At 47.7% G+C, this 121896-nt stretch overlaps 3 protein-coding genes and 1 non-coding gene across 7 annotated transcripts; 1 reads left to right on the top strand and 3 right to left on the bottom strand.

Annotated features, from left to right (window-relative positions):
• Positions 1 to 7051: 7051 nt before the first annotated feature.
• Positions 7052 to 21404, bottom strand: LOC117062871 (translation initiation factor IF-2-like). The gene is made up of 6 exons (XM_033176750.1): positions 21326 to 21404; positions 20682 to 20790; positions 20318 to 20489; positions 19773 to 20233; positions 7822 to 7894; positions 7052 to 7139 (listed from the first exon to the last, which is right to left on the bottom strand). Exons 1-6 carry the CDS (start codon positions 21402 to 21404, stop codon positions 7083 to 7085), a joined length of 951 nt encoding a protein of 316 aa, XP_033032641.1. The 3' UTR covers positions 7052 to 7082.
• Positions 20114 to 80926, top strand: ATP6V1C2 (ATPase H+ transporting V1 subunit C2). Of its 3 annotated transcripts, XM_033176560.1 has the most exons (14): positions 20114 to 20265; positions 21377 to 21531; positions 25201 to 25268; positions 51708 to 51793; positions 61379 to 61473; positions 66058 to 66149; positions 69174 to 69272; positions 69884 to 69952; positions 72143 to 72235; positions 72332 to 72425; positions 74971 to 75108; positions 75990 to 76087; positions 78039 to 78171; positions 79001 to 80926. In XM_033176560.1, exons 2-14 carry the CDS (start codon positions 21403 to 21405, stop codon positions 79088 to 79090), a joined length of 1284 nt encoding a protein of 427 aa, XP_033032451.1. In that variant the 5' UTR covers positions 20114 to 20265; positions 21377 to 21402; the 3' UTR covers positions 79091 to 80926. The 3 variants fall into 3 exon arrangements, with proteins under 3 accessions (XP_033032451.1, XP_033032452.1, XP_033032453.1); XM_033176561.1 differs by lacking the exon at positions 74971 to 75108 and having other exon boundaries at positions 20115 to 20265; XM_033176562.1 differs by lacking the exons at positions 20114 to 20265; positions 21377 to 21531 and having other exon boundaries at positions 25220 to 25268; positions 51685 to 51793; positions 79001 to 79645.
• On the bottom strand, positions 79216 to 106979 carry PDIA6 (protein disulfide isomerase family A member 6). Of its 2 annotated transcripts, XM_033176559.1 has the most exons (14): positions 106814 to 106969; positions 104366 to 104543; positions 98425 to 98566; positions 93630 to 93687; positions 93006 to 93132; positions 88882 to 88988; positions 87534 to 87664; positions 86472 to 86586; positions 85495 to 85635; positions 84655 to 84739; positions 84456 to 84528; positions 83085 to 83243; positions 80752 to 80848; positions 79216 to 80150 (listed from the first exon to the last, which is right to left on the bottom strand). In XM_033176559.1, the coding sequence occupies exons 2-14, from the start codon at positions 104373 to 104375 to the stop codon at positions 80082 to 80084; spliced, it is 1314 nt and encodes a 437-aa protein (XP_033032450.1). In that variant the 5' UTR covers positions 104376 to 104543; positions 106814 to 106969; the 3' UTR covers positions 79216 to 80081. The 2 variants fall into 2 exon arrangements, with proteins under 2 accessions (XP_033032450.1, XP_033032449.1); XM_033176558.1 differs by lacking the exon at positions 104366 to 104543 and having other exon boundaries at positions 106814 to 106979.
• A 2747-nt stretch (positions 106980 to 109726) lies between these two features.
• On the bottom strand, positions 109727 to 109787 carry LOC117063128. The gene has a single exon (XR_004428745.1). It is a non-coding gene; the product is annotated as a U7 small nuclear RNA (small nuclear RNA).
• Positions 109788 to 121896: the final 12109 nt, after the last annotated feature.

Raw genomic sequence — 121896 nt, 5'->3', positions numbered from 1 at the left:
CAGTTGCAAGGTCAGGCAGGATAGTAGATAATGGTACTCTGCCTAAGACAGAATATACATCAGTAAGAGCAAGTTTTGGTGCACAATTGAATAGGGGAGATAAGTAAACAATTCAGGATGAGACTTATTTTTAAGATTCCAGTTCTCTATACATTCAACACAATCTCGACCAAAATCTCAGTAATCGTTTTTTTGATAGAAGTTGACAAGCTGATTCTAAAATGTATATAGAAATGCAAAGTGTTTTTTTCTCAAAACACTTCAAAAAAGAACAAAGTTAGGCCAGGCGTGGTGGCTCACGCCTGTAATCCCAGCACTTTGGGAGGCCGAGGCGGGTGGATCACCTGAGGTCAGGGGTTTGAGACCAGCCTGGCCAACATGGAGAAACCCCCGTCTCCACTAAAAATACAAAAAGTAGCCAGATGTGATGATGGCACATGCCTGTAATCCCAGCTACTCGGGAGGCTGAGGCAGAAGAATTGCTTGAACCCAGGAGGCGGAGGCCGCAATGAGCAGAGATCGTGCCACTGCATTCCAGCCTGGACAACAGTGTGAGACTCTGTCTCAAAAAAGAAGAAAAGAAAATAGGGCGGGCACAGTGGCTCGTGCCTGTAATCCCAACACTTTGGGAGGCCGAGGCCAGCGGATCCCCGATGTTGGTTAGACTAGCCTAAACTAGCCTAACATGGAAAAACCCTGCCTCTACTAAAAATACAAAATTAGCCAGGCATGGTGGCGCATCCTGTAATCTCAGCTATTTGGGAGGCTGAGGCAGGAAAACTGCTTGAACCCTTGAGGCAGAGGTTGTGGTGAGCTGAGATCGTGCCATTGCACTCCAGCCTAGGCAACAAGAGTGAAACTTTGTCTCAAAAAAAAAAAAAAGAATAGGAGCTGGGCATGGTGACTTGTGCTTGTAGTCCATGCTACTCAGAAGGCTGAGGCAGGAGGATTGCTAGAGCCCAGGAGTTTCAGGCTGCAATGAGCTATGATGGTGCGACTGCACTGCAGCCTGGGTGACAGAGTGAGACTATCTCTAACAAAAAAGAAGAAAGAAAGAAAATAAAATAGGCAAGCTATACACCAGGAGAAAATATTCACAAAGTATGTGTCTGACAAAGGACTAGTATCCAGGATATATATAAAGAATTCCTACAACTCAATAATATAAAAGCAATCCAATAAAAAGTATATTAGTGTATTAATAACAAGTAGCACATAAAAATGTCCTCTACAGGATTAGTCATTGGGGAAATACAAATAAAAACCACAACCAGCTGTCATTACACACATACCTGAATGGTGAAAGTTAAAAATTCTGACAATACAGTTAAGGATGGAGATGTACTCACACATTGCTGGTGGGTGTGTGAATGAGTACAATCACTTTGGAAAGCTATTTAGAATTATCTACGTACGTTGAACATATGTATCTCCTACGACCCAGCAATTCCACTCCTAAATACACACTCAACAGAAATATGTACAATTGGCCCGGCGTGGCGGCTAACACCTGTAATCCCAGTGCTTTGGGAGGCTGAGGTGGGTTGATCACAAGGTCAGGAGTTCAAGACCAGCCTGGCCAACATGGTGAGACCCTGTCTCTACTAAAAATACAAAAATTAGCTGGGCGCGGTGGCAGGTGCCTGTAATCCCAGCTACTCGGTAGGCTGAAGCAGGAGAATCACTTGAACCTGTGTGGCAGAGGTTGCAGTGAGCTGAGATTGCACCACTACACTCCAGCCTGGGTGACAGAGTGAGACTCTGTCTCAAAAAAAAAAAAAAAAGAAAAAAGAAAAGAAAAAGAAATATGTATAGTCCAGCACAGTAGCATGTGCCTGTAGTCCCAGCTTACATGGGAAGCTGAGGCAGGAAGATCACTTGAGGTCAGAAATTTGAGGCTGTAGTGTGCTATGATGGCACCTGTGAATAGCCACCGTACTCCACCTGTCTCTAAAATTTTTTTAAAATAAAAAATAAATGTGTGGCTGGGCATGGTGGTTCATGCCTGTAATCCCAGCACTTTGGGAGGCTGAGGCGGGCAGATCACCTGAGGTCAGGAGTTTGAGACCAGCCTGACCAACATGGTGAAAACCCATCTCTACTAAAAATACAAAAATTAGCCGGTCATGGTGGCGCATGCCTGTAATCCCAGCTACTCCAGAGGCTGAGGCAGGAGAATCGCTTGAACTCAGGAGGCAGAGGTTGCAGTGAGTTGAGATCACGCCATTGCTCTCCAGCCTGGGCAACAAGAGCAAAACTGCGCCTCAAAAAAAAAAAAAAGAAAAAAAGAAAAGAAAAAGAAATATGTATAGTCCAGCACAGTAGCATGTGCCTGTAGTCCCAGCTTACATGGGAAGCTGAGGCAGGAAGATCACTTGAGGTCAGAAATTTGAGGCTGTAGTGTGCTATGATGGCACCTGTGAATAGCCACCGTACTCCACCTGTCTCTAAAATTTTTTAAAATAAAAAATAAATGTGTGGCTGGGCATGGTGGTTCATGCCTGTAATCCCAGCACTTTGGGAGGCTGAGGCGGGCAGATCACCTGAGGTCAGGAGTTTGAGACCAGCCTGACCAACATGGTGAAAACCCATCTCTACTAAAAATACAAAAATTAGCCGGTCATGGTGGCGCATGCCTGTAATCCCAGCTACTCCAGAGGCTGAGGCAGGAGAATCGCTTGAACTCAGGAGGCAGAGGTTGCAGTGAGTTGAGATCACGCCATTGCTCTCCAGCCTGGGCAACAAGAGCAAAACTGCGCCTCAAAAAAAAAAGAAAAAAAGAAAAAGAAAATAAATATGTACAATATGTTCGCCAAAAGACATGTACGAGAATGCTCACAATTGCATTATTCATTATAGCCTAGAACTTGAAACAGAAGTCCACCAAACACACTATGGGACATCAGACAATGAATGCTGCACAGCAATGGGCCAGAGCGAACCATTGCTACAGCCAAGAAAGTAGAATCTCACAAGCATAACAGACTGACGAAGCCAGGTGTCCTGAAGAGCCAATGGCAGATGATTCTACTTATGACAGGCAGAACTGGTCACTGGTGTGCAGGTCAGCCTGGTAGCTTCCTTGGGGGGTGGGCAAGGACAGTGACTGGCAGAGGGTAAGAGGAGGCTTCTGGTCACACTTAGGGCTTGTTTTTGACCTGGGTGGTGGCTTCACGGGAATTCCCACTTATGATCTGTCAAGCTTCTCACATGTAATTTGTTATCTTTCCTGTATATGGTTCATTTTTAAAATAACAGACTTTTAAAAAATTTTCTTTTTAGACAAAGTCTTGCTCTTGATGCCCAGGCTGGAGTGCAATGGTGGGATCTCGGCTCACTACAGCCTCCACTTCCCAGGTTCCAGTGATTCTCCTGCCTCTGCCTCCTGAGTAGCTGGGATTACAGGTGCCTGCCACCGCACCCGGCTAATTTTTGTAATTTTAGTAGAGACAGGGTTTCGCCATGTTGGCCAGGCTGGTCTCAAACTCCTGATCTCAGGCGATCTGCCCACCTCGGCCTCCCAAAGTGCTGGGATTACAGACGTGAGCCACTGCACCTGGCCAGACTTTATTTTTTAGAGCAGTTTTAGAACTTTGTTCTTCAGAGCAAAATTGAGCAGAAGGTGCTCAAAAGATGTCCCATATACCCGCTACCCCTACACATGCACAGCCTCCCCCACTGTCAACACCATCCACCAGAGTGGCACATGCGCTATAGTTGAGGAACCTACATTGACAAGTCATTATCACCCGAAGCCCACAGTTCACATCAGGTTTTACCCTTGGTGTTGTATATTCTGTGGCTGTGACAAACGTACAATGACATGTATCCACCACTACAGTATCATACGGATCCTCTGTGTCTGCCTATTCATCCCTACCCAACTGAATTTTCAGAGTTTTGTTTGTTTTGTTTTGTTTTTTGAGACGGAGTCGTACTCTGTCACCCAGGCTGGAGTGCAATGGTGCAATCTCAGCTCACTGCAATTTCCGCCTTCCTGGTTCAAGCGATTCTCCTGCCTCAGCCTCCCGAGTAGCTGGGATTACAGGTGCCTGCCACCACGCCTGGTTAATTTTTGTGTTTTTAGTAGACACGGGGTTTTGCCATGTTGCCCAGCCTGGTCTCAAACTCCTGACCTCAAGTGATCTGTCCACCTTGGCCTCCCAAACTGCTAGGATTACAGTGCAGTTTTCAACTTAAAAAAGCTATACATAGATAGTACTGTGAAAATAGATGGAATCTTTCTGGGACAATGAAGAAATGAAGCTTCTTAATTTGGAGTTCACAACACTTAGTGGAACCCTCAAACCCCTTCATCATGATGTATGAAAAAAATCATATATATGTATTATGTGCACTTATTTTTTCCTGGGAAGAGTGACCAGCAGAGAAATCAAAGGAGTCTATGACCCCGGAAAATGTTCTGACCCTCTGGTGTGGAGTGAGGGAGCAGTGGGTGAGAATGGAGACTCAGGTCAAGCAGACCTGAAGGACGGTCAGGGAAACAGCACCGGAAAGGAGCCAGGCAGGGAGTGGGCACGGATGCAGGGAGTGGGCACGGATGCAGGGAGGGTGGGGGCATTCTGAGTCATGGAAGTCACAAGAGGGGGTGGCTCCAGAAGAGAAGATCAAAGAAGGAGGAATAGAGGAGGGAGGACTAATCAATATGGCAGAACCCGCTCACTGGGCTCACAAAGGAGAAGAGTGTGGCTTCCAAGGTGGTGGCCGGGGAAGAAACCAGGCCGTGGAGGGCTGAGGGGGGCGTGGCGCCCACCCGCACTTGCTTTCCCTAAGCCGTGCGGTTTCTTAGCCCTGGGCACTGCGTCTCTCTTCCCAGGGCCCCTCTTGCTCTCCGTTCCACTCCTCACGTATCTGGATCATTCTAAACTTTCAGGCACTAGGCTGGGTGCGGTGGCTCATGCCTGTAATCCTAGCACTTTGGGAGGCTGAGGTGAGTGCATCACCTGAGGTCAGGAGTTTGAGACCAGCCTGACCAACATGGTGAAACCCCATCTCTACTAAAAATACAAAAATTAGCTGGATGGGGTGACGAGCACCTGTAATCTCAGTTCCTTGAGAGGTTGAGGCAAGAAAATCGCTTGAACCTGGGAAGGGGAAGTTGCAGTGAGCCAAAATCATTCCCCTGTGCTCTAGCTTGGGCAACAAGAGTAAAACTCTGTCTCAAAAACAAACAAACAAATAAATAAATAAATAAACAAACTTTCAGGCACTGTTGTTGCTTCAGAAAGAACACTCACTGAAGTACATTTTCTCACTTTCTCTCAGCCTCTCTCTCTCGCTCTCTTTTTTTTTTTTTTTTTTGAGATGGAGACTCACTATGTTGCCCATGCTGGTCTCAGATGATGTCCCACCCTTCCCCACTTTGGCCTCCCAAAGTGCTAGGATTACAGATGTGAGATCCCATGTCCAGCCTACTCAGTCTCATTGCCTCTTTTTGTCTTCTTCATAGGACTTTACAAGAATATGTGCACTTCTCATTTTTAGTTACCTATCTGCCTGCCAATTTCCTGCCTTCTGCATTGGAATGTAGGCTTCAGGAGGTCAGCAGCCTTGTCTGCTGTGTTTTCCTGGTTCTCCCGATCCATGAGCCTGGTGCACGTGCGGGTAGGTCCTCCCCGGTGGGGGGAGTGCATGTGCGTGCAGGCAGATGCTGACGACTATGATGAGGCCTCCCTTCCAAGGAGCTGAGACACTCAGGGAAGGACAGAGATTAGATAATGGCTGATGGGCATCAGGGACCCTGGAGGATGGCGTTAGGACAGAAGGCAATGGTGCATGCTTGCCAGCTGAGGGGAGGGGTCAATCTAATGAGTCTGAAGATAAAAGAAAATGAGGAAATAGTTGATGGGGAGCTGGAGAGGATTCTGTGTCCAAACAGGAGGTGGTAATGACTTTGAACCCCAGGTGCTGCATCCCCTGAGCTAATAACAAAGAGGCAACCCTGGGAGAGGGTGATACTGTGATATAACAAAAAGTGTAGCCAGGCACAGTGGCTCACGCTGGTAATCCCAGCACTTTAGGACGCTGAGGTGAAAGTGTCATTTGAGGCCAAGAGTTCAAGATCAGCTTAGGCAACATAGTGAGACCTCATCTCTACAAAAAAAACAAAAAAAATTCGGCAGGCGTAGTGCCTGTAACCCCAGGTACTCAGAAAGCTGAGGTCCTGTGCTCCAGCCTGGGTCCTGTGTCCAGCCTAGGTCCTGTGTCCCTTGAGTCCTGTGCTCCAGACAAAGGGAGACCCTGTCTCAAAAAAAAAAAAAAAAAAAGCTGAGCTAGGCTGGGGTTCTGCTGAAACAAGGCGAGGTACAGAGAAGGAAAGATGCTGATGAGGGGGAGGTTCAAGCAGCCCGGGGTTCAGCCTCCGCTGGAAGAGAAGCAGGGCCGGGAAGAGGTGATGGGGTGGGAGGGAGCAGAGGCGGTGTGTGTGTGAAGGGGAAGGCGTGGTGGGAGGCAGGCGTGGGGGATGGAGGTGGGGTCAGAGAGTGGGGTCCTGGTATTCAAGATTTCAGGGGCGGAACAGTTTCAGGTGATGACAAGGTACAGGGTGTGGCACAGGAGTGGGCACCTGAAGGGAGAGAAAAGGCCTTGGAGTGGAGGAAGTGAAGGTGCACAGAGGCAGCCATTCGGTGTCCTCCACGAGGCACTGAAGCCACCCTTCCTGGGGTGGAGCAAAATACCGCTCTAAAGCTAGATGCCTGAGTACTCACTGCGCAAGGGGGAGTGGGTAGTGGGCATTCATCATTCGTTTCTTCATTCAGGGAAATATTTACTGTTTATTAACTTTACCGCGTGGTGAGCCAGGGAGACGCAAATGCTTCCCTAGTGGATCTGACTGTCTCCCACGAAGCCATCATCGCAGACACACACGAGTTTCTCTGGTCCCTTCCTAGGAGGGGCAGAGGGTGTTCAGCAGGATGGCAGGAGCCCTGGGGAGCAGAGGCTTCTACCCAAGTGTGGAGGTATCGGGGTCTGGCAGCAGCAGCCTGGAGGGCAGAGACCTGCAGTTCCCCGCGGTGTCCTCAGGTGAAGGCCATGGCAGGGGTGGAGGCACGTGGATGATGTCACAGGGTCTCTTTACTCCAGAAGATGGCTCCAGGGAGCTGCAGGGCTTTTAGGATCTAGGGAGGACACAGGCAGATTGGGAAGAAGCAGAGATGCCCAGGAAGCAGATGGGAGAGATGGTCTACAACATTGTAGCAGGACTAGCCGCAGACAAAACTCCTCAGACACCGAAATAAAGAAGGAAGGGGTTTATCCGGCCGGGGGCATCAGCAAGACTTCTGTCTCAAGAGCCGAGCTCCCCGAGTAGGCAATTCCTGTCCCTTTTAAGGGCTCACAACTCTAAGGGGGTGCGTGTGAGAGGGTGGTGAATGATTGAACAAGCAGCGGGTACGTGACTGGGGGCTGTGTGCACCGATAATTAGATAGGAACAAAACAAGATGGGGATTTTTCACAGTGCATTTCTATACAATGTCCGTAATCTATAGATAACAGAACCAATTAGGTCAGGGGTCGATCTACCAGGCCCAGGGTGCGGCGCTGGGCTGTCTGCCTGTGGATTTCATTTCTGCCTTTTAGTTTTTACTTCTTCTTTCTTTGGAGGCAGAAATTGGGCATAAGACAATATGAGGGGTGGTCTCCTCCTTTAAAATGACAGCCACCCCATCAAACTCCACACTCTTGGGTAACTTCCGCAATGCACACGAGGCTCAGGCTCGCACCCAACCCAGACCCACAGATGCCTTTGACTCCCCCAAGTGAGTGCACCCCTGTTTCTACTGACATCTCGAAAGTCCTACCTTGTATGCTGTCACATGTTGCAATGGCTTCACTCTGCCAATAGACTCAGCAGGCTTCCACCAAACAAGAGACCTGGAGAAAACCAGCGCTGTTATTTCATGGCTTTCATGTGCTTGAGAACCATTATTCCTTCACAACATTCGAATCCAAAATTCCCTATTCTCATAGCGCCCATTTCCCAAGTGTATACACCTTAAAAATGATGTGTGCTGAAAAGAAAAGTTGCTAATTCCTGATGTTGTATTCTGTCCATCTATCGGTGTGCCACTCCCGCCAAATAAATCCTGGGGGAGAGAGAAGGAGGTCACTCACATTAGCATAAATGTTCATAGGTGAAACCAGCAGTTCTAAATGGGACCTTGAAAACCTCTTTAAGAAAATGATGGGGGCCGGGCACGGTGGCTCACGCCTGTAATCCCAGCACTTTGGGAGACTGAGGTGGGTGGATCACTTGAGCTCAGGAGTTCCAAACCAGCCTGGCCAACATGGTGAAACCCTGTCTTTACTAAAAATACAAAAACTAGCTGGGTGCGGTGGGAGGCACCTGTAATCCCAGCTACTAGGGAGGCTGAGGCAGGAGAATCGCTTGAACCAGGGAGGTGGAGGTTGCAGTGAGCTGAGATCATGCCACTGCACTCCAGCCTGAGCAACAGAGCAAGACTCTGTTTCAAAAAAATAAAAACAGGACAAGTATTCTTCGGAGAATTGGACCTTACTGACCTCTAAAGTTATTAATCACAGTGTGAGTTCTCTGAATTTTAAGTTTCTACCATGTTTACCAGCTATTGGCAAATTAAGTGCGTATTACTTATGGCAATGAGCAATATATTTTTTCCAAATAATTAAACATTTGATATATTTACTAAAGAATTAAAAATCACAATGTCTATCAAAATCATTATAAAAATTTACTTATTAAACAAACATTTGCTGACAACCTACTTTATGCCAGGCACAGTGCCAGGCATTAATATAGAGCTGAGCTGGGGGTGCCCTCTAGTAGCTCCCAGTGCGAGATCAGACAGATGAGGACTTTGGGATCAGGTACTAAAGCTGTGATAGAGGGATGGGAGATGCCAGGGGCAGAAGCCCAAATGAGGATCAAGAATGGTTTCAAGGGTAGGTCATGTTTGAGCTGACTTGATTTGTTTTTAATTAAATTTTTTAAAATTACTTTATTTTATTGTTTGAGATGTGGTCTCACTATGTTGTCCAGAGGCTGGTCTCAAACTCATGAACTCAAGCCATCTGTCTGCCTTGGCTTCCCAAAGTGCTGGGATTATAGGTGTGAGCCACCATGCCCGGCCATGTACTCCTGAACTTAAAATAAAAGTTATAAATAGGCTAGGTGCAGTGGCTCATGCCTGTAATCCCAGCACTTTGGGAGGCCAAGGCAGAAGGATTGCTTGACCCCAGAAATTCAAAACCAGCCTAGGCAACATAGGGAGACCCCGCTCCATTGAAAAAATGAAGACATAAGTAGGTTAGCCAGGTGTAGTGATATGCATCTGTATGTGGTCCCATCCACTCAGGAAGCTGAGGTGGGAGGAGGATCCCTTGAGCCCAGAAGGTCGAGGCTGCAGCAGTGAGTCATGATCCTGCCACTGCACTCCATCCTGGGTGACAGAGCAAGGCCCTGTCTCAAACAAACAAACAAACAAACAAACAAACAAAAAGAAAAAAAACCACCCATAAGTAAGGATGGGAAGAGTGATGGGGAGAAGGGGACTAGAATGAGAGGGAGGAACTTGATGGTCTGGAAGTCACCATAAAAAGAAGGGTAGGGGGCGGTATGTCCATACGTCACTGCCCAATACAGTACACCAGCCATGTGGTCAATTTACATTTAAATTAATGCAAATATTAAGGCCGAGCATGGTGGCATGCCCCTGTGGTACCAGCTACTCAGGAGAGGCCTCAGATGGGAGGACCACTTGAGCCCGGGAGGACAAGGCTGCAGTGGGCCGTGATTGCACCACTGCACGGCAGCCTGGGCAACAGAATGAGACCTTGTCTCAAAAAATAAATTAATTGGCCAGGCACGGTGTCTCAAGCCTGTAATTTCAACACTTTGGGAGGCCGAGGTGGGAGGATTGCTTGAGCTCAGGAGTTTGAGACCAGCCTAGGCAATGTGGCAAGACCCCGTCTCTACCAAAAAATACAAAAATAAGCCAGGTGTGGTAGCGTGTGCCTATAGTCCCAGCTACTTGGGAGGCTAAGGTGGGAGGATGGGCTTGAGCCTGGGATGCGGAGGTTGCAGTGAGATCACACCACTGCACTCCAGCCTGGGCCACATAGCCAGACTCTGTCTCCAAAATAAATAAATAAATAAAATTAGCTAATTAATGAACTTTAAAAATCAAGTAATGAAAATTAAATGAAATGTAAAACTGTTCCTTAGTTTCTACAGTCTCCTTCAGGTGCACATGTGGCCAGTGGCTTCCGTATTGGGCAGTGCTGTTATAAAACATTCCAGTCATCACTGAGAGTTCTATTGGCCAGTGCTGGTCTAAGCAGAGATTGGAAGCTAGGGGTGGGGATGAGGGGAGTTAGGGCAGAGTGCGGGAGAAGGGCCTGACGTGGCAAGATGGAGCAAGGAGAATTGCCCCAGTGCTGGTAGGTGTCGGGACAGGAAAGAGCCAACCACTGAGGGGTTCTGAGTAAAACAGTGTCCTCAGGGGAGTGCACAAGGTGGGGAAATTGAAAGAAGTTGGAAGCCAGAGGTTTTGCGGATGAAGGACATGAATGCCAGAGAGCACAGACGTGAGGCGGAGGGTGGAGGAGGGACTGGAAGAGAGACAGAAGAGGGGGTGTGCTGAGCCACATGGAGATCAGAGTGAGCAGGGGAGGATGACCTCGGAGCCTGTGGCTTCCTGAACTGTCCTCTAGGCAGAGTGGGGCCAGGCTGGGAGCTGGGGGTGGGAACAGGACCGCCCTTCTCACTTCTACTAATAGAAGCCTGCCAAAGGGATTTTCCTGTTGTTGGTTGATAACTTTTAATTTTAACATAATTTATTTTCTTTTTCTTTTTCTTTTCTTTTGTGACAGGGTCTGGCTCTGTCACCCAGGCTGGAGTGCGGTGACGTGATCTCGGCTCGCTGCAACTTCAACCTCCCAGGCTCAAGTGATTCTCCCACCTCAGCCTCCTGAGTAACTGAGACTACAGGCATGCACAACCACACCCCGCTAATTTTTTGCATTTTTTGTAGAGATGAGGTCTTGCCATATTGCCCAGGCCAGTCTCGAACTCCTGGCCTCAAGCGATCTGCCCACTTCATCCTTCTGAAGTGCTGAAATGACAGGTGCGAGCCACTATACCCAGTCTCGTTAATTTCAGCCTTACAGTAAAGTTGTAAGACTAGCACAGGGAACTTCCATAGACAGATATGTATATATGATAGGGTTACTATATTGTCATGTAATATATATTACATAGTTTTCTATATCACCTAATATATACTTACAATATGTACTATATATTATATAATGACATAATTATATGTATAAAATATTTGAGAGTAATTGTATCTGTGAACTTTCCTCTAATCCAGCCTGGAAGCCACTCATTTCTCCAAGGTCCCTTGGTTTCTTTTAGTGGATAGTGGTATTAGAAACTAACATCTGGACTACTGATATATTCAGTGCTGCTGGTAAATCGTTGCTTCTGAGGTCTCACAGCAAACAGAGCTAGTAAATGGTTTAATTTTTTTTTCTCTCTCTCTCCCTTCATCTACCCATCTTAAAATCTAGGAGTTTAGACTAGTACCTCAAGTTTCAGTCCAGTAACACAGAATTTATTCTAGTTTTCTCCTTTCCCATATTTGGTTTGGGATTTCATTTTTATTTTTCAGAGAGGAGGTCTTGCACTGTCACCTAGCCTGGAGTGCAATGATGCAATCATAGCTCACTGCAGCTTCAGACTCCTGGGCTTAAGTGATACTCTTGTACTTAGCCTCCTGAGTAGCTAGGAATACTGGTGCAAGCCACTGCACCTGGCTAATTTTTATTTTTTGTAGAGATGGGGGTCTCACTATGTTACTGAGGCTGGCCTTGAATTCATGGCCTCAAGTGAACCTCCCACCTTGGCCTCCCAAAGCACTCGGATTATAGAGAATTGGAATCTCTCTCTCTCTCTTTTTTTTTCTTTTTGAGACGGAGTTTCGCTCTTGTTGCCCAGACTGGAGTACAATGGCACATTCTCCGCTCACTGCAACTTCCACCTCCCAGGTTCAAGCGATTCTCCTGCCTCAGCCTTGCTAGTAGCTGGGATTACAGGCGCCTGCCATCCCTGGCTAATTTTTTTTATTTTTAGTAGAGACTGTGTTGGCCATAGTAACCATGTTGGCCAGGCTGGTCTCTAACTCCTGGCCTCAAGTGATCCTCGCGCCTTGGCCTCCCCAAGTGCTGGAATTACAAGCGTGAGCCACTGTACCTGGCCTGAGAATTAGAATCTTGATTTTGAATTTTCTGCTTAAAATTTAATGATCAGGCTGGTCATGGTGGCTTATACCTGTAATCCCAGCACTTTGGGAAGACGAGGCGGGTGGATCACCTGAGGTCAGGAGGGCGAGACCAGCCTGGCCAACATGGCAAAACCCTGCCGCTACAAAAAATACAAAATTATCCAGACATGGTGGCAGGAGCCTGTAATCCCAGCTACTCAGGAGTCTGAGGCAGGAAAATCACTTGAGCACGGGAGGCAGAGGTTGCAGTGAGCCGAGATGGTGCCGCTACACTCCAGCCTGGGTGATGGAGCAAGACTGCATCTCAAAAAAAAAAAAAAAAAAAGTTAATGATCATTTATTTTTTAATTAATTAGTTAATTTTTAAATGGGGTGAGGTTTTAAATAGGGGTGGGGTTTTGCCACATTGCTCAGGCTGGTCTCAAAGTCTTTCCACCTCAGTCTCCCAAAATGCTGAGATTAAATGATCACTTATGTCATTTAATATTCCTCTAAAATGTTTTTAATGACAGCCTGATTATAAAATTACTAATTTGTTCAATCCTCTTTTGTTGGACATATGTGTTGCTTCCAATTTTCAATCTTTCTTTTTTTTTTTTGAGATGGAGTCTGGCTCTGTGCCCCAGGCTGGAGTGCAGTGGCGCGATCTTGGCTCACTGCAAGCTCCGCCTCCCGGGTTCACGCCATTCTCCTGCCTCAGCCTCCCGAGTAGCTGGGGCTACAGGCGCCGGCCACCATGCCTGGCTAATTTTTTGTATTTTTTAGTACAGACGGGGTTTCACCGTGTTAGCCAGGATTGTTTTGATCTCCTGACCTCGTGATCCGCCCGCCTCGGCCTCCCAAAGTGCTGGGATTACAGGCATGAGCCACCATGCCCGGCCCCAATTTTCAATCTTATAAACATAATTGAATAGCTACAGATGTCACTCATCCATAACATAGATACCCAATACTTAAATATACAGTGTTATATTTTCACGTCTCTTTCAAATCATGTAATAGTTCTAAAAGAGATAGATCTAAGAGCAAAAACATTTACACTCAGCTTCCTCTGATTCTCCAGACATCCTCCAGCATGTAAGCTCCTTGCTTGAAGTGCAGTGATTCAAAATATATTGTCTATTTGCACTACGAACTTGGCAGTGAACAGAGTGCCTTCCTGAAGCCTGTAATCTAAATAAAATGATGGGAGCACTTACTGTGAGCACACCAGGCTCAGTCATGCTCAGACATTTTGCAAGCATTATCTCATTCCATTTTCATCACAATTCTCCAACTTGAACTTGAAGTCCCCATTTTCAAAACTGGGGTATTGAAAGATTGGGTGACTTGGAAAGGGGGCAGCTTATAAGTGGCAGAACTGAGACTTGAGGTCAGATCATTTTGATTCCAAAGCCAGAGTTCAAAACTCTTGCAGAGGGCTCTTGGCTGCAGCCCAAAGACTCTTCCCTAAGCACCAGCCACACTCCTTCCCTTTTTCTCTTCTTCCTCCAGCTCAGGACTCTTGAGGCCAGGGACCTCTCCTATTCCCTGTGGTACCTCCCAGATGTAGTTAACCTATCACGTAGGCAACTCCATCAAAGATAGGTTGAAAGTGACTGAATGCAGGAGTGGCAATGTGCCATATATTTATAATAGGGCAAAATTCGTATCTTCCCAAAGAACCCTGTGAGGAGAAAAAGGAACTTGGAAGTGAGAAATAAAAGGAGGAAAAGAAGCAGAGATGAATGGAGCTTCTTAAAGTAGCAAATGCTAATAGCACGCCATTGCCAATTGCTTAATATGCACCGTTCACTCTGCCATATCATTTAATTCCCAGGAAAACCTTATGAGACAGGGTTTTTTTTTTTTTTTTTTTTGAGACAGTTTCGCTCTTGTTGCCCAGGTTAGAGTGCAAGGGTGCTATCTTGGCTCACTGCAGCCTCCACCTCCTGGGTTCAAGTGATTCTCCTGCCTCAGCCTCCCAAGTAACTGGGATTACAGGCAAGTGCCACCACGCCCAGCTAATTTTGTAATTTTAGTAGAGATGGGGTTTCTCCATGTTGGTCAGGCTGGTCTCAAAGTCCTGACTTCAGGTGATCTGTCTGCCTTGGCCTCCCACGGTGCTGGGATTACAGGCATGAGCCACCATGCTTGGCCAACAGGTACTGTTATTAACCACAGTTTACAGCCCACCAAAAAGTCCACTGATGTTAAGAGACTTATGTAGGCCAGTTATAGTGGCTCAGACTTGTAATTCCAGCACTTTGGGAGGCTGAGGTGGGCGGATCACCTGAGTTCAGGAGTTCGACATTAGCCTGGCCAGCATGGTGAAACCTTGTCTCTACCAAAAATACAAAAATTAGCTGTGCATGGTGGCCGGTGCCTGTAAACCCAGCTACTCAAGAGGCTGAAGCAGGAGAATCACTTGAACCCTGGAGGTGGAGATTGCAGTGAGCCAAGATCGCGCCACTGTACTCCCGCCTGGGCAACAGAGCCAGATTCTGTCAAAAACAAACAAACAAACAAACAAACCCATAAACCTGTTGTGCCAGCTACTCAGGAGGCTGAGGCATGAGAATTGCTTGAACCCAGAAGGTGGTAGTTGCAGTGAGCTGAGATCGCACCACTGCACTCCAGCCTGGGCGACAGACCAGACTCAGTCTCAAAAACAAGCAAACAAACGAACGAACAAATGCAATTACACGCTGAGTGCTAGTAACTATGTCTTTGCATGGGGCCTAGAGGGGTGGTTTAGAGCTTGTAATGCCAGAGCACTTGGAGGTAGAAGAATGAAGTTCAAGACCTGGTTCTACCACTAAGTGTGCTTTGATCAGCTCACTTAATCTCCTTGAGCCTGCTTCCTCATCTGTGAAATGAGGATCATGTCCTTCCTGGTATGTCTACAACTCGTGTGTATGCACATATCACATCCTGCTTAGTGTTTTGTATTCAGACCTTAGTGAGTTGGAACCGCTCGGTATTCTGTTTATGAAACTTGCTTTGCTCTACTACTAGTATGAAAACACTGATTTATTTTTGCATGCCCCACAGTGCCTGGCAAATATTGTGGGTAAAAAAAAAAAGCAAAACTTGTTAGATGAGGAAGTGAACATAGGTGACGTCTCCTCGTCTGTGTACACTAGGACAAATCCTGAGAATTCCCTGGCCTTAATTTCTCTGACCAAAACGATGACAGTCATAACAATGGCTGTCCTAAAATCACAAAGACTTTTTGGGTGAAAGAGAAAATACAGATGAGAGAACTTTGGGCCCTGAAGAAGGATAGTAGATGATTTTGAGAGATTATTACAATGTGCCGCACTTAATGTGTAAAACCCTAAGGAAACCTAAGAAAGCAGGAGAGCGAGAAGTGAGGGGAGCTCTTATTCAGTTGCTCTCATCAGAAATGCTGTTCCGTCTTATCCTCATGATAAGCCTAAACAGTGGGCATACTCTCTCTCCTTTTTTCTCAGCTGGGAAACCTGAAACACAGCAAGTGTAAGCGGCTTTTCCGACTGTCTGATCTCAAAGCCTAATCTGTTTCTACAGCACGGTATTGATTCGCAAGAGACAATTCTACTTAAATTTTTCTGTACTATAGATCTGTTCCCATAGAAACACTCCCAGGGGTCTTCTCAGCAAAACCCCGAACAACCCACGTGAGCTGATTGAGATTCAAGGATATCTGGGCTGATTTGGAAAGAGCATCATCTTTGGATGGCTATGAAGTAATAAAGAAGTTCAAAATACGTCAGCTGGGAGTGGCCAGAGGACAACAGACTAATGAGGCCAGCCTCGCCCTTCTGGTTCCCAAACCTGACGGGACTGTTCAATGTTGCACAGACTTCAGCTGGTTCAGTGCACCACCAATGCCAACTGCAGAAACATTTCAGAAATAACTAACCAAAGTCAAATTCATAATAAGCTAGAGGTGACTCAAGGCTTCTAGCATTTCCTCCCCAGCCTTTATTCCTGGGAAGAGATGGTATTCATCATGACCTGGGTACTATATTTTTTATAACCTGGGGAGTATTTTAAAAGCAGTGATTAAGGCACATAAACTTTTAAGTCTTTTAGCAGCAGATTTGAGAGACTTAAAGTTGTATAGGGAGGGGACAGACAATGGGTTGCTAAATGGTGCTTCAGGTTGAAACATGGAAGAAAAATACTTTCCTTATAGAGTGTAAATGCTAAATCACACTCTTCTAATATACCAAGGGAGCAGGTTCCAGAACTTTTGGTTGCTTTCTACCTACTTATCTGTGTTAAAGGCTGATCTTTGTGAGAGAAAAATACAAGTGAGCTCAAAACTGATAAGCACATATGTGGTTGCCTTTGAGAAATGCAAATCAGGCCGGGCGCAGTGGCTCAAGCCTGTAATCCCAGCACTTTGGGAGGCCGAGACGGGTGGATCACGAGGTCAGGAGATCGAGACCATCCTGGCTAACACGGTGAAACCCCGTCTCTACAAAAAATACAAAAAAAAAAAAAAAACTAGCCGGGCGAGGTGGCGGGCGTCTGTAGTCCCAGCTACTCCGGAGGCTGAGGCGGGAGAATGGCGTGAACCCGGGAGGCGGAGCTTGCAGTGAGCTGAGATCCGGCCACTGCACTCCAGCCTGGGTGACAGAGCAAGACTCCGTCTCAAAAAAAAAAAAAAAAAGAGAGAAATGCAAATCAAACAACCTCTTGGACAAGATTCCCCCCAACCTGCCTTGCCACCTTTTCAAGATATAAGTTGTTCAACAAGGCGTCTTTATTTGGCTTCAAAATCTTACTCAAGTTCTGAGCTGTGGTAAACTCTGATGACACTGGATTATCCTTTACTGATAAGATACATTTGATAACTTTTTTGATCTTTGGAAAGCAAACAGCAGAATGCCAAGCTTTATGAATAATATATAATCTCAATCATGCAAAGAAGTCTGCATCTATATATGAATATGCATTAAATGGTAACAAATAATTTAAATGTTAACAGCAGCTAATTATGAAATTACAAGTCATTTTTATTTTCTTCTTTAAACTTCTCTGTTTGCCAAATTCTTTTTAAAAAACAAAGAAATTTCAAGCTCATTCTTGTTGGAGAAAATAAAAGAGAGTTACCTTCATAAGCAGAAAAAAAAGTTATTTGAAAAATGTCAAGCTACCCCTGCAGCAGTCGACATCATCCATTATAAATTCAGCTTAAGAAACTTAAGATGTGAAAGACCAGAAAGATTTTAGATTTTGAGTAGGAAGATTTTGAGGAAGACAAGGAACACTGTAGATCCTTATTATTTTCTTAATCAGATGATGTTTAGAAGTTATTTGTGTGTTGTTGTTTTAGTTTAGTTTTGTTTTGTTTTCTGTTTTTGGAGACGGAGTCTTGTTCTGTCACTCAGGCTGGAATACAGTGACATGATCTTGACTCACTGTAACCTCTGCCTCTTGGGTTCAAGCAATTCTTGTGCCTCAGTCTCCCTAGCAGCTGAGACTACAGGTGCGTACCACCATGTCCAGCTAGTTTTTTGTTGTTTATTTTTTTGAGATGGAGTCTCACTCTATTGCCCAGGCTGGAGTGCAGTGGCATGATCTCGTCTCACTGCAACCTCCACCTCCTGGGTTCACGCCATTCTCCTGCCTCAGCCTCCCAATTAGCTGGGACTACAGGCGCCCGACACCAAGCCCGGCTAATTTTTTTGTATTTTTAGTAGAGACGGGGTTTCACTGTGTTAGCCAAGGTGGTCTCGATCTCCTGACCTTGTGATCCGCCTGCCTCAGCCTCCCAAAGTGCTGGGATTACAGGCGTGAGCCACCGCGCCCGGCCAGTTTTTATATTTTTAGTAGAGATGGGGTTTCACCATGTTGGCCAGGCTGGTCTCGAACTCCTGACCTCAAGTGATCCACCCGCCTGGGCCTCCCAAAGTGCTGGGATTACAGGCTTGAGCCACCGTGCCTGGCCTATCCAGGAGTTGTCTGTGTGTGACTCTCTTATTTCACAGAACAAAGCTTTTTTTGTTTGTTTGTTTTTATTTTGTTTTGTTTTTGTTTTTGTTTTCTTTTTTGAGATAGAGTTTCACTCTTGTTGCCCAGGCTGGAGTGCAATGGTGCCATATCGGCTCAATGCAACCTCTGCCTCTGGGTTCAAGTGATTCTCCTGCTACAGCCTCCTGAGTAGCTGGGATTACAGGCATGTACCACTATGCACAGCTAATTTTTTATTTTTAATAGAGACAAAGTATTTACAGGTAACCAGTATTTACAGGTAACCAGATTTATAGAAAGAGTGGTGCCATGAGCAAAATCACAGATACTTCTAAATGTGTTGCCCAGTCTCTGAGAAGCCAGGTCCATGGCTTTGAACCTTGCAGACAGGAAAATGTGGGCTAAAATAGAAAGCATGTGTTCTTCCTCACCCTGATTATCTAGTCCTGCAGGCTTGCTGGGAGCAGTAGAAAGGACATAGTCACAGGCCCGAGTTCCAACTGTGGTTCTGACATAACTCTCTATACTGTGTGACACTGGACAATTCATGCAACTTCTGTGGGCATCTCCACCCTTGTTTGCAGATGAGATCTGCCGCAGCTCTAGGATGTTTTCCCTGGCTAGATAAAATGGCGTGCCTGGATAAAGTCCAAGATTGGAGACCACCCTACTCTAATGTCTAACTGAGCCACTCCTTCTCTGGAATAGCCACTTAATGTCCTCAAACACACCGGGGTTTCCTCATCTCTCGGTTTCAGGTATCCTCCCTCAGGAAGATGTTGCAAGGACTGACTAATGCACATTAATGTCCCAATATCAATGGTGCCTGCTGCAGGTGCTGGGACTTCCAAGTCTACCCTAGGTTCGCAGTACGACCCCACTGTGATCTCAAAGTCAGCTTTCTGTGCTGTCTCTGGGGCTTCCCATCCCACCTTAAGTCTCAGATGATGTCAAATCCTTCTCCCAAAGACCCGATGCATTCACAAGGATGGGTTGATAGATACGGCTAGTTTACATAGGAGGGGGAGTCCCTGTTTAAGGAAGCAAGAATACCTTCTCCAATGCCCCCTCAAGGACACTCTTGAGATCTTTATCCTTCCCAGAAACCACTGAAAACATCGCCTACATGGAAGGATGCTTTAAAGTTTTCTCCTTCAAAGAGTCCAGAGAAAATGAATTCTCCGAGTTTTCCTTTGGTTTTGTCTTGTTTTTAACTTTCACACGTTAATTTCTAGGGTTTCCCCCTCCTGGTTCCAGATAGCACCAATCATGAACTCACCTCTGATCGTAGCACGGTGAGCTGTAACTCCCCCCCTTCCCCCCCATCCACAGAGAAATTCGGAAGGTGGAGAAGGTGAGGTGGGAGTTTCCTGGGTAACCGGGCGCACACCCGCGCCCACGCGGACAGGAAAAGCTTCGCTGTCTACCCAGGTGTGTCCTGAGCACCTGCGCACCTGTTGCGTGGTTCCCCACAGGTCGGCCCTGTCTCGTGCACTGGCCTGGAGACACCTGGGAGTAGGTGATTCCCCTGAGATCCGCACCTGTAGCTGTGGAGGCGAGAGCGGGTGACCAGACGGGGCTGCGGCGGCCGCCGCAGCGGGAGAGCAGGGTGGTTCCGAGCTCCGAGCCCTTTCCCCACTCCCGCTCGGCTCAGCCGTCCACGCGTCCGGGACGCGGCAGCGCAGTCGTACGGCTGGAGACCCTGTGGGACGCGCCGCAGAAGCCCCCAGGGCTCCAGCCCGCGCGCGTAGGGGACTGGAGACCCCGCGCGGCCCCTCCGCGCCCTCCCGCCCGGCGCCTGCACCTGCTCCCCGGGTCTCCGGCCCCCGGCTGGAGCGAGGCGAGAGGCGGGCGGCCCGTATGCAAATATCCGGCGGGGCTGGGGCCGCCTCCCGCGCCCGAGATAAAAGGCGGGGCGGGGGCGCGGAGCAGTGAAGCCGCTGCCTCCCGGGAGCCGGCAGTGCGCTTCGGCCTCGCACCTGCCGCCGGTTGCCTGCAGCCCCTACCGCGCGGTCCGCGCCCCGCCTGCTCCCGGTAAGGACGCACCGCAGAGCGGGGACCCGAGGCGGGGGCAGGGTGGGGACACAGGCACGGGGTCCGGCTGCGCCACGGCCTGCGCTTTCCCATTGGGAACGTGGGCAGCGGGCACCTCCCCGCGCTCCCCCGCGGCCGGGTAGGTGGCATCTCCGCCGGTGCTGCGGGGGGCCAGTTCGTCCCCAGGCCATGGGCAGTCAAGGCGGAAAGGAGGTGGGTTGGGTCTGCGCGGGATTAGGAGAGAACAAAATGCCCTCGGATTGGAGCGGGACCGGGAGTCCGAAAGGAAGAGATTCCACCAGGTGTCTCTGGCTCCTCAGAGCTTGTCCTGCTTTCCCTCAGCCGTCCGGAGACGCGGCGGAGAGGCAGCGGAAAGGGGGAACCCGGCCGAGGGGGAAAGGTGCGGGTGTGGACACCTGTGAAGGAGCAGCACGAATCGAATCGACCTTAGAGGCCGCAGATGCGGCCGCGAAACCACCGGCCAGGCCGGGCAAGGGATCCAGCTCTGCTGAGCGGGCACCTCGCCTAGTGGAAAAAAGGCTTTAGTCGTTCCCCTCACCCACTATTACTTTTTTTTTTCTTATACATATGTATATATTTTTTAAAAATCCTTCTGAAGTCTATTTTTAAAGCTAATAGCAATCACAAGGTTGGCCAGTTTGACCTGCGGTTTGACCTCGTAGCCTGTTGTGAAAATCCCTCCCTCATCCCACGTCTTCCTCCACCCCATTCTGCATCCCAGAAGATGCAGTATGGAAGGAAAACAAATATTCCCCCAGAAGGTGTCCGCCTCCAGCTTACTGTCCTCCCATTTTACGATGCCTGATAGGGGTTGTTCACCCAGGTGGAGAGAAAGAAAGGAACCTCTCCCTCCTCCTCTGCTCCTGAAAACCAGCCAGAACCACCGCAGGGACCAAGGAGCTTTGGAGTTTCTTGAACACCTGAGGGCTGCCTAGGTGGAGATAAGCGCTTTGCTTTTGCAAATGGATGTTCTTGGAGCTCACAGATCCTAGAAAGGATGAATTGGAGGGTAGGGAGTGGTGAGGCAGGGATATCTGACACATCTCTCCTCCTGTTTCTGTTTGTGTATGTTTGTGCTGGTTCTGGGCAGTCACTGGGTAAGAGAAGACTGGAAGCATGTCGGAGTTTTGGTTAATTTCTGCCCCTGGCGATAAGGAAAATGTGCAAGCTCTGGAGAGGATGAATACTGTAACCTCCAAGTCCAACCTGTCTTATAATACCAAATTCGCTATTCCTGACTTCAAGGTAAAATTCCTGGGGAGGAGTGAAAAGGGGATGGATTGGTCAGGGGGAAAGGGGAGAGGGAGACAGAGGTTGCTACTTCAGGAAGCCAAGGAGAAAGTATCAAGGCAAACGCAGGGGCTCTGAGGACAAGCTGAGGTTTGAGGATGGACGGGGAGTTGATGGGCTAGGTGGGATATCATGCCGTAGTCCCAAATTAATTGTGGTACCTATGTGGGTGCAGCCACAGGAAGGAATGAACAGGGGGACAAGGTTGTGGGTAGCAGTGTCTAATGCTTCAAAAAGTGGGAAGTGTGTTAAATGCACACTCAAGTCCTCTCGGGTGTTCCTCCGGCTCCTCCTGGTTTGTCTGCAACATCTCAGAAGACCAACCATATAGTTTAGATGAGCAGGCTTGGGGGGGCTTCAGCCTTGATTATACTCTTGACCTGGGCGCAGGGGAGGAAATCTAGGATCCCTTTGGTCCTGCGGGAGGGGAAGGGAGGGGATTTGGAGGCAGAAGGGAGTTTGGGTCGTGCCCAGGCATCTAACGGCTCTTGGAGTGGAGGGCAAAGTTCAAATGAAACTAACATTAAAGAAGAATGAGACATGTGCAATTCTTTTTTTTTTTTTTTTTTTTTTTTTGAGACAGAGTTCACTCTTATCACCCAGGCTGGAGTGCAGTGGCATGATCTCAGCTCACTGCAACCTCCACCTCCCGAGTTCAAGTGATTCTCCTGCCTCAGCCTCCTGAGTAGCTAGGATTATAGGTGTGTGCCACCATGCCCAGCTAATTTTTGTATTATTAGTAGAGCTGGGGTTTTGCCATGTTGGGCAGGCTAGTCTTGAACTCCTGACCTCGGGTGAGGCCACCCGCCTTGGCCTCCCAAAGTGCTGGGATTATAGGCGTGAGCCACTGTGCCCAGCCGAAATACGCAATTCTTTTTTTTCTTTCTTTGTTTCTTTTCTTTTCTTTTTTTTATTTGAGACAGAGTTTTGCTCTTGTTGCATAGGCTGGAGTGCAATGGCACAATCTTGGCTCATTGCAACCTCTGCCTCCCAGGTTCAAGCAATTCTCCTGCCTCAGCCTCCTAAGTAGCTGGGATTACAGGCACCTGCCACCATGCCCAGCTAATTTTTGTGTTTTTAGTAGAGATGGTGGTTTCACCATGTTGGTCAGGCTGGTCTCGAATTCCTGACCTTGTGATCTGCCTGCCCCAGCCTCCCAAAGTGCTGTAGGTTTCCACAGGGAAGACACTACAGCTTTCTCCCAGACCACATGGCACATGTGCTGATGAGATGGCGCTGATGACACAGGTGCTGGTGAGATGGCGCTGACTGCCCAGCATCTGCTCTTGTAGAAAACTGCCATATACTCCCCTTTCAAACCTCACTTTACCCCTCTGCCAAAACAGCTGCACCATCAGCTCCCAGGGTTGTGATGCTACCCCATTTGCTAACATTTGCTGAGCAAGGTGCTGATGGCTAGGTACTTTAAATGCATCACCGGGAAGCTTTTCCTCTTCCCTCTTTACAAGTCAGCTTGTCCCCGCTGACTCTGGGGACAGGCTGGGAGAGGCTAAGTGATTATGAGGATTGTCAGGATGGTAAGTGGCAGCAGTGGGTTCTGAACCCACATCTTGCTACCTTTTTAAGCCTTCCCCTGCTTGTCCAGCAACGGACACTGTATGGGTTAGTAAATTCTGCATCCCCTCATCGATACTGTGTGTGAGGCACTGTGCTGGACTCTGGAAGGTAAAAAGACAAAAAAAAAAAAAAAAGACACAGCCCCGGCAGAAGTTTCTTAAAATGAAGTTGCTTGAAAAGAAGTGACTTGACTTGGTAGAGATATTTAGGTTTCATCATTTCCTAATTACTTTTTTTTGAATGGAGTCTCGCTCTGTCACCCAGGCTGAAATGCAGTGGTGCAATCTAGGCTTACACAACCTCCGCCTCCTGGGTTCAAGTGATTCTCCTGCCTCAGTCTCCTCAGTAGCTGTGATTATAGGCACATGACCATGCCTGGCTAGTTTTTGTATTTTTAGTAGAGACGGGGTGTCACTAGGTTGACCAGTCTGGTCTCAAACTCTCAGCCTCCCAAAGTGTTGAGATTACAGGTGTGAGCCACTGTGCCCGGCCTCCTAATTACTTTTCTTAATTTTTTTTTTTCTTGAAATTCTGCCAAGTCTCAGAACCTAATTACTTTTTAACATCTAGTTGGTGGTACCACGTGATAGCAACCCTTTTCTTTCTAATTCTGTGAAAAGACCTTTAAATACAATTTTGGACATTGTAGTAATTTTTACACTAAGAAATCGATCATGGCAGGCACTGTGGCTTACTCCTGTAATCCCAGCATTCTGGGAGGTCGAGGCAGGAGGATCACTTGAGGTCAGGAGTTCGAGACCAGCCTGGACAACATGACTAAACCCCATCTCTACTAAAAATACAAAAAAATTAGCCAGGCATGGGGCACATGCCTGTAATACCAGCTATCCGGGAGGCTGAGGCAGAAGAATCACTTGAACCTGGGAGGCAGAGGTTGCAGTGAGCCAAGATCTCAAAACAACAACAACAACAACAACAGCAACAACAACAAAAACCGGATCATAAGTACTCTGAAAAGGACCTAGGTGAATGATAAAGTGGGAGGAAAAGCTGCCTCCTTCCCCAGCAAGATTTTTTTTTTTTTTTTTGAGATGTAGTCTCACTCTGTTGCCCAGGCTGGAGTGCAGTGGTGCGATCTCGGCTGACTGCAGCCTCTACCTCCCGGGTTCAAGTGATTTTCCTGCCTCAGACTCCTGAGTAGCTGGGATTACGGGCGCATGCCACCATGCCCGGCTAATTTTTGTATTTTTAGTAGAGGCAGGGTTTTGCCATATTGGCCAGGCTGGTCTGGAACTCCTGACCTCAGGTGATCTGCCCACCTTGACCTCAAGATCATGGTTAATAACAGCAAAGAACAGAGAAAAAGACTGGTGGAGCTGGGTGCAGTGGCTTGTGCCTGCAATTCCAGCACAAAGGCAGGTGGATCACCTGAAGTCAGGAGTTCGAGACCAGCCTGACCAACATGGAGAAACCCCATCTCTACTAAAAATAAAAAATTAGCTGGGCATGGTGGTGCATGCCTGTAATCCCAGCTACCCAGGAAGGCTGAGGCAGGAGAATCGCTTGAATCCAAGAGGCAGAGGTTGAGGTGAGCTGAGATCGCGCCATTTCACTACAGCCTGGGCAACAAGAGCGAAACTCTGTCTCAAAAAATAAATGAATAAATAAATAAATAAGTAAATAAATACTGGTGGGACTGTCTCAGAGCAGAAAAGCTTTTAAGAATGGGAACTTCTTTAACTTGCTTTCTGGTGTATCTCTTCCTTAGCTATGGGGATTAACAACATGACTGACTAGCAAGCTGCCATTCTAAGGGGAAAGTGAGCTAAAGTCAGATGGTAACATCATAGTCACTCCTTCCTATGGCAGGCATATGACAGTTTATCCTATTGGTCAAAAATAAGTAAATGAAGACACCCCCAAATCCACTGGTTTCTATTAAGAGTTCTTGCTACTTTCCATTTTGGCCATTGACCAAAGGTGACAAATTCAAGATGAAGTGACAGAGTCCCTGCCCGGTTGTTGAGATGGCATCATGCTTGGCCAGAAACCTGTGAGCCTCTGACGTTTTTATGATCTGTCTAGGTGGGGACCTTGGATTCCCTGGTTGGCCTCTCTGATGAGTTGGGGAAACTCGACACCTTTGCTGAAAGGTAAAATATTCCTTATTTACTACATACAAGTGAGAATTTGACATTGTTATCAGAGGACACAGTGTTCTTGCTTTGGCTGAACCGGAGTATGGATTTGTCTAGACCTGGTTCCAGAAGTCAGCAGAGAAAACCGATCAGTTCCCCTGCGGGTGCTGGGTCTGCAGGAGCCTGCCTGGCCTCTCCCGGTGTTTTGTCTGCTGGAGGCAGCACTTGTTAAGGGGTTGCCTCCGACCTGGAGATCATGCATAGCTGCCGAGACGCTTAGAAAACTCGCTGGTGTAGTTTCCCACCAAACCTTTTTAAGTTTGTTTATCTTTTAGTAACAAATGCTCATAGTACAAAATTTCAAGTACATAAAAAGTCCTGGTGCAGTGGCTCATGCCTGTAATCCTAGCTACTCCAGAGGTTAAGTCGGGAGACTCACTTGAGCCCAGGAGTTCAACACCAGCCTGGACAATATAGAGAGCCTGCCTGCCTGCCTGCCTGCCTGCCCGCCGCCCGCCCTCCCTTCTCTCTCTCTCTCTCTCTCTCCTCTCTCCTCTCTCTCTCTCTCTCTCTCTCTCTCTCTCTCTCTCTTTTGACAGTCTCACTCTGTCACCCAGGCTGGAGTACAATGGTCCAATCATGGCTCACTGCAACCTCCACCTCCCAGGTTCAAGTGATTCTCCTGTCTCAGCATCCTAAGTAGCTGGGACTACAGGCACCTGCCACCACGCCCAGCTAATTTTTGTATTTTTAGTAGAGACAGGGTTTCACCATGTGGTCCATGCTAGTCTTGAACTCCTGACCTCAGGTAATCCACCCGCCTTGACCTCCCAAAGTGTTGGGATAACCGATATGAGCCACTGTGCCCGGCCGAGAGACCTGTTTCTTTCTTTCTTTCTTTCTTTCTTTTTTTTTGAAACAGAATCTCGCTCTGTCGCCCAGGCTGGAGTGCAGTGGCGCCATCTCAGCTCACTGCAAGCTCCGTCTCCCAGGTTCATGCCATTCTCTCACCTCAGCCTCCCGAGTAGCTGGGACTACAGTGCCCGCCACCATGCCTGGCTAATTTTTTGTATTTTTAGTAGAGACGGGGTTTCACCATATTGGCCAGGCTGGTCTTGAACTCCTGAGCTCGTGATCCACCCGCCTCAGCTTCCCAAAGTGCTGGGATTACAGGCGTGAGAGCCACCGCACCTGACCGAGAGATGCTGTTTCCAAGAAAGAAAAAAAAAGCTAGATGTGGTGATGTGTGCCTGTAGTCCTAGCTACTGGGGAGGCTGTGGTGAGAAGAATGCTTGAACCCAGGAGCTTGAGGCTGCAGTGAGCTGTGATTGTGCCACTGCACTCCAGTCTGGGCAACAGAGTGAGACCCCATCTCAAGCAAACAAATAAACAAAAACCCAAAGTACAAAAAGGATATATATAGTGAAAGTTAAGGTTTCCGGCCAGGAGTGGTGGCTCACGCCTATAATCCCAGCATTTTGGGAGGCTGGGGTGGGTGGATACCTGATGTCAGGAGTTTGAGACCAGCCTGGCCAACATGGCGAAACCCTGTCTCTACTAAAAATACAAAAATTAGCTGGGTGTGGATGGCGGGTGCCCATAATCCTAGCTACTCAGGAGGCTGAGGTGGGAGAATCGCTTGGGTGGGGGAGGCAGGGTGGAGGTTGCAGTGAGCCAAGATCATGCCACTTCACTCCACCCTGGGTGACAGAGCAAGACTTCCGTCTCAAAAAGAAAAAGAAAATTAAGTTTTCCTCTCACCTGTTTTTCTCTTTCCCTTCCCCTAGTCCTCCATTGCCCCTCTTTCAAGGCAATTTTACTATAACTTTCTAGGTGAGCCTTCCAGAGATAGCCAATACATGCACAAATAAATATGTCTTAAAATTAATATTATTCATTCATGTATTTGCTTATTTGTGTTTTTTGCAGACAGGGTCTGACTCTGTTGCCTAGGCTAGAGTGCAGTGGAAAAAATCATAGCTCAGTGCAGCCTTGAACTCCTGGGCTCAAGCGATCCTCCTACCTTAGCCTCCCAAGTATCTGAGACTATAGTCACATGCCACCATGCCCAGCTAATTTTTGTATTTTTTGGTAAAGACAGGGTCTCACTATGTTGCCTAGGCTGGTCTTGAACTCCTGGCCTCAAGTGATCCTCTTGCCTCGGCCTCCCAAAGTGTTGGGATTACAGATGTGAGCCACCACATTCAGTCTTAAAATTAATTTTGTACAAATGGTAGCATATGTTCTGCATCTTGCAGTTTAGTTAAACAACATGTCTCAGAGATAGTTTCATATCGGTCCATAACTGCATGTTCTTTTAATGGCTGTGTTACTGTGAATAGATGTACCCTCATTTATTTGAATAGACTGGTGGATTGCTTGACTCCAGGAGTTCAAGACCAGCCTAGACAACATAGCAAAACCCCATCTCTATTGAAAATACAAAACATTAGCCAGGCATGGTGGTATGTGCCTGTAGTGCCAACTATGCAGGAGGCTGAGGTGGAAGAATCACCTGAGCCTGGGAGTTCAAGGTTACAGTGAGCCGAGATCATGCCACGGCATTCCAGCCTGGGCAAAAGAGTGACACCCTGTCTAAAAAAAAAAAAAAAAAACTATATGAGGATGTTGTGGAGTCTTAAAATTATATATCTTTGTTTAAATTATTACAAATCTGGGCCAGGAGTCAGTGGCTCACGCCTGTAATCTCAGTACTTTGGGAGGCCGGGGCGGGCGGATCACGAGGTCAAGAGAGCGAGACCATCCTGGCCAACATGAAAATACAAAAAAAAAAAAAAAAAAAAAAGTTGGGTATGGTGGCTGGCGCCTGTAATCCCAGCTACTCGGGAGGGTGAGGCACAAGAATTGCTTGAACACGGCAGGCAGAGGTTGTAGTGAGCCAAGATCGTGCCATTGCACTCCAGCCTGGGACAGAGGAAGATTTTGTCTTAAAAAAAAAAAAAAAAAATTATTACAAATCTGGTATATAATCATTGGAAAACTTTTTTTTTTTTTTTTGAGATAGATTCTCACTCTGTCACCCAGGCTGGAGTGCTGTAGCACGATCTGGGCTCACTACAGCCTCTGCCTCCCAAGTTCAAGCAGTCTTCTGCCTCAACCTCCCAAGTAGCTGGGATTACAGGTACATGCCAATAAGCCCAGCTAATTTTTGTATTTTTAGTAGAGATGGTGTTTCACCATGTTGGCCAGGCTGGTCTCGAACTCCTGACCTCAAGTGATTCATTGGAAAGCATTTATAGATCATAGAATAGCATGAAAAAGAAAATATAAATCACCCATAATTATGCCATCCAAATATAACTATTATTATATTGTGCTTACAGTGCATACATCTAATTTTCTCAATACATAAATATAATTTCTGGATAATGTAATAATAGCAGTAAGATCAGGCCAAGCGCAATGACTCACACTTGTAATCCCAGCACTTTGGGAGGCCAAGGCAGGAGGGACACTTGAGCCCAAGAGTTTGAGAAGAACCTGGGCAACCTAGTGAGATCCTGTCTCTACAAGAAGTAAAAAATACTAGCTGGGTGTGGTGGTGCACCTGTAGTCCCAGCTACTTGGGAGGCTGAGGTGGGAGGATTGCTTGAGCCCAGGAGGTCGAGGCTGAACTGAGCTGTGATTGTGCCACTGCCCTCCAGCCTGGGTGACAGATCGAGACCCTGGCTGTCGGGTAGATGAAGGCAGCATTCGCCAGTGGCTGGGTGGTGGCCTACTGGCCTGCAGTGCTGGGACTCAGTGCTCTGACTGCTTCCTTAAAGGGTTTCAGGGATTCCTTTACTTTTTCTTCTAACCCTTAATATTTGTGAAACTTTCAGGTTTTTAGGGCCCATGGACTTGATCTTTTCTTCTTAGTGGAATGGTGAGATGGCTGCTACTGCCTTGTTTGACGAACTGTATGGAATTAGGAGTTCTAGTGAACATACTTCGAGGATTTCTTTTTTCTTAAGATAGAGTCTTGCTCTGTCGCCCCAGCTGGAGTACAGTGGCACAATCTTAGCTCACTGAAACCTCTGATTCCTGGGCTCAAGCGATTCTCCTGCCTCAGCCTTCCAAGTAGCTGAGATTACAGGCGCGTGCCACCAGGCCTGGCTACTTTTTATATTTTTAGTAGAGGTGGAGTTTCACCATGTTGGGCAGGCTGGTCTCTTAACTCCTGACCTCAAGTGATCCTCCAGCCTCAGCCTCCCAAAGTTTTGGGATTACAGGCGTGAACCACTGTGCCCAACCACTTTGAGGATTTCTAGTCTGCAGATTAGTGCCATGGGCCAAAAATTGGGTTCTCTGTGTTCTGTTGCTCTTTGCCTTCTAATTGTCTAAGAATAATAGGATACGTTTGTTAGTGACATTTTGCTTTGTATGGGATGTTGGACTAACTTACACACGGGTCACCAAGCAGTTTGCTGTTCACGGTGTTTTTTGTTCTTTTTTTTTTTTTTGAAACAAGATAATACATAGGTGTAAACCTTCTTTTTTTCTTTTTTTGAGACAGAGTTTCACTCATGTTGCCCAGGCTGGAGTACAATGGCACGATCTCAGCTCACTGCAAACTCCACCTCTTGAGTTAAAGCGATTCTCCTGCCTCAGCCTCCTGAGTAGCTGGGATTACAGGCGTGCACCACCATGCCCGGCTAATTTTGTAGTTTTTAGTAGAGACGGGATCTCTCCACATTGGTCAGGCTGGTCTCGAACTCCCGACCTCAGGTGGTCCGCCCACCTTGGCCTCCCAAAGTGCTGGGATTACAGGCATGAGCCATTGCACCCTGCCAACAATTTTTTTTTTTTTTTTTTCATGAGACAGGGTGTTGCTCTGTCGCCCAGCCTGGAGTGCAGTAGCACCATCAAGGTTCACTGCAGCCTCCACCTCTCAGGCTCAAGCGATCCTCCCGCCTCAGCCTCTCAAGTAGCTGGGACCACAAGCGCACAACACCATGCCCAGCTAATTTTTAAATTTTTTGTAGAGACAAGGTCTTACTATATCTCCCAGGCTGGTCTCGAAGTCCTGGGCTCCAGCAATCCTCCCGCCTTGGCCTCCCAAAGTGCTGGAATTATAAGCATGAGTCACCACACCTAGCCACCATTCACAGTCTTTGAGAAGGAAAACTAACCTTTGGCTGTCTCATTCATAGAATCTGTCTGCTCTCAGACGAATGAAGGAAAGTAAAATCATGCTAAATCAAGTATTATCAAATCCCAGGGCCTGTCCAATAAAAGTTAATATTCAAGAAAAAGTGACTTGATCTGGAAATGTTGACTGCCTTCTTAGGCTTCTCTGTACCACAGGGAGGTATGACCAGCCTTGTACAACTTCTGGCCTAGCTGAGAAGACACATATTAATAAAATAATCACATCACATAATCAAATAATGCTGAACCTAAGAAAGGCCTGTAACAGATGCCATGGAGAACAGCCCACTGCCCTAGGCTGGTGAATGTCTTAGGTTTTCTTGGGCAGCAGGGACAAACTGCATGCAGCAGGAGGCTGGTCACATGCAGGAAGGCTGGCTTAAGAAGTGTGAATTGGGCCAGCCGCGGTAGCTCATGCCTGTAATCCCAGCACTTTGGGAGGCTGAGATGGGTGGATCACTTGAGCCCAGGAGTTCAAGACCAGCCTGGGCAACATGGTGAAACTCCATCTCTACAAAAAATACAAAATTTAGCCAGGCGTAGTGATGCGTGCCTATAGCCCCTGCACTTGGGATGTTGAGGTGGGAGAACCGCTTGAGCCCAGGAGGTCAAGGCTGCAGTGAGCAGAGACCATACCACTGCACTCCAGCCTGGGCAACCGAGTGAGACCCTGTCTCCAGAAGAAACGAAAAAAAAAAGTGTGACTAGCTCCCTGCCTGCTGCAGCAATTCTAGAGCTGTCTTTGCTACCAATTTTCTGCCCTAGTGCGAGTCTCTTAACCTCTTATTCACTAAAACCTCTTTAGCTCTGAAATTCTGTGAGCCTGTATTGTTACTGTTTCCATTTTAGTTTCTTGCTTTTTTTGCTTTCTTTCGCTTTCCCTCCCTCCCTCCCTCCCTTCCTCCCTCCCTTCTTCTTTCCCTCCCTTCCCTCCCTTCTTCTTTCCCTCCCTTCCCTCTTCCTCTCTCTCTCTCTGTCCCTCTCTCCTTCTCTCTCCTTCTCTTTCTCTCTTTCTTTCTTTTTGACAGAGTCTGGCTCTATTACCCAGGCTGGAGTGCAGTGGCGTGATCTTGGCTCACTGCAACCTCTGCCTCCTGGGTTCAAGTGATTCTCCTGCCTCAGCCTCCCAAATAGCTGGGATTACAGGCACCCGCCACCAAGCCCAGCTAATTTTTGTATTTTGTTAGTAGAGACGGTTTCGCCATGTTGGCCAGGCTGGTCTCTAACTCCTGATCTCAAGTGATCCGCCCGCCTTGGCCTCCCAAAGTGCTGGGATTACAGGCGTGAGCCAACATGCCCAGCCCCACTTTAGTTTCTTTTTTGTCCGTTTGCTCTGTTTTCCCAGTAAGTATATTAGTGTTTTGTTCTGTACATACTTGTTGCACAAGTTGCTTTTAATGGTAGTGTAGCATATGTTTAAGAAAAAGAAATGAAGGCGGGGCGTGGTGGCTCACACCTGTAATCCCAGCACTTTGGGAGGCCGAGGCGGGTGGATCATGAGGTCAAGAGATCGAGACCATCCTGGTCAACATGGTGAAACCCCATCTCTACTAAAAATACAAAAATTAGTCGGGCCTGGTGGTGGGCGCCTGTAGTCCCAGCTATTCGGGAGGCTGAGGCAGGAGAATTGCTTGAACCCAGGAGGTGGAGGTTGCAGTGAGCCGAGATCAAGCCACTTCATTCCAGCCTGGGCGACAGAGCAAGACTGTCTCCAAAAAAAAAAAACAAAAGAAAAGAAAAGAGAAAAAGAAATGAAAATACGTAAACGGGCAAGACTGTGGCTATAATCGTGAAACAGATAGAACCTGTGCAAATTTAAGTGTTTCCAAACAATAAGGACTAGGTGTGGCAAGAATGAAAAATCACTGTGCATTGTTTTAGTTTTCCTTGTGGGTATTCTTAAGAGCCTTCCTCTCAGGGGGAAGGAAAATGGTGTGGTCTGAGCACGTCAAAATTCGAATCTTAGCTTTTTTCTAGTCCAGGGGTCAGGGTGTCCTGTGTTGGGAGTTGGTACTAGAGCTTGGGGTAAAAAAAAATGGGATATATGTACTAATAAATCTAGAGAAATGGCGTCAGTTCTTTGAAATGTCCTCTCTGGTTCTTTGAAAAGTCCGCGAGTGTTATTGGGTAAATAAATGCTAGCTGGGTCTGTAACCTCGGTAGCATAAACCTGTCAGCGCCGCTTCTGCCCAGGAGAACGGAGAAGACACAAGCGTTTTCAGGGTGTATTGTTTCCATATCCTTTTATTATTTATTTACTTAGGGCACTAGAGTGTTTTTCCATGTAGCTGGAAGGCAGCTTTTGCTTACGAGAGCTTTCTCTCTCTCTTTTTTTTTAAATTTATTCCTTCATACTGCCTTTGTTAATTTATTCTGTATTTGCCCTATCATTCATGAACATTTGAAAAACCAAATGCTATTATCTTAAAAAAAAAAAAAAAAAAAAACCTGTCTTCCTGTTTTAAAAAAATGTTTGAGTGCTTCACAGTATCTGAGCCTGTTTTGCGGTGTTGATTGACAGAGTGCATTTCCCAGGCGCTGGGGTGGTCAGCCGGACCTCCTGGGTGCTGTGGTGCTTGGTGACCATCGCTTGTCCCCGAGTGCTTCCCCTGTCTATGGAATAGCTGCTGGCTTTTTCTTTACCCACGTGGTTCCAAGGAGCTGACCGAGGGTTGGCTAATCAAAGATTGCATAGCTGAGTGTGGATGTCTGCTTAGTGATACATGTGGATGTCTGCTTAGTGATACATGTGAGTCAGTTCTTGTAAGGGCATTCTAAAGAGAAGTAAACTAGAATTGTAAAAAGCATATAGTCTTTTCTTCTCTGCTGGTGGAAGAATGTCACATTGAAATGACCTATGTGGCATTTCGCGGGATTCAGTGAATAGAACGTGGTTGCATGCCTCTGTATGCTGCGTGCATGGTGGGTTGCTCTAAGCTGCTGGGCAGCCCTACTGTGTGTGTCTGCTGGACTCCCACTTTCCATGGTGGCTGTTCCAAGCCTCTTCTACCCCACCTCCTCCCATCTGCCCCTTCTGAGCCCTCTTCCTCCTCCCCAGCTCCCAGATACTCTCTTCCCCACCTCTTCCCACACCCTCTGTCATCATGCCCACAGGTTTACCCTGTCCTAACACACCTGGTGCTCCCCTCCTTCATGGCACTTGCCACAGTGGATTTTGACGTCTCCTTGTGGGATTATTTGGTCATATTTTTCTTCCCTGTCTTTTGCTTACGATTAGATCCCTAGCACCTGTAACATGGAGGCCCTTGGGGACTGAATGGGTGAATAGAGGGAAGCATCCTGGGTTGTAAGAGCTGGGCAGTCCGTTAGAGATCTTATCTAACCTGTAGAGTTCCAGATGAGAAAACAGGCCCAGAGAGAAGCTCCTAGAAATACAAAGGTGGGCAGGCGTGGCAGAGGGAGGGAATACACTCCAGATCCATCAACTTGCCATTATTGGTCTGCCTGTCTGGGCCTGTCTGCCCTGGGGGACTCTGTACCCTGAGCTTTCCACAATGCTTCCAGATGCTTCCAACTCGAGTCATCGGCAGAACTAACCAGAAAATGGCCTTTTTCTCTTCCATTCCACCCTCCTCCCAGATTGTACTATTAATCATTGTTACTTACGAAAACACTTAATAGTATTTATACATCTAGACATTTAAAGATGGCTTACTGAGCCTGGGTAAAATAGCAAGACCTCGTCTCTACAAATAATAAAAAAAATTAGCCAGGTGTGGTGGGGTGCGACTGTACTCCCCGCTACTCAGGAGGCTGTGGTGGGAGGATACCCTGAGCCCAAGTGGTTGAGGCTGCAGTGAGCCGTGATCGAGCCATTGCACTCCAGCCTGGGCAACAGAGTGAAACCCTGTTTAAAAAAAAGAAAAAATATGTATTTTGACTTAAATAAAATATCTTATTAAAGTTAATTTAACCTGTTTTTACTTTTGTAAATGTGATGACTAGACCTTTTTTTTCTTTTTTTGAGACGGAGTCTTGGTCTGTCACTCAGGCTGGAGTGCAGTGGCATGATCTTGGCTGACTGCTACCTCCACCTCCTGGGTTCAAACGAATCTCCTGCCTCAGCCTCCCAAGTAGCTGGGATGACAGGCATGCGCCACCAGGCCCAGCTAATTTTTGTATTTTTAGTAGAGATGAGGTTTCACCATGTTGGCCAGGCTGGTCTTGAACCCCTGTCCTCATGTGATCTGCCCCCCTCGGCCTCCCCAAGTGTTGGGATTACAGGTGTGAACTGCTGCGCCCAGCCCTAGACATTTTTTAATTACCCATGTGGCTTGAATTACATTCCTATTGCACAGCTTTGGGCTAGAGCTCTAGAGAATGATCATCAAATTTGGACATGTGGTCTTTTTTGGTTTGGTTTTGTTTTTTCTCTCTTTTTTTTGAGAAAGGATCTTGCTCTGTCACCCATGCTGGAGTCAGTGGCATGATCGCAGCTCGCTGCAGCCTTGAACTCCTGGGCTCAAGCCATCCTTCTGCCTCAGCCTCCCAAGTAGCTGAGACTACAGGAGTGTGCCACTATGCCTGTTTCTGGAAGGTTTAAAATATGTCATTATGACATGTTTGGACCAGGTATGTTTTTAGGAGTAGTTCTTTAATAATATTCACAAAATTTTTCAGTGCTATTGCTCTGTTGGTTTTCTCTTTGGAGGAGGAGTAAATTGGCAAATTGCATTTTGCTAGAAAATCATTAGTTTCATGAACTCTTTCAAGTTATTTGAATAGAGTCTACCAATATATATTGTATCTATGCATCCCCCATTTTTTAGTAATTGCATTTTCTTTGATTAGGCTACCCAGTAGTTTACCTATTTTGCTTTTAAGAGAAACAACTTTTTAATACATTGATCAATTTTATAATTTTTCTGATTTCTAATAGTTTAACTTTTATATCTTATTTTCCCTCCTCTTTATTTGGGTTTATTTTCTTGCTCTTTTCTGTAAAACATGCTTAGTTACATGCTTAGTTCATTTATTATTTTTTTGTTTAGTTCTGTAATGCTAACAGCAATGAAGTTTTCTCTGAGTGTTATATAATTTAAATTTTGATATGTCATGTTTTCATTATTTTTTCCTAGATATTGTGCTTTTTAAATTTTTATCTTTTATTTATTATTATTATTTTTTCTTTTGACAAACTCGAACTCCTGGGCTCAAGCCATCCTCCTGCCTCAGCCTCCTGAGTAGCTGGGATTACAGGTGAACACCACCATGTACAACTAATATTTTATATTTTTTGTAGAGATGAGGTTTCAGTATGTTGCCCACACTAGTCCTGAACTACTGGACTCAAGGAATCCTCCCACCTTGGCCTCCCAAAGTGCTAGGTTTACAGCCGTGAACCACCGTCCTCAGTCAATTCCGCAATTTTTAAATTCTTTTATTTGCTTTTGTTTTTCATTTCTAATTCTGTTGCCTTGTTAGAAAATGAATTAGGTTGGCCAGGCACGGTGGCTCATGCCTGTAATCCCAGCACTTTGGGAGGCCGAGGTGGGAGGATCACTTGAGGCCAGGAGTTCAAGACCAGCCGGGCCAACAGGGCAAAACCCCGTCTCTACTAAAATTACCAGCAAAACAAAACAAAACAAAATTAGTCAGGCGTGGTGGTGGGTGCCTGTAATCCCAGCTACTAGGGAGGCTGAGGCTGGAGCATCGCTTGAACCTGGGAGGTGTAGTGAGCGGAGATTGTGCCACTGCACTCCAGCCTGGGCAAGTGAGACTCTGTCTCAAAAAAAAAAAAAAAAGAAAAGAAAAGAAAAGAAAAAAGAAAGAAAGAAAATGAATTAGGTGCCATTTTGACGTTTGGGAATTTGCAATTTTCTTTGTGACCTAATCTATTGCCTATTTTTCTAAGTGTTGCATGGGTATCTGAAATAGGTGTATTCTCTTGTTTTCATTGCACAGCATTGATAAATGTCTATTGGAGCAACACTATCAGTGAATGTCATATTTGCTATTTCATGTTTTTATACTTTAGGCGCTTTGCTGCCCTTACGGGATGCAGAAAGGTCTATGACAGTTTCTTTGTTTGTTTTTGGAGACACAGTCTCACTCTGGCGCCCAGGCTGGAGTGAAGTGGCGCAATCTCTCTCGGCTCACTGCAACCTTTGCCTTCCAGGTTCAAGCAATTCTTCTGCCTCAGCCTCCTGAGTAGCTGGCACTACAGGCACCCACCACCAGGCCCAGCTATTTTTTGTTTTTTTAGTAGAGATGGGGTTTTGCCACATTGGCCAGGCTGGTCTCGAGCTCCTGACCTCAAGTGATCCTGCCTTGGCCTCCCAAAATGCCGAGATTCCAGGCGTGAGCCCCCACGCCTTGCCATCTATGACAGTTACAACTCCTCGAAGGCTGCCCCTTTGTTCCTCTCTAGCGCTTCTGTGTGCAGTATCTTGTCTTGAATTCCATGCTGCCTGATGGTTTGTCACGTCTCTATTTTGGTAACTGCCATTGATTGATAAATGAGAATATTGTCGTTTGAAGAGTTAAGTCATTTGTGTTAGATCATGTAGCTGCCTAGTGTTGGGCCTTCGCCTGGTCATCCTGACTCCCTAGTCTGCCCTTGCTCTGTCGTAGGCGCCTCACAGGTGGCAGGAGCTCTCCTTTGCCTCCCCTGCCTTGATTTTCAGTTTAGGCCCAGCTGGGATAGTCTCCAGTATCTGCCAGGCTTCCCCCAGCTCCCAGCAGTTCTTATCAAACCAGAAGTCCAGCCAGCAGGGGAGGAAGGAATGTTGGCTGGCCACTTTAGGTACAACATGCGGGAGTAAGGGTCAGCTCGAGGCAATGTTGTGAAATTCCGAAATCGTTCTTTGGAGGTTAAATTTAATGTAAGGCATTTCCATCTTGGACCCTGTCCCAGTCCTTCAGGGACCCATGGCTCCATTTTTCCCCAGATCTCAGCAAGGCTCTTTTCACTTAACACTGTGTTGGTGCTCATCACAGCTCTGGTAAATGGCAGCCATTTGGACGTTCCTTATTTTCACGAGCTTCAGGGGCAACCTTCCGTGGTCCTTTTTGGATGTTCTTTTTCCATTAGCTTCATGTCCAAAATTGGTATAATTCTCAACAGACAGCTTCCATTTGTGCAGCCTTCTGCCTAGGGTTCATTCCCATCTCAGTCAAAGGCTCCAGAAACTTAAGCTCCTCGTGCTCAAGCAGACAGTCTGGGCACCACCTCCCTGTCCAACCCTCCACAGGAGACGCCAGTAAGGATGGAGTCCTGTGGGCTCCACCTCCAAAATCTGTCCAGTATCCACCCACTTCTCAGCATGTCCATCGAAGCCACCTTCATTGCGTTCCTCTGCTTTTGCAACAGACTCAGTTGTCTCCCGGTTTCCCTTCCATTCATTTACCCCACAGCAGCCAGAGTGATCTTTTTAAAAGCACCGTATCACAGATCACCTGAGGTTGGAAGTTGGAGACCAGCCTGACCAACATGGAGAAACCCCATCTCTACTAAAAATAGAAAAAATTAGCCGGGTGTGATGTCACTTGCCTGTAATCCCAGCTACTCGGGAGGCTGAGGCAGGAGAATGGCTTGAACCCGGGAGACAGAGGTTGCAGTGAGCTGAGATCACGCCATGGCACTCTAGCCTGGGCAATGAGAGCAAAACTCTGTCTCAAAAATAAATAAACAAATAAAAGCACTATATCACGTGGCTATCCTGCATGAAACCCTCCATGACTTTTCTGTGCCCTCAATGTAAAATTCTTACTTGTAACCCTTGCTTCCAGACCCCTAGCGGGTCAGGACCCAGGGTACTCCTCTCCAGCCACTCTGGCTCCATCTTGCCTTGGTCCTATGCCTGGAAGACCCCCCACCCACCACCCCAGCTTAGCAGGGCAGGCTTCTTCTTATTGACCCCATCCCAGAAGACTGCTCACCCAGAAGACTTCTCCAGACTGCCAGCCAGCCCGGCCTCTCTAGGTGACCCCGTTTTAATTCTCTGCATTCCACAGCCCACTATTAAGCCCACTGTGGAAGTTATTTTTGCCTTTTTGGGGTATTAATTTTGTAATTAATATCCTTGCATAACTCTTTGTGTAAATTTTTGATTATTTTAAAGTTGCATGAATATGTTTAAATAAAACCTTACCAATGGCTGGGCGCAGTGGCTCATACCTGTAATCCCAGCAGTTTAGGAGGCTGAGGCGGGTGGATCACTTGAGGTTAGAAGTTCAAGACCAGCCTGGCCAACATGGTGAAACCTCGTCTCTGCTAAAAATACAAAAAATTAGCAGAGCATGGTGGTAGGCACCTGTAATCCAAGCTACTTGGGAGGCTGAGGCAGGAGAATCACTTAAACCCAGGAGGCAGAGGTTGCAGTGAGCAGAGATCACACCTCTGCAACTCTAGCCTGAGCGACAGAAGGAGATTCCATCTCAAAAAAAAAAAAAAAATGTGTTGCATGCCCAGAAATGGAATTACTGGTATAATGGATATAGGCATATTGAAAGCTGTTTGTACATACTACTAACTTGTTTTCCAATAAAGTTACAAGAAGTGCCCTTTTATCATACCCCATCTATTAAGTGCCCGGCAGGATGGTGTGTGATTGTTTTAATGTGCATTTCTTGGATTTCCAGTGAGAGCAAACATATTTTCAAGAGCTCTAGCCATTGTACTCCTATTTGTGTGAATGGGCTGTTCCTGGCCTTGGCTCCTGCATCCTCTGGGCTGGGCTGCAGGTTGCACAACTCCAGGGGAAGCCCTTCACATTGTGTGTGCTGGAACTCTGCTCCACGAGCACGGGACCTGCAATTGTTCTCAGTGACTGAGCAGCTTGGTGGATTGCATTTTGGCACAGTCTCCAGAACTTCAATGTGTGATGTTTCTTTCTATCCCAAATGCTTGGGGGATTGCCCAGTGATTCCTAAAAGACTGTAGGCCCCAGGGGATTTCAGCGACACTTCTCTGGGAGCTGAGTTCGGGTCTTCCTTGCCTGTTCCTTCCAAGGGGAAAACTTTCTTTTTCATTTTTTGAGACCAAATCTCACTCTGTCGCCCAGGCTGGAGTGCAGTGGCACTGTGTCGGCTCACTGCAAACTCTGCCTTCCGGGTTCAAGTGATTCTACTGCCTCAGCCTGCCAAGTAGCTGGGATTACAGTATTGCGCCACCAGGCCCGGCTATTGTGTTTTTAGTAGAGATGGGGTTTCACCGTGTTGGCCAAGGTGGTCTCAAACTCCCGACCTCAGGTGATCCGCCCGCCTCGGCCTCCCAAAGTGCTGGGATTACAGGCATGAGCCACCGCACCCAGCTGAAATTGGCTTTTTTTTTTTTTTTTTTTGAGGCGGAGTCTCGCTCTGTCGCCCGGACTGGAGTGCAGTGGCCGGATCTCAGCTCACTGCAAGCTCCGCCTCCTGGGTTCATGCCATTCTCCTGCCTCAGCCTCCGTAGCTGGGACTACAGGCGCCCGCCACTTCGCCCGGCTAGTTTTTGTATTTTTAGTAGAGATGGGGTTTCACCGTGTTAGCCAGGAGGGTCTCGATCTCCTGACCTTGTGATCCGCCCGCCTCGGCCTCCCAAAGTGCTGGGATTACAGGCGTGAGCCACCGCACCCGGCTGAAATTGGCTTTTTGAAGAGGGTAGAGCATTACTATCTGGGCCGCGTGTGGGTGAATCACTCCATGATGCCAGCTTGGCCAACGAGAATTCTGTTCTTAGTGACAAGAGTAACTTTGCTGGGTGGCTCTACAATCTGTATGCGGAGGGGAGTCCTTCTAAAGAGCTAAAAATGGGCTCCTGATTGAAACTTCCAGTTTCTGTGAAGCCAGGTTGGAATTTAAAGCATGGTGTGCCTGTGGCCAGAGTCCCCAAGGGGAGCCTCCTAGTGAGCCTCACTGGACCTTTGTTTTTGTGAAAAGAAAATCACTTAATTGCTGTGGAGTCACATTTTCCTGGTGACTTTGCTGCAGGGCATGTCGATTTCATTGTCCCTTGGTGGAGGAGGAAGTAGAGAGACAAAGGATGGGGTGAGGTGCCCAGGGGCTCTTGAGTCACCAGGGTAGGCAGGGAACAGGCTCCCCCTGGAAGCTTCTGGGCCTCCCCTCTCAGGTGTGTGGGGCACCCCCTGCGTGGCTGCAGGGGAGAGGCTAGGGCAGGTGGCCCGTCTCATCAAGGTACCCTGACAGTGGCTGGGCACTGGCAGGCCTGGGGTTTTGGCTTATCCGGAGCGCGCGTGCTAGTACCTGCTTTCACGGACGTAGACTGGCTTTAGGGGAATGCTGGGGGTCAGGACCAGTTGACATTGTGGCCACCATTGAAGTGATCTGGGACAAGCTTCTGGGTCTCTGTGCACTCCATTTCCTCAGCTCTAGGGGCCTTGGCTTTGTGTGTGGAGCATTCAGATATAAATCCTTAGTGCTTTTCTGAGGGCAAAGAGAAGCTCCCAGATGCCCTCCCTCCGACCCTGCCCTGTAACCTGGTTGTACTCTTCCCAGGCATCTGGGTTCCTCCCTCCCTCCTTCCCTCCTTTCTTCCCTCTCTCCTTCCTTTCTTCCTTCCATGGACTTCCTTCTGTGGAGTCTCGCCCTGTGGCTTAGGCTGGAGTGAAGCGGCGCGATCTTGGCTCACTGCAATCTCCGCCTCCTGGGCTCAAGCAGTTCTCCTGCCTCAGCCTCCCGAGTAGCTGGGATTACAGGCACCCACCACCACACGCAGCTAATTTTTGTATTTTTAGTAGAGACAGGGTTTGGCCATGTTGGCCAGTCTAGTCTCCAACTCCTGACCTCAGGTGATCTGCCCACCTCGGCCTCCCAAAATGCTAGGATTACAGGTGTGAGCCACCATGCCAGCCTTTCTGGGTAATTTCTGACAACCAAACAACTCTATCCTGCGTTTGCCAGAATTTTCCAGAAAATCCAGGGAGGGGGGAAAGCTTTCTCTTTGGTGTTGCATAGACTTGCCCTCAGGATCCTCAGAACCTGTATCTACTGCTCCTCAGCGGGAGAGCTGGAGGTGGGAGACCCAACCCTTCTTTCTACAAAGAAGGGAGCGGCCTGTGCAGTTTGCAGGGCAGAGCCCCTGGAGACATTTTGTCTTAAGGCCACTTAAGAATCTTCTCTGCTGGGCCCTGTGATCTGTGGCCTCAACTATTCACCCCTGATTCCAGCCCTCTTGCTGGGGTACAAGGCTTCTGGGCACCTGCCGGCTGCTCCTCTCCTCATACCCCCGGACTGGAAGAGTCCCGGGGGCCCTGCATGGCAGGAATGTCCTGGCTGTGGGTGCAGAAGAAGAGTGAAACAGATCTCAGGAGGCCCGCTCACCGTTGGGATTGAAGCCCTTCAGCCATCCTCTACCCCAGGGCCATTCTACCGCCCCTGAACGCCTTGGGGCCCAGGGTTAGAAATCATCAGGGCTAAGAGGTGCCCCCGTAGTCTTTGTGGAAAGGAAGGAAAGGGCATGTTCAGTACAGACCTGCCACAGGCAGATTTGTGAAACTCCCCGGCGGCCCCTTCTCACCTGATTCCCCACCACAGCTTGCCTGTATCTAGAGACTGCCTGCCCAGCACCCAAAGGCCTGCAGTCCCTACCTGCCCTGCCTCACACCTGGGCAATGCCCCCCACTCCTCCCACCCCCAGCTTACTCAATATCTTCCCTTGGGGATTCCCCAGATGACTATCAAGGTAAGGGGCTGGACCTGAGTAGCGTGCCCTTGTCTTCCTCCTTTATTTACTCATTGCTTTTCTATTTGAATTACCATGATTGACTTTTTGTTTTTTGAAACAGGGTCTTGCTCTGTTGCCCAGACTGGAGTGCAGTGATTCAATCACTCCTCACTGCAACCTGCCTCACCCTCTTGAGTTGCTGGGACTACAGGCACACCCCACTACCCATGGCTAATATTTATTTATTTATTTATTGTAGATACAAGGTCTCACTATGTTGCTCAAGCTGATCTCGAACTCCTGGGCTCAAGTGATCCTCCTGTCTTGGCCTCCCAAAATTAGGCGTCACCACGCCTAATTTTTTTGTATTTTTGGTAGAGACGGGGTTTCACCGTGTTGGCCAGGATGGTCTCGATCTCTTGACCTCGTGATCTGCCCACCTCAGCCTCCCAAAGTGCTGGGATTACAAGCATGAGCTATCGCACCCAGATGATTTTTAAGAATATGAGTTTATTACTTTAAAATGTATTTTTATCATTTATTACCATTTGTTTATTTATTTCTTTTTTTTTTCTCAGACGGAATTTCATTCTTGTTGCCCAGGCTGGAGTGCAATGGCACAGTCTCAGTTCATTGCAACCTCGCCTCCCAGGTTCAAGCGATTCTCCTGCCTCAGCCTCCTGAGTATCTGGGTGCCTGCCACCACACCCAGCTAATTTTTTTTGTATTTTTAGGAGAGATGAGGTTTCACCATGTTGGCCCGGCTGGTCTTGAACTCCTGACCTCAGGTGATCCACCCACCTTAACGTCCCAAAGTGCAGTGATTATAGGCATGAGCCACTGTGTCCAGCCTATTTGTTACCTTTTTAACCTTTTTTTTTTTTTCAGAGTCTCACTCTGTCACCCAGGCTGGAGTGCAGTGACACGATCTCAGCTCACTGCAACCTCCACCTCCCTGATTCAAGCGATTCTCCTGCCTCAGCCTCCCAAGTAGCTGGGGCTACAGGCTTGCACCACAACACCCTGGTAATTTTTGTATTTTAAGTAGAGACAGAGTTTCACCATGTTGGCCAGACTGGTCTCAAACTCCTGACCTCAAGTGATCCACCTACCTCTGCCTCCCAAAGTGCTGGGATTACAGGCATGAGCCACCACGCCCGGCCAACCATTTTTAAGTATACAGTTCAGTGGCGTTAAGTACATTCACACTGCTGTTACAACCGTCACCACCCTCCACCCGTAGGACTTTTTCCATCTTGAAGAACTGAAACTGTATTCATTAAACAGTGACTCCTCATTTCCTCCTCCCCCAGGCCCTGGCAACTACCTTTCTACTTTCTCTCTGTATGAATTAGACTATTTTAGGTACCTCCTATGAATGAAATCATATAGTGTTTGACCTTTTCTGGCTGGCTTATTTTACTCAGCATAATGTCTTGAATGTCTTTAATGTCTTACAGCATGTGTCAGAATTCCCTTCCTTTTAAGACTGGCCAGTGCCGCATTGTATGGACACACCACATTCTCTGTCTCCACTCAGCCATTGATGGATGCTTGGGTCGCTCCCACCTTTTAGCTGTTATTTTTTTGTTTTTGAGATGGAGTTTGTGACCTCTACCTCCTGGGTTTAAGTGATTCTCCTGCCTCGGCCTCCCGAGTAGGTGGAACTACAGGTGTATGCCACCACACCCGGCTAATTTTTGTATTTTTAGTAGAGATGAGGTTTCACCATGTGGACCAGGCTGGTCTCAAACTCCTGACCTCAAGTGATCTGCCCACCTTGGCCTCCCAAAGTGCTGGGATTACAGGTGTGAGCCACTGAGCCCGGCCTTGACTAATAGCAGCACTAATAGTGCTGCTATGTTTATTCTTATTAGTTATTTATTATTTATTTTGTTATGGTTTACTATTTTATTTTCAGTTTCTCTTATTTCCTTTTTTTTTCTTTGTTTTTGAGACAGTCTCCTTCTGTCACCCATCCTGGAGTGCAGTGGTTCAATCTCAGTCCACTGTAACTTCGACCTCCCGGGTTCAAGTGATTCTTGTGCTTCAGCCTCCCAAATACCTGGGATTACAGGTGCCCACTGGCACGCCAGGCTAATTTTTGTATCTTTAGTAGAGACGGGGTTTCACCATGTTGGCCAGGCTGGACTGGAACTTCTGGACCTCAAGTGATCTGCCCACCGTGGCTTTCCAAAGTCCTGGGGTTACAGATATGAGTGACTGCGCCCAACCGTAGTCTTGTCTTTTCTATTTGCAAAAGTAGTATGTTTTTAACAAAGCATAGTATTACATAAATTCATGGAAATTGCAGGTCTCCATTCTTATATCCATGAATATAATAGCCAGTGTTAACAGTTTGGTTTCTTTTCTTTTAGGATTCTTATTTGGGTATATGCTGACATAATTTTTTAAGTGGGGTTATATGCTTTACATGCTTAAATGCTTTATTTTGACCCAATTTCAAATTTCCAGAAAATGTGAAAGACAATGAAAAGAATTGTCAGCCGGGCGCGGTGGCTCACACCTGTAATCCCAGCGCTTTGGGAGGCCAGGGCAGGTGGATCACCTGAGATTGTGAGTTCCAGACCAGCCTGACCAACATGCAGAGATCCCGTCTCTACCAAAAATACAAAACTAACTGGGCATGGTGGTGCACGCCTGTAGTCCCAGCTACTCGGGAGGCTGAGGCAGGAGAATTGCTTGAACCCGGGAGGTGGAGGTTGTGATGAGCCAAGATCGTGCCATTGCACTCCAGCCTGGGCAGCAAAAGTGAAACTCAGTCTTAAAAAGAAAAAAAAGAGAGAGAGAAAAGAAAAGAATTTTCATATACTTTTACCACATCTGCTTTCTCTCTGTTTCTGTCTCTGCTTCTTTTTTCTCTCTCTTTCTGAACTCTGAACTCTTCAACAGTAAGTTGCAGACATGATGTTCATTTACCTCTAAAAACTTCAGGGTGTGTTTCCTAATAACAAGGACATCCTTTTATGTACCTTAGTATGATGATCAAAATCAGAAATGCAATACTGGTACTCGGTCTACAGATTCACTGCTTGTCTCAATAGTGTGCTTTCTAAGCTGGGGACAGTGGCACATTTCTGTAGTCTCAGATCCTCAGAAGGCTGAGGCGGGAGGATCACTTGAGGCCAGGAGTTTGAGACCAGACCAATCTGGACCACACAGCAAGAAACCATCTCTTTAAAAAAGAAAAAAGCACACTTTCTACCAAAATAAAATGTCATATTTTCTCAGATAATAGTAAAAACTAAGATGACTTCCTGTCTTCTGTAATAAATTGTCATGTCTCTTTGGCCTTATTTAAACGGGAACACTTACACAGACTTTTTGACTTTCTTTTTTTTTTTTTTCTTTTTTTTTTTTGAGACGGAGTCTCGCTGTGTTACCCAGGCTGGAGTGCAGTGGCACGATCTCGGCTCACTGCAACCTCTGCCTCCCAGGCTCGAGCAATTGTCCTGCCTCAGTCTCAAACCTTTCCAGCCTAAATCTGGAAGGGTTTAGGGTTACAGTAGCTGGGATTACAGGCATGCACCACCACACCTGGCTAATTTTTGTATTTTTAGTAGAGAGGGGTTTAGCCATGCTGGCCTGGGTGGTCTCGAACTCCTGACCTCGTGATCCACCTGCCTTGGCCTCCCGAAGTACTGGGATTACAGGCGTGAGCCACTGCACCCGGCCTTTTTGACTTTGATGGCTCTGAGTTTTTTAAGTGTTTAGGTCAGATATTTTGTAAAATGTTCCTTAATTTGAACTCGTGCTGCTTCCTCATGGCTAGACTGAGGTTATGCAGTTTTGGCAAAACGCTGCAGAGATGATGATGTTTTCCTCAGTGCATCACGGGAAGCACACAGCATTGGTCTTTTCCATGTGTGTGATGTTAACTTTGGTCACTTGACTAAGGCAATATCTGCTTAAATTTTTTTTTTTTAATGAGGTAAAAGATACATACAGTGAAATGTACACATCTTAAGTGAACAGGCTGGGGAGTTTTGACAAAGAAGTCTCATCCATCAGTGTAACCAACATCCCAATCAAGGTCTTTATATATTGTTTACAGTGGCTTTTTTAATTAAAAATATGGTTTGTCCATCTTTTATGGGTTAATATAAATTTTTTTCCCCGGCATTTCACATAAAGCTGCCAGAGTTTACTTTAGACTAACATGGAAGAGCTAATTTCCATGGGCCTTGGAATAGCGTCGGTTTATGATCAATTTATGCTTCGACACTAGCTTACCGTGTAGGGTGGCCTTTAGCTCTCTAAGTCTTCATTTTTTTCATCTCTAAAATGGGGATGTCACTTAGCTCAAAACATTATCTCAAGAATGGAGTCTTCTGGCCAGATATGGTGGCTCACGCCTGTAATCCCAGTGCTTTTGGAGGCCTGGGGGGGGTGGATCGCCTGAGGTCAGGAGTTCGACACCATCCTGGCCAACATGGTGAAACCCCGTCTCTACTAAAAATACAAAAAATTAGCTGAGCGTGTTGGCAGGCGCCTGTAATCCCAGCTACCAGGGAAGCTGAGGCAGGAGACGGAGGTTGCAGTGAGCCAAGATCGCGCCGTTGTACTCCAGCCTGGACAACAAGAGTGAAACTCTGTCTCAGAAAAAAAAAAAAAAAAAAAAGAATAGAGTCTTCAAAACACGTAAAAAATCATATATATCAATAAATAAAAAATTTTTTAAAAGAGGCTGGGTATGGTGGCTCAATGCCTGTAATCTCAGCACTTTGGGAAGCCGAGGTGGGAGAATCACTTGAGGCCAGGAGTTCAAGACCAGCCTGGGCAACATAGCAAGACCCTGGCCCTACCAAAAAAAAAACTTTTTAAATGAACAAGCCAGGAAAAAACCAGCAAAATATATGAATATGCTATTCACAGAAGAAGAAAATAGCCTTTTATAGAGCCAAACATGAGAAAAGATGTTCCAGCCTCACTGATGATCAAAGAAATGCAAATAAAAGCAACAATGAGATATAATTTTTCAGATATCAGATTGGCAGAGATTACAAAGATTCATAATACCTATGTTGGCAAGGGTTTAGGGAAGCAGGCAGTCTCATATGCTGGGGTGTGAGTGTACACTAGCTTTGTACATGTGTAGGGTAGTTTAGTCTTGCTTGTTAAAACTATAAATGTTCATACTCTTAATTCCAGAAGTTCCTTTCTTAGCAACTTATTTTTTCTTTTTAAATGCATTTTTTTAAAATGCATTTTTCTTTTTAAAAATACATTTATTTATTTTTAAACAAAGTTCAGCTTTCTGATCTGGACAACTTATTTTTTATATATGCCTGCACAAGTGAGCAAAATGTATGTATTATTGTGATACCATATCAAAGTGGCAACAACTCAAATGTCCAATCGTAGAGAATTTGTTATGATACAGCTATGAAGTGAAATATGGTACAGTAAATGAAAGGAATGAGGAACCAGTCTTCTCCCGTGAAAAGGTGTTCACAACCAACTGTAGACTGAAAAAAAGTACATTTAACACAGTATCTAGACTCTTAGTTCCCTTTCAATGAGAAAAATTTTCCAATTCAGTAATATTGCAATTCACTGATGAGCATCGTTAATGATCACAGCTAAGTCAGGACTGTTTGTGTTATGTGGAACAAGGGTTTTTTCTAGCAGTAGAGCTTCATCAGACCGTGTTATTCGGAGACGTTTCTGGTGTCATGTATATGGCTACGGGCCACACTTCTGTGTAGTTAAAGACTTCACAGAAGGGCAAGTGTGGTAGCTCATGCCTGTAATCTCAGCACTTTGGGAGGCCGAGGCAGGTGGATTGCTTGAACTCGGGGGTTTGAGACCAGGCTGGGTAACATGGTGAAATCCCGTCTCTACCAAAAATACAAAAATTAGCGGGGCTTGGTGACAGGTGCCTGTAGTCCAGCTACTCAGGAGGCTGAGGCAGAAGGATCGCTTGGACCTGGAAGGTGGAGGTTGCAGTGAGCCGAGATAGCACCACTACACTCCAGCCTGGGCGACGGGGTGAGACCCTGTCTCAAAAACGAAAAGCAAACAAAACAAAACAAAAACTTCATAGAAGCTAGGACGAGGAGCACTAAAGAGTCATTAGCGAAATGATGAGTGAGTTCTCTTCTTAGGTCTGTTAGGACAGAAAAAAGTAGGGGTGCCAGAATTCATTGATTCATTCATCAGACGTTGCTGAGCAGCTGCTGTGAGTCAGGCACTATGGTAGGTGCTGGATGTATGTAAACAAATAACTACTCAAAATATTATAGGGGATGTGGTGATAGGAGACAGCAACTCCCACAGGTCGCTGTAAGGATAAAGGAGGAACCATTGGCAGCACTAAAATAGGAGCTCCGAAAGAGCAGGGACTTTGTTTTGCCCATGACGTTTTAGAACAGTGCTTGGCACATAGTAGTTGTTTGATGTATGAAATTTGCTAAATGAATAAACGAATGAATTCATGGAGTCAGGGTCCCAACAGATAGCAGAAGATCCACTTGCAAATTATGCCAGGGATAATTTGAGGAGGAGCTCCTTATAGGGAGACAGAGTTATGTGTGGGCTACAGGAGAATCACAGGAACCATGCAGGAACCCAGGCTGGTGGAGAGACATTGTCACAACCTCTAGGCTGGCAGGGACCAGAGGATTGAGGTCACTGGAACTGGGAGGGAACCAGACTCTCCCTCCCTCTGATCTCCTGCCAAATCTACCCAGGAATCATGGGGCAGAGAACCCAAAACAGTCCACCCAGATTGCCTAGAGCGTATCTCAAGGTGTCTCTCACAGACTCTGATACCTTACAATGGTATCGGGCACCAAACTCCAGGAAGAATCCTGTGAGATAAGGAGTGTCATCCCCATTTTACAGCTGAAAACTGTAAAAATGTGAAAACATTTTGCAGACGAAACTGAGATTAGTTAGGTAACCTACCCGAGGTTATAATCAGTAAGACGCTATTAGCTACTGTTCTAAGAAATGCCATCATCCTGGTGGAGATTTAATCCCAGGATGGGCCACAGTGACGGGAAAGATAGCAGTGTGGCCTGATGGCCAAGAGCCTCACTTTTGGAGTCCACATAATGACTGGATGGTTGGAAGGGATGGGGCAAATTACTTCTCTGGGTCTCAGTTTCTCCATCTGTAAAATGAGATGATACCCAACTTTTGGGAATTTTTGTGAGGATTAAATGAGGCAATGATTATAGAATGTCTGATACTTGGTCAGCTCTACTAAATAATAGGTGATATCAGAAGATGACCTTAACTCTGTCTGGCTGGGCTCAGTGACTCATGCCTGTAATCTCAGCAATTTGGGAGGCTGAGGCCTGAGGATCACTTTAGCCCAGGAGTTCAAGACCAGCTTGGGCAATATAGTAAGACCTTGTCTATACAAAAAAATTTAAAAATTAGGTGGAGGATCACTTGAGTTTGGGAGGTCAAGGCTGCAATGAGCCGTGACCACACCACTGTATTCCCATCCTACCTGGGTGACAGAGCGACATCCTGCCTTAAAAAAAAATAAAAGAAGCCAGGCACGGTGGCTCATGCCTGTAATCCCAGCACTTTGGGAGGCCGAGGCGGGTGGATCACGAGGTCTGGAGATCAAGACCATCCTGACTAACACGGTGAAACCCTGTCTCCACTAAAAATACAAAAAAATTGGCTGGGCGTGGTGGTGGGCACCTGTAGCCCCAGCTACTTGGGAGGCTGAGGCAGGAGAATGACATGAACCCGGGAAGCGGAGCTTGCAGTGAGCTGAGATCCGGCCACTGCACTCCAGCCTGGGTGACAGAGTGAGACTCAGTCTCAAAAAAAAAAAAAAAAAAGACCTTAACTCACATAAACCATGCAAGTGTTAAGCCTTTGGAAATATGCCAGAATATGAAATGTGTTCCCTCTTGGGTGGGGGAGTATGGTTGTCCAATTTTTGTTAACTACTTTATACTTGTATTTTTCCATTTTTGACCATGAACACGTGACTTTGGGAGTCAGGAAAGCAAGGTGCTACCTCTCCTCCTTCCTTTGCTTTTATCAGGGCATCCCATGTCCCTGCCTCTGGGCTCTGGTCCGAGTGGCCAGGGTGGCCAGCGTCTTCAGCAGTGGAAGATCTTGTACTCCATGTAGGATTCAGTGACTTGAGTCTGCTCTTCCTGCAAACACCACCTCCCTCCTGAGGGCGGGGAGAATGTGGAGAGAGAGCCTGAGGCAACAATTTGGATCCTCATAACTTTCAGACTTTGATCCTAGTTTGACTTGTTTTCCAACTGGAGTTCTAATGGCTCAGCCTCCTGGAGCAGACTCTCCTTGCTATGAGATGATTGGTTATGTCAATATTCATGATAATCCTGTAAAATGAATATCATCCACATTTTATAGGTAAGAGAACCGAGGCTCAAAGTAATTACATCAGTTTGGCTAAAATTGGCAGGGTGCGATGACTCACACCTGTAATCCCAGCACTTTGGGAGGCTAAGGCAGGTGGCTCACTTGAGGTCAGGAGTTCGAGACCAACCTGGCCAACACAGCAAAACCCCGTCTCTGCTAAAAACACAAAAACTAGCTGGGTGTGGTGGTGAGCCCTTGTAATCCCAGCTACATGGGAGGCTTAGGCAGGAGAATCACTTGAACCCGGGAGGCAGAGCTTGCAGTGAGTTGAGATTGTGACGCTGCACTCCAGCCTGGGCAACAGAGCAAGACTCTGTCTCCAAAAAAAAAAAAAAAAAAAATTGGCTAAAATCCTACATTTGGTAATTGACAGAGCTGTGGCCAATTTGAGTCCTTTTGCCTTCAAATGCTGTATTTTCTGAAGCCTTCAGTATGTTTTTCAGAAACAAAAAGTTTTAATGTTCTAATTATAAAAGCAATACCTGATTATAATTGGACAATATGTAAAGTAGGAAAAACACTTTCATGTCATCGTAGTCAGTGTCCGTACTGCCTGTAGGAGTTTGTATCTTGGTATTTTTCCAACATTCTAAGGCAAGCCTTGTTCCACAGTATCAGGAATTCTTTGAAGCTTTATATTCAATGGCTCCCTAATACTCCCTCAGCTGGATGTGCCATCATTTACTTAAACAATTCCCTATTGTAGGACCTTCCAGTTGTCTCCAATTCTTTACTGTCAGCAGCGTGCTACAAAGAACATCGTTTTATTCAGAAAGCTTTTTCCATTTGTCCCCTTTCCTTAAGATAGCTTCCCAGAAGTGGAATTACTGGTTCAAATGTTATTAGCATTTTTTTTTTTTTTTTTGAGATGACGTCTAGCTCTGTCACCCAGGCTGGAGTGCAATGGTGCGATCTCTGCTCACTGCAAGCTCCGCCTCCCGGGTTCAAGTGATTCTTCTGCCTCAGCCTCCCGAGTAGCTGGGACTACAGGTGCCCGCCACCACACCTGGCTAGTTTTTGTATTTTTAGTAGAGACGGGGTATCACCATGTTGGCCAAGATGGTCTCTATCTCTTGACCTAGTGATCTGCCTGCCTTGGCCTCCCAAAGTGCTGGGATTACAGGTGTGAGCCACCATGCCTGGCCGCTGTTGGCATTTTAACCGTCTTCATACATCTTGCCAAATTATTCCCCCAAAGGGTGTCACCGGCTACTTTTCCTGCCAGCAGCATGTGACAGTATTTTGAGGACAGCTTCCTACTCTAACCAGCTCTTTTTTTTCTCTCTCCAAAGCCTCATAAGAAGAATGGCTCAGAGCGTGGTGGAAGTCATGGAGGACTCAAAGGGGAAGGCCCAGGAGCACCTCCTGGCAAACGGAGGTAGGTGGGGCGGCCCTCTGGCGTGGAGCGCAATCTCCCAGCTCCGTCTAGACCAGAGTCACCCTCGCTGTGGCCACACAGCAATCACCAAGATGGCCCAGGCCTCAGTGGACGCTCTGGATTGACAGGTTGGGCAGAGGCTCTGCACTCACTTTTATTTATTTATATTATTATTATTTTGAGACAGTCTCCCTCTGTTGCCCAGGCTAGAGTGTGGTGCAATCTTGGCTCACCGCAACCTCCGCCCTCCGGGTTCAAGCAATTCTCCTGTCTCAGCCTCTTGAGTAGCTGGGACTACAGGTACCCGCGGCCACGCCTGGCTAATTTTTGTATTTTTAGTAGAGACAGAGTTTCACCATGTTGGCCAGGCTGGTCTCAAATTCCCAACCTCAAGTGATCTGCCCAGCTTGGCCTCCCAAAGTACTGTGATTACAGGCATGAACTACCATGCCCGGCCAATTTTTATTATGATTATTTTCTGAGACGTGGTCTTGCCCAGGCTGGAGTGCAGTGGTGTGATCATAGCTCAATGCAGCCTCAACCTCTCAGGCTCAAGGGGTCCTCCCACCTCAACCTCTTGCTCACCACCACGCCTGGCTAATATATATATAATATATATATTATATATATATTTATATATTATATATTATATATATATATATATATATATATATTTTTTTTTTTTTTTTGAGATGGAGTTTCGCTCTTGTTGCCCAGGCTAGAGCGCAATGGCACGATCTTGGCTCATAGCAACCTCCGCCTCCCGGGTTGAAGCGATTCTCCTGTGTTCAAGCGCTTCTCCCGCCTCAGCCTCCCGAGTAGCTGGGATTACAGGCATATGCCACCATGTCTGGCTAGTTTTGTATTTTTAGTAGAGACAGGTTTTCTCCATGTTGGTCAGGCTGGTCTCGAACTCCAGACCTCAGGTGATCCACCTGCTCCAGTCTTCCAAAGTGCTGGGATGACAGGAGTGAGCCACCGTGCCCAGCCACGCCTGGCTAATATTTTTTATTTTTTGTAGAGATGGGGTCTCGCAATGTTGCCCACACCAGTCTTAAACTCCTGGGCTCAAGCGATCCTCTTGCCTTGGCCTCCCAAAGTGCTGGGATTCCAGGTGTGAGCCACGGTTCCTGGCTGGTGCACTGCTTTTAGCTCATCAGCACTGCTAGGTTTGGAAGTTATGCCGCTTCCTAAGTTCACGGCTCTGCAGTTCCGCCTCTACTCTCACCGGCTGGTGAACTCCTCAGAGGGTTGCAAATGAACACAGGGTCAGGGGGCTCAGCCCAGCTCCTACTGTTTGCCCCTCTACCCTCTCCAGAGCCACCACTCTCCCAACCTGGGCAATTCTGCCCCCTCACCTCACCCTCACCGATTTATCCCTTTGCCCAAACCAGGTATGAAAAATGCCTTCCTGTGCTGAGGAAGGCCTCCAGCCAGTCTTCAACTGCCATCCAGTAAATAAGAACAGAGGCTGTGCCCTGAAGGCTCCCTGCAGTGTAGTCACGTTGGGAATGTCTGCCTCCCCGGTGCTGATAGGAGGAACCTTTAGATTCCAATGATGTTTTGGTTCATTAACTGTGTGCATGCTGTTTCAGTGCATTTAACGTGTGCAAGGCAAAACCTTTGAGACTTTGGAAACTTTAGAATTAAATATTTAAATATCTGTAGAGATGATTAAACTTACATGATTCTATACATATATATTGAAAATGAGAGTAGAGATAATACTGGGCCAGTGTGGTGGCTTACGCCTGTAATCCCAGCATTTCAGGAGACTGAGGCGGGTGGATCACCTGAGGTCAGGAGTTCAAAACCAGCCCAGCCAACATGGTGAAAACCCCATCTCTACTAAAAAATACAGAAAAAAGTAGCTGGGCGTAGTGGTGCACACCTGTAATCCCAGCTACTTGGGAGGCTGGGAGAGGATAACTGCTTGAAACAGGGAGGCGGAGATTGCTGTGAGCCAAGATCGCACCGTTGCATTCCAGCCTGGGTAACAGAGTGAGACTCTGTCTCAAAACAAACAAACAAAAAATAACAGCGATAGATAATACTGTATGTTTACTGTAGCTTTTCCATGTTTAGAAATATTTAGATATGCAAATGCTATGTGTTACAGTTGCCCACAGTATTCAGTACAGTCACATGCTCTACAGGTGTGTAGCCCAGGAGCAGCAGGTTCTGCCAGATAGCCTAGGTGTGTAGCAGGCGATACCACCTGGGTTTTTGTAAGTGCCCTCTGTGATGTTCACACAATGACAAAAATCTCCTAATGACACATTTCTCAGAATGTATCCCTGTCATGAAGCAATGCATGACTGTACACACTATATGTTTATAATAAAATTTATATCCTTTGTTATAAATATAACATATATTCATACTTTTCCCTTCTGAAAACATGAGGAGACTTTTTGAGACAGAGTCACACGCTGTCACCCAGGCTGGAGTGCAGTGGTACAATCTCGGCTCACTGCAACCTCCGCCTCCTGGGTTCAAGCGATTCTCCTGCCTCAGCCTCCGAGCAGCTGGGACTACAGGCGCCAGCCACCACGCATGGCTCATTTTTGTATTTTTAGTACAGACCAGGTTTCTCCATGTTGGCCAGGCTGGTCTTGAACTCTTGACCTCAGGTGATCCGCCAGCCTCGGCCTCCCAAATCCCAAAGGATTATAGGCGTGAGCCACCGCACCTGGCCAGGGGAGACTTTATTTGGCTGTTTAAGTTGACAAATTGAAACGTTCCTACCCCACCTGTGATCTTGGCTTTGTATGTCTATGTGGCTTAATAACTCCACCTTATTATATTGCAGGCTTGAAAGAAAAAATGAAATGTTTAAAGAGTAGGTTATGCGTTGTTTGCTGTGTCTGTGCTCGGCGTGATGCCCGCATGTCCCGGGAAGGTGGAATCTCGGTCTGGTTGTAGGGGTGCAGTGATCAAGTTACCACGATTTCTCAAGTAACAACCTTGTAACTTGGCCACAATATCCATATGACACAGATAACCACCGTCTCGTCCCCTCCCCTCTTTGTCGTATTACCCCTGCCTCTCCTGAGCAGCACTGCATGCCACTGGAAGCTGGGAACGCTTTGACCTTGTGGAGTTCAAGGTGAACTGTCTCTTTCTGCATGTGGTCTGCTTCTTGCTTTGATGCTGACGTAGTGTCCTAACTGCCTGCTCTTTGAGCCTGTCTGTTTTATGGACACTGGAAGCTTAAACTCCAAGCTTCACTTTGGGTGGCCTTGATGGGATTCAGACATATAAGGAGCCTCTGGGCAGTCCCGGTGCCCAAACAGGTCTTTCCTTGTGTGAATGTTGGAGGGAGTCATTTGCTTTGGATTTTCTCCAACCCGCTCAAACTGGTGAAATCAAAAATAGCAAATCATTTTAGGTTGAATAAAAATCTTTAGAGATTGGCAGTTATCAAATGCCTTCCCAAATGCAGTCTGTTTGTCACACTGAGATTTTTTGCTGATGCTAAGAAAAAAATCACCTTGTCAAGTTAACCAAACGGGTCTGATTTCCCAGAAGGTCACTCCTCGGGTCCAGGACTGCAAGGCTGACTTCAGGTAGAGAGCTACTTTTCTACATAAACAACGGAGGAACTTTAGCTTATATTAAAATAGCGATCAAAATGCTTATTTTTTTGCAAAATTAATGTAACCTTAAGTTAGATGTTATTATTATGCAGTATCCATCCCCAATCCTGATGGTACCAGCAGTGGCCTCTCTTCTCAGGAGGAAAAAATTCAGCTTCGTTTGTTGAATGGGCTTTATGACCTCTGTGCCTCCTGTGAGTCGGGTCTCAACTTCCCAAGACTAGAGTTAGTAAAGCACATTCTGAAGCCTAGAGGCTGTAGAGAGGCTGAGGTGGGAGGATTGCCTGGGCCAGGAGTTCAAAGCTGTGGTACACTGTGATTGTGCCTGTGAATAGCCACCACACTCCAGCCTGGACAACACAGCAAGACCTTGTCTCTTAAAAACAAACAAACCAACAAGCAAACAAAAAATACAGCATGTGCCATAAACCAGGCCAGAGAGCCCTTTTTTTTCTTTTTCTTTTTGAGACAGAGTCTCGCTCTGTCGCCAAGCTGGAGTGCAGAGGTGCAATCTCTCACTGCAACCTCTGCCTCGTGGGTTCAAGCGATTCTCCTGCCTCAGCCTCCTGAGTAGCTGGGACGACAGGCGTGCACCACCATGCCCGGCTAATTTTTGTATTTTTAGTAGAGACGGGGTTTTACCATGTTGGCCAGGATGGTCTTGATTTCTTGACCTTGTGATTCACCTGCCTCAGCCTCCCAAAGTGCTGGGATTATAGGCGTGAGCCATCGTGCGAACCGAGGGGCCTTTTTAAACTTAGTTTGACTTGGGCTTTCCCAGTGTTACCTGAATGAGGAAATCTTTCTCTTCTGCAGGGCACCCAGGAACTAGTGATTGACAGGATGAACCAGAGGCGCGCATTGTTGCATTTTAATCCTATCTCCTCCTGGGACAATTAGGGCACCACTGCTCGCAGCCGGTCAGACCTGGTCCAAAAGTCACTTCTGAATTTCCCTTTTCTCACCTGTAAATGGACTGAATGGCTTCACAGGCTCTTGGCTTCACCAGGACCTGTTGTTTCTGCTTGTTCCTTGCCTCTAGTTGAGCTGGGAGCAGGGAGGGACACAGACAGCTTTGACTGCAGCCAGGGCTGGCAAACACACCTTGCCCAGCCTGGGCCCCAGAATGTCCGCAGAAGACAGAAACCCTCGAGGCTTGTCTGGCTTGCTGGGCGATGGGCCACAGCCTGGTTGGTCACCATCCCTCATGCTGCTGCCTGCCGGGCAGGCCTTGGTTTGGTTCTCGGACAAGACCGTCATGGCTCAAGAGTTGCCAGGCTGTGCAGAGTGTGTTTTGATGAGGGGTGAGCCTGCCTGCGTCATGGTCTGATTTCATGGGCCCTCAGCCCAGGTCTGCGTTACCCCCTCTGAGGCCCAGGCTTTAGTGACTACAGCCCAGGCAGGGGAGGCAAGGCCTGTGTGTTCCAAGCTGCCGAGGGCAAGCTGTGGTACTGTGAGTAGAGAAGGCCAGAGGGGCTGGGCACGGTGGCTCACACCTGTAATCCCAGCACTAAATGGGTGTCTCAGCCTCATTCTGACAACGAGAAGTCTAGCTCTGTCAACTAGAGACATTTAATCAAAGGAGACTCCTCTATTATCTCACAATAATTCTGGGTCACTTTGCTCAGAGAGGTCAAGGAGCTTATATCAGGTCACACAGCCAGTAAAAGTCAGAACTGGCATTTAAATGTGGGCCTTACTGGTTCGAAAGCCCTAGTTCCTACCATTGTTTTACTGGCTCGCAAATACCTCTCAGCAATTTTTCATTGGCTTGTGGTGAAATCAGAAAAATAAAGACACGCAGTATTTTTTTTTCTTTTTGAAAAAAATACATAAATCTTATTTTAAAAAGCAAGATCTGGCTGATCACGGCGGCTCATGCCTGTAATCCAGCACTTTGGGAGGCTGAGGCAGGCGGTTCACCTGAGGTCAGGAGTTTGAGACCAGCCTGGCCAATGTGGTGAAACCCTGCCTCTACTAAAACTACAAAAATTGGCCAGGTGTGATGGCGTGTGCCTGTAATCCCAGCTACTTGAGAGGCCAAGGCAGGGGAATTGCTTGAACCCTGGAGGCAGAGGTTGCAGTGAGCCGAGATGGTGCCACTGCATTCCAGCCTGGGCAACAGAACGAGATCCATTTCAAAAACAAACATAGAAGACCAGAGGGATGGCAAAGGGCCGTCCTCAGGCAACGTTCTTTCCAAAGGCAAGATGCATGGACAGGGAAGGGCTTGGATGCCTGACCCGGGGCAAGGCTCAGTGTACACGGCTGGAGCTGGTGTTCAAGACATGTGAAAGATGAGGAGGAAGTCACAGTCACACACCCAGAAGCTTCTGGAGGCCCCTGCAGGGAGACATCATCTCACACTTCCCTGAGCATCTGTCAGTACCAAGCACATGCTGGGCATGTGGAGGCGATGCACAGCCTTCACCTTCTGGAAGCCACAGCCTTGCTGGGGACAGACTCTTAGTGCCACATGCGCTGTGATGGAAACAAAGACCAAGCTTCAAGAAGCAGGTTCAGTCTTGGAGGAGTTATAGGGCAGGGATGCTGCAGATGGAAAGGGAGACCTCAGCCCTTTGGTTTGAATGCCATGAAGGCCTTGGACTTGGTGCAAATGGCCAGAGACACAAGCTTGATCTGAAATGTATCTCTTTCAAGCCACGTAGACAGTGCAAGCTGATACCACAGTCATGGTTGCCAGGAGGAGTCTGTCAGTATTTTGAGCATGTTTATGGAGCACTTGCTCTGTGCAGGGCACTGTGACAGGCTCTGGGAGCACAGAGACCAGTGAGTCACAGTCACTGTCCTTGAGGAACCTGAGACAGCACAAGGAGTGGAGTTCAGGCCAGCAGGAGCAGGGACAGTTGGGCCACCCCTGGAAGGAGCTGGTCTTTCCCTGTCCTACATTTTGAAGGACAGGGGCAGCCATGAGAGGAGAGTGGGAAGTTGTGGGGACTTGCCTGGGATTTCAGAGGGGATGAGGTAGGAGGTGGAGGGAAGAGATGGATGGGATGGCACACACCGCCTTGCCATCTCCCAGAGGGCATGAGGTAGGAGGTGGAGGGAAGAGATGGATGGGATGGCACACACCGCCTTGCCATCTCCCAGAGGGCATGAGGTAGGAGGTGGAGGGAAGAGATGGATGGGATGGCACACACCGCCTTGCCATCTCCCAGAGGGCATGAGGTAGGAGGTGGAGGGAAGAGATGGATGGGATGGCACACACCGCCTTGCCATCTCCCATCCTGGGCTGCCGCTTGGTGCCTTGAGACTGGTTCCTGGCTTGTGGGATGGCTCTGGGCCCATGGTGGGAGGTGAACTTGCCTGTGCTTGTGCAATGGGGTCCTGGAGGTGAGTTTCGCTTCTGTTCCTGCCGCAGGAGGAGTCCTCCCAATCCTCCTGGTTACCTTCTGACCACTTCCTGCTCTCACTTCCTCCCCAGCCTGCACCCTTGCTACAAGGTCATTCCCACTGTGTGTGGCAATATCAAAACCTGTATTAATACCCAAACTAATACCAATGTCTGAGTCAGCCTGGACTGCTGTCACAAAATACCACTGACTTGGCAGCTTAAACCACAAACTAAGATCGGACAACCTGGTTTCTCCTGAGGGCTCTCTGCCTGGCTTGTAGATGGCCACCTTCTTGCTGTGTCGTCCCATGGCCTTTCCTTGGTGCCTGCGTGAGGAGAGAGAGAGCACGGATCCAACACTCTGCTGTCCCTTCTTACATGGCCTCGAATTCCATTGGATCAGGGTCCCACCCTTAGTGCCTCAGAGGTACTCTTGTCAACAGGCCAGGACTTGCCATGTTAATTCCAACACCAGCGTCCTAAGTCTGTAAAACAAATTCTCCCAAAGACGTCCTTCGAGTCCCGGTGGTCTAGAAGCTGTCTGAGTGTGGTTCCTGGGCAGGTTCCACCTGCTGCATGACTGTGTCCACTTAGTGGATGTGGCAGGGAAGGGAGCTGTGGTCCTGCCATGGGCCAAGCAGGGCGTTAGGTGTTTCATGCATTGTCTCCCTTTATCCTGGAGTTTCCATAGCTTGCTCTGTGCCAGTTTCCTCATCTGTAAATTGAGATCATCATAGGGTTTGAATAGTGTTGAAGAATAAATTAAATGGAATAATTTATGTGTCTTGGCCCAAGGTCAGCAGCAGTAAGTGCCAGCTGCTTTAATGGTCATTGTCACCATCATCGTCCTGTTATCTTCAGGCCTTTCCTATATCTCACACGCTGGCATTTCTTCCCCAGCCCGGTTTCCTCCTCTGTGTCCCATTTCATTCCCATCTGCTTCTTGGGGACCTATCCACCCACATGTCAAACTCAAGCTTGTCCCAGGCAGAACTTGCCTCTTCTCCTCCGTCCCCATCCCTCCCACCTCCATGGCTGCCCGGCTTAGTGTACTTCTCTCCCTCCACCCAGCCACCCAATGGGAAAGCTGGTGGCACCAGGCCCGCGTCATTGCCTTGCACCCTGTCCAGTGGCTCCTCCCCTGTCCTCCTTTTCCCTCCCACGGCCCCTCCCACTCCTCTTGGCACCACCCTCTCCCTCCCACGTTCCTGCTTGCTTCTCCCCTGGAGCCTCCTCCATGCCAGCCTCAGAGGACTCCCCCAGAGTGTGTGAGCATCCCCAGCCTGCTCCCCTTGGTCGGCTGGAGTCTTAATTGGTGACCCCACTGGCCGCCACTGGCGGGGTTGGAGGAATCTCAGTCCAATTCCCGTGCCAGGGGCTGAGTGGGTGGGATCTAGTGTTGTTTTTGGCACTCGGTGAAGTGCAGACATGACCCTTGGTGACCGATCCTACCCCTTCCTGTTCAGCGTCTGTCCACACTCCCTCTTCTCTGACTCACAGTGCCCTGAGCACATAGCACTGCCAGCCCTCCTTGCCTGACACCCAACGCCCTCCATCACTGGCCACATGGCTGCCTCCTCTTCCCCTTAGCCTCCGCGTGAATACCATGTCTGTGTCCCAGTGGAGGGTCTCCATCCTCCCTAGCAGGAGCCGGCGCCAGCTCTTTGTCCTCCCTTAGCACTCCAGGAGGTTATCGCCGGGCCCCCAGCTCTCTGTGGTGTGTCTGCCTAGGGGTCTCCCTGTGGACCTTGGGCAGGGCATGGTGTCTAGTGTGTGTCCCCAGCAGGGTGATGGGTGTGGAGTGAGCGTGACAGTCCCCTTTCATGCACCAGGATAGACCGGGAAGTGCAGGTGCACAGGGAGCCCGGTCTGGGACATCCGCCATAGGAAGGGCCCTCTGCCAGGGGTGCAGGAATTCCAGGGGCCACTGTGGCCCTGCAGCTTCTGGGGAATTTCCCGCTCTTCCATAGACCGGCGTATTAAAAGAGGTCAGGTCCTGGGGCAGCTGGCCCAGGTAGCTCTCTTTAAGCGTGTGGTGAACTAATCTGAAGAGAGCAGGCAAGGTGCCACTCCGCTGTGTCTCAGGTACGGAAATGGATTCTCTCCTAGCCTAAGGGTTGAGTCAGCTAAGGTTTATTTAGTGTTACTTCTTTCTGACCTCAATTCCGGGGCTCTCTCCACCCCACACCTGGTTAGAATGAGCCAGAGACATTCTGAAGGCAGCGGGTTTGGTGGAAAGAAAAGAAAAAAAGGAAATGCGTGAAAACACTGGTGTGGTCTGTTCATCAGAGACTTTTCTCTAAATAGCATATACTGAAAAATGCACCTCCCTGCCATTTAATATAAACCACAGTCACAAAGTCCAGTATTTTGCTAATGTGGAAAATGCCTTCTTTGAAATGGACAGTGAGGGTTGAAACTGTCTAGTGCTTGGGCTGACAGCTCCCACGGGCTCACAGCTCCCTGCTCCCACAGGGAATGTTTGCTTTCCCGAGCCCTGTGCCTGCCCATCGGCGTTGCCCGTGATGGCTGCCTTCATGTCCACGGTGATGCTTGACTTGGGATTCTGAAGTCTCGATCGTGGACGCAGAGCGCAGGCTCATGTGTTGAAATGTGTTTGTATTCTTCCAGTTGACTTAACATCCTTTGTGACCCACTTTGAATGGGACATGGCCAAATACCCTGCCAAGCAGCCGCTCGTGAGCGTGGTGGACACAATAGCCAAGGTGAGAAAAGGGACTGCTCTGGGGGACACCTGACTGGTGGGTCAGGCGGGCAAGAGCCTGGGGTCTGAGCCTGGGTAGGGCCCCCCTGTCAACAGCCTCAGCCTGCCCTGACTGGGCCTCTGGGTTTCTGAGGGGTGGCCTCCTTCCATGCAGCGGGCAGGTTTGGGGTTTTAGGGCAGCCCTGGACAGAGAAAGAGTCAGTCCCCTGGCCTCCCCTCGAGGGCCCAGCACCCGTTCACTTGCTGCTCCACTTCTTTTTTCAAAAGTTACTGATGGTGGCCAGGCACGGTGGCTCACGCCTGTAATCCCAGCACTTTGGGAGGCCAAGGTGGGTGGATCACAAGGTCAGGAGTTCGAGACCAGTCTGTCCAATATGGTGAAACCGTCTCTACTAAAAAATACAAAAATTAGCTGGGCGTGGTGGCACGCACCTGTAGTCCCAGCTAGTCGGGAGGCTGAGGCAGGAGAATCGCTTGAATCCGGGAGGCGGAGGTTACGCTGCTCTCCAGCTTGGGCAACAGAATGAGATTCCATCCCCCCACCAAAAAAAAAAAGTTACTAATGGTGAAGGCAGCTCCCCCATCATCTACTCCTAGGAACCTGACACCTCTAGTCCCCAGGGGATTGTTCACCTGCAAAGCTATTTGCTTTAAGTGGAGAGTTTGGCTTGGGAGCCCTCACCTCTTGAGACACTGCACCAGCTCTTCGCTCTCCACTTGTGACAATGGAGAGGCAGTAAGTGTCCCAACAGTCCTCTGTCCTGTTCAACAATGGCCTCCACTCCACTTGAAAAATGAACACCCTGTGACTCGAGTCCCAGGGGATGCTGTGGGCACCTGGAGCCGGGTGACTTCTCTGTATCATCACTGACGGCGAGAGTGACAAGGACTGTGAGACTGAGGCTGATGGTTTCTGATGGCCTAGCCCTCCCTTCTGCCACAAAACACTGAGCCCCTAATGTGTCCCGTCTCCTGCTGGCCCTCATGGCTGTGGGAGAGTCTCAGCCTGGGCCAGGAACAAAGGCGCCCAGTTCTCTACTGTGACTGTGGCCAAGGGTCAGGGTGGAGCTGGGCCTCTGACCTGTCCTCTGGCAACTCCTGCAGGTCTCCTGGAAAGTAGGGTGGGGCCAGAAAGCTCGGGAATCTGGGTGGAGCACCTCAGGGGCTGCTAACATCAAAGGGGCCCAGGCCCCTGCTGGAACGATCAGGCAGTGATTCTGGAAGGCCCTTCAACGAGGGGCTGCCCAGAGCACCTGTGCCAGGTGTTCCCTTCAGAGGGCGCTGTGCATGTCCACCAAGGAACTGGAAGCACACGGTGGCTGGTGGGGCTGGCCCTTCCCTGCCTCACCATGGGCCAGTTTGGGATTCTCTGAGTCCCAGGGATGCCAGACTCAGTGTGGAGGGCCCCTGGAGCACATGGAGGGGGCAGAGGGGCTGTAGGGAAGACCTGGCTTCTCCAGTCCAGAGCACCCTAAGAGCGCCTTTAGCAGGAAGAAAGGAGGGCACTGGTTTGGTGGCATTCCAGATGTGCCCGAGACTGTGCTGGGCTCTCTTACTATCCACCTCATGCCATGGGGTGGACATCGCTTTCCTCTGAGTGCAGAAGAGGAAGCTGAGGTGTTGAGTGCACGATCCAGGGCCTGCCACAGTTGGAGTATTATGCCGGGATGGGGATGCAGGTCTTGGGGACCAGAGCCTGTGGGTTGACTGTGTGCGTGGTACCAGTTCCCAAGGAAGCCCTGGACTGGCCCCACCATGAAGAAGCAGCTCCTGGCGGGAGCAGGGGCAGAGGCTCCGGGGTGTTGGCTCCCTCAGTCCTTCCTACACCGGGAACACAGTGTGACACCCCCCGCCTCAGCCTCGTTCTGCCAATGAGAGGTCTCAATCTGTCAACTAGAGACATTTAGTCAAAGGAGACTCTATTATCTCACAATAATTCTGGGTCACTTTGCTCAGAGAGGTCAAGGAGCTTATATCAGGTCACACAGCCAGTAAAAGTTAGAACTGGCATTTAAATGTGGGCCTTACTGGTTCCAAAACACTAGTTCCCACCATTGTTTTACTTGCTCCCAAATACCTCTCAGCAATTTTTCATTGACTTGTGATGAAATCAGAAAAATAAAGACAAGCAGTATTTTTTTTTTTTTGCCTTTTTTTCCCCCAAAAATATACAAATCTTATTTTAAAAAGCAAGATCTGTGGATTGTACCCATGTCAGTTTCCTGGTTATGATACTGCACTATGATGGTATGGTGCAGAATAGTATAGTGTGGTTGTATAGGACAGTACGGTATAGTAATAGAGCTGTATAGTGCAGAATAGTAATCATATAGTTATATAGTTGCATAATGCTGTATACTATATAGTATCACAGTATACTTCTATAGTGCAGAAGAGTTTAATATAGTTGTATAGTCGTACAATATAGTTGCAATATAGTATGCAGTTGTATAGTGCAGAATAGTATAGTTGTATAGTGAGGTGTGGGAAATCACTGTGGGAAACTGCATGGAGAGTACTTAGGATTTCTGTGTACTATTTTTGCAACATCCTGTGAATCTATAATCGTTTCAAACTTGAAAGTTTTAAAAATTATTATAAAAAGATGAATTTTATAAAAAAACAAACATGGCAAAATGTAAAGAGAAAAACATTTAGTTTTTATCTTTAAAATAATCACTTTAAATCTTTAATTATCATTTTTATCATTTTATTATTATTACTATTTTTGAGACAGAGTCTCACTGTGTTGCCCAGCCTGGAGTGCAGTGGTGAGATCTCGGCTCACTGCAGCCTCCACCTCCTGGGTTCAAGCAATTTTCCTGCCTCAGCCTCCTGAGTAACTAGGATTATAGGCACACATCACCATGCCCAGCTAACTTTTTTGTATTTTGAGTAGAGACAGGATTTCACCATGTTGCCCAGGCTGGTCTCAAACTCCTGAGCTCAGGCAATCTGCCCACCTCAGCCTCTCAAAGTGCTAGGATTTCAGGCATGAGCCACCGTGCCTGGCCCATTTTATTATATATATTTTTTGAGACAAAGTCTCACTCTGTCACCCAAGCTGGAGTGTAGTGGCGCGATCTCAGCTCACTGCAACTTCCGCCTCCCGGGTTCAAGCAATTCTCCTGCCTGAGCCTCCTGAGTAGCTGGGGTTACAGGCGTCCACCACCATGCCCAGCCAATTTTTGTATTTTTAGTAGAGACAGGGTTTTACCATGTTGGCCAGGCTGGTCTCAAACTCCTGACCTCAGGTGATCCTCTCGCCTCGGCCTCCCAAATTGCTGGGATTATAGGCATGAGCTACCTTGCCCAGCCTACCATTTGAATATAATCATTTAATTTAATCGTTTTTATCATTTTATTTATATTTAATTATTTTATCTTTAAAATTATTTTATGATTTTATCTTTAAAATAATAAAATCATTCGAGCTGTGATCATCACCCCCATTCCCTTTATTCTCCCAAAAGGTAACCAATGTTTAAAAGTTTACAATGGATTCATCCATGTATAAAAATGTATATATTTAGACTAAAGCTGTTGGCATTCTTTGGAGCACCCATTTTCTTCATCTATTGACTCTTGAGGTTCTCCCGTCAGCAGCCGTGTGCTGGCCTGTAGCATTTGTGGATGGCCGTGGTGTAAATGCTCCCGCCGTGGCCGGCTGCCTAAGCTGGTGGGGTGTTACTGCATGGGGCTGCGAGGAGGGAATGGGAAGGAGCCTGGCACAGTCGGCTCTCAGCACTGGCATTATCCGCGCTCTGGAACAAATGGGGAACCTGAGCCAGTCGGCCAGAAAGCAGGAGGGCGTGGCTTGAGCCTGGGCCTGTCTTGTTTCTGTCCACTGCACCTCCTTGCCCCTGCCAACACATGCGAGGGATATTGGCACAGCCGAGCCAGGAGATGTGGGCATTTGTGAGGGCCAGGCAATGTCGGGTCCTCCTGGAAGCAACGATTGGGGTCAGCCTGAGCTGCCCTCCAGCGGAGCCCAAGAGGGTAGGTGCGGGTGTGGGATGTCCTGACTGTTCGGGATGGGCTTGAAATCAGGAAAGGTTGGGCTCATTGAGTCATCCTAGAAAAGCCATCATGGGCCGGGCGCGGTGGCTCACGCCTGTAATCCCAGCACTTTGGGAGGCCGAGACGGGCGGATCATGAGGTCAGGAGATCGAGACCATCCTGGCTAACACGGTGAAACCCCGTCTCTACTAAAAATACAAACAACTAGCCGGGCGAGGTGGCGGCGCCTGTGGTCCCAGCTACTCGGGAGGCTGAGGCAGGAGAATGGCGGGAACCCGGGAGGCGGAGCTTGCAGTGAGCTGAGATCCGGCCACTGCACTCCAGCCTGGGCGACAGAGCGAGACTCCGTCTCAAAAAAAAAAAAAAAGCCATCATGGCTTGGCACCTGGATGCCACACAGGGGCTCCTTGGAAGGGCCGAATGCTGGTAAACGGAAGCCATCCTGGCAAATGGCCAGGGCAGTTCTTTTTCTTGAACGCACCATGAGCTCTTGTGGCCATTTCAAAAAGTTCAGCCAACTCCTTCAGTGCTCAAGGTCACCAGGAGCTTGTGCTTTCCCAAACAGCAACTGGCACAGATCGAGATGGACCTGAAGTCCCGAACGGCCGCCTACAACACTCTGAAGACAAACCTGGAGAACCTGGAAAAGAAATTCATGTGTGTATTCACCAGCCTCCACATCTGGCGAGGGCGAGTCCTGGCAGGGGCGTAGTGTTTGATTGTCCTGCCACTGGGCCACCTGGGAGTCTGTGCCCGTGCATGACACTGAGACAGACAGACAGGTGGAGGCACTCTCAACTCTCCAAGAGCCGCGTGCTGGGAGAGGAGGAAAGGGCCAGGCGAGGGTGATCACACCCCGTGCATATGCCCAGGGAAGAGGATGTGGCCGTGCTGCTCCTCACCGCACGCTTCCGTCTCCCGGCTTCTCCAGGGTGCCTGGGTGCTGCACCCAGTCCTCCCCTGTGGAGGCTGCACAGAGGGCCCCTGGGGGTGACAGGAGGCCAGGATATCAGAGCACGGCCCGTTGCAAAGCGCAGCAGGGTAGTGGGCTCTGTGGCCAAGAGCAGAGCAGCCTCAGGGACTCAGGTGCCTTCTCCACCCACCTGAAGAACCACTGTGTGGGAGAGGGAGCAGGCTCCGCTGACAGAACAGTTGATGGTAGAGATGCCAGAGAAAAGTGTAAACTCAGCAATGCAGTGACAGGGACTGTCTTGTGAGGTAGTGAGTGTCCCATTGTTGGAGGTGTGTAAGAGAAGCCATGTAGCCAGGCATGGTGGCTCACGCCTGTAATCCCAACACTTTAGGAGGCTGAGGTGGGCGGATCACATGAGGCTAAGAGTTTGACCTGGTCAACATGGTGAAACCCCATCTCTACTAAAAATACAAAAACTAGCTGGGCATGGTGGTGTGCACCTGTAATTCCAGCTTCTTGGGAGGCTGAGGCACGAGGATCACTTGAACCTGGGAGACAGAGGTGGCAGTGAGCTGAGATCACCACTGCACTCCAGCCTGGGCAAAGAGTGAGACTCTGTCTCCAAAAAAAAAAAAAGGAGAGAGAAGCCAGGTGAGCTCCTGCTGGGGAGGCTGCTCCTGAACAGGGTGGGGTGGGGTTGGCATGGAGGAGCAGCCCAGTCCCCCAGGCTCTGGATCTGATGCTGTTGGTTGTTCTCTGAGAACCCTGGTCAGTTGTAGAGTTTTCAGTGTGATACCTACACTTGGCCCCAACTCCAGAGAAGGGAAGTGATGCAGGGAGCCCCGAACCAACTGCCCTCCCCGTGATTGGCCCACTACTGTAAGCAAAGAGAATGTTACCTGGGAGGTACCCCCACTTCTGCAGTCTACTTCTGAGGGTCACTGGGCCAGCTGTCTTCTTGTGAAAAAAGCAAATGGTACATTAGTGGAAAGAAAATTAAAAACCATAGATGATTTTTAGGCCAGGCGCAGTGGCTCATGCCTGTAGTCCCAGCACTTTGGGAGGCTGAGGCAGGCGGATCACCTGAGGCCAGGAGTTTGAGACCAGCCTGACCAACATGGAGGAACCTCGTCTCTACTAAAAATACAAAATTAGCTGGGCGTAGTGGCACGCACCTGTAATCCCAGCTACTCGGGAGGCTGAGGCAGGAGAATTGCTTGAACCTGGGAGGAGGAGGTTGCAGTGAGCCAAGATCACGCCACTGCACTCCAGCCTGGGCAACAAGAGCGAAACTCTGTCTAAAAAAAAAGCCCACTTCAACTGCAAACCATTGCTGTTGGATGCCTGGCTTCATGTCAAAAGTAAGTGGGCATGAGCTCTGGAGTATGGGATAGAGGCCAGGCGCCAGGACAGAGAGCCCTAAGTGGGGATGGGTCATCCGTCCACTCTGGCTTGCAGCCCACACACCATGGGGCCGTCCACTCGCACAGCATCACCCTGTGATGGATGTGATGGATTTCTTCAGGACTGGTTGGGATTTGAGCAAACATCTGGTCCAGCCTCTTCACTCAACTGGTGAGGTTCTGTCATTCATTGATCATCCATTGATTTGCGGTGACTTTAAATTGATTTACTGAGCACATACAGCAAGTATAGGAGGGCAGCGTAAGAAGAGGGATGAACGTTTCTAACTCCCTTCTCTGCACTCTCTTTTCTTCTTTTGTTGTACACGTCCCAAGTATGCACTGTGCCCTCAGGCCTGGTGCTAGACCCTAAAGATATAAAGCAGAATACAATACAATTTTTGCACTTGCAGAGCTCATAGTTATTCATTCAACAAACGTGTGGAAAGTTGGCTTCGTGTTGGGGGTTCAGAGGTGAGCCAGGGAGAGAGGTGGGACAGTGTAAGGGTAATGTGTTCAGTTCTAGGACAGGGAGGCTCATGCGTGTGGTGCCCAGGGAGAAGGAACCTAAGGGCTTTATCCACGGCCATGCAGCTGGTCAGTGATGTTCAGGCAGGAGACAGCAAAGAAGCCACACAGGCTCCCTAAGGAGGGTTTTCCCATTGCCTTTAAAGCTTTGGCCACGGCTGAGTGCTGGAGAGCGATTTCCCAGGGAAGCACTCTGTGCCGACGTCACCGCCCCTGTGCTGGTCCCGCATACAGCCTGGGTAGTTTATCTTGGCCCATTTGCTGATCTGACAGCCTTGATCCATGTGCCAATAATACCATACCCTCCACTCAGACCAGGTCCACTGGGCATGTAGAAAGCTATTTCAGGTGAGTGTCCCCTGGCTGCTGGGCTGGGAGGCCCGTAAAGTGACATGGAACTCTATCGAGGATGGTTCACGCAGCTCCAAGAGCTGGCCATGGTGTTGACACTTGAGTAACTTTAGCTGCCTGCCCCCCGAGGCCCCCCTCCTGTAGCAGCTGTGGCTGGCACCGCGCACCGGGGCAGTGCAGGTCACTGAGGTGTTGGATTTGGCAGCCCCTGGGGTGATGGGTGATGGTACCTGAGGCCCTGCCAGCCTTCCTGTCCCTAGAGGGGAGGAGGCAGCAGCTGTGACCCCAGCACAGAGCCTGGCCCTGAAGTTGGCAGGGAGCAATCATTGCTGAGAATTGCTGTGTTCTTCTAGGCTCCAGCATCCCTGGTGCCCATCCTTCCTTGAGAACTGCCCCTCAGCCCCAGTGCCTGGGCATGGGTTTGTGGGGTCACTGTGTCCCTTTCTGCTCACACCTTTCACACCCTTTGTTCCACCTGCCTTTTAGGGGGAACCTCTTCACCCGGACACTGAGTGATATTGTGAGCAAGGAGGACTTCGTGCTGGATTCTGAATATCTCATCACACTTCTGGTCATCGTCCCCAAGTGAGTGCTGGGCAAGTGGGTGTCTCAGCCTGTGCTGAGCGATCACGAAGGCAACTGGCCCTGCCCAGTAGAGGGGAAGGTGGGCCCGTTGGTGACTTGGGCGGAGTGGACGAAGATGCTCCCTGCCCAGCCCCAGTTCCCGGGAAACAGTCATTCCTTCGTGGGGCCCTGCCTGCGGCTGTGATGGAGGTTGTGGCCATGACAGAAGCAGCCATTTATTGAGCGCTTGCTATATACCCAACGCGTGGTCGACATTATTTTATTTCATCCTCACCAAAGGCCGGGGAAGTCTGGTGATTCCCATCGTCCTGAGGCTGGAGAGGTTGGTTAGCTTGCCCAAGGCCGCAAGGGGCCCAGATTGGACGGTTGTTAGTGAGCCCCAAGTGTATCCATAGCTCTTCACAAAGGGACTTCTGTGGGTACCCTGGGGAGGCTGGGCAGGGCATTCCCCATGGGCACAGCCGGGCCTCAGGGGAGGTTAGGGTTCCCTCTGACCCCATCCCTGCTCACCTTCAGGCCCTCAGGAAAAGGGGTGTGCAGCTTCCTAAGCACTCAGGACACCCAAGAGCCTTTTCTGCAAAAAATCACAGAATGATTCTGTGTTCTTGCAGACCAAACTACTCACAATGGCAAAAAACCTACGAATCTCTCTCCGACATGGTGGTCCCTCGATCAACCAAGTAAGTGAGACCCCAGCTTGCTCCCAGGGGCCCTGGGGTGCATGTGTGGGTGCTTCAGGGCACCCAACCACCAAACATGCCCTGAGGGTGTAAGGCCCCCCAGCCCTCCACACCTGGGCCCTCTCCTGTCCCTTGGCCCGGAATTCTGTCAGCGTCGCACACCTTGTCACATGCCAGAGCGCCTTCCTCTTTCAAAACTTCACTTCACTGCCCCTGCCCTGGGAAGGCTGCCCTGGCCCCACCTGGCTGAGCAGCCTCTCCATGCCATTGCCTCTGCGGCATTCTGGCTCTGCATTCTCGGCTCAGCATCAATTCTTCCCTGCCAGAGGGGGAAGCCAGCCCTGGCCTGAGCAGCTGCCCAGTGAACGGCCACAGCGGGAGCCGGGAGGGAAAAGCAGCCTCGGTGTGTGGCGTGCGGGGGCCAGAGCAGGGGCGGCCAGTGGACCCTGGCAGAGTGACAGGCGGAGAGCAGGTTACAAACTGTGTCCATCATGGGACACTGCGTGGCGGGGGAACCAAGGATGCCGGGCCCCGTGTGTCAGGAGGGACGAAGGGGAAAGGCCGCTGCAGAGGAGCAGAGGGTCTGAAATGGGTGTGAAATGGATGTGAAATGGGTGTGACTCAGGCACACACAGGTGCACAGGGAATTGCGGGGATGGGTCACAGGGAGGAAGGCCATGCTCAGGATGGTGGTGGCCCAGGATGGAGTGAGTGGCACATAGTGGGGTAGGAGCATGTGGGCTTTCACCGGCTGGAGCTTTGGTTTTGGGTGGCTGATCCAAAGCTGAGCATTTTCCTTTTTTTTGAGACAGAGGCTCACTCTGTTGCCCAGGCTGGAGTGTAGTGGCACAAGCTCAGCTCACTGCAACCTCCAGCCTCCCAGGTTTAAGCAACTCTCCTACCTCAGCCTCTCAAGTAACTGGGATTATAGATGTGCACCAACACAGCCAGCTACTTTTTGTATTTTTGGTAGAGGTGGGGTTTCACCATGTTGGTCAGGCTGGTCTCGAACTCCTGACCTCAGGTGATCCACCTGCCTCAGCCGCCCAAAGTGCTGGGATTACAGGTGTGAGCCACCACGCCCAGCATGGTACTCATTTTCCTCTATACCTTTCTGTATGGCTGAGGTGGTTTGTAATTTGAAGAGGTTTGAGAATGCTCGTCAGGCAGCCAGCGTGTTCATCTGACTCCCCACACACAGAGCTCCTGGTGCAAGGCCTCTGCCCTGGGGCCCCTGCTGCAGGAAGGGGCTCTCCCAGGGCCAGGAGATGGCAATCATCGGGATCTAAATTGAAGGGTGCAAGGAACAGGACAATCACAGCCCGAGGTTACAGGGGAGGCAGGGAAGAGGAGTAAGGCTCCGGAGTGGAGGAGTTGGCCCTGGAAGCTGGTGTGCTGGCAGGAGCATTCACTGCTCTTAAATGCCAAGCACTGGGGATCCGCGCCAGGACCGGCTGCCTTGGTAGGTGGCCTGGCCTCCCAGACCAGAGCCTCAGGCCCTTCATTGTCACCAGCCACCTGAAAGCCTGCACAGATGACTCTAGAAATACCTGGAGCCTGGGGGCAGCCCCTATGGGCATGGGCTGTGAGAAACAGAAAGGGTGACCCTGCCAGCATGCTGCGAGATGGTGTCTGGCCCTGAGGGCTCCCACTTCCGGTCTTCTGGCCAATAGGACTCAGAGATGCTTAGACCGCTGGCCCCAAGAATTCCTGAGTTGCTGGAGACAGTGGCCCCAGTGGTCCTGGTTTGAGAGGTGCTTGGGGGGCTGTGTTCCGTTAGGACTTTGTGACATTGCAAGTGAAATGGACCTTGTGAGATAGTTGCCACCACTCTGCTTCACTATCAGGCGGCACATCAGAGCCAGGGACACCCCGTGCCAGCTGAGGTGACGGAGGCCCAGCGGGGCTTGGTCTCTCAGGCATTTGATAAGCGGGAGCTGAAGCCCAGGCCCCTGCACTCCCTGCACCCCGAGCCCCGCTGAGGCCCTCGCCTGGAGGAGTGTGGAAGGGGCAGGAGGGAAGGGCAGGCAGCCAGGGGTTAGGAAATCTCAGGGAGCGTCCTTGGTTCCCCAGCCCTCAGCTGCTGCCAGGGACCCCAAGTGCAGGCCACTAGGCCCCGGGGGCCTCTGAGCCCCAGTCCCACACAGGGCCTGGCAGTGAGTCCAGCCAACAGATGCTTCTCTCCAACAGACTCATTACTGAGGACAAGGAGGGGGGCCTTTTCACTGTGACTCTGTTTCGAAAAGTGATCGAAGATTTCAAAACCAAGGCCAAAGAAAACAAGTAAGTGTCCTCCGGGTTTCGTTCATCTCCTGCTGCGGGCGTCTCTGCCCCTCTGGAAAGCTTCTGAGTGAAAGCCCATGGTTTGCTTGTTTTAAGGTTCACTGTTCGTGAATTTTACTATGATGAGAAAGAAATTAAAAGGGAAAGGGAGGAGATGGCCAGACTACTGTCCGATAAGAAGCAACAGTATGTGAGTATGTGATTGAGCAGTTCCTCCTGCCCCTACCCAGTGGCCTGGGGATAGAAGAGTCCTCCCAAGTCTCCAGCTCTCCCTCTCATTGTCCCCAGGCTCCTGGGCTCACACCATGGGGACCGTCTGTTCTCAGGGGACGCCTGAGCAGGGTCTGGGGGGAGGGGCGGTGAGCACACGGGAGCCCAGGTGGTGGAGCTGGGAGCGGGAGCCGGGGATCCGCCCAGCCCTCGCTTTCCACACACGTTCTCACCGGTCCGAGCACCGCCCTGCCAGGAAGGGGTTGCTAACTCCACAGTACGGATGAGAAACTGAGACTCTGAGAGGCAAGCTGGCCGGATGACCCGCCAGGCCTTCCTGGGACTGAGCAAGGCACGTGGGCTCCAGGCGGGAGCATCTGTGTGCAGGGTGGGCAGTGCTGGGCCTTGGAGATTGCAGCCGTGAGGTTTCCAGGGCGCCACTAGCCCCTGTATTGACTTCCCCTGTGTCCTTAGCACGGAGGGGGTGCTTATCTGGAGACTTCTGACCACAGCCACTCAGAAACCCTTCATGTAGGAGGACAGCTTAGCTCACCAGGGAGCAAAACTAGATGCTTGCATTTGAAATGTGAGCAGGAGAGCTTTGGGAAGGTCACCCCACCGCTCCATGAAGAGCTTTGGGAAGGTCACCCCACCGCTCCGTGAAGTGCATCTTCCATACTCACGTCCTCCCACTGCGGTGCTGGGCTAGGTTGGGCAACTTGGAAGGAGCCTGTCTGGGTGGAATGTTTTTGGGCCCTTCTTCCTGTGCCCACCAGGGAGGGTTCTGTGGAGCACCTTCCAGTCCAGCCTCTAGTGACGGGGTGGGAGGAATGAGTAGAATGTTCTTGAGGCCTTTGGGGGAAAATCGCTGTGTGAACACAGCACTGTGAGGAGGACCTCCGTGGGGAGGAGTGCCATGGCCGCGGGCAGGCAGGGAGTGCTCCCGGTGTCCGTGCCATCAAGTGTGTACTCTGGGCTCCTGGGGGCTTGGCCTCTCTGTCAGTGACCTAGCGACCTTTCCACAGGGACTGGAGATGAGCAGCCACCCCTTCACGAGCAAACCGAGTCACAGGGCCCCCATAGTGGGGTTCTCGGAGCCCCTCTGGTCTGGTCTGTTTCCCTTTAGGAAGGAAACAAGAGCTGATAATATAAATGTTTATATAGGGATTTTTCACCCTCCTTCCCCAAAACAGAAGCACAGGGCGCTCACATATGTGTGTGTGTGCATGTGTGTGTATGTGCATGTGTGTGTGTGTGCATTGTGTGTGTGCACAGCAAGTGAGACACGCCTCAGAGCCAGAGGCTGCTGGGCTACGGCTGAGCCTGTGGGGTGCGTGTCCCCTCCTGAGGACGAGGAGCTGAGCTGGAGCTGGGGACCCCTGGCCTTTTAGGTGCTCCAGTCCTCAGAGCAGGGCCCACAGACCCAGATACCTGGCAGGAAAGATTTTCCCCAGTGAAAGCTGAGCTCCAAAGCGTTTCCTTCCTTAGCCTCAGCTCACCTGAAACCCTCGTTACCTGGGCACGCCCCGGCTGTTCTCTTTAGCCAGGCTTTTTCCCAGCTCGATTCAGTCCTGGTCCCGACACCCTGCACAGTATCTCTGGATGGGGCTAGGCCATGGCAGCCTCCATGTTGGGAGGCCCTGCTGGGGACATGTAGCGAAGCAGGGCCTTTGGCACCCACCTGGGCACTGACCCAGGCCTGCCAGACCCCCAGGGAACTGGGTGACACACAGGAGCCTGCCACCTGCCACATGTGGCTCAGGTTTCCAGCTGACGTAGTTTACATGGCGTAGCCTTTGCCCACGCTGCCCTGGGGGCCCTGCCAGGGCCTCTCTGTGGGCGGGAGGTGGAGGCACTCTCAGCTTGGGTCAGCCCCACTGGCCTCCTGAGGATCTGACCCCTCTGGCCTATCTAGAAGTCCATGACCAAACATCTTACATCATTTTTGTCACTCGTCAACCAGAGGGACAGGCCAGGCCCTGGGTTTGAGTGTACTTTGAGAGCAGAGTGCGATTTCCCTGTGTTTCCCACCTGTTTGCAGAGACAGAATGGGAAAGGGTGAGTGTCCTAAATGCATGCCCAACTCATCTCCTGCACTCTGCACGCCGAGGTGTCCCCAGAATGCCAGGAAGGCATCTGTGGCTGGGCATGGTGGAGCCACCTTGACAGAGCGCAGACAGCCGTTTCCACTAATGCCTCCCGGTGCTGGCCTGGTCGGCCTGCGATGGGGGTCCTGGCCAAGCCCAAGCAAGGGGAGGGGGCTCAGGACTGACCCCTCTGCCAGAGATGGGCTCTGTGCTTGGAATGTGGAACCCAAAGGCCTTAACGCTGCCCCTCCCTCTGCCTTCAGCACTCCAGGAGCCCGGTGAGCACCTACCATATCTCTAGTCTAGCCAGCACGCGAGTCTCCAGGGTGGGCCTGAATTCCTGAGCTTGCTCTCGCGTGCCTTTCAGGGATGAGAATGATTTATTTGTTTGTGATGCATGTTTGCTGAAAGATTAATAAATCATTTCTGTGCCTTTAGCAAACTTCCTGTGTTGCTCTTAAAAAGGGATCATCCACCTTCCCGGACCACAAGGTTAAGGTAACCCCGCTAGGTAACCCTGATAGGCCTGCTGCGGGGCAGACCGACAGAGAGAGAGAGAGTGAGGGCGAGGGTGAGGTAAGCAAATCCGGGGTCCCTGGCTCGCATCTCCTCGCCAGCTCAGGCGCCTTCTGGGAAAAGGAATCCTTGCATTTTTCTGTTCTCTAACATGGCTTTTGAGGTCTTAAATTTGAGGAGCCAGAATCATGCCTTCCTCCTAATCTGCAGGGCCTCTTTGGAGCTGCCCCCGCCAGGAGTGAAGGGTGCTTGTCGGCCAGGGCGCCTCTCCCCGGGCCCCTGGCTGGAGGTGGCTGGAGTTGGGACAGGCAGGGCCCTGGCTGGGGTGGTGGTCAGCAGCTCAGCTCTCCTCCCTTGGCTGCCCTGGCTGGGGTGGTGGCCGGCAGCTCAGCTCTCCTCCCTTGGCTGCCCTTGCTGAACCCACCCCTGATCTTTGTGGGCAGTTGCAGTGTCAGGCGGGAGCTCGCAGCTCTTGCTTCAAGACTCTGAGCTCCCAGGAGGACCTGCCACACCAGTATCAGTGGCTGCTGCTGTGGCCACGTGAGGTGGGGCTGTGAGGGGAGGCAGCTGCTGTGGTTGATGCCAGGACCCTGGGGGCAGAGCCTCTGAGAAGGTGGGCTCCCTGGCTGCGCAGTGTCAGGCAGAAGCCCCTGTCTGTCCACTGAAAGCCCTGAGGTCAGGGGCTGCCCAGCTCCCCATGCTGCGGTCTGCGGTGGCCCCGTGCATGCACTGGGTGGCTGGCCCGCTGAGCTTCCCCGGCACCAGGCGCCCTGGACCTCGAGGTCCTGAGCCTGACCCAGGGCTGGTCTGACCAACTCTCTGCTTCTGGCTCCTGGGCACTTCTCAGCTCAGGGCGTGCTCTGTCAAAACCCAAGTCCTTTCTTGGCTCTGTGTTGGGCAGGGTGGCCAGGAGGGGTCACCTGGCTCTTCTGTCCTTCCAGGGCCCCCTGCTGCGCTGGCTCAAGGTGAACTTCAGCGAAGCCTTCATTGCCTGGATCCACGTCAAGGCCCTCAGAGTGTTTGTGGAGTCCGTGCTGAGGTGCGTGGTAGTGATGCCCCAGCTGGGGCTGTCCTGAGGATGGACAGGGTCTGCGGGAGCTATGGGGGCGCCCCAGCTCCTGCCTTCTCTCCACCCTCCACCTGTTTCCTTTCTGTGACTGTGGCAGTTGGCAACATGCTCAGTTCCGAGTCAAATACACCCTCCCTCAGCCCTGCATCCCCTGCTGTCTGCTCCCACCGTTCCTGCCACACTTGGGGCAAGTGTCATCTGGGTTCTCCCCAGCTGCCCTACCCGCATGCCCCTTGTGGACCCTCTGGCTGGCTCCTGTCCCCACCCTCATGAAGCCTGCAGGGCCCCAGTGGTTCCCGGAAAGTGTTCTTGGGCTCCCTCCATCCTCGGCCTGGAAGCCCCACCCCTCAAGGCAGTCCAGAGAGAAAACCAAAACCACACCACCAACAACAGAGCTTATTTTGCCTTTTTTTTTTTTTTTTTTTGAGATGGAGTTTCACTCTCGTTGCCCAGGCTAGAGTGCAATGGCACATTCCTGGCTCACTGCAACCTCTGCCTCTCGGGTTCAAGAGATTCTCCTGTCTCAGCCTCCCTAGTAGCTGGGATTACAGGGGCCCGCCATCATGCCCAGCTACTTTTTTGTATTTTTAGTAGAGGGAGGGTTTTGCCATGTTGGCCAGGTTGGTCTCCAGCTCCTCCTAACCTCAGGTGATCTGCCCACCTCAGCCTCCCAAAGTGCTGGGATTACAGGTGTGAGCCACTGTGCCTGGCGTGGGGTCTTGTTCTGGGCAGAATGGAGAAGGCGTTATTAGCAGGATGGGTGCCACAGAGACAGGACGGGGCCGGGAAGGGTCGGAAGAGCGCAGAGGCTGAGGAAAGGTTAAGGGCTGGAGTGCATGTCCATTAAGGACCTACGGCGCCCACCAACCACTACAGCAAGCACGACAGACAGGCTTCTCCCTCAACCACGCTGCTGGGGGAGGAGTGCTTTCAGCTTTAAGGGTCCTAGATAGATAAACAGCCTCCAGGACAACTTGGTAATGACTGTGGTGGAATTAGCCTGGTGTGGTGGTGGCAGGTGCCTATAATCCCAGCTACTTGGGAGGCTGAGGCAGGAGAACAGGTTGAACCCAGGAAGCGGAGGTTGCAGTGAACCAAGATTGCGCCACTGCACTCCAGCCCGGGTGACAGAGCGAGACCCCGTCTCAAAAAAGAAAAAAAAAAAAAGTAAAACCTTAGTAATATTAATAGGTCCTGCTCCCAGGATTGATGTATATGGCAGACCCTACCCTGGACAAAGCAGAGCAGTAGGTGGGTGAAAGGGCCTGTAAAGATGGAGTTCACATCAAGGCCTAGGGATCCCGAGGGAACACAGGTGCTAACTACTGAACATCCAATCCTTTGCTCCCTGAGAGTATAAAAATACTTCAACAATCACAAACTGTTTGCCATTTACAGCACTTGCTGTATTTTGTGTGGGCTAAAACCACAGGAACAGCTCACCCCAACAACTGGTTTCCATGTGCTCAGGTATACAACCAGGTACATTAAAACTGTTTTCTATCTACCCAAGAACTCAGTGAAAATAATAACCACCTTGATAAACCAGATTTTTGCCTCTCCTTTAGTGGAGAAAAATGGCCGAGCTGGGTTTTAGACAAACACCTTGGAGTCCGAATGTTCAGTCCAACTACCTGCATTCAACTTGAGTACACGCCATGAATTGTCACTCCTGGCCAGAGGGATGCCCTGTTTTGCTCTACAGTTGAAAACTAGGTATCAGAAGGGGGTCAGCAAATTCTAGAGCTTTTTCTATCCAGAGAGATCACCGCTACCCTAAGCATTTTGCTCGAGTTTGACTTTACAAAGCTGTGTTGGTTGAAGCTTTTCATCTTTGGAATGTACTCGTGTCTTGTCAGGTTCCTTCTATCCGTCTTCGCATTTCTAGTAGTAAACTGACATATTTTGTGTATCTGAAAAGGTATGGACTACCAGTCAACTTCCGGGCAGTGCTCCTGCAGCCGCTTAAGAAGTCATCCACCAAGCGTTTAAGAGAGGTTCTAAACTCTGTCTTCCGACATCTGGATGAAGTAGCCGCTACAAGTATACTGGATGTAGGTATCCAGAAACAGCAGTATTTCCACAGTAAGGTCAGCATCTTACTGTAGAATGGGAGATACTTTCAAAAAACTGGTATCTACCCGTAATCCCAACACTTTGGGAGGCAGGCGGATCACTTGAGGTCAAGGGTTATGGTAAGACCCTGTCTCTACTAAAGTAAAGATATTGGGCCGGGCACGGTGGCTCATGCCTGTAATCCCAGCACTTGGGGAGGTCGAGGCGGGTGGATCATGAAGTCAAGAGATCGAGACCAACCTGGCCAACATTGTGAAACCCCGTCTCTACTAAAAATACAAAAATTAGCTGGGTGTGGTGGTGTGTGCCTGTAGTCCCAGCTACTTGGGAGGTTGAAGCAGGAGAATCACTTGAACCTGGGAGGCGGAGGTTGCAGTCAGCTGAGATCACACCACTGTACTCCAGCCTAGCAAGACAGCAAGCCTCTGTCTCAAAAAAAAAAAACAGCAGCAACAAAAAATTAGCCAGGAGTGGTGGTGCACGCCTGTAATCCCAGCTACTTGGGAGTCTGAGGCAGGAAAATTGGTTCAACCCAGGAGGCAGAGGTTGTAGTGAGCTGAGATCATGCCACTGTGCTGCAGCCTGGGTGACAGAGACTGTCTCAAAAACAAAACAATTTGTTAGCCTGTTATGAAAATCTACATGTCATACACATTAAAGCACAGCAAGGAGAGGGCTGGAGGGGGTGGGCCACAGCTACGCAGAGCAGAATGTACGCTCGGTGCCTGGCGAGCTTCCTCAAAAATGAAAGGATAAGACAGGAAACTAGTTTATGCACTTGGAGCATGACCATGTCTTCTTTTGTAGGCATCTGTGGAGATCCCGGGACTGCAACTCAATAACCAAGACTATTTTCCCTATGTCTACTTCCATATTGACCTTAGTCTTCTCGACTAGAAAGGCCAGCTGGCACCTCTGTCTCATGTTCGTGCAGACTATTAGACACCTCTTTCCTTTAGCCAGAGAATGGTTCCAATGTCTTACAGAACTAAGATTTTTTTCAGAGAAATTGCTCACAAAAGTTAGTGACAGTTGTATTTATTTTTTTTAAGTTACAATAAAATGCTCTCAAGTCCTTGGAAGGTTCTAACAAATTCAAAACTTCATTTTTCTGAATGTTTTACATAAATGCGAACTACCTGTTCGCATTGGTAACCTGCTGCTGTATTTCATGTCTTAATGGCTATTCTGAGGTTCATAACAACACAGAAAGCCTTGCACCGTATAACCAGCTAGATTCCTTAATAATTAGTCACTCGAGACAGCCCAAAGACAAATATTGGGCGGGAAATCAGTGCTCATGAGCCCGGTTTCCATGTAAAATCTCTGTTGTGGGGCGCACTGATGGTGCCATCTGAAGCAAAGAGATCTTGTTTTTTGTTTAAAAAAGTTTATGGGGGAGGAAAGACATCTGTGTATCACTTCAAAATATTAATTTACTGCTAAACATCACTCTTATGATGTAGATACTAATTTCATACATTTATCGGCATTATCCAAAATATTTTATTCTTTAATGGAAAAAGCCATTAATATTCAAATGAAGGAATCACATTAAAAAACCCATACATAAGAAACAGCCTCCAAGAACATTCAAGCAGCAGTCAGAGAGAGGGAAAAATGTTTCGACAGCCGAGTATTCTTCAAAATATTAATGTGACAGAATACGATACAATTCACCGGCTACAACAATTCATAGAATTTTTCAATGTTTTCTTGAGATGCAAAAGTTCACTGTTGCAGTGTTGTCAAATGACCAATCAAGTACTACTTCTTGGTTAAAAGGCCACTGGGAGAGTCATCTGATTGTAGACAATGTCCCTTCACTGCTGGAAAAATCCGCTGGCTCCCAAGAAAAGAAAATGGTCTGAAGCCTCTGTTGTGGCTCTCACAACTCATCTTTCCCTAAGTCATCAAGTTCCACATCACTGAGGTCAATGTCATCCTCCACGGGAAGCTGGGAGACAGAAAACCACGGTTAGATCTGCAGAGGGGACGCCCTGGAAGGTCAACATCTCACTTCACAGAAGAGCAACTCTGCAGAGCTACCCCTGCTTACAATCCAGGTTCTCCTCAGTCCGACCCTACCCTGACCTTCGTCCCTACGATTATACGGAAGGAAAAGCTAAGCACTCAGGTGAAACATTTCGACATCACATCACTCACTGCTTCAACACTGGAAGCCACCGAACACGTCCTTTGCAGGAGGGTGGGACACTACAGTACAGAAGTAAGTGCTAATTTCAAAGCTATCATTTTCTGTTTTTCTAAGATAAAGTCAATGAATTCCAGGGTAAATGTGCACTTTAAGGTAATAATCAGGAAAGCAACCTGACTACTGGAAGGTGTCTTGGCTGTCAAGAATATCAAATGACATGCAGCACTTAAACTTGTGATAAGGAAGATGAAGGGTCTTCAGAGAAGAACCTCTTAAAAGGTCCACGGCTGCACCAGGGCTGAGGTCTGATGGAGAGGACTGGACTCCAGGTGCAGAGATGCACAGCCTCAAGACAGTAAACCAGGACTGCTGCCCGCACAGCCTCCCTCCCGGCACTCACCTCGCCATCCCTGCCGTCCCAAGGCTCTCTCTCAACGATGGTAGGGAAAGCCCCGCCTCCTACAGGTGCTGTGGATCCACGCCCAAAAGACAGCTCCCTTGGGGAAAAATGACCAAAACACACACACATTTACTATGGACTGCTGGTGCAGAAGAATAAACAACTTTAAAAATAACAGTCTGCCTACTTTGTTTATGCAGAGACATTTCTTCTCTCTTGCTGCAGTACATTCCTGAGAAACACCTCGGGAACATTATCTTTTTAATCACGGACAACATTACAACCAGACTCAACATTCCCAACTAAGCCCCCTGCATCAGATACAGTCAGTTGCTATCAGTAAGTTTTTAAAAATAGCAGAGCATTTGCTGAAATACAAATTAAGTACATAAATAATTATCGAAGTTGATCCAGAACATGGGCTGCCTGTGAGTTTTGTAAGACTGCTGTGAACCTGTACAGAGGAAGCATATCAGCAGTGACGCGACTGGTTCCAGGGGGATGGCAGACAGCGGGGGTACATATGTGTAGAAACATCAGTACTTGAAACATACCAGACCTGGTGTAATCGGGCTGTTGGGAAACCAGAGCTAGAAATACTGTGGGCACAAATATTTAGAGTTCACCAAACAACTCCTAGAATAATGGAGCTAGACTAACAATCTATGGCACCAATGGGCTAGAATAAACAAACCTATTATTAGAAAAAAAATTACATGATATATTTATATTCACATTCTGACTTCATGATTTCATAAATACTACTCTATGACAATCACAAACTTAAGCAGTCCACAAACTTCTTTTTCTTTGAGACCAAGTCACGCTCTGTTGCCCACGCTGGAGTGCAGTGGCGCGATCTCAGCTCACTGCAACCTCCACCTCCTGGGTTCAAGTGATTCTTGTGCCTCAGCCTCCCAAGTAGCTGGGATTGCAGGCCCATGCCACCACACGCAGCTTATTTTTTGTAGTTTTAGTAGGGACGAGGTTTCACCATGGTGGTCAGGCTGGTTTCGAACTCCTGGCCTCAAGTGATCTGCTTGCCTCACACTCCCAAAGTGCTGGAATTACAGGCATGAGCCACCACGCCCGGCCCCATAAACTTCTTAATGAAAACACCCCCTTGGCCAGGCGTGGTGGCTCACACCTGTAATCCCAGCACTTTGGGAGGCTGAGACGGGTGGATCACCTGAGGTCAGGAGTTCGAGACCCGCCTGGCCAACCTGGTGAAACCTCATCTCTACTTTACAAAAATTAGGTGGGTGTGGTGGCAGGCGCCTGTAATCCCAGCTACTCAAGGGTCTGAGGCACAAGAATCACTTGAACCTGGGAGGTGGAGGTTGCAGTGAGCCAAGATCACGCCACTGCTCTCTAGCCTGGGCAACAGAGTGAGACTCTGTCTCAGGAAAAAAAAAAAAAAAGAAAATACCCATTTACTAACCAACTACGAGTAAGAGCTGGGAGAGGAGGAGCCACGGTCTACCCCTGGGCAGAGGCTGAAGCAGCTGATCTCGCAGGGTTCCTCCATGCCTCCCACTTCACTACTCAAGGCAGAGCTGGGACTGAGGTGCCTGACTTTGGAGCTCCTACTCTCCACACAGCACACACACACACTTCTGCGTCTAGTAGGAAGACTGGCGGCAAGAGCACTGCAGGCTTTCACACGCTCTGCTTCCTACTCATGACTCATCACAAGCCTCTCAACCGCCTTTTGTGTGCTGAACATCTCTTACACAGCAGCTAAGAAATGAACACGGAAGAAAGCAAGAATGGAAAGCAAAACCTCTTTAGGTCAATGCCTTGTATTGCCTAAAAGATGATTAGGTGAGTTGAATAGCAGAGCAGGGTAGAGAGCTCTGTATATTTGTTTTAGAGTTTGAGAACCTATCATGTTGTTTGCACATTGTTGGAGTCACTTAAGAACACCCATTTTCAAATAAATAACTACATTCCAAAGCCAAGTGCCCAGAAATGGAAACCACAGTTACCCAAGGTCGAGATTACAATGCATATGAGGGTGAGGATGGACAGACAGGGCCGCCTCTAGCCCATGAGGCCTTTATGAGAATGAGAAAGAGCCCAGGGCCAGATGCACAGAATGGCACACAGGGCGGCCTGAGGGCAGCAATGCATTCTCCTTGCATTATACTCTCCAGAGTATTCCAAGGAAAAAGGAACGAACAGGGAGACAATTTAAAAACTCTCAATTCTCTGGAATTAGTTTGCATTTTGAAATTCCATTTATTACCTGGCTTATATATACACCTAGTTTCAAATAAAAAACTATGACAGAACCAAACAAAGAGAAAAAACAACCTAAGAAAACAAATTACCTGAGAAACTCGTTAATGCCTTGCTCACTGAAGGAGCCTTTCAGCAGAGCAAATTTCATCTTGCGTGCATTGATGGCGGCCATGGCGGGGTACCCAAATCCGCCAATCCCTAACGCGGTCTCAAGTTCAGACTGGGCTCCGGCTTCTGTCCACAGCCACCTAGAAAACCAGACTGGTTTATAGGGCAAATATGTCTTTTAAATTCCTTACAATCTAACTAGAAGATCTTAGAGAACAAAAGATCACGCTTCAGATATTTTGTGGAATGAGTGAGAAATAAATAAAAAACAAAAGATGAGTTTCTATATGGATTTTCCCTTTTACCTGAAATCCCACCAATATCATTTGGGTTATTAAGCTTGTTCTTGCATTCTGTAGGCATCTAATAAACATTTGCTGGACTAATGGAGGAGCAGCAAGGTCATCGAGAGAGGGACAGCAGGGGGCGCTAGGTACCTGGGGAAAGCTATGGATACTGAGGACGAGAAGCAAAAAGATACATAGAAGCAGCAGGGCACGGTGGCTCACCTGAGGTCAGGAGTTCGAGACCAGCTTGACCAATATGGTGAAACCCTGTCTCTACTAAAATTACAAAAATTAGCTGGGCATGATGGTGTGCACCTGTAGTCCCAGCTACTCAGTAGGCTGAGGCAGGAGGATCGCTTGAACCCGGGAGGTGGAAGTTGCAGTGAGCTGAGATTGCACCACTGCACTCCATCCTGGGAGAGAGAGTGACACTCCATCTCAAAAACAGAAAAAAAGATAAAATAGGAAGGAGATACACTGTTTTGAAAATGTGCCTAGATCCAGTCCTTACTCAGAAGAGGATAAGGAAACATAATTCTAGTTCCCCTTTCTCATCCAGCCTTCGAGTTCATACTAGAATTCAGGTGCACTACTCATTCTGTGTCTGCTTGCTAACCTGGCACCCCAATCACCATTTAAAACATGATTCCTATGAGAAAAATGCATGCTGTGCTGACAGCCCTTCATTCCTTCTTTTCCTCCCAGTGATAAAATTTTCACATCCTGAATAAAAACATAGCAGAGCAGGCCAGGTGCGGTGGCTCACACCTGTAATCCCAGGAGTCTGGGAGGCAGAGGTGGGTGGATCACTTGAGGTCAGGAGTTTGAGACCAGCCTGGCCAACATGGTGAAACCCCGACTCTACTAAAAATACAAAAATTAGCCGGGTGTGGTGGCGCGCACCTATAATCCCAGCTACTTGCGAGGCTAGGCAGGAGAAAAAAAAAATTTTTTTAGCAGAGCAAACATAGGAACACAGCTTACAAAAACATGGGGGACCCACTCTCAAGAAACCCTATAATCTCCTGTTCAGATGACACTGAGACAATAAGCTCAGTAACTTACCCCCACATTTTCTTTTTGTATTTGTCTGCCATCTTCAGAAGAACTTCCAGATAAGAATTTCGGCCTGCAGCTCCTGATTTAAACAGACAAATGTTTTTTAAAGGTAAAGGTAAAGGAGTCCATAAAATTAATCCATTTAGGAAGTACTCTCAGAGCATCTAGCATAGAACAGCCAAGGGAAATCATGTGTCTGTCTTACCAGTATCAAGGATATGGGGCAGCACAGCCACAACACAGAGCTGGTGCTCCTCACACGTCCTCTTGGCAATGTCCTCGTTGATAATCTGTGGGACTCAGAAGACAAGGGATGATCAGGAGGCTGCATGATACAACACCCAAAGGTAAGCTGGTGAACAAGAACTTCCTTTGAAAAGATTTCTCCCAGGATTACTTCCTTGTATGGAAACACCCAGAGGCATGTTCTCCAAGAGGAGATTTTTCTGCTACTGATAATCTTAAGCCTGTGGAAGCTGTGGTGGCTGGGGGGGATTAGCACACATACACACGTCTCTGAAATCACAATGCCTGGACACAGCCTGGCTATGCCACTTACTTGTTTAAATAGATTATACTTACATGTATTATATGTTTATACAAACTTGAGGCTCTGTGCCTCAATTTCCCCATATATAAAATGGAGATAAAAACAGTTATCTACCTCTCAGTGTTCATGTGAGAATTAAATGAAACAAACAAACAAACAAAAAAACTACATAAAGATACCAGAACAGTGCCTGTTACATGATTAGCTACTCAATAAATGTGCTATTACTTTGAGAATAAGCAAGAGTGATTAAATACACTCTATCTTTAAGAAGCTCGTATTTCTGTTCACAATGTAATTATTCTAATGCTAAAAGTTATGAAAAGCAATGTATCAGACATTCTTTTCCATTTCAAAGTATAAAAACCATTTTAAAGAGAGTATTTTTAACAAGAAGGAAAGGGCATAACATGAACAGTGTGTCACGACTGCTTTAGCATTCCTTCCTATCAGCTAAAAAAGCTTTCTGGACTATAAGCAATTTAAGCGGCCTACCTCAAGCAGCTCAGGAGGTGGGGCGTTATCAGAAAACAAATCAAGGGCCCGGGACACTACGTCGGATCTTGTTCGCCCACCGTCGTAATCCACAGGAGACTCGCCTTTCTGAAATATCTTGATTGTAGGAAATCCTCTAATCTATTAAAAAAAAGATCAGAGAACAAAATCCAACTAACACTTAACACAAAATAACAATCCTTACGGTTTCTAAAACCACCGTACAGGTAATTTTTGTTTCTTTTTTAATTGAAGCAGTCTCACTGTGGCCCAGGCTGGAGAGCACAGGTGCAATCTCAGCTCACTGCAACCTCTGCTTCCTGGGTTCAACCATTCTCCTACCTCAGCCTCCCGAGTAGCTGGGACTATAGGCGCCCACCACCACACCCGGCTAATATTTGTATTTTTAGTAGAGATGGGGTTTCACCATGTTAAGTCAGGCTGGTTTTGAACTCCCGGCCTCAAGCAATCTGCCCGCCTAGGCCTCCCAAAGTGCTGGGATTACAGGCGTGAGCCACCACTCTGGCCTTATGTAGTTTAATGTAACAAAACTATTCCCCAGACTGCATGGATTTCAAAGGAATGACTCACAGAGGTCAATTTTCAATCAGGGAGTTTTAACAGTCCGTGAAGTTTAGGCCAATCATATTCAAGCCCTGGTATATAATTAACACAAAGTATCTGCTCTAGAACAAATGGACCAACTTACAACAGCCACAGGAGCAACATGAGTAAGTCTGGGTAAGCTGAAACCTCACATTAAGTATACCACAGAAGCAGTGTGACATTAGGAGAAAAAAGGTGACAGTCCTGCGTGTCAAGACTTGTTAGTTATGACAGTAAAGTGACTTTATTTCTTCACTTACAAAATGGTTTAAACATCTCCTTTACTACCTCATAGGGAGGCCTGGAGTATTGGAAGAAGTAACGAAACACCATGTATTTCACAATGAAATGAGCCTTATAAGGATACTCACCCCGTATCGGGAGGCTAGAACCTGATTGACTGTAGCATCCACAGCTGCCAGTTTCACTTTTCCTTTCGTCTGCTCTTTTACTTCTGAAGCTGCGGCAGCCCACTCTGGCTCTAGGCTATAGAAAAATATTCGTTTTGTGTTGTTTCTTTGAGACGTGGTCTCTCTCTGTTGCCCAGGCTGGAGCGCAGTGGTGCGATCATGGCTCCCCGTAGCCTCAACCTCCGGGGCTCAGGCGATCTTCTCATCTCAGCCTCCAACACAGCTGGGACTACAGGTGTATGCCACCACCCACTGTTAATTTCTGTATTTTTAGTAGAGATGGGGTTTCCCTGTGCTGCCCAGGCTGGTCTCGAACTCCTGGCCTCAAGTGATCCACCTCACCAGGCCAAATACTTGGATTTTAACTTGCAGGCCAAACACTTTTTTTTTAAGACAGAGTCTCCTCCTATCATCCAGGATGGAGAGCAGTAGTATGATCTTAGCTCAGTGCAGCCTCTGCCTCACACAATCAAGAGATTCTTGCGCCTCAACCTCCCAAGCAGCTGGGACTACAGGCGCACGCCACCACATCCAGCCAATTTTTTTGTATTTTTAGTAGAAATGGGGCTTTGCTGTGTTGCCCAGACTGGTCTCAACCTCCTGGCCTCAAGTGATCTGCCTGCCTCAGCTTCCCAAAGTGCTAGGATTACAGGTGTGAGCCACGACACCCAGCCTATACTTTTTAACTGATCTGTGTATTTCTGCCTAGTCCCCAGTTATGTCACACCTAGAAAACATTTTGTGTGTGGCTTTACTAAAGATACCATGCTACCCTTCACATGAGCTTCCCATCCCACCACTGCCCCTAAATCCGGACATGAGCCAGTCCCTTGTTAATCTTCGGCAACATGAGAGAGGAAGCTCTTGGCACTAATGTCAATGTTTAATATTCACTTCGAGTCCGAGTTTTTCTGGAAGAGATCTTAGTGGTGATCTATTATCTAGTTCAGCTCTTTCAAAATAAGCTAATGAATGTACTGAAAACACTGTGGCTGAACAGACTACTTAGTAGAAGGCACTTACTTTTTGCAGTGTCCACACCAAGGAGCATAGAACTCAACCATCCAAACATCTTCACTGTCCAGAACATTCTCATCAAAGCTGTCATCTGTCAGCTCAATCACATCCTTCTTACTTGAACTATCACTTCTGCCCTGTCATTTGTGACATTAAACATCAAACAATTTGGCCAAGAAGAATACTTTTCCTATTTTAAATAACACTGCTTCTACATCTTAACAAAGTTTTAGGGTTTTTCTTTAGTGAATAAAATAGTGTTGTATTCAAATTGGGTACATTCCTCAGCATTATCATTTTTGCTTGGTAAATAGCCTTTTACTTTCAAATAATTATCAATACATTCAGTACAACATATAACCTGTACCTGAATTCCGTCACCAGCTATTTTTAGTAAGAAACCTCAACATGGCTCAAAGAACCACCTTAACAACACTGTTCTAATTCAGACTCAAGTCCAGCCGCTGCTTCATCCCAGGATGTTCCGCTACATCTTTCATAGACAAAGCCGCTACCAGTCAACAAAGCTAAAAATAACACTTAATCCTTTTCTTTTTTCAAAGAATGTTCTTCAGTACTAAATCTAAGAAGCAGTCAGCATTGCTTTCTGTTGCCAGGCAGAGTGCAGGGGGCCAGGCAACTATGCTCATTAAATGTCTAAGTTTAAAATAAAAGGCAAGAGCATGAAATCTTTGGGTAAGCTCTGAGCCTGTATAAAGAAGCGAGTTTAACTGGTCTCCTAAAAGTAAAGGCCCATTTAATATTTATATATCTTCGAGTTTGTCTTTTCACAAGAACATCAGTGTTAAGCTTCACATTTCATACAAGGGCATCTAAAACACCAATCTGCTCCTCTCTCTCTCTTCTTCCCTATCCATTTGTATAGAATTTTCCATGGATTTGGGGCTGACTGCCACAGATACAGGCCAAGAGGTAATCCAGTCTCATCACAGTTTGCCAAAGCCTACCCAGAGGAGAACCCGTCCATCCCATCCCCACTCTTAACCTACAAGTGCCATGGGATGCCAGCACCTGGCTCCTGGGCCTGGAGCTCTTTATTCTTCTGTTTTAGCCCAGGGCCCAGGAAGCCTATCTAGGGGCCTGGTACTTGGACTGCAGGAGTGGAAAGCGGCCCTGGGATGACTGGCCATGGCAACAGCAATTCTGAGGAGCCCAAATGAGCAGGCTGGATGGCTGGTTCCCTCTGGGTTCAGGGGAGCCAATCCTCCCTGATTCTTTCATTGAAAGTTTACCACCTTAACATACTTTTAAAAAAACAACTATCTTTTACAAGGAATCCACACTCTGGCTTCAAAATTACGACACATTAAAAACTGACATTTTAGGGTCTTACTTGTTTTCCAGAACTGTAGCCTCCGCTCCGTCCCCCGAGGCGATCCTTCACAAGCTGGCGCAGAGCACTGAGTGCAGCATCTACGATGGCTTCACCCGTTCTGCCACCTACAGGAGATGGAAGGTAGGCGGTCCTCAGCCGGGCCTTCAGCAAGTGCCTCATCTGGCCCAGCCCAAGAGTGTTACCTCACTGTCAGCTTCACCGGGTGATACAGTTCTGGCAACATGTGTATCTCTGACAGAACAAACTTTCTCCCCAGTATGCATTTTGCACTAGACTTAACACTTGGAAAACCAATTCCTCTTCCTTTTTATTATTATTATTTTTTTGAGATGGAGTCTCACCCTGTTGCCCAGGCTGGAGTACAGTGGTACCATCTCGGGTCACTGCAACCTCCGCCTCCCAGGTTCAAGTGATTTCCGGCTAATTTTTGTATTTTTAGTGGAGACGGGGTTTCACCATGTCGGCCAGGCTGGTCACAAACTCCTGACCTCAAGTGATCCGCCCACCTCGGCCTCCCAAAGTGCTGGGATCACAAGTGCAAGCCACTGTGCCCAGCCTGATTCCTCTTAAGTTTTATGTAGTTAGTGTGAATGAAAACTCTCTGCTCAAATACCATCTCCTAATGAGAATAACTCATAAATGTTTACCAACCATGGACATGGGTGAATAAGAAGCTTAAAATCTAGCTGGGAAAGCAGGAGAATTTCCCAAATACAAAAGGAACTATTTCTGTGAAATACCGGATAGAAAAGATGGAAAAACTAGGTATGAGGTGTTTTGAAGCCAAGTAACTGGAAACCATTCCAGGCTTCTTTTTTCCTATCTTGCTTGAAACACTGTTAAGCTGAACCTAACAAACCTGCATTAAAACTCACAGAGGCAAGATGACAATAGTCTTTGGAAGTTCATCAATAACTTATTTGCTCAAGAGAGTCAGGGGCTATTAACTAACACAGAAGTACTGGAATAACCTATGCCATCTGCTGTCTTCAGTTTAAAGGCAAAACTAGTTCTAATAGAATCTCTTTAGAAAATTCCTTTTCTGGAGGGCCGTAGTGGCTCACGCCTGGGATCCCAGCACTTTGGGAGGCGGAGGCATGTGGAACACTTGAAGGCAGGAGTTCGAGACCATCCTGGCCAACATGGTGAAACCCCGTCTCTACTAAAAATACAAAAATTAGCTGGGTGTGGTGATGGGCACCTATAATCCCAGTTACTCAGGAGGCTGAGGCAGGAGAATCACCTGAACCCAGGAGACGGAGGCTGCAGTGAGCTTAGATCACGCCACTGCACTCCAGCCTGGGTGACAGAATGAGACTCTGTCAGGAAAAAAAAAAAACACTTTTTTTTTTTTTTTTAGTTTTCTCAAACTCCTGTACTCAAGTGATCCTCCCAAAGTGGATCAGCCTCCCAAAGTGCTGGGATTAGAGATCTAAGGTGTGGCGGCCGGCCTTTTGGGAGGCCAAGGCAGGCAGATCATGAGATCAAGAGTTCGAGAGCAGCCTGATCAACATGGTGAAACCCCATTTCTACTAAAAATACAAAAATTAGCCAGGCGTGGTGGCGCACGCCTGTAATCCCAGCTACTCAGGAGGCTGAGGCAGGAGAATTGCTTGAACCCGGAAGGCAGAGGTTGCACTGAGCCAAGATAGCACCACTGCACTCCAGCCTGGGCAACAGAGCGAGACTCCATCTCAAACAACAAAACAAAAATACCCACGAAATATACTACAGCAGCTCTCAGCATCTATTCAGATAATCGTGCACTATATTGCTGGCTGAGCCTACCAAGTATGTCACTTAATAACACAGAAGGGCAAGGCCTCAACATGAAACAGCCTCTTCTCCTTATCTATGTCAGGCATCTCCATCATCTGAACCAGTGCCCCTTCCCCAAGTCTTTATCTGGACATATGCCAAATCGTGAAGTATACTAGGAAAAAACTTTTCAGCGTTTTAGGCCACACTGTCTATTGCAACTACTCAATTCTGCTGATCCAGTGCAAAAGCCGCCAGAGACACTATGTTGACAAACAGGTAGGGCTGTGTTCCAATAAACTAAATTTATAAAAACAGCAGCAGACTGACTGCACTAAAAACATGCACATTTTCTTAAGTGAGGAAAACTAAAACAAATTATTATTCAAAGGCAGAAAAGCAAGTGTTTACTCAGGGAAAAAAAAAAAAAGGTCTTTCCCTAGAACTTTAGAGCTGAGGAGGCAAGTAGAGACGTGTCCAAGGCCACATCTTTGTCTTCAGACAAGACCTCCAGCCTCGAGATCTGCCCACGACATGTATTTACCAAGTATTTGTCTCATATGCTTTATGTGTACTATTTCAATTAAGCTTCTGGTACCTTAAAATGGGGTTTGCATATCCCCATTTTACGCAGAAGCAAGACACTAAGTTTAGTTACGACGCTGGAGTGTGGAGAAGCCAGCAGCAAGGCAGACAGGATGGGCTGCCTTCCCAGCTCACACACGACAGATTCTGTACCCCTCACCCCCGCCTTCTCTGCCTTCTATTAGCTGGACCCAGGCAAGTCACCAATGACAGACAACTCTTTGTTTTACTATGATGTTGATGCTGCCACCCAACCTGTGAGCTGGTACTGCTCACATGAAACAAAACCTAAGATGACAAAGTTCTGTCACGCGTATGCTCCATATAACATCTTCAACAAAAACCTCTACCAAATCAGCCATCATTTCAGCTTCCAACAAATTACGCCCAATACTTTTACTAGCACCATGGATCTGGCCCAACGCAGCAACTCTGATTATCTCAAATATAATAATCTGTTTGTGATATCTTTTTTTTTTTGAGATGGAGTCTTGCTCTGTTGCCCAGGCTGGAGTACAGTGGCGCGATCTCGGCTCACTGCAAGCTCCGCATTCTGGGCTCAGGCCATTCTCCTGCCTCAGCCTCCTGAGTAGCTGGGATACAGGTGCCCACCACTGTGCCCGGCTAATTTTTTGTAATTTTAGTAGAGACGGGGTTTCACCGTGGTCTCAATCTCCTGACCTCATGATCCACCTGCCTCAGCCTCCGAAAGTGCTGGGATTACAGGTGTGAGCTACCATGCCCGGCCCATTTGTGATATCTTAATTAAATAACAGGACAAGGCCAGGTGCGGTGGCTCAAGCCTATAATCCCAGCACTTTGGGAGGCCGAGACGGGCGGATCATGAGGTCAGGAGATTGAGACCATCCTGGCTAACACGGTGAAACCCTGTCTCTACTAAAAGATACAAAAAACTAGCCGGGTGAGGTGGCGGGCGCCTGTAGTCCCGGCTACTCGGGAGGCTGAGGCAGGAGAATGGCGTAAACCCAGGAGGCGGAGCTTGCAGCGAGCTGAGATCCGGCCACTGCACTCCAGCCTGGGCAACAGAGCGAGACTCAAAATAAATAAATAAATAACAGGACAATTCTCTAAGAGTGTGGTGCCTATAATCCTAGCTACTTGGGAGGCTGAAGTAGGAGAACTGCCTGAGCCTAGGAATTTGAGTCCAGGCTGGGCAACATAGCAAGACTCTGTCTCTTAAAAAAAAAAAAAAAGAAAGAAAAGAAGAATAGTGTTGCTGAAATAACATTTAGTCTTGGGAGGGTGGAACCTGAATTCTATCTTTAGTTGCCTCAGTGGCTCACAGCAGACACTCACAATTTACTTATCTACAAAACAGAATTTGTGTATCCATTTATTATTGACAGTTCAGGAGACTAAGACTCTCAAATTACAGACTTTCCTTTTCCATAGTAGTACGTTAGACCCTTCTCCTACAGTAAAGGGAAGAGAGATTAGAGCAAGAAAATACATGTAGATCTTTATTAAATACAAGTGACTGTAATGAGAAAGATAAGAGAGTAGCACAGAACACTATTTTCTATCATTGCTAATGTAGCGTAGACCTAAGCAAGCGTTAAGTGATAACACAAACCTGTGTGACACACATTTCATCTTCAGATTGACTCGGAGGGTGTAGGAATCACTGTGTACCATTTATAGATAATTCAGGTACAATGAGGTTGAGAACCTTGCAGGTAGAGCAGGTTCTCAAGCTCGTTAAAGAACAGTAGGTTCTTGTCTACCAGGGGAATGAAGTAGCTAGGAAAAGTCCTTACCTTGGTAATCTTCTGGTCTGTTTTTGTTGGATCCAAAAATCTTAATGGTAGGAAATCCCTGAACACCATACTGACCTCCTAGGGACTGATGCTTATCTGCATCAACTGCACCAACTTTGACAACATCCTGTGGGAATGTAAAAGAAATAAAAATTTTTCCTTCCGCTACAACAGATTCCATAAGAACTCATTATCTGCTTCATACAGACTCAGAAAAAGGTAATAAAGCACTGGGTGCAGTTTGCAAAATGAGTCAATAAGGGCCTTAGCCTTGAACACCAGAAGAGAATCTAAATGCAATGATGAGGGAAATCAAAGTCAGCTCATGGAGGGAACTCTGCAGCTCACAGAAATGGCAGGGCTGAGAGTAACTGTCATTTATCCGGGAAACACAATAAACAGAAACAGGCAATGTAAGCATTTAAGGGTATATTATCCCCTTGTTCTCAGTATGATTTTGACAACGAACCAGTATTTTCAACTCTGATATGCCAACTAGCTTCCCATTGAACATTAAACCATCTGCATAGTTATTACGTAAACATACACAGGTGAATATGGACATCTTAGAAACTTACTATAAAAAAAAGTTTTGTAAGCCTTTTGCATTCCTAAGAAACTTACTTTTAATGCAGTTGCTGCTTTCTTCCATTCTGGTGTTAATCTTTGACAGTGACCACACCTTTTGGGGGTAAGACAACACAAAGCAACAGTTAAAGCCTTTGATTCTCAATTCAAAAAATTCAAAAATTCAGTTAAAAAACCCCATCAATGGTCTACTGAGTGAGATGCCTGGAAAGAGGACAAGCACAAATAAAATAGGATCAAAGCCAGGCACAGATGCTCACGCCTGTAATCTCCAGTAGTTCGGGAGGCCGAGGAGGGAGGATCACTTGAAGTCAGGAGTTTGAGACCAGCCTGGCTAACATGGTGAAACCCCGTCTCTAATAAAAATACAAAAATTAGCCAGGCATGGTGGCGCACGCTTGTAATCCTAGCTACCGGGGAGGCTGAGGCACAAGAATCACGTGAACCTGGGAGGCAGAGGTTGCATGAGCTGAGATCATGTTGCTGCACTCCAGCCTGGGAAACAGAGTAAGACTCTGTCTCAAAAACATAAAATAAAAATAAAATAAATAAGTAAAATAGGATCAGCAACCTGGATGAGCTCACCATTTTATTACTTACAACAATCACTTTTCATATCATCCTAATAAAAAAGCTTCCAGCCGGGTGCAGTGGCTCATGCCTGTAATCCCAGCACTTTGGGAGGCCGAGGCAGGCGGACCACTTGAATTCAGGAGTTAAGACCAGCCTGGCCAACATGGTGACACCCTGTCTCAACTAAAAATACAAAAATTAGCTGGGCATGGTAGCACATGCCTGTAATCTTAGCTATTGGGGAGGCTGAGGGAGAAGAACTGCTTGAACTCGAGAAACGGAGGTTACAGTGAGCTGAGATTGTGCCACTGCACTCTAGCCTGAGCAACACAGCAAGACTCTGTCCCAAAAAAAAAAAAAAGCTTTCGAATTACTGCTCAATTAAATCATATTTAAACTCTATAATTTATAACTCTACACCTGAACAAGCCCTTTAGAATCTATCTGGTTCAATGCGCTTCCCTGTGTGGAGCTGAAAGCCTAGGCAAAACGCAGATTCTTGGGGTCCACAAACCCAGACTTCCTGGTGGAGGAATTGCATTTTATTAAGTTCTACTAGTGATTCTTAAACCTACCGAGGTTTGACAGTTTCTAATCTAGTCCAACTTTTTAATTTCATAGATGAGGTATCTGGCCTAGATCAACTACGCCTGTATCTCAATAGTCTCTGGGTTCCACAAACTGCTTCTGGACTTAGAAACACATACATAAACCCATGTTTGTGAGCCTAACAAGCTGAAATGCATGACGTGACACCACAAGATGGTGATGTGAGTGAGTGACTGAGGTGGGGGAGGCAGGGAAAGTGGAGGAGAGTGGGGCTAGGAGGAGAGAAGAGAACACAAGGAAAAACGACCTTAACCTTATAGGTACTATTACTATGAAATACAACACAGAAAAGTGCTTCTAAGAAATTACACCCTCGTGAACCTGCTAGCCCTTATCACTCACTGAGGTTGTAGGTAGCTAACTGTTCGTTTTTATTGCCGTGTAACATTCACTGTATGGAGATACCACAGTTTATTTCTCCAGTGGTGATCTGATGCATTTTTAAAAACAAAGTAAATGCTCTTCTAATTAGGTCTCTAAGGACCAAATGTACAAATGCTAGGTGCCAGCCCCACGATGAACACACTTTATAGATGATTTCATGTAATCGGCATGAAGCTGAAGGCAAGTCCTTTTGTTATTTCATTTTACAGATGATGGAATTGATGTTGAGAAGAAATTTACCCAATATCATAGCCATCCGGTGTCAGAGCTGCCTGACACGTTTTTGATTCCAAAGACTACAATCATACAGGTAAAAGTTTTGATCATTATGTAATTGACTATTGGGGCCTAAACTCAATCCCAATATTTGAAGTTAGGATCTTTCAGGGGAACGTCCTGAAATGCTACTTCTATGTATTTACATACAATGTTTTGTTGTTTAGGTGAGATACTCAAAAATTCAGAAGTCAGATTTTTACAGAGTTTTGTGCCTCTTTAATTTCAGTTTATCTAAGAAAAGAAGACTAAATTCAGAGACTGTCAGAGTTCATCCTCTCTTCTATTTGATCTGCACATACATCACAATGCCACATACATATAAATATGGCATACAGTCTACCCAGGGGTTCTGCACCTGGGGTCCAGACTCCCAAAGGGCTGGTGGATAAAAATTTCGGGAATCCCTTTTAGGAAAAGAAAAAAAGAAAAAAAAAAAAAAAAGAATAAATCTGAAGCCAAGGTGGCCTTTTAGGAAAAATTTAGGGGAGCGAGTCTATGAATTTGGATGAAAAAAAGTTTTTATTTTCACTAATCTGTAATCGAAATTTAGAATTTCCTTACAAATGTAAACAACACTCCATAGTCAATTACTGTGACTTTATCATGAATAAATATCACAGCTATTTTCATTACCACCACTATAGTTGTTGCGGGTATCTTCAAACATCATGCCCATCACTATTCAGAATTATTGCCAGCAGTCAAGTCTGCTGGTAGATCTTGGAACCGGTTTAGCATCCCTATTCTAAAAACCTACAACCTGAAATGTTCCAAAATCCAAAACTTTCTGAGCGCCAACATGACACTCACAGGAAACGGTCACTGGAGCATTTCAGATTTTGTATTCTCAGATTAGGGATGCTCTACAGCTAAGTATTATGCAAATCTTCCAAAATCTGAAAAAATCCAAAATCAGAAACATTTCTGGTCCCAAACATTTCGGATAAGAGATGTTCAACCTGTACTTACTGTCCTTGTAAAGTACTACATTAGCATTGAAATTTTAATATTTCAATAATCATATTTCCATAGGTTTTCTTTGTGATCTTATAAGCTTTATTTAAACATGTAAAGGTTTGATTTTTTTTTTTTTTCTTTTTTTGAGACAGGCTCTTACTGTTGCCTAGGCTGGAGTGCAGTGGCACAATCACAGCTCACTGCAGCCTCTACCTCCTAGGCTCAGGTGATCCTCCCACCTCAGCCTCCTGAGTAGCTGGGACCACAAGTGCACAGCACCAGGCCTGGGTAATTTCTTTGTTTCTTTTCTTTTTATTTTTGTAGCGATGGGGTCTTGCCACATTGCCCAGACTGGTCTCGAGCTCTGGTGCTCAAGCAATCCACCCACCTTGTTCTCCCAAAGTGCTTAAATTATAAGCATGAGCCATCATGCCTGACCGTAAAGGTTTTATTATAAGAATCCAAGGCCTTCACCAAGGTGCCACAGGAATCCAAGCACAAAAGGAAGTTAAAAAGCACCTGCCCGACCCGGTGCAGTGGCTCACAGCTGTAATCCCAGTACTTTGGGAGGCGGAGACAGGCAAATTGCTTGAGCCCTGGAGTTAGAGATCATCTTGGACAACATGGTGAAATTCCGTCTCTATAAAAAAATATAAAAATTAGCCGGGTGTGGTGGTACATGCCTGTAATACCAGTGCTGGGGAGGCTAAGGTGGGAGGATTACCTAAGCCTGAGAAATCAAGGCTGTAGTGAGCCATGATCATGCCGCTGCACTCCAGCCTGGGAGAAGTGAGACCCTGTCTCTCAAATAAAGCGCTTGCTCTAATCAGACATTCTTTCACCCAGACACCACGAAGTAAAACTCTGCCAGTATAATAATTATTAACTAGTAGATCTAGATCCTGCCTTCTCAATTATGCTGTCTTGTAGAGTCTTACAATGAGGTACTTTCTCTTGCATGGTCGCTCTCAGAAACAAGGTAAATTACCTATGCCATATATGATAAGCTTGTAAAAACCACATACGGAGACATTTGACAACACCACAGTTTGTACAATTACTATTTATATATTTGCTAGTATAACTGAGCTAATCCATACAGAATTAGCATTTGCATTGAACACATAAATACCAGAGCCTTTAAAAATAGTAAAGGCATTAGGTGGACAGGACACACAATGTGGCAGCATCCATTTTGAAAATAGAGCATTTTTACCTCCATTTGCTACACTGAGCATGAAGTAAAATGGTCCATGAAGACTGGTGGTTAGTTTCTAAAACTCAGTTTCAAAGAAAAAAGTTGAAGTGAGAAAGGAAAAACTTTCATCAGGCATACCCTAAAATGCAACCATCAGGTTCTAATATCGCGGACTCAAGCCTTGTTCACATGCCAAAGAACTCCTCGGGATTTCAGATCACCACACAGTTCTTCACAGATACACAGTGGGCTAGGGTTTGGTTCTCCTCTCAGGATACTCGTGGCCTGCTGGTTTACAGCAGAGACAGCCTCATATACATCTTGCACAGTTTCCACTCTTCTATTTGATGTTTGGTTTTTTTTTTGCATTAAATGCTTTAATCACACAAAGCATTAGCACAATGTTGTACTTTTAACTGTACATAATTTTGTGCCTTAGTTTCAATGGTGATTACATTTTTACCCCACAGGGGTTTTTCCAGTATTGAATGTAAGGCAAGAATTTTTAAATTAAACCCGATTTTCTAACTACATTATTTCAGGAAATAATTCTCTTCAAGAAACAGAATGAAGTTAATCATTGGCCCCTCTATTTTCTTTGCTCAAGATTCCTTCCTCATAAAATTAGTTTTCCTTCCACACACATCACCTCATCAGTAGATCTTCCTTAACAGACGAGATACTTTGCATGTCCCATTTCCCTCTTCCCTACTTCTTTTAAACAAACAGTAAGCTAAACTAGATGACTCAATAAAATCAGATTTTTATACAGCATTTTCTCCAATTTCAGAAAGTACTATAAATAATCTACAACTATTTTATAATACTTACCAAGGAGCATAGAATTCTACAAGCCACAAACTATCACTCTGAATAACTTCTCGGTTGAAATTTGATGGAGTTAATTCGATCACATCGTCACTAGAGGAATACAGACCATTCACTGCCAGAAAGAAGGCACAGCTCACCAGACCTGAAGTAACAACAAAAGCACACCATTAACAACACTGCTCATGCTTTGACTGGAAACCCTGGGGAACCATCCTCTTCAACTGACCAGGGCCCTTCACACAGGAGGGCGGCCTAGCTCTGGCCCCTATGCCCTCCTTGCTGCAGTCGGAGCCCTTGGCATTTCACTCCCATTGCTGCAACACTGAGCCAAAAAGGAATGGACAGTCCCCGCTCCCATTCCTTGGGCTGCACTGGAAAAAGGCTGAAGCATTGTTCTTAGTGGCTTTCATGTATTAATGTCTTTGTTCTTTACAACCACTCCATGAGGCAGCACTACTATCATTTCACAGGCACGGACACTGAAAAATTAGGAGGTCACTTCTGCCTGTGTAACCTTGGGCAATCACACGGTAATCACTCCTCATGTTATTCCGTTGCAATTACTAGCACATTATCTTTATTCAAGTATCTTTTTGAAGGGAAAAATAATTATTGTCTCTTCCACTAGACTATGACTCTTTCAAGAGCAATGCTAATTTGTTTGGTTTTTTTTTGAGACGGAGTTTCGCTCTTGTTGCCCAGGCTGGGGTGCAATGGCACAATCTCAGCTCACGGCAACCTCTGCCTCCCAGGTTAAAGCGATTCTCCTGCCTCAGCCTCCCAAGTAGTTGGGATTACAGGCATGTGCCACCATGCCCGGCTAATTTTGTATTTTCAGTAGAGACAGGGTTTCTCCATGTTGGTCAGGCTGGTCTCGAACTCCCGACCTCAGGTGATCTGTCTGCCTCGGCCTCCCAAAGTGCTGGGATTACAGGCATGAGCCACAGTGCCCGGCCAATGTTTATTTTTATGGATAGTTTTATTTCTCTTAATACTATCCATAACACATTATCAGAAAAATTTTTCATGTGAACAACCTTATAAAGAAAGGACACAGTGTCGACTGTATTGCTGACCACACAGTTCTGCCACACTGTGGATCGAGGGCATTTTCATTAGCAGCTCTGGAAACTTAAATGCAATTTACAACAATAATAGAGGAACACAAATTCTGAACTGACTTACTAGTATCTGAAGAACCCAAAAGTTCTCTGAAATGGCATTACTATCAAAATGTCACCTTTCAAATTTACATATACAGTCACACCCACAGGGTCAAGGAGAGGACACATATACGAGGTGGTCTGTGGATTACAATGGAGCTGAAAAAAATCCTATCACCTTGTGATGTCTTGATAACTCTGACCCTGTGTAGACCTAGGTTAATGTGTGTGTTTGTGTCGTAGTTTTTGACAAAAAAGCTTAAAAAAGCAAAACAAATAAATTTTAAAAACAGAAAAAATCCTTACAGAATACGATATAAAATAAAATAGTGGCCAGGCGCTATGTGTCATGCTTGTAATCCCGGCACTTTAGGAGGCCAAGGCAGGCAGATTGCTTGAGCTCAGAAATTCAAGATCAGCCTGGGCAACATAGTGAGACCCCCTCTCTAAAAAAAGTACAAAAATTAGCCAGGCATGGTGGTGCATGCCCGTAGTCCCAGCTACTCGAGAGGCTGAGGTGGGAGGATCACTGAGCCCAGGGGAGGTCAAGGCTACAGGTGCAGTGGGCTGTGATGCGCCACTGCACTCCAGCCTGATAGAGCGAGACCCTGCCTCAAAAAAAAAAAAAGAAAAAGAGAAAATATTTTTGTACTGCTGTACAATGTGTTTTAAGGTGTTTTTACAAGAACCAAAAAGTTAAAAAAAAAAAAAATTAAGGTTAGAAAGTAAAATGTTGGCCGGGCGCGGTGGCTCAAGCCTGTAATCCCAGCACTTTGGGAGGCCGAGACAGGTGGATCACGAGGTCAGGAGATCGAGACCATGCTGGCTAACACGGTGAAACCCCGTCTCTACTAAAAAACACAAAAAACTAGCCGGGCGAGGTGGCGGGCGCCTGTAATCCCAGCTACTCGGGAGGCTGAGGCAGGAGAATGGCGTGAACCTGGGAGGCGGAGTTTGCAGTGAGCTGAGATCCGGCCACTGCACTCCAGCCTGGGCGACAGAGCCAGACTCTGTCTCAAAAAAAAAAAAAAAAGAAAGTAAAATGTTGACCAGACACCATGGCTCATGCCTATAATCTCAACACTTTGGGAGGCCAAGGTGGGAGGACTGCTTGAAGCCAGCAGTTCAAAACCAGAATAGTAAAACCACATCTCCCCAAAAAAAAAAAAAAAGAAAAATGTTATAGTAAATTAAGGTTATTCTATCATTCAAGAAATAAAATTTTAGGAGCAACCCCCAGTCATGCAAGCTGTATTCATGGTAAATGTCCTATACAGCTGTACCATTTTTTATCTTTTATATCATATTTTTACTGCACCTTTTCTATGTTTAGATAGACAAATGCTTACCACTATGTTACAACTGCATACAATATTCAGTACAGTAACATGCCGAATGGATTTGTAAGCTAAGGGAAGTAAGCTATATCACAGAGCCTAGGTTTTTAGTAAGTTACGCCATCTAGGTTTGTATTAAGTACACACTGATGTTTTTCACAATGAAGAAATCGTCTGATAGGACAATAGAAATTAAAGAAATTTCTATTCCTGTCTTTTTAGCATCTCTGAAGTTGATCACATCTCAGATCATATCTCTAAAGTTAAGCAACACATGACTACATACAAAACTTTGCTAATTACCTCTAGAACAAGGTAAATAATGGAATATCCTCAGACTGTTCTTGACTTCAACAGGAATGTTTTCCTATTTGCATCATGCTGGCTTTTGGGTTGAAATAAATACAGTTTTATTTTTTTTGAGAGAGGGTCTTGCTCTGTCACCCAGACCGGAGTGCAATGGTGCAAACACAGCTCCCTGCAGCAGCCCTGACCTCCTGGGCTCAAGTGATCCTCCCACCTCAGCACCCCCAGCCCCCCGGTAGCTGGGACTACGGGTGTAGCCCTGGCTAACTTTTACATTTTTTGTAGAGACAAGGTCTCCCTATGGTGCCCAGGCTGGTCTCAAGTGATCCTCCTGCCTCTGTCTCCCAAAGTGCTGGGATTACGGGTATGAGCGATCATGCCAGGCCAAAATATACTCACAATGTTAAAGAAATTTCTGTCTATTCCTGTCTTGGCCGCATCTCTGAAGTTGATCGTATCATTTCTTCCTTTTAATTTGTTGATATAGCAAATTGTAAGTGAGACTGGCCTGTGTTCTCAAGTAGTGTGTGTACATGCCATCTTAGTTACATTTTCATATGCTTACTTCATAATTAGAATTTGGAAGACTTCAAATGGACCTTTTTGGAATAACTAAATGGTACATTTCTTCTGGAAGGAGTATACACCATTGTTCATTGTTTTACTGCTAAATCCGCCATCATACAACACGTTCAATTTTTCAAATCACTTTCAAATATGTCAGATCACTTAATTTTTGACAGCATTACTAACTAGAAAGTAGGAATTATCCCCATTTTGTAAATAAAGGTCTAGACCAGTGGTCCATCTATGGTCATACATGTAAGAGGCAGGGAGCTCTCCATTTCCAAGCTTTTCCTATTACACCATGCTGTCTTTTTAGTGCTCAAGATAAAGTGGTTCTGTACGCTACAGGCATGAATGAACAACTATGGTATTCAAGATTTACACTGCATTTGAATCATAGATATGGCCAATATTGTAAGGACTTATAAAACTGTGAACTTTACTAATAGTGAAGCCATTAAAGGGTTATCATGCAGAGGAAAGAATAGATTTGTGCTTTCTAGAAGGAGTATTCCAGTTGCCATGTGGAAGGTGGACTCGAAGAATTATTGAGAGTGGTGTCACATAAACCAAGATACATGTGGAAGGGGCCACTCTAACAAATACTACTGGGAGAGAAAGGAACAAAGACAGAAAACCAACTACTGATTGGATTTAGTGGCAATTCACTGGGAGCCCTGGCAGTTGTGGTGGCGTGGAAATAAGAGGCATGCAGTCTACAGAAGGTTGGAGAGAATACAGATAACCCTTTAAGCAGGTTTCATTACAGAGACCAGAGACAGGCAAATGTAGAAAACAAGGAAGGTTTCTCTTTAAAGATGGGCGTGATCTGGGAGAGGAAGACATGCAGTGGGAGAGGCCAAAGATAAAATACAGGGAATATCTGAATAAAATGCCCGGAGTCAGAGGAGGGACGGGAACCCAGTCAGTGATGGAGTAGCCTTTGACAGGATGATCTCCTTTTCCATTTCAAGAGGTGGGAAAGGATGCCTGTGAACGGAAGCCAGGCTAACCAAAGGGGGGCTGCTCCCTTAGTAACAGTGTTGTCCAGCATGACAGCCACTGGCTACACGTGGCTACCCCAAACTAAGATGTGCTGGTAAAAAGCACACTGAATTTTGAAGACCTAATGGAGGGAAAAATGTAATCTCATTATTATTTTTCTTTTTTTGAGATGGCATCTTGCTCACCTGCCCAGGCTGGTGTGCAGTGGTGCGATCTCGGCTCACTGCAACCACTGTCTCCTGGGTCCAAGCGATTCTCTGTCTCAGGATTACAGGCACCAGCCACCACGCCCAGCTAATTTTTGTATTTTAGCAGAGATAGGGTTTCACCATGTTGGCCAGGCTGGTCTTGAACTCCTGACCTCAGGTGATCCGCCCACCGCAGCCTCCCGAAGTATGAGGATTACAGGCGTGAGCCACTGTGCCTGGCCTCATTATTATTTTTCATTTTGAAAACACATGTTGAAATGATCTTAGACATACTGAGTAAATACATTAATTTCACCTGTTTCTTTTGGCCATTTTAAATGTAGCTACTAGGAAATTTAAAATTACATACATGTTTACATGGTATTTCTATTGGATGGCGCTGCTCATTAATCTTTTCATTGCTGCAGAAAAGGTGAAGTAAGAGTTTGACACATTTAACAAAGCAAGTAAATCAAGAACATAAGCACCGACAGTCCTAACTCCGAATACGCTTGAAAGTAAGACTAAGGCTGGGCGTGGTGGCTCAGGCCTGTAATCCCAGCACTTTGGGAGAATGAGGCGGGTGGATAACCTGAGTCCAGGAGTTTGAGACCAGCCTAGGCAACATGGCAAAACTCCATCTCTTGTAGAGAAAAAATATAAAATACAAAAATGCAAAAATGAGCTGGGTGTGGTAGGGTGCATCTGTAGTTGCAGCTACTCCAGAGGCTGATGTGGGAGGATCGCTCGAGCCTGGGAGGCACAGCGAGATCCTGTCTCAAACAAACAAACAAACAAACAAACCAAAAACAGGATAATCCTCTACAGAGATGCACTACTTTTAAAGAATTTTATATTTTTTGTAAAATCTATATGAATTTGGTACTTGCTCAATACACTGAGCCTATTGTGAAATTTTCAAAAATGGAAAAGCAAAAGAGTAAGTTACAGATATTTTCTACTTAAGAATTTTTAAATTACTCCAATGTAACCATTTTTAATGGCTGAACCATTTAGTCAATCCACTACTGACTGAATTTTGATTGTTTCCAATTCTGCACTAACAGCCCAGCCCTGAAAATTCTTGTATTTTCCTCCTCCCATCAAATTAGTATGACTGTTTCCTCAAGATAAATTCTGACAAGAGAGATCTGGGAGTATGGCTAACATTCTGAGATACCTGTCACACACTATGCTCCAGAAATTGTGGTCTTTATTTCTGGCAAGACAAAACAGTAACACTTGCGTGACTCTGTACCAGGCATTGTTCTAAACATTTTGCATATGTGAAGTCATTTAAGAACCCTATGTGGTACGCGTCATCATGCCCTTATTTCATAGACCAGGAAACTTAAACACAGAAAGGATAACTTACCTAAGATCATATAATTAGATAGACCCAAATTTCTAACCGAAGGGCTGGAGAATGCAGTGGTATAATCCACAGAACATCATTAGGTAGACTGTGGCAGAATTAGGTACTTTCACTTCTCTTTGCCAGTCAAGGACAGCAATAAAGTCAGTCCTCTCCTCTTCATGCTGTTACAAGCAGGCTGCAGTCACCAGAAGAGACCAGGGTTTTTCACCTTAGAAATGTGCTTCCCTTTCCATACAAAGACGCTCTTTACTGACAGTATTAACATAGACTTAGGTTATTCTTTTTTCTAGTAATGGTGACGGACCTTTGCTTGCTTTAAATTTTGCCTAATTCTCACAAGAGCCTCCTCTGCTTGTACATGGCTACCCAATGAAAATGCTGTGTTAAGGTTTGAGACTAAAATTCCTAAAAAGGCAATGTGACCTAGCAAGGTTACAAGGAAACCGAACATCCTACTGAGAAAGAACAGACAAAAGATGTGGACATTCTGAATGCATAAAAGTAGCCAACAACTACCCCCAAGCCCCAAGAACACAAAAAAACCCTGGGCTTACTTAACATGACAAAGTAGGTCAATGCTGACCAATGATATTCTGTTTCTAAAATTCACATCACCATTCCACTCGGTGATAATGAACACCAATGGGAAATCGGACCATCCGAGTGAGTGTCTAGAATCTCTGTGAGCAGATGGCTCTGCCATCTGTGGTTTTCCATTCCTCCACGGCAGTTAAGGATGTTATAAATTCACAGCAGTAACATCTCTGTCCCACATCTGCTAGGAGTCATCTACGGTCCCAGAGCAGTCATCTAGAAACCAAGAGGTTTCCCAAAAAGGCTGCCATTTATTAAAATGAGTTACTTAATAGACTCACAGACTCGTTCAGGGTCTAGTCTGAATTCACTCACGGGAAACTAAACAGACTAAAATCTTTTCCCCTCATCTACTCTCTCTACAGTAATATGGCAAATATTTACATCTCTTTAAACATGTACTAGCTGGGCGAGGTGACTGACACTGGTAATCCCAGGATTTTGGGAGGCTGAGGAGGGAGGATCACTTGAGGCCAGGAGTTTGAGACCAGCCTGGGCAATACAAAGAGACTCTGACTCTACCAAAAATTTAAAAATTAGCCAGGTGTGGTGGCATGTGTCTGGATCCCTTGAGACCAGGAGTTCCAGGCTGCAGTGAACTATGATCGAAACCCTGCACTCCAGCCTAGGAGACAGAGCAAGACCCTGTCTCGAAAAACAAAAAGACATGTACTAACTCATTAACCCCCAGGACAGCCCTAAGGGAGTACTATTACCAGCCCCTGAAATGGTTAGCCCTGTTGAAAAGGCACTGGCACAGGGTGGTTAAGTAACTTGCTCCAAGTCACAGAGCCAGTAAATAGTGGGCAGGTGGTCTGAGGCCAGAGACAAGGTTAAGGACTCTCAGAGCCAAGGCTGTGACCAAGGTGAGCCCGGCAAGGACAGGACCCTTGGCCTCGCCTACTGTAGCCTCCGAAGTAGACATTTACAGAATTCCTAAGACGCTGGGTTCCATTTCGTTTTTAAGGAGTCCGATGACATGTGAAGCACCCCTGCGTCCTAAGCCCACCTTTTGGAAGGCACTTTCTAAGGCAACTACGGGTCCTTATTTCAGAACTGAGATTTAACATTTCAGTGTTTTGTTTTTGAGACGAAGTTTCACTGTTGTTGCCGGGGCTGGAGTGCCGTGGCGAGGTATCCACTCACTGCAACCTCCGCCTCCCGGGTTCAGGAGATTCTCCTGCCTCAGCCTCCTGAGTAGCTGGGATCACAGGCGCGTGCCACCACGCCCAGTTAATTTTGTATTTTTAGTAGAGACGGAGTTTCGCCATGTTGGTCAGGCTGGTCTCGAACTCCTGACCTCAGATTATCCCCCGCTTCGGCCTTCCAAAGTGCTGGGATTACAGGTGTGAGCCACCGCGCCCGGCCTAACATTTCAGTTTTTAAAAGGAGGAGCTGCATAAAACAGGTGGCAGAAACAAGCTGCAGTGCAGGGCGCCCGCCATCCTCCGTCCCCACGCACGAGTTCGAGAAGGTGCCCAGAGCAAGCTCCCCTGCGATTCGCCGGGAATATTGACCCGCTCGCCAGGATCCGGCCGGGGCTGGGCTCCGCGGTTCTCCAGCCCGGCCCGGGACCCCGCGCCCGGCTCCAGCACACTAGGCTCCCGCCCCCCGCGCACCGCCCCGCGAGGCTGCAAAAGCCCCTCCCCACGGGCGCCCTAGTCTCCCGCGCACCCGCACCTCCGCCGGGCAATCTCGCAGCTCCTCCGGCCGCCTAGGCCCGCGCCTCCCGCCCGCCAGGCCCGCTTCCGGCCGCCTACAGGCCGCGGCCAGCCGGGGAACGGCCTAGAGATTCGAAATCTTTCAGGCCGACCCCAGCTCGTCCACCTCCCGCCGCAAGCCCGCACCTACCGAGCCCCAGGAGAGCCATGCCGAGCACTGGGCTACGTGCAGTCCCCCTGCCGCCGCAGCTTCAGCCCTGCCGCGTGCCGCACGCCGCGCCGCCGCGCCCACGTCCCGCCCCAGGCCGGTCCGGTGGTCCGCCGGGTGGCCGCGCGGGGGCGGGCCGGAAGGCGCTCGCCGCGCCGTGGCTGCGGCTCATTGGCCCTGGTGGACATCGCTCACTCACATAGCCAATGGGAAGCGGCCGGGTAGAGGTTACCGGTTTGGTTTTTTTCACGGGGGCGGTGGCGAGCAGCGGAAGGCGGGGCCTGCCGGGGGCGGGGCTGGCAGCCTGGGCTCGCAGCCCGTCTGCTCCTCCTGCCGTCTCCGGGTGCTGCTCCGAGAGGAGTCCAGTACCGGGCGTTGTTACCTCAGTTCCTTATTCTACACCCCCTCCACCCGCCTCCTTCTTGCCTCTGTGCGCCCCCCACTCTCTTTATCCCGGGGGATCGTGACGCGGCCTCAGGGCACCCATGGTCCGGGTAGCTGACAGGGAATTCCGCTTGTGCCCGACGAATATTCCGTGGACACACATTTGCTCCGCCCGCGCTGTCTACAACGTAATTCGACAAGAAGTTTCAATTTTGTTGAATTACTTTGAAAGTTTTTCTGTCTAGGGCGCATGGCTCTGCAGAGCCATCTCCTTCTGTGGAGAACCCCAAGGACTTAAGCGGCAGCCTCCTCGCTGACAGGGTCTCCACTTTGTCCTGGGGGGCGAGGGGGCTGGCAGTGCGCTCACGTGGGTGTGTGCTTTGTAAAATATGCAAAAGTAAAAAAAAAATATGTTTGTTGGGCAGGTTGGCGAGCAGTGGCATGATATAGCTCACTGCAGCCTTCAACTCCTGGGCTGCAGTGAGCCTCCCGCCTTGGCCTCCCAAAGTGCTGGGATCACAGGCATAGGCCACCACGCCCGGCAAAAGTAAAATTTTTTTCGTTTTTTTGAGATGGAGTTTTGCCCTTGTTGCCCACGCTGGAGTGCAAAGGCGGTGTCTTGGCTCACTGCAACCTGTGCCTCCCGGGTTCAAGCGATTCTCCTGCCTCAGCCTCAGCCTCCCGAGTAGCTGGGATGACAGGTGCATGTCACCACGCCCAGCTAATTTTTGCATTTTTAGTAGAAACAGGGTTTCTCCATATTGGCCAAACTGGTCTCGAACTCCTGACCTCAGGTGATCTGCCTGCTTTGGCCTCCCAAAATGCTGGGGTTACAGTCGTGAGCCACCGCGCCTGACCTAAAAGGAAAATCTTTCAAGCACAAGTTAAGACCACTGTATCTTTCTGCCCTGATTCTCCCTCCTATGTTTGGAGTGGACGCGGACATTTTGTTTTTGTATTATTAATTTCTCCACATTGTAGTGTTTAAGGCATAAGTATTCTTAGGCTGGGGTCCAGGAGTGGTGGGGGCCGGCTGGTGGGCTTCCTGGAGGAAGTGGCACTAGAGCTGCGTTTGGAAGATTTTTCAGGCAAACTGGACTCAGAGGCACAGCAGCCCTCTGAAGTCAAGGGGGCCTCTCCTGGAAGCCACATGCCAGCACTGATTTTCCCCAGGGAGGCTGCTTGTCCCAGGGCAGAAATCCTCAGCTCGGTACCCTGGGCAGCTCTTCCTGAATGTGAAGGCCCCTGGGAAGCCCAACTAGTGATCGCAGGGCCGTTTGGGATTCATAGCAGAGGGCAGTGGACTGCGAGCCTGTTCCTCCAGGCCTGTCTGCTCTCCCTGAAGAGCGCCTGAGGGGCAATGAAAGCTGAGTTTATTTTTCTGACCCCTTTCCCGCACTTGGCACCTTTTTCCCCCTTAAATTTGCTGCAGTTGCTGACTGGATTACAGCGAAGTCCTTTTCCTCTCAGCCCGGAAAGTCATTCTTTTCTTCCCTGGAGGAATTTAATTCTGTTACCCGAAGAGGACCCCTTCATTTATCTTCAGGTTAAGACAGTGACTTAACTTTGTCCCCATGGGCCAAAGACGTCACAGCTTCCACAATGCACTCACGATCGAGTGTTTTCTCAGGGTTGTGAGCTGATCGCAGCATCTCCAGGCCTGCTGTGTTCGGGCAGCAATCCTGCTTGGTGGCCCACACTGCCAGTGCCCTCTGTGTGCTGTGTGGTCTCTGTCCCAGTTGGCCTCAGGGCTGATCCTCGTGGAGAAAACAGAGGCCAGATCATAACTCCCTGCTAAATATCCCAGGTCACTGGCTGCTCTGGAACGTGGACTGAATGTGCAGCTGCACGAGGCACACGCCCCGTGAAGCCCTCTGTACATGCACAGGCTTCTGGAAATGCACAGGCTTCCGGAAATGCGCCAGGGGGTGTTGCTCATTTCTTTTTTCATTAAAACCAAATGTACATTAACAACCTAATTATATGATAAACTGTGTCAGGCACAATCACTGGCCCCAGGGAGCACATGGCCAACAGAGAGGCACATTACGCTGCAGTATTCCTCGTGCTCTGACAAGGAGAAGCCCCTGGTACAGTGGAGTGGAGCCCAGAGGAATAACTTCTTTTTCTTTCTTTCTTTTTTTTTTTTTTTTGAGACCGAGTCTCGCTCTGTCGCCCACGCTGGAGTGCAGTGGCGCCATCTCAGCTCACTGCAACCTCCACCTCCCGGGTTCAAGCGATTCTCCTGTCTCGCCCTCCCGAGTAGCTGGGACTACAGGTGCGTGCCACCACACCCAGCCGATTTTTTTTATTTTTAGTAGAGATAGGGTTTCACCATGTTAGCCAGGATGGTCTCTATCTACTGACCTCATGATCTGCCCGCCTCGGCCTCCCACAGTGCCGGGATTACAGGCGTGAGCCACCGCACCCGGCTGAATAACTTCTTTTTTCGTTTCTTCACTGTGGTAAAATATACATGCAATTTGCCATTTCACCTATTTTGGGGGGTGAGGGGGCTTCCAGTAAAAGCTGGAAAATCTGCTAGACAAATTCTAAACAAGCTGTAACACCCTTTTTTTGTTTGTTTGTTTTTGAGACAGTCTTGCTCTGTTGCCCAGGCTGGAGTGCAGTGGTGCAGTCTCAGCTTACTGCAACCTCCACCTCCTGGGCTCAAGCAAGTCTCCTGCCTCAGCCTCCCAAGTAGCTGGGAGTACTGGTGCACATCACCAATGCCCAGCTAATTTTGTATTTTTTTTTTTTTTTTTTTTGAGGCGGAGTCTCGCTCTGTCGCCCAGACTGGAGTACAGTGGCCAGATCTCAGCTCACTGCAAGCTCCGCCTCCCGGGTTTCCGCCATTCTCCTGCCTCAGCCTCCCGAGTAGCTGGGACTACAGGCGCCCGCCACCTCGCCCGGCTAGTTTTTGTATTTTTAGTAGAGACGGGGTTTCACCGTATTAGCCAGGATGGTCTCGATCTCCTGACCTCGTGATCCGCCCGTCTCGGCCTCCCAAAGTGCTGGGATTACAGGCTTGAGCCACCGCGCCCGGCCTAATTTTGTATTTTTAGTAGAGACGGGGTTTCACCATATTGGCCAGGCTGGTTTTGAACTCCTGACCTCATGTGATCTGCCTGCCTCGGCCTCTCAAGGTGCTGAGATTATAGGCATGAGCTACTGCGCCTGGTCAGCATCCATTTTTAAATGTACAATTGAGTGACATTAAATACATTCACAATGTTGTAGAACCATCACCACTAATCATCTCTAGACCTTTTTTGTCATGTTAAACGGAAACTCTGTACCCGTTAAGCAGTAACTCCCCCTTCCCTGCTGTCTCCCGCCCTTGGTCACCTCTATTCAACTTTCTTTCTTTATGAATTTGGCTAATTTAGGTACTTCATATAAGAGAAATTGTATTTGTCTTTTTTCGTTGTTGTTTTTTTGAGGTGGAGTTTCACTCTTGTTGCCCAGGTTGGAGTGCAGTGACGTAATCTGGGCTCACTGCAACCTTTGCCTCCCGGGTTCAAGCAATTCTGCTGCCTCGACCTCTCAAGTAGCTGGGATTACAGGCACCCACCACCGTGCCTGGCTAATTTAAAAAATTATTTTAGTAGAGAGTGGTTTCATCATGTTGGGCAGGCTGGTCTCGAACTCCCAGCCTCAGGTGATCCACCCGCCTTGACCTCCTAAAGTGCTGGGATTACAGGTGTGAGCCATGTGCCGGGCCTGTGTCCTTTTTTTTTTTTTTTTCAAAACACCATTTTCCTCTCTTTTTCACAGGCTCCAGCCTAGAGTCAGGTGTTGGGTTAAATTATCTTGTCTCTTCAACCTCTGTTCATTTGGAACATTTTCATGCCCTTTTTGTGCTTTTTTTTTTTTTTTTTTTTTGGCATTGACACTTTAGAAGCACACAATCCCACCTCCCCACTTTTAAAAATACAACATTTTTCCTTTGGGTTCATCTGAAATTCTCTTGTGCTTGGACTGAAGTCATGCCCTTTTGCCAGGAAGACCACATATGTGACTAGGATTTTTTTCTTTGTACGGCGTTCCTTTTTTCCACAGTTATTTTGCTTCCCAAGATCAGAGGGTGAGCTTCTACTTCATAGAATCAGGTTGTAGCAGAGTTGAAGAAAGTCTCAGAGGACATGAATTCAACCTTCTGTTTTGTTGGGGGCAGAGGGTGGAGGCGACAGGCAAGGAAGAGATGTCATGTGACCTGCCCAAGACCCACACTGGGCATGTGCTTGGCACAGTATAGGCTTTCAAGGAATGTCCTCATTCAACTTAGTTAATGACATGTCAAAAGCCAGAACCCAAGTTCCTTGATGCCCACGTTCAAACTCTCTCCCCTAAAACCTGCTGCTTCCTGTGAACTTCTTTGACTATTGCAATCCTTCACCCTCGCCATTCTTTGCCGATGCACACCCACGCACCGTTGGCTGCTCCAGCCCGCTAGATCACTCTCCCTTTTTCTTCCACTCAGGAAGCTTGTGTGGTGTTTCATGAGTGAAAGTGTTGTTATTAAAAGGCTAACTTTGATTACTCTCTAATTTAGCTAAAAGAGTAAGTGGTTTGCAGACGTGAGAACTTTATGTTATCAGCAGCAAGTCACTTGCCCCACCTCGGCAGCCGATGGCGACACTGTTAGAACACGGCCAGTAGCACTATGCCTGGAACCCCCTCTGTCTAACTCTAAGGGACTCCCAGGTGCCTATTCTGAGTTCTAGTCATTCAGGTCATCTTTCTGGGTTGGAACAAAGAACTGTCCCCAAGCACCAGAGTTGAAAGTGACTCTTGTTTTAGGGCTTGTAGAAGAGACTGCAAACAATCAAAATCAAAGTTGCAATTCTGGGAATTCCTCCACGGTTACAGAGCTGCAGCCAGGTATACACTGCCTGCTACACTTCACCGCACAGCTCCCCCGGTGGGCGCCCAAGGGTCTTACTAATGGAATGGGAGTGGAGGTGATAATCCCAACTACTTAGCCAGGTCCTGTTTCCTCTTCCACCAGGCGGAATTGCTAGACTTGGGGCACCCCAGCTTCTACCATGCGGACCCCCACAGTGCCCTTTGGGACACTGGAGCAGTGACAGGGAAGGAACCCATGTCTAGAATGACCGGGAAGATCAGTGCCACCCTCCAACATGGATGGCTTACCACACAGCTGTTACTTTAGAGAGAAGATTCTGTAGTTTTAAGCCATTGTATTTTGGAATAACTTGTCACAGTAGTTTAGCTTGACTTTGACTAATACAGGGCCTAATGTTCTGAGGGTGAAGAATCTGGACTAACGTACCCACGGAAGGAACTGGGCAGACCTGACAGGGGACATGTACCTCTTCCTAGAGGTGCTCAGGAGACAGTGCTCCTCTTTGGATTTTCTCGTTCATTCTGAGGTTTGGATCACAGGTAGAGTAGAGTCTTATTTTCAGTGGCGATAGGCAGATGAAGCCTTTTAAAAATACTGATAAAATACACATAACATAAAATAAAATTTACCACTTTAACTTATTTTATTTTATTTTATTTTTTGAGACAGGTGTCACTCTGTCACCCAGGCTGGAGTGCAGTGGTGTGATCAAGGCTCACTGCAGCCTCGACCGCCCGGTGTCAAGCAATCTTCCCACTTCAGCCTCTCAAGCAGCTGGACTACAGATACAAGCCACAACACGCCTCACTAGTTTTTGTATTTTTTTTGTAGAGATGGGGTTTCACTATGTTGCCCAGGCTGGTCTCAAACTCCTGGCCTCAAGTGATCTGCCAACCTCAGCCTCCCAAAGTGTTGGGATTACAGGCATGAGCCACTGTGCCCGCCTCACTTTAACCATTTATTTTATTTTATTTATTTATGTATTTATTGAGACAGAGTTTTGCTTTTGTCGCCCAGGCTGGAGTGCAATTGAGCTATCGCGACTCACTGCAACCTCTGCCTCCTAGGTTCAAGCGATTCTCCTTCCTCAGCCTCTCTAGTAGCTGGGATTACAGTCTTATGCCACCATGCCTAGCTAATTTTGTATTTTTTTTAGTAGAGACAGGGGTTTGCCATGTTGGTCAGGCTGGTCTCGAACTCTTGACTTCAGGTAATCCACTTGCCTCAGCCTCCCAAAGTGCTGTGATTACAGGCGTGAGCCACCATACCTGGCGTTTAACCATTTTTAAGTGTACGGTTCAGTGGCATTAAATGCACTCACATCATTGTGCAATCTTCATTCCAGACCTGAAACTCTACCCCATTAAATGCCCAAACTGAAACTCTATCCCTGTTAAATGCCAACTCCTCATTCCCCCTTCCCCTGCCCCCTAGCAACTGTCATCCACTTTCTGTCTATATAAATTTGACTACTCTAGACGTCTCATGTAAGTAGAATCCTACAGTACTGTCCTTTTGTGAGTGATTGATTTTACTTAGTGTAACGTCTTCAAGGTCCATTCATGCTGTGGCATGTGTCAATTTCCTTCTTAAAGCTGAGTCACATTCCATCGTATGAATAGACCTCATTTTGTTTATCCTTCCATCTGTTAGTGGACACCTGGATTGTTTCCACCTTTTGGCTATTGTGAATAGATGGAGGCTTCTACTGTGGGCGTTTCCTCTGCTTACTGGGTGCATTAGCCGTGGTGGTGGATGGATACCTTATGGGACTTTTCCTTGATAGGGAGTGGGCAGGAGAAGATGCTGAGGCTGAAAGTCAAAGAGAAGAGGAGATGAGTGAGGCGGGGATGGGGGAAACTATTACCGAATGTTCATATGCCAGGCTCCACATATTTACATTTGTGAACCTGTGAAAACTGCTTTTGTTAATCAACAAAAAGTTATAGTGCTGAAGTCTTATTCCTGAAAAAGCACAGACTGTTACAAACTGTGCTATTTGCAATAAATAGAGTGAGAATGGAACATCCTTCTTTTGTCTGCAGGACCTGAGTCATCTTAACACTGAGAAGCTGCCTTGATTTCCAAGCCAGGGCTTTCTGGACACAACATTGCACATTTGTCTTAACTTCATCGTTTCCAGGGAAAGAGGAACCTCCATCCACTTCGTAGCCCAGGCCTGATCGTAATTCCTTTATACAGAGTTGTGTTTTGCTCTGAGCCTATTAAAACACTGCTTTATTTAAATCTTACCTACATCCTTCCCTTCTTCAGCACCCTGTGGTAATCCTGTTGGCTGGCTTGGTTAGAGTTGCCCCATAGGTCCTCTGAGGTGCCCTCTCTTGTCGCTGTGATCTGAGAAGCCCACCTTTGCTGGTCTGCAGGTTTGCCCTGGTGGCCTCTGTTAGGTGGAGCCACCATGTGTTGTGTTTCGTTTAACCCTCACAGCAGCCCTGCAGTTAGACATGACTAGTCTCACTTTACCTAGGGAGACACTGAAGTCCAGAGGCGTTCTTGGCATGGTGAAGTGGCCTCGTTGTCTGGGGTAATACCCGTGGTTCGTTGTCTCGTGGTCATGGAGATTAAAGACGTGGACCCACAAAGAATGAGGTTAAGAGCAGAAGTTTAATAGGTGAAAGAGAGAGAATAGCTCTCTGTTACAGAGAGGCGTCCCAGAAAAATGGGTTGTTGATCTGTGGTTAAATGTGGGTGTTTAATGGATGAGTTGGTGGGGAGGCAGTGTCTGATCTACAGGGGGCATGAAAAATTCATTAGGACCAGGTGATACAACCAGGACACCATTTGTATAGGGCGAACATTTCTGGCAACCCCCACCGCAGTATTTTGTTATGTAGGTGGGTTTTCAGTCTGAGTTGTGTTGCCCATTTCTTTTTTACTGTACACGTGTTAACAAAGAAGGGGAAGATGGAACTTCCATGGTGGGCACGTCTGGTCCCCAGGTAGTCTCTTTTCTATCGATGTCGTTGGCATTTCCCTGTGTAAGTTTCTAGTTTTTCTAGTTTTCTTTGTTTATCTATGTCTGTAGTTTGATTTTTCAGGCTATTCTTGGTTAGGAAAAAAATAATTTCTTGAGCTGTTTTTTGTTAGAAGGGAAGTTCTGTCGAGGACTCTTTTGCCCTCACTATCTGTCTAAATAATTTCTTTCTACCTCCTGTATCAGTGGCACCAGCTGGGGTAGCGCAAAGCCAGGGAGCTGGGCCGGCTCACTCACATGGCTGGAAGTCGGAGCTGATGTTGGCTGGGACCTCCACTGGGGCTGGTGGTCGGCACACCCGCACAAGCTTCTCCTGGAAGTCTCTTCTCACGGATCCTGGGGGTGTCTGCTCTCCTCTGTAAGCTGTGCTCTGAGAGTGAGCATCCTAAGAGTCAGGAGGAGGAAGCTGCCACTTCAAGAGCTGGGTTTGGAAACTGACCCTGGTTAAGCAGGTCGCTGGGCCCAGGATGAAGGGGAGGGGGAGTGGATTCTACCTCCCAGTGAGAAGATAGCCACAGAATTTTCAGGTCGTGTTTTAAAACAGCCTTCAGAGATTTGGAATGCCCTCGTCTCACTTTTCTGTTGTTGAAATAGTGCCCGTTCTTTATGGCCCAGCTGAAATCTATATCCCTCCTTCCGCCTCTCTTACCTCTCAGTTGAAATTAATCATGGCCTCATCAGCTCTTCCAAAGCTCACTCTTGTCTGTTGCTTTCAGTCTCTACTGTTGCACGGTAAGCCGGTGGAGGGCAAGATTCAGTTAATCAATTTTACCTGTTTGTAGGGACTGACAGCGTGCCCCTGACACAGGCAACAGGCACCCAGCATATGAGTGTTAAAAAATGAATAATCGGCCGGGCGCGGTGGCTCAAGCCTGTAATCCCAGCACTTTGGGAGGCCGAGACGGGTGGATCACGAGGTCAGGAGATCGAGACCATCCTGGCTAACACGGTGAAACCCCGTCTCTACTAAAAATACAAAAACTAGCCGGGCGAGATGGCGGGCGCCTGTAGTCCCAGCTACTGGGGAGGCTGAGGCAGGAGAATGGCGTAAACCCGGGAGGCGGAGCTTGCAGTGAGCTAAGATCCGGCCACTGCACTCCAGCCTGGGCGACAGAGCGAGACTCCACCTCAAAAAAAAAAAAAAAAAAAAAAAAAATGAATAATCGCTGTGAAGCCAAGGGGTAGAGGCAGGAGAAAGAGGGCTTAGGGGACAGCAGTCCCCCATTTCCCCAGGAGGCCTCTGACTGTATGGTTGGGTGTTACCTTCTATTCAGCAGTATCTGAATTGATGCTGAGCAAACATCTAGAAAGAGGAAGCATTGTTGGAGAACTTGCAATTCAGCACTTCTCCCTCTACAGGGTTCTAAGTGTTTCTGTGAATTTAACGATTCTATCCAAGGGCAATAATAAATTAATTTTTTTTTTTTTTGAGACAGGGTCTCATTCTGTCACCCAGACTGGAGCGCACTGACACAGTTATGGCTTGCTGCAGCCGTGACCTCCTAGGCTCATGTGATCCCCCTGCCTCAGTCTTGCAAGAAACTGTGACCACAGGCACATGCCTCTATGCCCGGCTAATGTTTTATTTTTTTGTAGAGACAGGACCTCACTATGTTACCCAGGCTGGTCTTGAATTCCTGGGCTCGAGCGATCCTCCCACCTCAGCCTCTCAAAGTTCTGGGATTACAGGCTTAAGCCACCTTACCCAGCCTTAAATCAACGATTTAAAAAGTTTTTTTTTACATTTTTTTGAGATAGAGTTTGTTGCCCAAGCTGGAGTGCAGTGGCATAATCACAGCTTACTATAGCCTCAACCTCCTGGACTCAAGTGATCCTCACACCTCAGCCTCCCAAGTAGCTGGGACTACAAGCATGCACCACCATGCCTGACTAATTTTTGTATTTTTTGTAGAGATGGGGTTTCACCATGTTGCCCAGGCTTGTCTTGAACTCTTGGGCTCAAGTGATCAGCCTACCTCGGCCTCCTAGAGTGTTGAGATTACAGGCACGAGCCACTGCACCTGGTCATAAATGATTTTTAATGTAGCACAGCAAACGGGGATAAGTGGGCACGTGCTCCTTTCTGGGACTCATTGATAAGGAGGCACTAAGTAGAGTGATAATATCTCCACCCTCTATGCCATCTAACAAGTCAAATAGGTAGCTTGGGATCGATGCAGTAGCATTTGGATATATGCTCTGGCCTGGCTTTACTAAACAATTTGCAAGGCTTCTAGGCAAAGCTAAAACCAAAACATATGGTGCCCACTCCAAAGTGAGGTCTGAGCCTTTGTTATGGATGTGGCCTCTCTAGCAAGTCTGGGGAGACAAGCTGTGAGCACAAATTCCTGCGGACAAGACCAGGCCTCCCCTTTGTGAACCTCCCACGATGCCTGGTCTCCAGCTGCATCTTTGATATAGGCCATGGACAGTTTTTCTGTGCTGTATCCCCATGGCTTGTCTGGGGCCAATCTTAGAGCACCCCAGTGTCTTGGGGTGGTTTGTATTAATCCACTCTGGGACTAGATAGTGGTGGGTCATTTGCTATGACTCCTTTCTTCAGAAGTAGAGGTGGCCTGGACAAATCACCTTGCTCATTTTTTCCTGTGTTTCAGAGGTTAGAGCTTGGCTGCTAAAGAAGCCAAGGGACAAATCCCAAGGGTGCAGTCTCATTGTCAGCAGCCAAGTTCTCCTGCCACAGAATGATTCTCTCTCTTCCCCATCCACACTGACATTTGCTGCTTGGGATATAGCAGCTGCTTCCCAATTCTTTGTTAGGCCTCTAGCCTCTCACTGCTGCTAATTCATGGACTTCCAGGAGGTTACTTCTAAAATTTCTTCCAATCCTTGCTTTGGCTCATATGAACTTCAGAATAAAGTGGGACAGGGTTAGGAAGAAGGAAATAAATCTGTTCAGTGCCTAGGTGCCCAGCGAACACACCACCAATCCAGTTGCTCAAGCCCCAAATCTCATTGGGTTCTCTTTCCATCACCAGCTCCCAACATTCTTTAGCAATTTCTGATAATTTGAGCACTAAGACATATTCAAAATCTGCTGACATTTTCCCCACTTTCTCACAATTGCCACCACCTTGGGTCCAAATGGCTACGTGGACTTTTGTAAGAACCCCTTAGAGTCAACAATGTTGGTGCCATACTGTAGTGGATGCTGTGGTGTGTAGCCCAGACTCCACTTTAGGAGGAGACACTCACATCTCCAGTCATGGAGAGCGTGGACTGCTGTTGCTTCATGGCTGTGTCCTTCCATTGGCTAAAAAGAGCTGCTGTGCCCAAGGTTATGCCTGTTCCCTGGGGGCAGCTTACATTCCGGGATTACATGTCTGTGGTTGATGACACCTGTCAAGTGTTCTGCTGCCCCTCCCCATTGTGTAGCAACCCTGGGTGGATTCTAGCAGCGTTGTCCAGCTGGCAGAACTCTATCCCCCTTGCCACAGTTATTGGCTCAGGAAGGGGTTTGTCACCACAATAGCCACTAAGCCAAGTGGCCAGTGGCATTTGCATGGCCACAGTGATTGTTCCAGGGTAAGCATGTGACATAAATTAAACCAATCAGAGTGAAGCTCTGGACTTTGGTCAATGGCTAGAAGAGTGGCATTTGCTTGGGCAGAAGCATGGATCCCTGTGGTCCCTGGAAACTACCCCACAAGATGAGGAAAACCCATGTGAGGATGAAGCTGAAGGGGGCCAGAGCTGAAACCATCATGGAGAAATGGAGCCAATCCCTGATAAGCGTCTGAAGACCGCCCTTCAGCTGAACATTCCAGTTATTGGAATATGAAATCATTTTTATTGTTTAAGCAAGTTTGATTTGGGTTTCTAATTGGTCTTTCTATTTTCACTCTTGGTATCTGTGATGGTTAATACAGGGTGTCAATTTGATTGGATTGGGTATTGGATCAAAGTATTGATCCTGGGTATGTCTGTGAGGATGTTGCCAAAAGAGATTAACATTGGAGTCAGTGGGCTGGGAAAGGCAGACCCACCCTTAATCTGGGTGGGCGCCATCTAATCAGCTGCCAGTACAGCTAGAAGATGAAGCAGGTGGAAAAACGTGAAAAGGCTAGACTGGCCTAGCCTCCCAGCCTACATCTTTCTCCCATGCTGGATGCTTCCTGCCCTGGAACATCAGACTCCAAGTTCTTCAGTTTTGGGACTTGGACTGGCTCTCCTTGCTCCTCAGCTTGCAGATGGCCTATTTTGGGACCTTGTGATCATGTGAGTTAATACTTAGTAAACTCCTATATATATATAAAATATATATTATATAGATATCCTATTAGTTGTGTCCCTATATAACATATTATATAGATATCCTATTAGTTCTGTCCTTCTAGAGAACACTGACTAATACAGTATCTTAAAATTCTTTTTCCACAAAGCAGACTCTTACGGATTCTTGAAAAAGTTTAAATTAGTTCTCACTCCTCTCCCCTACTTAACACTTTCCAATGGGCAACAGAGGAGAAATAGATAATTTGGAATTCATCAAATTAAAACCTTTTGTGCTTCGAAGGGCATCATCAAGGAAGTGACAATCCATAATGTGGATAAAATACTCGCAATGATACTTCTGGCAATGAACTTGTATCTAGAATGTATAAGTAATGATCACAACTCAATAATCAAAAGACAAAAGATCCAATTTAAAAATGAGCAAAGGATCTGAGTAGACATTTCTCCAAGGAAGACATACAAATGGCCAATAAGCACAGGAAAAGATGCTCAGCATCATTAGTTATCAGAGAACTGTCCATCAAAACCACAATGAGAAATAACTTCATACCCACTAGCATGGCTAGAATCAAAGTCAGAGAATAACAAGTGTTGGTGAAGAGGTGGAGAAATTGGAACCCTCTGACACTGGCTTTTGGGAATGTAAAATGGTGCAACCACTTTGGAGAACAGTCCAACGGCTCCTCAAATAATTCAACAGTTACCATGTGATCCAGAAATTCCACTCCTGGGCATCTACCCAACAAAAATGAAAACACATGTCCACACAAAACACATACAGGAATGTTTTAGCAACATTATTCATCATAATAAAAAACCTGAAATAACTCAAATGTTCATCACCTGACAAATGGATAAACGAAATGATGTGTCATGTCTATACCATGGAAATATTATTCAGCCATTAAAAGGAAGGAAGCACAGTGGCATGCCATGATATGGATTGACCTTGATGACATTATTCTAAGTGGAAGAAGCCAGACACAAAATAACCACGATTACTTTCATATTCAAGTTCGGAACTAGGAAGTCTATAGAGACAGAAAGTAGGTTTGTGGCTGTCTAGGGCTGGGAGTTGGGAGGGGACAGTTGCATATATCTATGAATTTACTAAAAACCATTGAATAATGGAATTATTTATTTATTTATTTATTTTTTTGATGGAGTCTTGCTCTTGTTGCCTAGGCTGGAGTATAGTGGCGCAGTCTTGACTCACTGTAACCTCTGCCTCCTGGGTTCGAGTGATTCTCCTGCCTCAGCCTCCCGAGTAGCTGGAATTACAGGCACCTGCCACCACACCTGGCTAATTTTTGTATTTTTAGTATAGACAGCGTTTTGCCATGTTGGCCAGGCTGGTCTCAAACCTCTGACCTCAGGTGATCTGCTTGCCTCAGCCTCCCAAAGTGCTGGGATTACAGGCGTGAGCCACCGTGCCAGGTCTAATTATATGCTTTAATTGGGTGAATCATGTGGTGTGTGGATTATATCTCAATAAAACTGTTAAACAAACAAACAGACACCTTCCTAGTGGCTTCTTATAAGACATAGAAGAAAAATCTGCCCTCCTGAGCAGACCTTTAAGATCCTGCCTCTGACGTCACCTCAAACCCCACTTCCTCCCTCTTTCCCTCCGTTCATGGCAGTATTCTTTCAGTTCCTCAGACACAACAGGTTGGTTTGTTCCCATCTCGGGGCCTTGGCGTGACCTGCTGCCCTGGTCACTGCAGCCTCAGCTTATGTACCACCTCTTCAGGCTCTTCTCACACCAGGTGATCTGAAGCGAGAGTGCCCCCCAGTGAGCAGTTCATCAAACTCGGTGTTTAGTTTCCCACAAAACTGACCAGAATTCGAAAGTGTCTGATTGACTGATTGATTGATTGAGATGAAGTCTCGGTCTGTTGCCCAGGCTGGAGTGCAATGGCACAATCTTGGCTCACTGCAACCTCCGTCTCCCGGGTTTAAGCGATTTCCTGCCTGAGCCTCCTGAGTAGCTGGGACTACAGTTATGCGTCACCACGCTTGGCTAATTTTTGTATTTTCAGTAGAGAAGGGGTTTCACTATGTTGGCTAGGCTGGTCTCAAACTCGTGACCTCAGATGATCCGCCCTCCTTGGCCTCCCAAAGTGCTGGGATTACAGGCGTTGAGCCACCGCACCCGGCCTTATTTACATGTTTATTTGTTTATCATCTGTCTTCACTAGGATGAAGACTCCATGAGGGAACAGAGGAGAACCTTCCTAGGTGCTGGCGACATCTGTCTATAACAGGGTCTGCCACATACTAATAAAGTTTAGTGATTGAAAATTTAATGAAAGCGTAACCTACCTGTGTGCTGGCAAAATCTGTCTACAACAGTGTCTGGCACATACTAATAAAGTTTAGTGATTGAACATTTAATGAGAGTGTAGGTTTTCAGAAGAAATATAAGAGCCGGGCACAGTGGCTCACGCCTGTAATCCCAGCACTTTGGGAGGCTGAGGTGAGCAGATCACTGGAGGCCAGGAGTTCAAGACCAGCCTGGCCAACGTGGTGAAACCTCGTCTCTACTAAATATACAAAACT

This window comes from Trachypithecus francoisi, unplaced genomic scaffold (genome assembly GCF_009764315.1).
Source record: "Trachypithecus francoisi isolate TF-2019V2 unplaced genomic scaffold, Tfra_2.0 Lachesis_group17, whole genome shotgun sequence".
Taxonomy (NCBI): domain Eukaryota; kingdom Metazoa; phylum Chordata; class Mammalia; order Primates; family Cercopithecidae; genus Trachypithecus; species Trachypithecus francoisi.
This window is presented reverse-complemented; position numbering and strand designations above follow the sequence as displayed.

Coding starts and splice junctions, on each gene's coding strand:
- ATP6V1C2 (XM_033176560.1), top strand. CDS start 21,403: ATGTCGGAGTTTTGGTTAATTTCTGCCCCTGGCGATAAGGAAAATGTG. Junction 25,269..51,707: donor CTCGACACCTTTGCTGAAAG/GTAAAATATTCC, acceptor CTCTCTCCAAAG/CCTCATAAGAAGAATGGCTC. Junction 51,794..61,378: donor GCACCTCCTGGCAAACGGAG/GTAGGTGGGGCG, acceptor GTATTCTTCCAG/TTGACTTAACATCCTTTGTG.
- LOC117062871 (XM_033176750.1), bottom strand. CDS start 21,404: ATGCTTCCAGTCTTCTCTTACCCAGTGACTGCCCAGAACCAGCACAAA. Junction 20,791..21,325: donor AGAAACAGGAGGAGAGATGT/GTCAGATATCCC, acceptor TTTTTCCACTAG/GCGAGGTGCCCGCTCAGCAG. Junction 20,234..20,317: donor CGCAGCCGGACCCCGTGCCT/GTGTCCCCACCC, acceptor ACCGCGCGGTAG/GGGCTGCAGGCAACCGGCGG.
- PDIA6 (XM_033176558.1), bottom strand. Junction 93,133..93,629: donor AAGCAGCAACTGCATTAAAA/GTAAGTTTCTTA, acceptor ACATTCCCACAG/GATGTTGTCAAAGTTGGTGC. Junction 80,849..83,084: donor GGCATTAACGAGTTTCTCAG/GTAATTTGTTTT, acceptor TTTTTCCCCAAG/GGAGCTGTCTTTTGGGCGTG.